The 121,533-nt window shown below is 39.4% G+C and overlaps 2 protein-coding genes across 6 annotated transcripts; both read left to right on the plus strand.

The window, feature by feature from the left end:
* The first annotated feature begins 941 nt into the window (after positions 1–941).
* Positions 942–3,449, plus strand: LOC127944471 (protein FAM104A). 4 transcript variants are annotated; one of them, XM_052540428.1, is made up of 5 exons: positions 942–1,100; positions 1,364–1,506; positions 1,833–1,944; positions 2,515–2,750; positions 2,838–3,449. In XM_052540428.1, the coding sequence occupies exons 2-5, from the start codon at positions 1,436–1,438 to the stop codon at positions 2,848–2,850; spliced, it is 432 nt and encodes a 143-aa protein (XP_052396388.1). In that variant the 5' UTR covers positions 942–1,100; positions 1,364–1,435; the 3' UTR covers positions 2,851–3,449. The 4 variants fall into 4 exon arrangements, with proteins under 4 accessions (XP_052396388.1, XP_052396404.1, XP_052396395.1 ...); XM_052540435.1 differs by having other exon boundaries at positions 964–1,207; XM_052540444.1 differs by having other exon boundaries at positions 943–1,100; positions 2,515–3,449.
* Positions 3,450–27,907: 24,458 nt separating this feature from the next.
* On the plus strand, positions 27,908–119,373 carry LOC127944236 (BAH and coiled-coil domain-containing protein 1). Of its 2 annotated transcripts, XM_052540111.1 has the most exons (29): positions 27,909–28,470; positions 30,767–31,071; positions 76,384–76,566; positions 83,294–83,419; positions 83,629–85,773; positions 86,074–86,185; positions 86,267–86,469; positions 86,611–86,766; positions 89,603–89,847; positions 90,412–90,757; positions 93,013–93,864; positions 94,026–94,195; positions 94,494–94,630; positions 96,148–96,261; positions 99,896–100,010; positions 100,274–100,490; positions 100,901–101,095; positions 104,046–104,219; positions 104,308–104,570; positions 105,452–105,532; positions 105,835–105,964; positions 106,101–106,218; positions 107,916–107,991; positions 110,983–111,091; positions 111,203–111,313; positions 112,583–112,720; positions 112,849–114,059; positions 114,648–114,884; positions 116,235–119,373. In XM_052540111.1, the coding sequence occupies exons 2-29, from the start codon at positions 30,900–30,902 to the stop codon at positions 116,442–116,444; spliced, it is 8,346 nt and encodes a 2,781-aa protein (XP_052396071.1). In that variant the 5' UTR covers positions 27,909–28,470; positions 30,767–30,899; the 3' UTR covers positions 116,445–119,373. The 2 variants fall into 2 exon arrangements, with proteins under 2 accessions (XP_052396076.1, XP_052396071.1); XM_052540116.1 differs by lacking the exon at positions 104,046–104,219 and having other exon boundaries at positions 27,908–28,470.
* Positions 119,374–121,533: the final 2,160 nt, after the last annotated feature.

A 121,533-nucleotide genomic window follows, 5' to 3' on the forward strand; every position in this document is an offset into this window, starting at 1 on the left:
AGTTGCTAGGAAAACACTGTTTAGCAAATTCACCCTTACATTTTTTTACTTTTCATAAGTATCGCAACCCACATTCCAGATGTTCAACGTAAATGAAGTAATATCGTTTCCGTTTGGGTAAAATCTAAGTGAAAAATAAATAAATAATAATAAAAAAAAAAAAAAAAACTTTCGACAGGAACAAAAAAGTAACCTTTGAATGTAAAGCAGATTCTGAAAAATCTCGCACTCTCGTGAAAACCAACGCATTTTACATTTTAAAACTCAAATGTTTCTTTATTCAGCGTTCAAATGAAATATCAGCTGTGATAAATGTGTTCAGATGCGTTATACAGTTTGTCAAACAGGGTCTTTATGCAAATCAGAAAGACAAACGGACTTACGTATATTTGTGTCATTTTATTTCTTTAATGGCTATATTCCATATACAAAAAGAGAAGCCATATTTTTAGCGTTTAAGAATTCATTATGTTGAATCAATCTTGCCCTAAAAAAAATAACAAATAAAATAAATAAAACAAACAAATAAATAAATAAAATTCAGAAAGTAAATGTATGTATTTTTTATGTCTTTGTGTGATGGTAATTGTGCTTATCTCCCCTTAGCAAATTGTTATTATTTTTTTCTGCCCATACTTGTTCACATCATCCTTTTACATGTTTTTCAATGAATTAAAGAAACAAAATAGCATAAATAAATAAATACATAAATGTCATAAGCTGCACAGAGTGCGACATTTATTTTTATGTTATTTTGCTTCTTTAATAAAAGAAGTTTGGGAATTATTCCTTACATAATGGTGTAGCTGCATGGATGAAGAAACAGATAAAATGAAAATATATTTTCTTGGGAACAGATGAACGGAATAATTTAGAGCAGCGTGAGCAGAAGCGCTTGTGGGCATCGGACGTGACATCGTCACATGATCAGCCAATCCCGCGCCGCCCTCGTGTTTACTGTCTGAGTTCGGCGCATGCGCTCTAGCATGTAAATAACAGCCGCATCGGTGGTTTGTATGGTATCGCACAGGCTCGTCAAATACACGAACAACCGGCTTGTATTTACAGAGGACGTTATTATATCTGCTACGTTCATGAAAGTACGTCTGGAAGAAGAATACAGAGTTAAATCAGTGGAATAGATCGCATGAATTTACAGCTAGCGAAGTGTCAGTTAGCACACAGCTATGATAGAGACTAGCCGGAGGTGTTTGAGTTTGACACATTTAATACTGTACTATTAATTCAATACACTATTCAATTATTTTCTTACTTTTGTTTTATAACCAACAATTCATGAAACGGTTTTCAGTTAGACAGGTATGAGAGTATTTAGTGTGTAATTGTGTTGTGCTGTTAGCAGAGGTGTGGTGATGTGTTGAGTGTAGCATGACACAGCAGCTGTTGATCAGAGCCACAGCTGATCCAGGAGCGAATGCTGCTCGATAACACACTCAAACATTCAACATCAGTACTGTCTGCTCCAGCGATGCTAACAGAGAAGAGGTGAGTCTACAGATTGTTGATGTTATATTATTTTAATGAAGGAATATGTGTCTTTATTAGTCACAGAGGGGCAGCTTTTGATCTTATATCATTTATACAATGACATAATGTGCTAGATTGTAGCTTACAACTTAGAACATAAACATAATTTGCAATAAAATATTATGTGCACACACAAATATAACTTAGAATATATATGTGAAATATATATATCTGTGTATTTAAATGGTACGGCACAGTGATTAAGGTCCTAATGTAAGTGTTATGAAGCTGTTTTAGTCAGTATTATGTATCTATAGTCTTTAACCTGTAATGATGTTGTGAAGGAAGCGTCAGCGCACTGAAGGTGATGGCGAAAGCGCTCAGATGCCTCAGGCCAAGCGACAGAGTTCAGCTCTCCAGAGCTCAGAGACGGCTAGAGAATCATGGGAGTCTGAGGTAGGAAATGCATTCAACCGCACATCACTACACTTCTTATCATTTAACCGCACACATCTGAAGGTTTCGTCTTATCGCTGGCTTTAGCAAGCGTTTAGCCAGTCACCACGAGGTAGGAGTGAAATGGGAGTAAAAGACTTTATAAAAGCTGTTCCTGGCTTTGTGTAGCACCTTTAACTCTGTATATTCTTCCGAAACAGGGTTTCTGAGTTGATTTAAAGCTAACAATTCATTAAATAATTCACCAAGAATTTATTAATTAAAGTCTCACATGCATTTCGGAACTCATTGTGCGTTCAGGTTATTTCCGTTGACCGTATTCAGTGTTTTACCAGTATTTTAAAGTGAAAGAAATCAGACTAATATTAGTATTATATGTATGTCTTGTAGTGTAAAATACATTTATCTTATGTACTACACACACATTTGGCAATGTGACATGACACTGGACACATCTGGACTGCGTGTCAGGTTTTACAAATACTTGAAAGTCCCTGTTCTGCTTCCATTAGCTGCTACAACGTTGTGTCGCAAATTTGAGGATGGATGTTGCTAACCCATTGTTTTCAGTCTTCCAGCAGCGAGGGCAGTTGTGTCAGCAGTCCAGATCACGCCGCAGGGAGCAGCAGCAGTAGTCACTGTGGAGTGGACGTTATTGGGCCCCACAGCTGCCACGACCCCTGCAGTCCCCACAGTGCCTCCAAGCAGCCGGACCCCGTGGACCCGCTGTCCTACCAGCACATCAACCGTGTCCTGAAGGAAGCCCATTTCCACAGCTTACAGAGCCGGGCTCCGTCCAAGCACAGGTGACTTCAGGGACAGATAGCGACCCCTAGAAGACAGGGTTAAACTTCTTCATCTCATCCTCATTCAGACCTGCTTCTGCTTTCTAGATCTCTCTGCTAGAGCTCATCTTATCTTGATATTTAATTGGATGGAAAACATGCCCTGGTACTGTAAGCTCTTCGACTAACTAGAGCACAACAGTGATTTTTGTAAGCAATAACAGCTTGACTACGATGCAAACTTTTGTGACTTCCACACTGTGTATTCTTCTTCTGAAAACAGCTGGATTGAGAGTGATGAGGGGGGGTTTGCACTTGGGAATGGGTTGATCAGATATTGACGTGGACCATATAGCAATTCAGCCGAGCACGTTTAGATGGGAGGCTTTAACATGCCAAAATATCCCAATGCACTTCTGATTGGTGAACTCCATCGCAGTGCCGTAACTAATGCATAAAGCAGCCAGTCGATTTCATCATATCAAAGACTGCGCTGGTGGCATCAGGTGTAATCTTGACACGACCATCACTGAAGCTGGTTGCTCATCCAAGCATCACGCCTTCGACACCCTGCAGAGGTTTGCTTGTGTGCCGTTCAAATGCTAGATTTGAAAGATCTGTTGTTTATTTTACTATACCTTTTTGTATGGAAAGATGTACATTACAGTTTACATTCAGATCATCTACATTTCTAAATAAAGATGTGTGTTCTTAAGCAAATCTGCGTGTTTGACTGGTGTGATTGATTAACTGAAAACAGTATAGCTGTAGAATAAAATAAGCTTTTTTTTGCACTAACAAACAGATCTATTTAGTGTCCTTCACTACAATATACTTACATTAGAATTAATCATTAGGTACGATGCACTTATTGAGTACAAACATGTTTTTACATTGTACTTTTATTTTAAAAATACTTGCATGTAATTGTGTGTAATTAATTTATAATTGCACTGTTGAGAATTCCTAAAGTCTCCGCTTAAATATTGCGTATTGCGATTATGCCATAAACCTTACATATAATGGTTTTATAATCCATGACTTACAGTTTTGCATTGCACTGTACTTTCTGATTTGATGGAGTGCTTCATGGAATTTCTTTAAGTACAGAGTCTTGTTTCTTTGGCTTTCTGTCTGTATAGCTGCATTCTGTATTTTTCTGTCATAGTACATAATAGATGACAGATCCACTGCTTTTGTGGATGTGTGGTGAATTACAGCTCAGTGCCAGACCAGACATTAATGAGAGATGATCTGTGCTTCGAGGAGTTGTGGGAAAAGGTCATTTTAATTAGAGCACTACATGTCCTTGTCTTGCGCTGCATAACTGATTACATCTATTAATTTGCCCCTGGCTCCCCGTCTCTGCGTCCTCATTAGAGCTCCTGCAGAAAGCACAGGTCTTCCTTCACTGCACGAGCACGACAGGGGTGTCCAAAATGACCCTGGATCAGTTTATCAGGTCTTGATTTGGATTATATTCTCCTGTACTTGATATTTGATACTGACTAGATTACTGACAAAAGTGCAAGTATTGTTGCCTGTGAAATGCTATGTTTGCTAGGCATTTTGTTTTGTGTAGTGTTTTGTGTAGATGCTCAATAGACCATCCCAAAAACTTAAATTAATTTAAGTTTAAATGAATCTGATTAATTTAGACAATTTATAAAGGGCTGAAGAAAAGTTTTCAGAACACAATGGACTCAATGAACCACATTCACTCATCAAAGAAGCACATAAATCATATACAGGCATTTAACAATATAATATTAAGGTGTAAACATTGTTAAATTGTACTTTAGTAGAACCTGAATCCGGTGTTTTATCACAATTACCCAGAAGCATCCCAATGGATACCAGCAGATGGCAGCAGACGTATTAACACTCACTGTGCCACGTGTAATTCTGTCATTCAGAACTGTTACTTCATTTTTTAATATAAGACAGAAAAATAAGAAGCATTTATGATCAACCTGTTAACTACGGAGACTAATGTTATGGTGAAGCCTGTAGAGAGTTAAATCAGCTGTCCTTGTTCTGGTGTCTGGTGCACATACCTTGTTTTATTTTTACCATCCACCATTAAAATCTGGGTTACACTCAAGGCCTTTTGGTCCTTGTCCCGCTCCTGAAATGAGAGACTGAAGCCAGAATATACGACTATAGCAGTTTATAAGGCCTGCGTGCATATTCAGCAGGACCAACGAAATCTTCCCTGTTTCAAGTCAACATGTGATGCTATCTGGGATTTACTTTCTTAATACACATTCTGCTCTTCCATGCACCAATGCATGTTATTCCAAACACAATCAACTTTATTGTTTTGCTGATGTCACAAATCCCTCTCACCTTTCACCTCCATTTAGAAAATAGATAGAGAAGTCATCAAAAACTCAAAATAGGAAAGAAGGTTCAGCTCTAGTAAAAATACCCTCACTTCACAAATCATAGGCCATTATGTGAAACTGGAATCTGAAACGAATCCAGACTGACTGTATACACAGCTTTGGCACTTTTCTTCACTCTGTTTATCTGTTGGATGATTGGGGCCTGGTGTGAAGCTGGCACAAGAAGAGCTAGCGGTCTTCAGTCGTAAGCCAACACTAACATCTGCTCCATCAGAGGAAGAAAAGCTCTCGATGGCCTCCTCCATCCCCATCACTCCTGCTAATGACTGGCCACTCCTGTCATTAAAGCCTTATTACTTTAATACAGAGAAGAGAAGAACACCCCGGACAACCGCAGGGGCGAGAGGTGCAACTGTTACATGGACACATGAATGGCTGGATGTTCTGATTGGGATAACTATATTCCCATTTCTAATGAACACTTCTGGAAACTGTTTATGGTTTCTCATATACCTTACATCAGCTGGCTGGAGGTTTAGACTATTAACTCTCCACACATTAGACGCACAAATCATCTGAAATGTTATTTCTTTTTTAAGCTGCTAGCTTGCCAATGGAAGGAAGCAACTAACGAGACAAAGACACTGAATCGTTTAATTGAATCATTTTAACTTAATATCCAAATCATTTAGCTTGAAACCATAATATGATGTCAATATAAAGGCATTCATTCAAATTTTTAGTTCGCCCAAAAATGAAAATGTACTCCACTTTAAGGTGTTCCAAAACACACAAGACTTCTCTGAAACACAAACAAAGATACTTTTCAGTGATCAAATATGGGAAACGCGGAAAAAGCTCAAATGTCAACCTCGTGATTTGTTAAAACCGACCTGGTTTGTAGTGTGTGAGAAACGCACATTTGAGCATCTGTGTTTACCATATTTGAAGCACACTGTATGTGCACTGATCGTAAAAGTCAAGTGATAAAGTAATAAAGTCAGCTACTAATAGCAGCTTTTTAACAGTATTCAATTTAAGATTGAATGCAATTCTAAAACTCTGAAAGTCTCCTTCTGGTGTCCTCCTTCTCATCTAATAACGCTCTCCAAAAAACCATCAAATCAGTGAATGATGACTTATATTTCATTCTTGCACAAAACTATTGTTTTGCTTCAGAAGACTTTGAATGTATCACTTTTATGGCGTTTTCTGCTTGGAGAGTCCTTTTGTGTTCCTCTAAAGAAAGTCATAAGGGGTTGGGACATCATGATGACAGACATTACATTTTTGGATAAACAACTTCTTTAGGAGTGCCGTCATGTTAAAAAAACTAAATTGGTTTCATGTTAGCTGAAGAACAAAAGGAATGGCGGCTGGGTTTTGAGTGATGGGCTTGCTGAAGTGACTGATGGTTGTTTTCACTTGTCTGTTAGTTTTGGCTGAATTATAGGGGTGTTGGGTGCGCTGATGCTGGCGGTGGGTCCGCTTTTTTCTTTCTTTTGTTACTATTTTAGATAGAGAGGTGTAAGTACTTAAACAATGCTGTATAAATAATGTAAAACAATGTGTAAAGACATCAGGACTTTAGTCACATATGCCATGTGTTCACGATCCATCTTGCCTATAAGGTTTGTTAGCATGTAATGCTAGCAAGTTAGCATAACTCTCTAAGAGAAGTCCATAAAAACAGAGCCCTCTGCATTAAAAAATGACTTTCCGTACTGATCTTCCACAGATGTTTTACCTGTATTTAGATTTAAACATTGCATTGTGATGTGTTTTGTTTTGTTTTAGAGTTAAATGAAATAACTTAAGGGTCGGTCACACTATACTTTTCATTCCAGTGACTTCCTTTTCTATGCATGTGAATGCAGGAGATTGAACATGCAAGCTCATGTGAAGTTCAAGTTTGGTAAACTCTATTTTTCTATTTTTCTTGCAGTGAACTCTCTGTTTCTTTTTAAGACTAGGCAGCATGCCTACAGTCTGTTCATGTCAGTAAATTGTTATTAAAGTTCTACAAATCCATTTGATTTGACAATCATTTTAATGAAAAACTGAATAAAATCACAGAATCAAGAAATGCATACCAAAAAGCATGTGGAAAAACACAGATTTCATAGGGACTTTTTGGAACAATTGTAATTGTTTATTACAATTGTTTGTTGGCATGGTGCACTTGCATGGTCTTATATTAGCTACTTTCAAGCTTTTAGTTATTGTTGGAATCGAGAGCAAAGTCAGAGAATTTATCTGTTTAGTTTGTGACCCCTTTTACATTCTCAGTTAGTGAGTGTGACAAATCTCTGACAGAAGGGGCAGATTCCAGCCAAAACACTCAGAAGGTGAGATGTCCCTGACCAAAACTGACTTTGAGTTGCCTAGTGAGAAGCTGCCAGAAAAAGTTACAAAGCGGACCAGAATCTATTTCATTAGTTAAATGTCTTCCTCATTTGGAAGTCATTTTGGACAAGAGCTTATACTCAGTGAAGAAACGCCTAAAAACATTTTTTTAGTGAATCATCTATGTTCTCCTGCTTAAAATAAACCAGAAACCCATCCACTGATCTGGAGAACCTACAAATGCATCACCAAGAACATTTTCCTATCTATACAAGTTCTTGATAAGACATTTGCTGAACCTAAGGTGCTGTAAAGAATCATTCGAGAGCCTTTATTTTTAAGAGCATTTCAGTGGTTTCCCACATAAACTGCTCATGTTCAGATGCAGATCTGGTATGTCCCTTCTGTGTAGTAACCATGTACTCATTCTGCCGGCACACAAGGTGCAATTTGTTCCATTTGGACTATAACTGTCATGAAGAGATATACCCCACTTAAACAGCAGCCCATAATCTCCTCCACTCCCCATATTATCCTAATTGAACCCATGGGCTGCCAACTCCATCAATAGCTGAGCTCATCTCCAAATTAATAAAACATAGGCCTTCAAAGCACGGCCACATTACAGCTGAAGGCACATGGATACAGGGGCAGGAAACGGGGAATAGTCAGAACACAAAATCTGGGACCAAGCTGCAAAATAATTGTTCTGGTTTGCATGTAGATGTCTATTAGCAGTGTTTGGGGTTACACAGTTACTTTATCAGATTACTTTTTTCAAGTAACGCAAACTTCTTTGTTTTCCCATTAACACTAACACATCTCCTGAAAAATCAGGAGAGAAAAATCAGGAGAGTGTGAAACCTTAAAAGTTGCTATCATTCCAATCGTTTGCCAACAATACATCAAAACCCAAAGGCATTGACATTATTGTTCTTTTAAAAAGACTGATAATAATGCAGTGTGTTAGACGCATATATCATTGCGCTCCTCGTCTTTACTGGCACGGTGAGGGTTTCGTAATAAAAGTGTCCTGTAATGAAAGCAACTTCAAATGGAGGCAAATGCAGGCAGTGTGAAGCCTTTATTAAATACATTTATCATGTAGCGGTAACAGTCAGTATTTTAATAAGTGGCCTGTATTCCTGTGTTTTGCTTCTGTGAGAGACCCCTACTCATGCCAAGAGCAAAACAGATCAGCTCTCACAACATATACAAACACAGCATCTCGTTCTTATTTTCCTCTACACTACACAGCACTGCTATCTTTTTAGGCAGCAGATAAAAAATAAAAAAATCCAGGGAGCTTGGCGTTTCATCACTCGTACCCGTCACATTTCCAACAGGTTCTGTACCTTTGGTTTCTCTTGTCTGAAACAGACAAGTTTGGTTGTAGAGAAAGCAATGGCAGTGGGCCCTTGAGTACTCCTCAAATGCTCTGGCTCTTCAGCTTCCTGTTTTCAGAATGACATGAACAGCATAAAAGAAGCTAGCAGCATTTACTGAGAGGAATGCCGTTCAAGACTCTTCTACTCCACAACATACAACCTGAAGTGAAATGAATCTCCAGGACGAATGCCGCCAAATGTTGGCCAAAATCACTGATGGGATGAAGACCGCTGTCCAGCTGCTAGTGAAGGAGCTTGGCTAGATTCTGATCTATGTACTGGGAATAATCAAATCATCCTGAAAAGAACAGAAGAAGTGTCACAAAGCACTATGCGGGTTGTGTGTGTATCGTGGTGAATGACAACCCTGCAGTGATCTCATTATAGAGATGACCTACATAAAGTCAAGGCCCAGTTAAACTGAATTACTGTGAGAAATGATAAGCTGAGGTCTGAAATAGCAGCAGCTCAGGATGTGAACCCCTTCAGCTGTTTGTGACACTGGACTTGGTTTTCAGGTCCAAGTCCAAGACCATATTATAACACACTCAGGAGTATTTGGACTTGGTCTTGACTAAGACGTGACCTTCAGTACTACTGGAGATACTTTTGTAGTTTTGTACCTGAAGATGTATCATATCGATCACAAGTGCAGTATGGAGTACCTCAAGGCTCAGTACTAGGGCCGCTACTCTTCACGCTTTATATGTTACCCTTGGGAGATATCATCAGGAAACATGGTGTTAGCTTTCACTGTTATGCTGATGATGCTCAGCTCTATATTTCTTCCCGGCCTGGTGAAACACACCAATTTGAAAAACTAATGGAATGCATAGTCGATATAAAAAAACTGGATGACGAGTAATTTCTTACTGCTAAATTCTGAAAAAAAACAGAGGTGTTAATTATAGGACCTAAAAACTCTACTTGTAATAACCTAGAACACTGTCTAAGACTTGATGGCTGCTCTGTCAATTCTTCGTCATCAGTTAGGAACCTAGGTGTGCTATTTGATCACAATCTTTCCTTAGAAAGCCACATTTCTAGCATTTGTAAAACTGCATTTTTCCATCTCAAAAATATATCTAAATTACGGCCTATGCTCTCAATGTCAAATGCAGAAATGCTAACCATGCATTTATGACCTCAAGGTTAGATTATTGTAATCCTTTATTGGGTGGTTGTTCTGCACGCTTAGTAAACAAACTACAGCTAGTCCAAAATGCAGCAGCAAGAGTTCTTACTAGAACCAGGAAGTATGACCATATTAGCCCGGTCCTGTCCACACTGCACTGGCTCCCTATCAAACATCGTATAGATTTTAAAATATTGCTTATTACTTATAAAGCCCTGAATAGTTTAGCACCTCAGTATTTGAATGAGCTCCTTTTACATTATAATCCTCTACGTCCACTACGTTCTCAAAACTCAGGCAATTTGTTAATACCTAGAATATCAAAATCAACTGTGGGCGGCAGATTAGAGGTCTTCACAGTGCACCCGAGACCCGTCGACCCCGGACCCGACCCGGGACCCGTACGGGTTCGGGTCTATATTTTAAATCATCAGCCGGGTCCGGGTCGGGTCCGATCTATTACCTCGGGTCCCGGGTCTGTTTAACATTGTGTGTAATACCCGTGCGATCGCCGATCGGAGTCATCGGACTCGAAGAACACCCGGCCGTGATCAAAGACTGCTTGTGTTTTTTGTAACTTGCAACTTGTAAAATTAGGAAAAGAAAAGAGTGAGCCAAAAAAAGTAATCTCTCTATCTCTCTCTCTCGCTCGCAGACTCAGAGTTAATATACAAGTGCACACACGGTATTAATGCTTGCAGACTTGACACACTCATATTTAATATATTTCAAATCAGCAACACAATCTGAGGTGAACTGTCACATGAATGTTTTCTATTATGCTCAAATTGCGTTAAAGGTAGAAACAGCTAGCATGCATGTGCAGTCTCAAGCACATTTCATGTTTCTATGGCAACCAGTGAGGGACACTTCGACTGCCAAAGCATGTTTTACATTTTCTCCCATTTTTATAATATTATAAATGAACCGTTTAATCTTAAAGTTTTAGTGGTTCAGATTCAGACTCGATGCAGAGCAGAGAGTACAGACAGAGATCAGATGATAGTAAATAAATAACGTCAGTGGCCATGGCATTGCACGAGCGATTGTTATTATAGTTCAAAAGGGCAAACAGTCTAAGTTATTATGCGAATTAACTCGAGTCAGAATGTACATGTGCACAGCTGCATTTGTCATCCGTCATCGTGACATCAAGTGGACTTTTGAAGCTGAAATAATGAGTGGATTCAGCTTGGACTTGGAATAACGAGAGGAATAACATGAATAACTTTCTTGTCGGAGGATTGTAATGCATCACAGGCAGTCAGGTACAAGGAAGAGAGACTACGGCTCTTTAAATTAGGTAAGACAAAAAGCTGTATTCTTCGCAACAGGTTTATTGACTTGTAATAGCAATTTAAGGTGGAATATGTGAACGTCGGGTCCAGTCGGGTCTGTGTCTTCCAGATTTCAAATAATATACGGGTCCGCGTAGACATTTCTCGGATCTACATTGGTCCGGGTCCAGCTTTTGAAATATTAGACGGGTCCGGGTCGGTTCGGTGTAGTACATTACGGGTCTCTGTCGGGTTCGGGTACAAATTTTTGCACCCATGAAGACCTCTACGGCAGATCCTTTTCCTATTTGGCGCCTAAACTCTGGAATAACCTACCTAACATTGTTCGGGAGGCAGACACACTCTTGCAGTTTAAATCTAGATTAAAGACCCATCTCTTTAACCTGGTTTACACATAACATCCTAATATGCTTTTAATATCCAAATCCGTTAAAGGATTTTTAGGCTGCATTAATTAGGTAAACCGGAACCGGAAACACTTCCCATAACACCCGATGTACTTGCTACATCATTAGAAGAATGGCATCTACGCTAATTTTAGTCTGTTTCTCTCTTATTCCGAGGTCACTGTAGCCACCAGATCCAGTCTGTATCCAGATCAGAGGGTCACTGCAGTCACCCGGATCCAGTACGTATCTAGACCAGATGGTGGATCAGCACCTAGAAAGGACCTCTACATCCCTGAAAGACAGCGGAGACCAGGACAACTAGAGCCCCAGATACAGATCCCCTGTAAAGACCTTGTCTCAGAGGACCACCAGGACAAGACCACAGGAAACAGATGATTCTTCTGCACAATCTGACTTTGCTGCAGCCTGGAATTGAACTACTGGTTTTCGTCTGGTCAGAGGAGAACTGACCCCCCAACTGAGCCTGGTTTCTCCCAAGGTTTTTTTCTCCATTCTGTCACCGATGGAGTTTTGGTTCCTTGCCGCTGTCGCCTCTGGCTTGCTTAGTTGGGGTCACTTCATCTACAGCGATATCATTGACTTGATTGCAAATAAATGCACAGACACAATTTAACTGAACAGAGATGACATCACTGAATTCAATGATGAACTGCCTTAATCTATCATTTTGCATTAGTGACACACTGTTTCCCAAATGAATGTTGTTCAGTTGCTTTGACGCAATGTATTTTGTTTAAAGCGCTATATAAATAAAGGTGACTTGACTTGACTAAACAGTCCATAATTATGGCCTTTCGCACCGCTAAATGTATAGTACTAAAGTACTGGGACGATTTTGTGCAAATACCAGTACCGTTTAAAGGTTTGCATTCGCACCAACAGTGTGTACTATGAAGTGATGTAAGCCGGTCAACAGTGATGCCATTTGTGCGTGGGGTTTAACAATGGAACAACAGGAGGATGTGGGGCTGTGTTTTTGTTGTGTCTCACGGGTTTCACAAAAATGGACATGAAATGACGACGTATAGCTAAAGCGATTAAAAGAATGGAAAGGAGGACTAAGAATCTCCAACTGGCAGTTCTACATTTGCTACAGGTCCCTGCACTTCAGCATCCGAAAAAGGATTCTCGAAAGGTTCTCGAAAAAGGCAATCTGGTACTAGAATTACACCCAGTTCTGGCAGTGCGAAAATGCCAAAAAGTGGGTAGTTCCACAATTAGTTCTGGTACTATGAAAAGTTTGCTGCTTTGCAAAAGGCCCTTTGGTACCTAAAAGGCTTCTTTACCTTTTTTTTCTGAGAGTGTACAGTGCCTTACTTGTGCAGAAATAGGCTTTAAATATATACCATGCACGTTTGTAATTGCAAGCTCTTCCAGGTACGCAAACTTCATTTCACGCATCGCTGTGTTGAAATGTGTCAGAAATGCAATTCATAACTTAATGCAAGAAAACATTGCATTTTCAGAGTTGATACGAGAAGCACTAGTTGTCCTTCTCATAAACCAAGCTTAAGCAGTTTTCTTAAAAGCATCATAAGCTTAAATAGATCATAAAAAAGCATTGTGTCCTATGACATACTTACGTAATGGGATATGCAAAGCTCGTCCAGAATACCTATCGAAGAGAGCTATCGATTAGCGTGCGTGTGGCTAACTGGCGTGGCCATGTCAATCAGCTATACCTTTGTATCAAAAAGTTATTCTTTCAGCTTAACTACTGTGATGCCGGACCAACATATTGAAGACAATCTTGCCGTGCAAGTTAGTTAAAGCTGAGAACTGTCAATGTTTAGTTAGCTATCAGAGTAATTGCATATCCGGATTAGTCAGAATTCAAGGATGCTAGCGTTACCTTCAAAAGACTGTGCTGTAAATTCATATTTGTTGTTATTCAGTCCAAGATCGAAATGTCTTCAAACTGTTTTTCAGCTTTGACAGTACACTGTATCAGAAGACAATTTGTGCTAATGGCCACTTATATTGCGGCACTTTTGGCAACGTTGAGTACTGTGTGTACTTTGTTACATTGTAGTTTGTATTTCAAAACACAACGGTGCATGAAATTAACTCTGGCTGCTAGAAGTATCTGTGCTCATGTACCTGCATATTAGTTTCAGGCCATACTGTAAACCTGTTTAAAAACCTGTTCTTGAGCTCATTTGAACAGCAGGCATCTAGTAGGCAGTCAGAGGCAGTATAGTAGACAGAAGTCGGAGCTGGTCTTTGTATTTACACTTCATTTCACTGTTGTTTTGGAGTAGTTTGAGTTACGTAAGGAATCACACAGCCTGTCTGGTGTCCGTTGCGACAGTAAAAACATGATCTTTCAGTAAAACGCTCTTGCCATCATCTGAAGCAACACATTAAACGTCTGACTTCGAGGACACTAACTAGAGAATTTACAACCATTGTATATTAGAGAGCCACAAGACCTCATGAAGTCCTTCAAGCAGCACTAGTTTTTGCTCTCCGTCATGCTCTGTTCGTTTTCTCCCGTTGCTTCGGGGTGCAATAGCTCTCTGTTTATTTTCTTTGGCATTTAAAGAGTGGATGTGCTTGTTCAATGCTGGTGTTTTCAGAGCACACGCGGCGAGCGCTGACCACCTCGCTCAATGTCCACTTAGGATAAGTACAGTATATCATCGAGGAGGCAGCAATTGATTCCTGAAACTTTGTGATTTCTGTTATTCGACCTGACGATGTGACAAACAGAGACCTTGGCTTCAGCTTTCTTCTTTTACTGTAGAGAGGTTTTCCATAGGCTACTTTGAAGCAGACTTTATAATGAAAAGGGTAACACTTTATTATAACTGCAAACTATGAATCATTGATTAAGCATTAGTAAACAGATAATTCATAATTTATAAAGCATTAATAGACAGTAATAATCAGTTTATAAATACAGAATGCTTTATTCTTGATTTAAAAGCATATCTATAATGTGTTTTATAATTGTATTTTCATACTTTATTCATGATCAATTTATCATTTCTCAATGAAGTATAGCATTATTTACAAACCAGTTATTTAGTTGCCAGTGATTCATAAGATCACAAGAAATGTAGTAAATTCAGGTAGTTATAAAGCATTTAGTAGTGGTCAGTTAACTATTTATGTGAGTTATGCCTTGCACTCTCAACAACCTGGAGCTTAACACGCTCAAAACAGTGGAGATGATCGTGGACTTCAGGAGAAACCCCCCTGCACTCCCCCCACTCACCATCATGAACAGCACTGTGACTGCAGTGGAGTCATTCAGGTTCCTGGGAACCACCATCTCTCAGGACCTGAAGTGGGACATTCACATTGACTCCATTGTGAAAAAGGCCCAGCAGAGGTTGTACTTCCTCCGCCAGCTGAGGAAGTTTAACCTGCCACAGGAGCTGCTGATACAGTTCTACTCCACCATCATTGAATCCATCCTCTGCACTTCAGTAACTGTCTGGTTCAGCTCAGCTTCTAAATCTGACCTCAGAAGACTACAGAGGGTGGTCCGGACTGCTGAGCGAATCATCGGTTCAACCCTCCCTTCTATTCAAGAACTGTACTTATCCAGAGTGAGAAAAAGGGCTGTCAAAATCACTTTGGACCCCTCACATCCAGCACACTCCCTCTTTGAACTTTTGCCATCTGGTCGACGCTACAGAGCACTGAGCACTAGAACGACCAGACACAGGACCAGTTTCTTCCCTCAGGCAATCCATCTTATGAACAGCTGATAATAACTGCGAACACACTACACTTTATATTTATATACACATACACTTTATTTATCTAACACACATACATAGTATACACTTAAATTTTGCACATAATACACATGTACATACATAACTGCATTTTTGTAATATACCTGCCTACAATTGTCATTTGTATATTGTCATTCACTATCTACTTATTTGTATTTTTTATTCTTTTATTATGTGTTTTATGTTCTGTCGCTGTCATTCTGTTGTACTGCGGAGCTTCTGTCACGAAAACAAATTCCTCGTATGTGTAAACATACCTGGCAATAAAGCTCATTCGGATTCTGATTCTTATTCTAAAGCATTTATAAAGGATATTTAAAGGCTCTTCTAAACAAAAAACGCAAACAAACACAACACAGTGATACAGAACATAGAAATATTAACAGCCTTTAAATCTCATTTGTAAAAGCTTTACAAGGAATAAATAGTCCTCACTTTAGAACAGACAGCATTATAGTCTTCTCTCCCAGGATCAGCAAACAGTTCTCCATAAAATGCACTGCACACATCTGAATATTTGTGTTGAATTGTTCTAGAACAGTGTTGCAAATACAACTTAACCACTGATTTCTAGTTGTGTCCTCTTTTGGAAGAACAAACAAAGTAGTTTCACAACGAAACAGCATCTCCACGACATGGCGCCAATGGCAACAGCCAGAAAAAAATGTTACACCTTCTTTCTTTGCGTGAACATTTGGGTGGTGTTATGCAAATCTGAATTAACCCTGAATTACAGTAGAAATACATGTTAATAAACCATTTATTAACACTATAAGTAACTATTACTATATGTCTGAATAAAAAGATGTATGAAGTCCTTAATAACTGGTGTGTAAATAATGCTATACTTAATTTAGAAATGATAAATTGATCATTAATAAAGTATGAAAAAACAATTATTAAATACATTATAGATATGCTTTAAAGCATTTATATCTGTATTTATAAACTGCTTATAAATGTCTATTAATGATTTATAAATGATGAATTAACTGTTTCCTAATGCTTAACTAATGATTAATAGCATGCAGTTATTATAAAGTGTTACCATGAAAAGTACAACAGAATTGGGTTAAACTGAGTTGACTCAAGTCAAGTTGAATTCAAATCAAAATCAAATTTCAACCTAAATGCATTAGTCACTGTAGCATTTGCCATGCTTTGTCAGTTGAGGCGAATCAAATCAAATGGAATCGAATCAAATCTACATTAGTCACTGGTCTACTTCACATTTATTTTCAAACTCATTTTTCCCCCCGTTGTAATTGATCTTGTCTTCCCTTATTTTTCTGTTTCTCTACTGCTCTGGCGTTCTTCTGCTCTACAGACCCACACATCTTCTGAATCATCAGATCTGCTCAGGAAAGTCCAGACACGAGTGAGGACATCAGGAACATTCAAGTGAAAAGGGAACGGGGAAGAGTTAAATAAATACACATGGAAAACACATCAAAATTACCTTATTGCGTGTTAGATCTATGCTCTGTGTTTTGAGACCGTCCTAATATTGTACTTGATAACAAAAGATAACAAAAAGTCTGATTTAAAAATATGTTCAAAGTAATTCATTTTGAATCATTCACTGTCACGTACCGTGATGCAAGGAACGACGAGAGAGAACCAAGTGCAGGTATGTAAGTTTAATAGGGGTAATCCAATCGGGGTAAACAGTCCAGGCAAGGGTCGAAACCAAAACATCAATCCACATAAACAAGACACGAACACAAGGCAAGACAAAGGCAAGACAAGGGCAAGAGTTGACGGACCTGTAAGACGCAAAGACATTAGACAAGGACTCCGTAACACAGACTAAGTCAGACTGGGTATTTATACACAGAAGGATAATGAGGAGACAGGTGGGGAAACAATCAATTACACAACAAGGAGGAAGGTGACCAAGTGATCTGGTGACAGACACCGTGAGAAAGGAGGACATCTAGTGGAACCCCAGGGAACACAACCCAGACACTGTGACAGTACCCCCCCTCTACGGAGCGGCTCCCAGACGCTCCAAGACAAGACACAACACAGAGACCAGGAGGGAGGCGGACAGGTGGAGGCTCAGGGGGAGGGACGGAGGGTCGGAAAAGAAAAACATGGGGAATAAACACCAGAAATGTAACATAAAACAGGGAGAACCAGGAGGGAGGAGGAACGGAGGAGGTTCAGGGGGAGGGATGGAGGGCCAGACAAACTAAGGGGAACAGACAGGAACATCACAGAACTCAAAAACACAAAACAGAAGTCCATAAAGGGCATGTTGAGGCACCCCCCAGGGCGGAGCAGAGGACCACCACGGCCTTGTGGTCAAAGTCAGAGCCCTCCAGGGTGGAGCGGAAGACCACCACAGCTTTGTGGTCAAAGCCAGAGCCCTCCAGGGCGGAGCAGAAGACCACCACAGCTTTGTGGTCAAAGTCTCCCAGGGTGGAGCAGATGACCAACACGCCCCTGTGGTTGAGACAGGAGTCCCCCAGAACGGAGCAGCAGACCACCCAGTGACTTGACTTGGCTCTAGAGGGTCATCGGTGACTGGTCCTGGCTCTGGAAGGTCCACGGTGACTGGTCCTGGCTCTGGAAGGTCCACAAACACCTGACTCGACTCTGGAGGGTCCACTGGCACCCGACTCGACTCTGGAGGGTCCGCTGGAACCCGACTTGACTCCGGAGGGTCCGCCGGAACCTTACTCGACTCCTGAGAGTCTATGGGAACATGACTCCACTCCGGAGAGTCCACCGGTACCTGACTCGACTCCGGAGAGTCCACCGGTACCTGACTCGACTCCGAAGAGTCCACCGGTACCTGACCCGACTCCGGAGAGTCCACCGGAACCTGACCCGACTCCGGAGAGTCCACCGGAACCTGACCCGACTCCGGAGAGTCCACCGGAACCTGACCCGACTCCGGAGAGTCCACCGGAACCTGACCCGACTCCGGAGAGTCCACCGGTACCTGACTCGACTCCGGAGAGTCTACGGGAACACGACTCGACTCCTGAGAGTCTACGGGAACACGACTCGACTCCGGAGAGTCCACCGGAACCTGACCCGACTCCGGAGAGTCCACCGGAACCTGACCCGACTCCGGAGAGTCCACCGGTACCTGACCCGACTCCGGAGAGTCTACGGGAACACGACTCGACTCCTGAGAGTCTACGGGAACACGACTCGACTCCGGAGAGTCCACCGGAACCTGACCCGACTCCGGAGAGTCCACCGGAACCTGACCCGACTCTGGACTGTCTGTGAAGACCTGAGACACCTTGGGTTCGGGCACTGTCTCTGGAACAGTCTCGGGCACCGCCTCGGTCAAGGCATCGGGAACGGCCTCGGACACTGCATCGGGAATGGCCTCGGACACCGCCTCGGTAACGGCCTCCGGAACCGCCTCGGGCACCGCCTCGACATCGGGCACCGCCTCGGCCTCCGGAACAGCCTCGGTCACCGCCTCGGCGTCGGGCACCACCTCGGCCTCCGGAACAGCATCGGGCACGGCCTCGGCCTCCGGTACAGCATCGGTCACCGCCTCGGTCTCCGGAACAGCATCGGGCACTGCCTCGGGCACCACCTCGGGCACCGCCTCGGGCATTGCCTCGGGGACGGCAGCGATCCGCTCGGGAATTTCCTCCTGGACGACAGCGTCCCGCTCGGGAACGTCCTCCTGGACGGCAGCGGCCCGCTCGGGAATGTCCTCCTGGACTTCAGCGGCCAACTCGGGAACGTTCTCCAGGTCTTGAGGAACGGTAGACGCCCGTCTCCTCGTCCTCCGTCCTCTATGACGGCGAGTCGGTGGCACCTGGACTGGCAACTCAGGCGTTGAGTCGGCCATCTTGTGCTGTGGCACTGGGCTGGCGACCATCTTGTTCTTTGGCTGTAAGCTGGCGGCCATCTTGTGTTGTGGCGCTGTGCTTGTGACCATCTTGGGCTGTGGCGCTGGGCTTGCGGCTATCTTGGGCTGTGGCGCTGGGCTGATAGCCATCCTGGGCAGTGGTGCTGGGCTGACGACCACCCCGCCGGAAGAGACAGGAGTGGCTGGGGCATCCCACCGACACCGATACTGCAGGTAGCGCACGAATTCCCAGAATTCCAGTGTCTCTAATTGCGCCATCTCACCCAGAGACACTGGATCATCCAGCCCATCATTAAAATAGTCCTTAAGGGCCGCATCGTTACAGCCCATGCCCTCGGCCAGGGACCAGAACACCTGAGCCAGGGCACCCACTTCATTGCCCTCTTGGCGGAGGGCGGTCAACCTCAGATACTTGACTCGCCTCTCCGCCATCTTGGCTGGGGAACAGATAAACGACATACCGCTGGTTCTCGTGTTGACGGAGTCCTTCTGTCACGGTACGTGATGCTTGAAACACGGCGAGAGAACCAATTGCAGGTAAGTATGATTTATTTAGGGATAATCCAGAGGGGTAAACAGTCCAGGCAGGGGTCGAAACCAAAACATCAATCCACATAAACAAGACACGAACACAAGGGCAAGACAAGGGCAAGACAAGGGCAAGACAAGGGCAAGACAAGGGCAAGACAAGGGCAAGAGTTGACGGACCTGTAAGACGCAAAGACATTAGACAAGGACTCCGTAACACAGACTAAGACAGACTGGGTATTTATACACAGAAGGATAATGAGGAAACAGGAGACAGGTGGGGAAACAATCAATTACACAACAAGGAGGAAGGTGACCAAATAAGGGAACAGGAAGTGATCTGGTGACAGACACCGTGAGAAAGGAGGATATCTAGTGGAACCCCAGGGAACACAACCCAGACACTGTGACATTCACTGGACTTGTTCTGAGCTCCTTTTATTGAATACGAAATGACTCCAGCTCTGTGTCAGAAGAAAAGACGCAGGTTTTGTTTCCTTTTCAATGCGTCTGAATCCTCGGTGTGTCGTCTCAGTCTCACGTAATCATTTTCCTTGTGTTTTTCTGTACTCTGCGAGCAGGAATTGGCTTTGACTGAGCTCAGCTCTTTCCACAGTTGACAGTTTGGTTTTAATTGAGCCCCGTTTTCATCTGCTCAAATGAAAAGCACATGGAAAGAGCCATACACCTGGATCTGATCAGCTACTGAGTTAGACAACCACACACTCAAATGCCCAGAGCCAGAAGACTGAAAAGAGAGGTTCCTCAATCTTTTTAGAGATGTTTTTATTATTCATTATTCAGCCATTCGGCTCAGATGTGCTGTGTAGATATAAACCTTCATAAGGGACATGAGCGACCCTGTCATTCGATGCTAGCTCTCAGTTTCAGCCAGCAGAGGGAGATCAGCACACTGTACTGTACTTTCATTTATATCAGACACAGCAGGCAAATTCAACTTTAAAATTGGATAATTCATTCTTAAAGAGATAATACCCCAAAATGCTAATTATTTTATCATGTACTCATGTTGTTCAAGACCTGTATGGCTTTCTTTCTTCTGTGGAACAAAAAAGTAAAAAATATATTTTGAGAAATGTCTTTCTTTTTTCTTTTTTTCATGCAATGGACCACATTCTTCAGCAAATCAACTCTCTTCAAATATTCTTCTACAGAAGAAACAAATGTATGCAGCTTTGAAACAACATTTACATGAGCAACTGATCACAGAATTATCATTTTCGAGTGAATTATCCCTTTAAATGATGATAATAATTTCTTATTCTTATTAATAACTGTAGTTTGGTTTGCAGTACATAGGACTAGTAAATCACACACACACACACACACCGTTATTGCATTTCAAGTTCAAATTCAGCTTTAAGTGGAAGTTACCCTAAAAATAAAAAATGTGAATAATCATGTCATCTCAAAACTAGGGAAGCCCATTTCTTCCATAGATTAAAAAAAAAATATAATAATGTTTTATTTATATATATATATATATATGAAATTATATATATATATATATATATATATATATATATATATATATATATATATATATATATATATATATATATATATATATATATATATAACTTGTATATAACTTGTATATATAAAATGATGCATTGATTTTTCCGGACAGGAAACGCCGGCCGAGGAGAACCCCTGCAAACTCTCGTACATTCGGCTTCCCTCTGCCATGTCTCCCCACGACTCTACAGACATCAACATACCACAAAAAAGTCTGTTTTTCCCGTTGTGTTCTTCTTGGTATGGTCCTTATCTCACGCTTGTGTCAGGCTCATGCCGCTCACCAGCCACGGGAGACATTCCTCTACAGGGAGGACTCGATGTTGGCCAACACAAATAATAGTGAGAAAACTCTAACACCATCCATCCTTTCATTTCTTCTGTCTATATTTATACTGTACATCGATTTGGGTGGAACGGTTAACCAGGCTCCTCCACCGTCTGGAGGACATTCACATCTAAAGATACGACATTGTCCAACAACTCCTGCAGCATTAAAGCAGTTTTTATACATTTAAAGGAGAAGAACTTACTTCATCGGCACATGCTTTCGTCTAGGATATGGAAGCTGAAGGTCAAGTTATTCATTATTTCCTTTAAGGTAATTATTTTCTAGTGTTGCTGTAACCTTTAACACATCACTACTGAACACAATTACTGCAGTAACTGCTGTCGAGGAAGGCTGCAACACCTACAACCTAAAACTATAGCTGGATGATCATGCAATAAAACAATAGTACAATCAACTATTAGCCCAGAATAGGAAAGTCATTTTAGAAGCAGAGTAAGTTTCATTCATTATATCGTATACTATACAGATTTTTCCAGACATCCACAAAAGAAAATCCAGTATAATTCCACTTGATATCATTTGTAATGTAATCAGAACCAAGTTTTTCTGGATTATTCTTAGGGTGACATCAATAGAATAACTTAAATACATGCTCGCTGTAAATCTGTAAATCTGCATTAACTGTAAACTGATGTGCTTGAGTGAACCAGATGTTAAAATTACACACGAGAGACTTTAGGTCGACATGTTTTATTACCATGGCTGCATGTGCATTATGAAGTGACGTTAAAAACAATGATTTAACATTTTGTCACTCTACACTGCTGCCGGTACAAGAAGAAGCAGTAGAAAATGAGACTTAACTCACACATAAAATCATCTAAATTTTTATTTTTTGAAACAATACATTATTTGGTGAGTAAAAGCAACAGTGCTATATGATTTCACCAACAAAAGCAAGCATCATTCATAAAGATTTCAGGCTTGGTCTCAACCCTGGCTTCAGATGGAATGATAGACTATAGTTCAACACGGACAACAGGTTCAGATGGAGGTGTAAATGAATATGTGTCACGGCGGAGCACTTTGGGCCTTCTGCGGGCGGTCAGAGAGGCACGGCGCAACCTCAGAATCACATATGTGGGTTTCTTACCATTTGTCTCTTTTGTTCCGATTCAGTCAGTGGTGATTTAGGGAAGAATGGGCATGCTGTGATGTTTTAAGAGGGATGGTTGTGCGGTCAGAGCTCCAGACAGCAGATGTGGACTTACATCTTAGATTAGAAAGCTACTGAAGCTCAGACCTGCTGCTGCTCAATACTGACAATAACAGAGTGGCTGCTCACTGGCGTCCCAGCATGTGTACGTGTGTGCTGTGCTGGTGTCCACCAGGTGCTTGTACCACAAAACCAGTTTAGTTTGCTAGCCACACATCATTCACACATCCCAAATAACTGTGAGCACCAGGACGTTTCGGAATCAGTCACTCCCCGTCTCAAAACCGTCCTAATCTAAAAATAGTAGTAGTAATTATATTAAGGTTTTGATTTAATACTATGTTAATACAAACTTTTAAACGTTTTATTTATTAAAAATCCTACATTTTGGAACGATGTAAATCTGCACAAACATTAACACATCAGGCAGGTTTAGATTTTATTTTTCTGTTTTCTTTTCAACACTTCTCTCAAGCTTCTGTGGCAACAGTGGTGTTTCTTCTTGCTGGGTAAATGTTATTAAACTCTTCATAATTTCATAGATGATCTATGTGTTTTTTTCACATTCATAGTGCGACCTCATGCAGCCCCTGAATTGAGACACAGGAAACAGAAATACTGCAAAATAATAATAATAACACTAAATGTGATGAAATAACGTTTCATTTTGGTCAACGACAATTAAGAGACATTTTATCATAGTTTTTATTTTGTAAACCACATTTAGTCTAGTTTTTATTCATCAAAAATATTGCATTATACATTTAATTATAGTCATTGTTACATGACCATGAGCAACGATCTTTAGTCATAACTTTAGTTGACGAAAGCAACACTACTCTTGCTGCTGCATTTTGGACTAGCTGGAGTCTGTTTAGTTAAGTGTGCAGAGCAACCTCTAAATAAAGCATTACAATAATATAACCTTAAGATCGTGAACGTATGAATTAACGTTTCTGCATTTGACTTTGAGAGCATAGGTCGTAATTTAGATATATTTTTAAAGATGGAAAAATGCAATTTTATAAATGCTAGAAACATGGTTTTCAGATGAAAGATTGCCATCAAATAATATGATAGCAAATAAAATAATATTAAATAACCTAGGTTTCCAACTGATGACAAAGAATTAACAGAGCAGCCATCAAGTGTTAGACAGTTTTTTGTTTATTAAATGCAGATGTTTCTGGTACAATAATTAACACCAGAATTTAGCTGTAAGAAATTACTCGTCATCCAGTTTTTTATACCGACTACGCATTTTTTACCCCTTTAAATATTGTGGTACTAACCCCACCAAACACAACAGTGGCCAAACGTTTTTTTTGTTTTTTTTTTTATGACCCCATATTTAACTTAAACCATCAAAATACAAGGGGGGAAAACAGTCGGGACAGTAGGCTGAAAATCTGTTGGTGTGTGGTGTGCTGTCTTTGTCACATTGCGGCATACCACACACTATAGGTGTCAGGTGTTTGAAAATTAGTACTAGTGGTGTGGCTCCAGGAACAAGTTTGGGAAACACTGCTTTAGGGGGACTGTTATTGCACGTGGAAAGCTTTGCCTCATGGGGATAGACATATGCTGGCCAAATAATGCTCCCTTTATCTCAGTAACTCATTATTTTACACTTTTGGTTGTGCATGATGTTGCATCCACAGCTTTAGGTGTCAGTATAAGTCCTGAATAGCTGCCGTATTGATCAGAACATATCAAACAAAGAGTAATACTCACACCTTTCTTTACATAAATAATAACATTTATTGTAAAATTTACAAGAAGTTAAAAAGCATAGTTCACTCAAAGTGAAAATTCTGTCATCATTTAGTCACATATAATCATGCTGTTTAAAACCTGGATGACTTTCTTTCTAAACTTTTGTCAACAACTTTTCTCCTTTTCAAGGAGAAGGTCATGCAAGTTTGGTTGTCATGAGAGTGAATGACCCCTTTAGGATTACAAATGCTTAGCTGAATGATGCTTAAAAATGCTAGAGCGTACAATACTAATTAATACATAAACATATTTCCACACAGACAACATATTTGAGAGGAAAGGAGAGAATCATCATTTTAAACATTTTTAATCCAATATCCTGCTTCTTAACATGCAAACATATAATCCATATAAACCAAAATCAGTGGTTTTGAATTATGGCCCTGATGCAGATTCAGTTCACAAGGAAAGAGACTGTGCCAAATCAGGGAGACATACAAAATGGCTTAAATTTTAATGGGCTATTTTAATTGTATTTTTTTATTAATTCATTCATTAGATAATTTATTAGGATGTTGAGGTCTTGTATTTTTTCTGTTATATTAAACACTGCTCCATGCAGCACAAACTTTGTTCTTATACTGTATGAGGTAGTATATTCTCAGATATGTATTATATATTTGTTTGAAAATGTTTGAATGCTGTTGCAATCTGTAGCTGTGTTTTGTTGTATACCATTTCAGATGGATTATGCTTCATGATTTGATTGTCATCAAATTCTCAAAAGATATGAAAGGGTTTTGTCCAAATCCTGGAAGCACTTCAACACATAATCCATACCATTTTATATATTTATTTAAATAAATAAAGTACAGTGACATTTAATATATTATTTCCAATCAAAAATCCAGTACATTAGTGTGGAATACATATAAACATTTATTATATATATATATATATATATATATAGAGAGAGAGAGAGAGAGAGAGAGAGAGAGAGAGAGAGAGAGAGAGAGAGAGAGAGAGAGAGAGAGAGATACTCAAATGGCAACAAAGGGGTTAACAGACAGCCGACGTCAGTATTTGGGGGTTGGCAAATTCTATCCATCTAGGATTTATTAATAAACATTAAATAAAGTTTTCAGATGATCAACTCTGGTAAAACTCATCTGCCATATGTGATCATATATGATAGATCAATTTTATATCACATGCATTTTTTTATTAAAGCAAGCAGAACACTGATCTGTAAAGAAGGCTTTCCCAGAAATGATTTGCCAGATGGTCTGCCCAAGTTGATTATCATGTTTAGCATATAAGTGTCAGGTTATCTGAGTGAACGTCTATTATTCACATTTCAACAAGAATCATGAGTGCAAAAATAATCACATATTGCAAACACGGTTACATGTACTGTACGTAGATTTCCCACCTCTGTAATATCACACCAAATACGTCACATGTTTTTAATATTCCATGTTTCATCAACCATATCTTCACTGAACAGTATAAAACTAATGTTTTTTATTTATTGTTTATCAGCAACCAATGTGGACTAAATTACTCCATGCTATATTTATTTTCAGACCTAACAGAGAAACTCATTTGTAAAAATGGCTTTGAAGTGACATTATCAGCAAATCCCCCCCCCCCCCCCCCCCCCTCCCCTCTATGCACTTTAGAGCAGCCTTTACCAGACGCAAACACTTCAGTTTGGTGTTTGGGCCTATGCAGCCCTGTCCATTGGTTTTTTAATTCATGCCATGCATTTTTTTATACAAATGACATGAATGGGAGACAGACACACACAAACATTGTTCTCTGTATGCTGATTTTTTTCTTCTTTCTTTCTTTCATGTAGTAACAGATGTCTGTATCAACAGTAACAATGAATTACAGTAACACACACACACACACACACACACACACACAAACTGAACTTTAAATTCAAAGCAGTTAAAACAGGCTAAGCAAAGACACAAGAAGCAGGATTTATTTGATTTGTTACAAATAATTGCATTTGTTTTGCATATATGCCAAATGGTGGACCTATTTCCAAGGTGGACCTATTGCATGATGTAGCATTATTATTATTAATATACCTTATTTGAGTGATTTTATTTGAGAAGCATTTGGTAATATATAGGTTTTATAGAGTTTTTCATTGTTTACAAACACAAACAAAACAGATATAAGTCCATGTGAACCCTTTTGTGTTTCAGAGAATCAGTTCTTGCTTCCTTTGAGACGGAGCTGGACCGTCAATCAGAGACCTGTCATTCAATCTTGATACCTTCTTCTTTCTATATGGAAATTGCTCATTCTGTATCTACATGTATTTTCACAACAATTCTGTGTAATTCATGCTGACACATGGTAACAACAAGCAGGAAAAAATACAATGTATTAAATGTTTCTCAGTACACATTCCTGTATATACATGCCACTACACCACTCCACCAGATTTGATAGAAATATTATATTATTTTACCCAAAGAGCTGTGCATCAGACTGTGATAAATCTCAAACATTAAGAAGCCTAACTAAAATGTAAATTAAAAAGTATAGGATTTTAGTCTTCTATTTAAATTTACATTCAGTTATATATCAGCACATACCTTTCAACGAAACAGATTGAAGCTGGTACATACTTTCACCTTTTGTAAACCTTTTTATATATTATCACGATATCTTAGCGTTTTTGTGTATCCCTTTTTCAATTCTGTCGTTCTTTATGCTTAATTCATCAAGCGCTCAGAGGGGTCTCGAGTAAAGCTGATCCAAACTCTTCTTTTTCTCGTTTTTCTTCATTCTTTCCGTTGTGTTGAGAAATCCGCCTTGTGACTGTTTCATGTTCATCTGTTCCAGATCTGTATGGAGGGATCTGAAGGTAACGCACAACAAATTCGAATCCTTCAAAATATCGAACATTCCTTTCTCTGCTGCTTCTTCTCTCGGTTTCCGAGGGCCATAGAGGGTCCGCCTTTTGGAGCGCCTTGAAACTCCTCCTTATCTGTTTTCATCATCTAACCATGGACGCCTTGAAACCGCAGACCCAGTTATTTATTTATTTTTTCCAGATATCCCAATGCGGACTGGCGAGCAGCCAATCAGAGTCTTGTTTACACTCGGTGATTGACAACACGCTGGCAACGTGCCAGCCAATCAAATCCCCCCTCCTTTTTTGTTCATAAACCTACATACGGGCTGTTAGCGTTAAACTAACGCAAACTATAACTTTCAGTACAGCTGCAATCATTTATACACTTGAGGTAGCCTATATATGGATCTGTCGCACTTCGATTTTTAGGCTCTTTACTATTATTATTATTTTACTTTAAATAATGTTTGTTTTCATTTGTCACGTGTATTGATTGATGCTTATTCTTAAAGAAAATAAATTAAATACATAGCTACCTGTTTGACGTTAAAAAGCGGCTACAGAGTAACTGGCTCCAGGTCGGAATCCTGTGCTAGTTTGTAAAGGAATATTTAAGGTTTTAAGACACTGTAACCAGTCTTTAGTATTGTGCTTGAATTTGCCGCTCGCCTCATTGCTCTCGCTCTCCACGTCTGATTCCTATTGGTTACTGATTTCGACCAATCAGAAGGCGGAGTGACCCCGGGCGAGCGACGCCAGCTCATTATCCTCAGTGAATCTGACCAATGAGCGCTTGTGTTTACTCGGCCGGTGTTGAGAGGCTCGATCGGCGCCGGACAAGAGGATCGCCGTGTGGAGACTCGATTCGCGACTTCAGTGGCCTATAGACGCCCGTTACCGGCGAACGACAGCTGCTTCCATCGCATGAGGGGAACTAGGACTGAACCACTGAAATATGCTTTTTAAAATAAGTGACAACATTCCTCTGAATATTTTTCTTAATTTCTAATTACAATTATTTATTGTTATGCAAGGATATAACACACCAGTAAGTAATTCATTTATTTATTTTATGTCATCGTTGTGTCGCCTTATGTCGAATAAAAGATTCAAAGACTTTGTTAATAATGTTAACTACCGAAACAACAAACAATTATGGTTCAGCATCCACAAGGGAAATGTAAAACATATATGCCTAAATGTCAAATAATTAATAAATATATGCACTATATCACCGTGCTACAGGCCGCATTTATTCCCTTCATTTAAAAATTCTAATTTATATTTCTAAGGCATTTGTTTGATATGTAATTTTGCTAAATTAATATTTCTCAGTTTAAGCCAGTACGGCCCTGTTAAGTTTACAACTCAAATTACAAGTAGCCTAATATTTTCATGTATTCTGTAATCACCCACATATTTAAAATATCTGTATTCATATATGTATATATGTATTTCTGCTCAATATTTGTAAAATATATATTTATTGTTAAATTAGAATTATTTTATCAAAATATAGCTACTGCATTTCATTCTCTGATTTGAAACATGATAAGGAAAAAATAAAAATTAAACCTGTCTCATCCAAATTTCCAGTTGTCCTTTATTATAAGATTCAAATCGGTGTTTTTCTTCGCTGATCAATGCTTATCTGTAATGATCGATTCTGGTTTATTTGGGATCGGCGCGAGAGAGGCGCGTTCTCCAGCAGAATAACACTACCGACAGACAAGCTATAAAAATAATGTGCATGACGTTGTGAGTTTCTGTCCTCGATGAACACAAGATACCCAAACGAGTTATGCTTTTTGCTCACTTTTACATGGAAAGACAGGTTTTAGAGCATTTTACGTTGTGCATTGTCATGCACGAGACAAAACAACTGCTATTTGCATCAATGATTATGCAAAAATACAACAACATTCACGATTCGGCTGTCAATACAAAGCATTTAAGTATACAATTGCATGCAAAATCTAAGTTTTAAACAAAGCATGCAGTGAGTGATTGAATGTTGTGAAATGGACGGCTGTTGTGGAGAGTGCTGGAGCTGCACGGTAATGGCTGACGGAGAGCAGTCCTCACACGGAGACAAAAGCTGCTCGCTGAAAGGCCACCTTGGTTTGTATGCATGGCCTGCAACAGCGGGAAACACTGCATTTATTTCACTTGTATCTTTTCTGAAAATGCTGCCATTTATAGTACTCTGCGCATTTCAATTAAGGAGCTATTTAAATAATTCATTTATTGTGTGACATTTGTGCAATTTTCTTCAAATCTCCACAAGAAAGAGAGAGAGAGACAGCACAAAAGGCTTGTTGAAGGGAACAGATAAAACACAGGAATATCAGTAGGCTGGAACTCGACACTAGATATTGTGTGTTCGGTTCTGTTAGATTGAATTGCTCCACATAAAAGCTAAAACAGGTCACCCAGATGAAAGGAAATGCAGTTGTTTACATACGCACACACACACTAACACACACACTCCTGTCATTCAGTGTATTCTGATAAAAACTAAAAATGACTTAAAATGTATTTCTGTTCAAATCGTAGGCTATTTACAGTTTATATGTTGTTGCTTTTTATCATAAAGTTTGGTATAAATTGCTAATTAAGAAAGTGAACCGATGCCTTTTTTATTTATGCATGCATCTCACGATAGCAATGTAAAACAAAATTGACATTATATAAAATATGATAGGCTTACTATATAAAATATCACAATATTTTTTTTTATTAATTCCTCTTTCGCATCTAATCAATGTCATCGTTGTTTATTTTTTTCATTGTCATTCACACCACGCACGTGTCTTAAAAACGATGTGATTTATTTAGTCAGATTTTACTAATGTGTAAATGATTTCTAACAATAAAAACAATCAAGAGACTGAACTGAAGGAGACATCGATATTCTGGAAACAATATAGCTGTCACTTTTCATGCTCAGCGTTGGCTTGTCGTTTGTTTTTCATCATATAGCCTATGTGCATGTCTGCAATTATAAAACATGAAGTTAAGATCTTAATTTAAAACATAATTGTTCTCTGTTCTTGAAAAGTTGTGCATCTTCATCACGTAGCCTATCGATGCACTACGGATCGGTCTCTTCTCTATTAGGCCTATTCAATCACTGCTATATGGACTTTTCACATGATTTCAATGGACGCCTAAAAAACTAATGCAGCTCTTCTCTAAGCGAATGCACTGCATCAAAATTATATTAGATGCAATTTTCTTTTATGCGACGCATACAGAGCGCATGAAGCAGATGTACGTTATCTGTGGTGGTGTGCCATACCAATATAGATTATAACGTCTCTTCTTTCTTTCTTTCTTTGTAGAAAAGATGATTGAGGACTTCAATCTGAGCAGGAGAGGAGCGCTTTCCACTGAAGCGAACACAGACGGATTACAGTACATCGGTTTCATCTGATTTCCGCTCGATTTTGGATTATATCGGCTGTTTTCTTTGGAATGGAGGGTCGTGATTTCTCCGCTCCGGCACATCTCCTTTCAGAGCGGGCCACTCTAGTGCATCGCGCCGCCTCTCGCATCTCCTCCCCCGGCCACGGCTCTGTGCAGCATGCGCCTCATTTTCCAGCCGGGAAATATTACCCATCTCACTTACCGATGGCGGCGCATTCAGGTTTGTTGCGTTTTCTTTGATTCGCTGGCATTTCAGTGGAAGCTGAACAAAGAGGTTACACACTGTTTGAGAGAATAGTCAATGTTCATGTTTATATCAGATCTGTATTTGATTAGGCTATTGCTTTTGCAGGATTTTCTATGGTAGGCTATACACTGCTCTGAAAAACCTATAACGTCGCATCAAATAACCCACATAGCAACTCAAGGACCACTTACACCGAAATCTGGTTACAGGATGTTTTTTTATTTATTTTTTATTTTTTTTATTTTGCTTATTTCAGGTGCTACAATGAACCAAGTTAGATAGATGGGCATATATTCGTTTTTTTTTTATTTTATATATATCCTTGCTGATTAAGTCCAGACTTAAAACTTAATCCTTGTGTCTACATGAACCGAACTGTGTAGGTGTAAATGTGATTTTGATAAATATCAGATGAGCACATCTCGGTTTAATATGAATTGTGACAGACAACGGTTATTGGGCATATAGCTAACAGCTAATGTTTTCTGAAAGGCAGTGTATAAACTGCACTTCAAATTACGATTTAAGAACATATTAAAACAATGAACGTTTTGAATAACAGAATACATGTGATATCTTTTAAACAAAGCCTATTATTATAATATTTTTTGTTGTTGTGTGTGTGTGTCCATTTGAAGATATTTATTATTTGATGTACCTATACATTTTAATGTTTAATGCTTAAATTCAAACTTTCCATTTATTTTAGCACACTACAGTATTGGAGAGTTACTGTAGGAATGAGCAATGAGATTTATTCCTATGCATTTCCTCAATACTTTGCACCATTCTTGAAGAAAGAGACACATGACCCATTATACATTGTTCATCAAAAAGGCAATACTTCGGTAATTCACCATCCATACACAATAACACATCTAAATCAGTTGCAAGTCACATAAATATTGCCTTTCAGTGTCTTGCATTTAGATGATTTTGGGAACAAAAAACAAAAACAAACAAAAAAATATATATATATTATAAAAGATTATGATTTTACAATTATTTAGAACAAGTATTAGGCTACAGATTTAGCTTGCTTAAAAAATGCTGATACCTGTCTTGTTACTTCTGAATCAACTATATGATAAATATATACGATAAGGCATTGTTTCGGAAGTTTCCATACACTCATGTACACTTACATTTAAATGAATGAGTATTTAGGCTAATGTTAGCTAAAGGGCGCAGGTGTGCTGTTAACGTGATATGACAATGTCTTTTGGTCGTACACTCACAGCTTGCCCCATCATGCAGCCGTGCCCTTAACTGTCATCACTGTTCAATGATTGAGACAGGTGAGGTATTGTATCTACAGATAAAATTAGCTGAGCTCAGAGTTTTATAGCTTTGTCTGGAACATTACCGTCTCAAGCGTGATTCATGTGGTGACATTCAACCTGTGTGTTATTACTACACCACCACCACCGCTACACCTTCATTCTAGAGGAGGATGGCAGACGGAGGGCAATTTTGCATTGTCTAAGGTTGATGAAAGGCACTGTTTTAACACTGTTGTTAGAATCTACCAGGACAAGTAAAAGAGGATGCACATTAGTGATAGAATCATATATATTTGAGATTTCGTCGGCTGACAACTACTATGTTACATTGGGCATTTTTATCTTTTCATATTTTATAGAGAGGTTTGATTAAATATTGTATAATATATGTGTATAAAATATGTGAAGACATTAGCTATTAAAGGCAAAATGTAAAGGCACTTACCCCCATGTCATTCCAAACCCGTATAAGCTTCATTTGTCTTCGGAACGCAATTGAAGATATTTTGGATGAAAACCGGCAGGCTTGTGACTGTCCCATTGACTGCCAACTAAGTTACACACTGAAAGAAAACAGTGCATCCTTGTGGTGCGGCTAAACACAGAAGAGCCTAGTTTGAGTGATGTGGAGAGACACAGAGGAGACAGATGACAAAGGAATTGTTGAATGAAGTCATTATTTTTGTTTTCTTCGCTTACAAACGATTCTCTTCGCTTCAAAAAACAAGCTCTATAACATTACAGTTGAATCACTGATGGCAGATGAACTATTCTGACAATGCTTCAGTCACAAGCCTCCCGGTGTTCATCCAAAATATCTTAAATTGTGTTCTGAAGATGAACTGAACTGAAGCTTTTATGGGGTTGGAACGACATGGGGGTAAGTGATTAATGTCTAAATTGTATTTTTGGGAGAGACTATTCCTTTGACAGTGTGATCAACCTATTATTGTGCAGAGTGTGCATATTTTGCAAAAAATAAAAAGTTCCAAAGTAGTCTACCACTAATGTATATGTAACTAAACAAATACCATTATTTATTTAATTAGAGTTAAGCTAAGAAACACACAATAGTCATGAAAACCAAGCTGGATGGTCACCAAACCAGTTTTTTCTTCTCTTTAAGTGAACGGAGCAGTCAATAGCGTCCCACAGACGTGAAGGGGGTGTTAGCTGCTTTAGTGGATTCTCTCTATCCCTCCAGGGACTGTCTCCCTCACGGCCTCACATCAATTCTTTACAAAGAACATGAATATTTCAGGGAATTGATGTACAAATGCATTCAGATGCAGGTTGGGATCCAGGCAGAGTGAAAGACCTTCTGTGGTGTCTTTCAGTAGCTTTATTATTCAGCTGCTTTTGGACTCGGAGGCTTGTAGAGACAACACTCTCTTTTTCTTTGAAACAGCAATGTTCCTCAAAGACTTATGAAATGTGGCCTCATTTGGCGAAAGCTCTCAATTTCCCTTCTCCTCTATCAGTTCTTTCAGTTGTACCTTTTGGTTTGACGCTTATGCTGGGATTGAATTGCACTTTTGTGCTAATCTATGGTAATTTTTTTTGGTATAGCAATAGCACCTTACCTGTTACAGGAGAAGACATCAAATTAATCTCAACTGAGTGTTAAAAACGTGACTTTGTCATGGTTTCATCTTTGGAATCCTGTGCATTTAAAACTGAGATGTTCCTGATTATCACTGCTATACGCTTTACTGTTGTCCATTCTTAGGGTCATGGATTTGAATTGTCATAGACCTAGAGATCTAGAGATATGGCCATACCATAGAATTTCATAAAAACTTTAATGTATCACGGTTAAAAAAAGTTCCAAAAGAGGTTTTCCAAAGTGATGCCATTAAAGAACCATTTCGGGTTCCGAAAAAAAATCTTTTTTTTCTTAGTGTGAAAAACATTTTAATAATCAAAATAATCTTATTCCATCATAAAGAAATAAGAAGTCCATGGATGTTTAAAGTTCTTCATGGAACCATCAGTACCAATAAAGAACTGTATTTTGAAGAGTCTATGCGGTTTTGTCTTGAGCCAATAAGAGAACAACAAAGCAACACACTTTTTTAGTTTTTTAAGAAATTCAAAAAAATCAAGCTAATTCTACTCTTTATGTGGCTTAATTTGAACTGTTTAAACACAATAATGACTGGTTTGTGGAGTTGTTTAACAGGTCCTTTCTAGTAAAAAATAAAAATAAAATAATTTAAAGCATTATCATGTGTAAGCATATTGTTATTGAGTCTTGATGTCTCATTTAAAATTTGGTCTCCATTTCCTCCAAACCCTTGATTCTTCGGTTCTTCTTACCACGTCTTTTATGGGGGGATTCAGTTTGCTTCCTTCCTGCAACCCCCCACACTACACACACACACACACACACACACACACACACACAGACAGAGCAGGACCATTGTTTCTGATCACAGCTTTGTGAGTGTTTTACAGCATGTTGCTCAAAGATAAAAACACACCTCCCTCCTCTTTTATTGTTTTGGAGGGGCAGAACGTCCCTGTCTGTCCCCTCACTCTTATACCCTGTCTGGATATCCCAGCAACCCTGCTCAGTTTACAGGTTAACCCTGCTGACTGCCGCTTACCCTTGTGTTTTACTTTCCAGAGGGGGATACATACCTGTACTGGGAGATTTTATTAAAGGGCTGATTGCATGAATGTCTCAGAAGAGGGGGTTTGGGGATGTAAAGGCAGGCACACAGGTGTTAGGTGCTGTTATGTAAGCATGTCTGGTGTTTACGGCAGACCTGATGAATGGGTTTGTTGGGAGGCAAGCCATAAAGTCTCTCTCACATCCAAAACAATCTGAGATAGCAGTTTTAGGGCCCACATCAAGGGCTCCACTGATATTGTTAGAGATGGTTTCTATTCTTATCCCGCATGCTTTAAAAAACATGACATCAAAATGTGTTACCTGCTCTCTGTGTTAACAATTCATTAGTGCACATTAATAATAACTAGATAAAAAAGTTCGTCAAGACAAACTTTAAGTTGGCTTGAGAAAGCCTGACCAGAAAGTCTGAAAAAGTTTGAAAAGTTTGAAAAGTTTGAAAAGATTGAAAAGTTTAAGTTTAAAAAGTTTTAAGTTTGATGGTTTTCAGTCTGAGATATATAGATAGATAGACAGATAGACAGATAGATAGATAGATAGATAGACACAGTCAGAAGATAGATAGATAGCTAGATAGATATATAGATAGATAGAGAGATAGATAGATAGATAGATAGATAGATAGATAGATAGATAGATAGATAGATAGATAGATAGATAGACAGTCAGAAGATAGATAGATAGTTAGATAGATATATAGGTAGATAGATAGTTTGAAAATGTGAAAAGTTTAAAAAGTTTAAAAAGATTTAAGTTTAAGAAGTATAAAAATGACAGTGATTAACATATTGTTAGCATTACAAGCAAGTGACTATCATGTGACAAGCATGTACTTAGCATGATTAGCAAGGTATCTAGCATGTCGCTAGCATAATTAGCAAGTGACTAGCCATGTCGTTAGCATGATTAGCAAGTTACTAGCATGTCGCTAGCATGATTAGCAAGTTACTAGCATGTCGCTAGCATGATGTTAACATGATTAGCATGTTTCTAGCATGCGACTAGCATGTTGCTAACATGATTTTAACATGATTAGCATGCGACTAGCATGTTGCTAGCATGATTTTAGCATGATTAGCATGTTGCTAGCATGATTTTAGCATGATTAGCAGGCGACTAGCATTTTGCTAGCATGATTTTAGCATGATTAGCATGTTGCTAGCATGATTTTAGCATGATTAGCATGCGACTAACATGTTGCTAGCATGATTTTAGCATGATTAGCATGTTGCTAGCATGATTTTAGCATGATTAGCATGTTGCTAGCATGATTTTAGCATGATTAGCATGCGACTAGCATGTTGCTAGCATGATTTTTAGCATGACTAGCATGTTGCTAGCATGATTTTAGCATGATTAGCATGCGACTAGCATGTTGCTAGCATGATTTTAGCATGATTAGCATGTTGCTAGCATGATTTTAGCATGATTAGCATGTTGCTAGCATGATTTTAGCATGATTAGCATGCGACTAGCATATTGCTAGCATGATTTTAGCATGATTAGCATGTTGCTAGCATGATTTTAGCATGATTAGCATGTTGCTAGCATGATTTTAGCATGATTAGCATGTTGCTAGCATGATTTTAGCATGATTAGCAGGCGACTAGCATGTTGTTAGCATGATTTTAGCATGATTAGCATGTTGCTAGCATGATTTTAGCATGATTAGCATGCGACTAGCATGTTGCTAGCATGATTTTTAGCATGACTAGCATGTTGCTAGCATGATTTTAGCATGATTAGCATGTTGCTAGCATGATTTTAGCATGATTAGCATGCGACTAGCATGTTGCTAGCATGATTTTTAGCATGACTAGCATGTTGCTAGCATGATTTTAGCATGATTAGCATGCGACTAGCATGTTGCTAGCATGATTTTAGCATGATTAGCATGTTGCTAGCATGATTTTAGCATGATTAGCATGTTGCTAGCATGATTTTAGCATGATTAGCATGTTGCTAGCATGATTTTAGCATGATTAGCATGTTGCTAGCATGATTTTAGCATGATTAGCATGCGACTAGCATGTTGCTAGCATGATTTTTAGCATGACTAGCACATTGCTAGCATGATTTTAGCATGATTAGCATGCGACTAGCATATTGCTAGCATGATTTTAGCATGATTAGCATGTTGCTAGCATGATTTTAGCATGATTAGCATGTTGCTAGCATGATTTTAGCATGATTAGCATGTTGCTAGCATGATTTTAGCATGATTAGCATGTTGCTAGCATGATTTTAGCATGATTAGCAGGCGACTAGCATGTTGTTAGCATGATTTTAGCATGATTAGCATGTTGCTAGCATGATTTTAGCATGATTAGCATGCGACTAGCATGTTGCTAGCATGATTTTTAGCATGACTAGCATGTTGCTAGCATGATTTTAGCATGATTAGCATGTTGCTAGCATGATTTTAGCATGATTAGCATGCGACTACCATGTTGCTAGCATGATTTTTAGCATGACTAGCATGTTGTTAGGATAGATAGATAGATAAGTTTGAATAGATAGATAGATAGATAGATAGATAGATAGATGAGTTTGAATATAGATAGATAGATAGATGAGTTTGAATATAGATAGATAGATAGATAGATAGATAGATAGATAGATAGATAGATAGATGAGTTTGAATATAGATAGATAGATAGATAGATAGATAGATAGATAGATGAGTTTGATAGATAGATAGATAGATAGATAGATAGATAGATAGATAGATAGATAGATGAGTTTGATGATAGATAGATAGATAGATAGATAGATAGATAGATAGATAGATAGATAGATAGATAGATAGATAGATAGATAGATGGATAGATTAGTTTTAATATAGATAGAGAAGTTTGATAGATAGATAGATAGATAGATAGATAGATAGATAGATTAGTTTTAATATAAATAGATAGATGAGTTTGAATATAGATAGATAGATAGATGAGTTTGATTATAGATAGATGAGTTTGATTATAGATAGATAGATAGATAGATAGATAGATAGATAGATAGATAGATAGATAGATAGATGAGTTTGATTATAGATAGATAGATGAGTTTGATTATAGATAGATAGAAACAGTTAGATAGATAGATAGATAGAGTTTGATTATAGATAGATAGATAGATAGATAGATAGATAGATAGATAGATAGATAGATAGATAGATAGATATATATGATATGATAGATGAGTTTGAATGGGTTAGTAATAGTACATACAATATGTACATAGTACATAGACTATGAGTTTAATGGGCTTCAGTGTGTTTAGATTTGAATTTTTGACAGTTGGAGTTTGACGGAATGTTCAGTTGAGCAGAGGCTTTTCAATGTAAGTCTATGGGAGTTTTTATGATTTTTAATCTTCAGTTTTATGAAAAGTCTAAGTCCGATCAGTCTAAAAAGATATAGCAACTAACTTCAGATCAGTCTGAAGAGCTGGGCTGAGTTTGGAGTTTGTAGAGTTAAAGCTCTAGGAGGAGTAGCAGTCAAAAGTTTTAGTCTCAGAAGAATAATAACTAGATAGTAAAGTTTGTTTTCAAACTTTAAGTTGGCTTGAAAAAGCCTGGCCAGAAAGTTAGAAAAATGTAGAAAGTTTGAAAAGCTTAAAAAGTTTTAAAAATGTAAAAGTTTGAAAAGTTAAGAAGTTTAAAAAAGAAAGTGATTAACATATTACTAGCATTATAAGCAAGTGACTACCATGTCGTTAGCATGATTAGCAAAGTTGTTAACATGTTTCTAGCATGTTGAGAGCATGATTTTAGCATGATTAGCATTTTGCTAGCATGTTTCTAGCATGTGACTAGCATGTTTCTAGCATGATTAGCATGTTGCTAGCATTTCGCTAACATTTTGCTAGCATGATTAGCATGTTGCTAGCATGTTTGTAGCATGATTAGCATGTTGCTAACATGTTTCTAGCATGATTAGCATGTGGCTAGCATGTTGTTAGCATTTTTCGAGCTTGATTAGCATGTTGCTAGTATGTCGCTAACATTTTGCTAGCATGATTAGCATGTTGCTAGCATGTTTGTAGCATGATTAGCATGTTGTTAACATTTTAGTAGCATGATTAGCATGTGGCTAACATGTCTCTAGCATGATTTTCATGTTGCTAACATTTTATTAACATGATTAGCAAGTGACTAGCATGTCGTTAGCATGTTTGTAGCATGATTAGCATTTTGCTAGCATTTTGCTAGCATGATTAGCATGTTGCTAGCATTCCACTAGCATGTTTGTAGAATGATTAGCATGTTGTTAACATTTCGCTAGCATTTTGTTAGCATGAATAGCATGTTGCTAATATGTTTGTAGCATGATTAGCATGTTGCTAGCATGTCGCTAGCATGTTTGTAGCATTATTAGCATTTTGCTAACATGTTTCTAGTATGATTAGCATGTTGCTAGCATGTTGCTAGCATTTTTGTAGCATGATTAGCATGTTGTTAGCATGTAACTAACATTTTGTTAGCATGATTAGCATGTTGCTAGCATGTTTCTAGCATGATTAGCATGTTGCTAGCATGTTTCTAGCATGATTAGCATGTGGCTAGCATGTTGTTAGCATGTTTCTAGCATGATTAGCATGTTGCTAGCATGTCGCTAACATTTTGCTAGCATGATTAGCATGTTGCTAGCATGTTTGTAGCATGATTAGCATGTTGCTAACATGTTTCTAGCATGATTAGCATGTGGCTAGCATGTCTCTAGCATGTCTCTAGCATGTTGTTAGCATGATTAGCATGTTGCTAGCATGTCGCTAACATTTTGCTAGCATGATTATCATGTTGCTAGCATGTTTGTAGCATGATTAGCATGTTGTTAACATTTTAGTAGCATGATTAGCATGTGGCTAGCATGTCTCTAGCATGTTGTTAGCATGTTTCTAGCATGATTAGCATGTTGCTAGCATGTCGCTAACATTTTGCTAGCATGATTAGCATGTTGCTAGCATGTTTGTAGCATGATTAGCATGTTGTTAACATGTTTCTAGCATGATTAGCATGTGGCTAGCATGTCTCTAGCATGTTGTTAGCATGTTTCTAGCATGATTAGCATGTTGTTAGCATGTCGCTAACATTTTGCTAGCATGATTAGCATGTTGCTAGCATGTTTGTAGCATGATTAGCATGTTGTTAACATTTTAGTAGCATGATAAGCATGTGGCTAGCATGTCTCTAGCATGATTTTCATGTTGCTAGCATTTTATTAACATGATTAGCAAGTGACTAGCATGTCGTTAGCATGTTTGTAGCATGATTAGCATGTTGCTAGTATGTCTCTAGCATGTTTTTAGAATGATTAGTATACAACTAGCATGTGGCTAGCATGGCTAGCAAGTGACTAACATGTTTCTATGATAATCGAGCTAAAACCAGTTGATTCAGTTAGAAACCAGCTAAGACCAGCTTGACAGTGGCCAAAACCACTTTAAACCATGTTAGAAGTATGTTTCTAGTCTGATTAGCAAGTTACTAGCATGTTATTAACATGTTTCTATGATAATCTAGTTAAAACCAGTTGATTCAGTAAAGAAAACCACCTAAAACCAGCTAAGACCAGCTAAAGCCAGCTTCACAGTGGCCAAAACCACTTTAAACCATGTTAGAAGTATGTTTCTAGTCTGATTAGCAAGTTACTAGCATGTTATTAACATGTTTCTATGATAATCTAGCTAAAACCAGTTGATTCAGTAAAGAAAACCACCTAAAACCAGCTAAGACCAGCTAAAGCCAGCTTGACAGTGGCCAAAACCACTTTAAACCATGTTAGAAGTATGTTTCTAGACTGATTAGCAAATTACTAACATGTTGTTAATATGTTTTTATGATAATCTAGCTAAAACCAGTTGATTCATTAAAGAAAACCACCTTAAACCAGCTAAGACCAGCTAAAGCCAGCTTGACAGTGGCCAAAACCACTTTAAACCATGTTAGAAGTATGTTTCTAGTCTGATTAGCAAGTTACTAACATGGTATTAACATGTTTCTATGATAATCTAGCTAAAACCAGTTGATTCAGTAAAGAAAACCACCTAAAACCAGCTAAGACCAGCTAAGGCCAGCGTGACAGTGGCCAAAACCACTTTAAAACTTGTTAGAAGTATGTTTCTAGTCTGATTAGTGAGTAACTAGCATGTTGTTAGCATGTTTCTATGCGAATCTGGCAAAAACCAGCTAAAAACAGTGGATTCAGTAAAAACCAGCTAAAACCCAGCTAAGACCAGCGTGAGAGTGGTCAAAACCACTTAAAAACCAGTTTGGGAGACTAGCCAAAACAACTGATCAGCTTAGGCTGGTTTTAGCTGTATTCTCAGTAGAAAGTTTTTAAGGTTTGCCCTGGTAGTAGACAGCTTAAATATATTATAAGCCTTATTTTTCAAAAGTTTGTACCCCCGCAATGAAAGTCTATGGGATTTAAGGTGGTTTTGGTAGTCTGGTTTACGAAAACCATAAGCAGAATCAGTTAGAAAAGATATAGCAACCCGAGTCAGACCAGTCTGAAGGTCTGACCCGAGTTTGGTGGTTCTAGCTTGAAAGCTCTAGGAGGAGATAGTGTTTAAAATTTGGCTCAGAAGAATAATAATAATAACTAGAATTTAAAGTTAGTGAACTAACTTTGATGTTGGCTTGGCCATCTTGGCCATGGAGCAAAAGAGCCAAAGTACTTGTGTGCCCAACATTGAGTTGCCCCGCTGCAAAATTAATACACATAATAATGCCATAAAAAAATACACCTGCAACAGTCTTTTTCCATGCTCCCTTGCTGTTTTCTTTTTTTAATAAAAAGCCTGGGCTATGATAACAGCTATGACAGGGTTGTCTAGCTGGATGTGAAATAAGTCATGCCTATTTTTCTCATGTATGTATTTCACAGTCCTGCCACCGTTGCGTTGTGGGCAACGACACACAAGATTACTGAAACAATGCATTTTAAATCAAGGAGATCATAAGGGGTCCAAGCAAAATGGTTTGTATAGATGATGCAGTTACACACTGTTTAAAATTGTTTAATTTGTACTGTATGTTCATTCTATTTATTTATTTGTGCTATTTACATAATGTTTACTTTTTTTAAGTTTGTTTTTGTTAATGTAAAATAGCACTGCATAGTCTTCACTGTAAGATAAAATACACAATCAAACCAAAATGTATTCAGACACCTTCAACATTTCTCACATAATCACAGTTTATTTGCTGTAGTTTAGAAACTGGTAATAATATATGACAATAACTCAGAACAAATTCATCTTGATAATTTCGGATAACTTTGATAAAAAGATATGTAATGGAATCAACCAAAACTTCAGACTGTCAGTATGACAATATTTACACAACTATCAATACTTTGTTGAACAGTTACCAAGCAAGAAATGCTTAATTTGGTTCAGTCTGTGGTGTGAAAAGGTTGCATTAACAATTAAAGAAAGAAACACTTAAGCAAAACATGGGCAGGTCCTTAATTATTATTTTTTTAAATCAATTTCACTGGTAGCCTACTGTATGAAGAATTAGTGGGTATAATATTTCACAGATCACTATTTTGCCATACTCACTTACATAAATGAACTAGTGGCCTGCACCCACTAGTAAAACAATTCTATCTTATTTTTGGATTGACTTTGGATAAATTCTTGTACTACAAGGTAATTCAGTCAAGAGCAGTGAGTGATTTACTTTCATTTTCATACATTAAAGACTCTGACAGCAGAGCTAGTAAATTAGGCGCGGTCCCTTTAAGAGACAAACGCATCCATTATGATGATACACATCCGATTTTTTTTTTTGCAAATCTTTACTTTCACTTAAGACATAACCACATACTTATTCGAACACACTTTCCAACACGGGTATTTCGACATATTTTGTATGTATTTGTTGTCGGTACAAAAGCAAGAAGACTTTGAGACGCGTCTCTGCTTGCTCCCTGAACAACACCGCGCTGCTGAATTGAGCTCTTTTGCTTTTCGCTCTTTTTTCTGTTTATTTAAACTGCGATTTGAATTTGTTCGTTCAGGTCCAGGAGGAAGTGAACGTCCTGAACGACAGCTCTGTTCAGTGTTGCTGTCCCTGTCCGCGATACGCGCGGCTCTCTCTCGTGCACACGCGCCATCAGCTGCTCAGTTCAGTTTCCCGCAGCGCGGGGCTGAAGCCAACTTGATGTGTTGAATGCTCGGAGCACGTTATAAAACGTATTCTTAAAATACACATTTCTGTTTTAATAAATGGTCATATTAAATCGTAGCATAACACATAAGTAGGTACAAAAATAATCAGTGATGCATGCGACCCTTTTGGTCTCAGTGTAGCTCCCTGCTTTACAATGTTATGCAACGCTGAGCAATTGCTGCGACGTTAAGCCTGACAGAGAAATCTCACAAGCACATATAAACACTCATTTTCATATGTGTAATATATTCTTCTAATTGTTTTGTGCCGTTTCGCTGCAGTGTTTTAATGTGAAAGGCTGTAAATGTGTACTTCAAGTGTTCAGAGAAATACATGGCGAGCTCATCTGTGACGTTCAGCATGATGATTCAGTTAGAAACCAGCTAAGACCAGCGTGACAGTGGCCAAAACTACTTTAAAACCATATAATATATTATTCTAATTGTTTTGTGCCGTTTCGCTGCAGTGTTTTAATGCGAAAGGCTGTAAATTCTCTGTGGACTTCAAGTGTTCAGAGAAATACATCGCCAGCTCGCGAGCAGTTGGCTGCCGCGAATATATAATGTTATTACTTTAAACAGTTCAGAAACATCTGAATTTAGCTCTTGGTGTGTTCTAGCGTGTGGATTGCGTGCAATCGCGTTTTTAAAAGGTCTTAAATAAGAATGAATTCGCTAGTTCTCGGCTCCGTGTAGACAGCCTGGGCTGAGCAGCAGTATTTTTAACCAGTTTAAAAGTGAAACGAAACCCGACTCCGCCCCTAAATGTCATTGCAACTGTAGGGGCGCAATTTTTCTCAGACAATGTAAGTCTATGGGTAATGAATTTTGACATTTAAAAATTAATAAAAAAAAAACTTTAAGTCTGATCACTCTGAAAAGATATAGCACACACCACCGCTCTATCCCGCAGGTGTCTGCCGAGTTTGGGGCTTGTGGCTTTAAAGCCCTAGGAGGAGTAGCGTACAGAATTTCTGTCAGAAAAATAATAATAAGAAAAAAAAGAAGAAGTTTAAATAGCATAACAGTATGTTGGCTTGTTGCCAAGCCAACATAATAATAAGATTAAATAGTAGATCAGTAAGTTGGCTTTTTCAAGCCAACTTAATAAGAAGTTTAAATACAATATCAGTAAGTTGGCTCTCTCAAGCCAACTTAATAAAAAAGGTTTTATCAAAATATATAATAACTTGCTTTGCCTCTACAATACCCCTCTTCTCCAAACACTGTGCTTCCAATCTGCGATTTAACATCAACTTTTCACAATCCAATCATGCGGTGCACAAGTGTTTTGTTTGTGTGAATTTGTTAAGGACATGACTAGAGAGCAGATTATTCAGAGATTCTCATGGCTCTTCTATAGAAAATCCAACCTAGCTGAAACCAGCTCCCCGACTTAGTTCACCCAAAAATGAAAATTTGATGTTTATCTGCTTACCTCCAGGGCATCCAAGATATTGGTGACTTTGTTTCTTCAGAAGAACACAAACAGAGATGTTTAACTCAAACCGTTGCAGTCTGTCAGTCATATAATGGAAGCAAATGGGAGTCGCGGCTTTGAGAGTCATAAAAACATACACTAAACCAAATTAAACCCAGCGGCTTGTGATGATACATTGATGTGTAAAGACCGAGCGGCAACCTCCCGCTCTCTCTAGTGAAGCCAATAAGGAAGTGACTAAAACTGCAGTTCATCGACTGGCCGCTTGAGGCTGGCTGCAGACGAGAGTCAATCCCATAGACTCCCCATGTTAAAATGCACAACTTTACAGCAGAAAAAAAATCATGTTTAAAGCCTGTTGCATAAAATGATTTTGGTCTATATAGCTGATTTTGCCCTTCATGACAACTGTGAGGGGGTGAATTTGTTTATAACTCATCCGTTTAAATTATATTAAGCCTTAAAGTTCTGCCTAATTAAGGGCGTGGCCACTTGAGTGACAGGTGAATTGCCGCTTGCTCACAGTGCCGTCGCGCTAGGTGGGCGTGGCTTCAGCAACCAGCTCCCGCCCTTTTGCCCATTTTCGATTGTCCGGGAGAGTCGCGCGGTGACGCGCTGCCAAGATGGCGACGGCTCGCTCTGCACAAAGGCTTCAAAAACTCTCTTCAGGAGTCTACGGGTGACGTCACGGACACTACGTGTGTGTTTTTATACAGTCTATGGTAAAGACACAAAAAAATCGGTCTGTGGAAGAAAATGAACAGTGTTTGTATAATTTTCTGTTTCACCGCAATGTCCGAACTGTCCTGAGCGCGTTCTCAACAGCCGGTGCGTGACGCGTCTTCTTCTTGCTTTACGGTGGATCGCAGATTTATAAGTGCATTACTATCTCTCAAGTAGACCATTGACAATTGTAATGTGTGTTTTACTTAGCTAAATTGACAAAATGCCCCTTTGACGACATTTTGGGACATTATCATTTGAAAAATTACAAAAATAATAATATAATAGGACTAAACACTATAAAAAATATATAAAAATATGGCACCGGTGTGCTGTATTTTCATGTTTAGTTTGTTCATCTTTAGTATATTTAGCATGGCACCGTGCCACACAGCCGCTGCAGGTCAGACGGGCACCACAACTCTACACAAAGAAGACAAGCTGGACGGGCAATCCTTCCTGTATCACATGTATCACGTATGTTACACTTCAGCAGAGGAAGCTCACACTTCCCTTAACTTACAGCAGCTTTCGAAGAATAAGTCATTAAACAAGACAAGCTAAAAAGATGTTTAGTGGACCTGCAGGCCCCCTCCGTCTGTCTTCCTCTCATCAGGCGGCCTCCTGTGCTTGTGCTGCATGTGACAGCTGTTAGACATTATTAACGGCTCAGGCAGAAAATCCAGATTATTCGTTTTTAATTTCAATTTTATTATTTTAATCTTTCTGGAAAAAAAACAAGAGCAGAGAAAAGCATGTTGTGTTTTGTATGGAGGTGGATATTATGGGTCTGTGTGTTAAGGGGTGTTTACTGACCTCAATCATGTGTCTGCCTCACGATGAACCTCTGACTGCTATCATATTCATTACACAGTAACGTCCCTTAACAGTAGTTCATGCATGGACTTACAATGAACAAGACATTTGTAATTGATCCAGGGTCATTGCAAGTTAGCCTCTACAGAAGGCATCAGTCAAGAGAGGCGCAGGGGCATTTCCTCCGAGGAGGCAAGGGAGGCAGTGTCTCCTTAAAATATTGGATATTAAAAAGAGTATAAATCCCTCCTTTTTCTATCGAAACTGTCCAGTGCAACACCAGCAGGTGAAGTTACAGCCGGAGTCTCTCGTCTCCCCTGAGACCATTGAGTTTTAACAGACCTCTTAAAGCGTGCCGTGAGTTTGGTGGTGGGGGGTAACTGAGAATGAATGGAGGAAAGTGACATGAGCATAAACAAAGCCTCCATCACAATATGATTGGATATGACTGGTTATGTTTGGCTTTGATTGGTTCATGAGATAAATCCCGCCTCTTGTGTTCATGTGCTTTTCATGTTCAGAAATCAGTCTGAATGAACAGTGTAAGGGCATTTATTGGAAAAAGTAAACAACTGACACACTTAATCACTTTATGTCAAAATTAGACTTAAAATGGTCTGAATACTTGATCTGTGGGAGTTTTTAGTGAGTAATCAGTTGTTTTTAATGCGAGCAAAATTATAGTGAAAAGTTGACTATTAATAATAGTCTAATAATAGTTGAACGTTAATTCACAAATAAAATATATTGAATGAAGTATATTGTTACTGCCTTAAGTTATTATTTGGAATAAATTTTAAAATGCCCAAAAGCACTCGATGAGATTCATACTTCATTTTAATAAATAACATTGATTACATTGTTAATGTAAAAATATAAAATAGAATCGTTTATTTCTGATAGTGTACTGTACGTTATGGTTATTTAACCAGAAAATGGGTCTTGAACATTAATTTACATTTAATAAAAAAAAAGAAAAGAAAATAAACTTTATACAACTTTGCTTCCTCATTTCAGAACACCACGAAACACCACTGAGAGGTAGATTACCTCAAAACAGTAAAAAATACATAAATACATAAATATAATAATAAATATATATATATATAATCCTTGGTTTGTACAAGCAAATGAAAACGTCTTGACAGGTTCACGCAACACAACCTATATTGTCCCATTGAATTTAGTATTTTTATTGTATTTCAATCAGAATTTGTCTGTCTCTAATCGGTTGTGTGTGTCATCAGAGCGACAGACTTCACTCATACACTGTGCTGACTAAGAGTTAAATATACATGCTGCATTCTTCTGAAGAAAGTGTCGGCCCTATTGTGCAAAAACAAAGATTAGCATCAGAAATCCTAATTTAATCAGTCTCGAGGGAGGCTGAACGCAGCTGCCTGCTTGTGTCTCAAATGCACAGTGAGTGAGTGTGTAGAGTGCATTGTCATTGCTTGTCACAGACACCTTGTTTGAAAAAAAAAATAGAAATAAAATAATGTTTTTGTAACTTATGCATTTAAGGTAAGAATCTGGCTCAAAGCTTTTTAAAACAAGGACCCTACATATGTGGAATGCTTACAATCATATTGAGGAATAATTTTATACTTAATCACCTGAGATAAATACTGATGAGTATGAAAGAATAATCATGCAAATACAATTGCTGTATGATGCATTAATGACCAGAATGCTTGTGTAAAACTGTTGATGTACTGTACATTGTACTGTACTGTACTGTAATTCATTCATATCCATTTATAAGTGCAGAAAATATTTATACTGTACATAGGATACATACTGTATACTACATAAGTAATATGCGTATCCTTTGTCCTCAGTGTGCCCTATAGTGCACATCTTGACCACTAGGGTACACTGCCTCCTCTGTCTCTGTCCCTCTCTCTCTCTCTCTCTCTCTCTCTCTCTCTCTCTCTCTCTCTCTCTAGCTCGATCAGTAAGTTTTGTTTTGTCAGATGGGAGGTTAAAATGACAGCACAGCGTCATTCTGTTTATAAAGATAAAATGTGGGCAAATCTGAAATAAAGCCTTAGTTGCATGTTTGTATTCACTTGTTGAATATTTTGTATTTCTATCCTGAAAACCTTTAGCTAGATCCAGTTACTGGAGCAAAGGTGAGCATGACTATTTCTGATCATAGTAATGATTGAACAAACCCTAAACACTTTGGTGTTTTATTCGTCTCATGGTGTTTGTGCTACAGACATGAATGATGCCTCAGTTAAAGGGTTCTGTTGCTTTTCTAACCATTCAGGTTTATGATTTTCACCTGGCTGATGATAAAATGTGGCAAAGAACCTGGTAATAAACCTTCTAGACCTCCAAGGAAAGATCCTTATCTAGTGACTATCACAAACATTTAAAGGGATAGTTCGCCCAAAAATGAAAATTAGATGTTTATCTGTTTACTCCGAGGGCATTCAAAATTTAGGTGACTTTATTTCTTCAGTAGAACACAAATTAGGATTTTTATCTTCAGTCGTTGCAGTCCCTCAGTCGTAAAATGCAGGGAAATGGTAACAGAATCTAAGCAGAAGAAGAAGAATGCCTCATGTGCCTGCTGCTGTGAAGTGCATTCACAAGAGTTTTAACAGTTTGGACATTACGTGAATCAGAGGTAAAAAAAAAACAACAACAACAACTAAATAAGTACTGTTCAGTTTCTTGCACAGACTGATCGTTTTGTGTCTTTACACATCAATGTATCGTCACGAGCATGGTTTAATACAGATTTGTCTGTGCATTAGGGCTGTGCAAAAATTCAAATGCGATTTTCACGTGCATCTCATCAGTAAAGACGCTCCTGTAATAAGAAGTATATCTCCAGCACGTGCGTTCAGATCAGGGTTGTCAGGTTTTCAAAACAAATCCTGCCCACTTGCTTCTCAAAACTAGTCCCAAACTAGCCCAATCGCGTTTCCCCGATAGAAATTGCATCCCAGGGTTAAAATAGTTTTTTTGGCAGGGTTGCCTTGGTAAAATTCACATTTTAGGGGCTAAATATCACGTAATTGGTATTGGAGTTGTTTCAACCCACGAACATGAAAAACAACCGCAGACGTGCCAACACTGGTTCAGGTGGAGCGACATTTATTACACAGAGCCGTAGTCCACGACAAGCTACACAAATCACTTTCAGAATGGACAAAGAATCGCCTCCAATTTTGAAGTCGATTTTGTCTGGATTTTCTGTGAACTATGGCTCTGTGTAGTAAAGGCCAACAAGTGTTGCCATGTTTGTGGTTGTTTTTCATGTCAGCGGGTCGAAGCGACCCCAATACAAATAATGTGATGTTTAGCCCCTAAAATGCAAATTTTACCAAGGGAACCCCGCCAAAAAATGTAATTTTATCGCATGGAACAAATTGGGCTAGTTTTGTTTTGAAAACCTGGCAATCCTGATCTGAAATCACGTGCTGGAGATATACTACTAATCACAGGAGAGCCTTTACTGACGAGATGCGCATGAAAATCGCATTAGATTTTTTTGTACAGCCCTACTGTGCATGTTTTTTTATTCTGTTACCATTTGCCATACCTTTTATGACTGAGAGACTGCAACGACTGAAGTTAAAAATCATAATTTGTGTTCTACTGAAGAAACAAAGTCACCTACATCTTGGATGCCCTGGGAGTAAACAGATAAACATCTAATTTTGATTTTTGGGTGAACTATCCCTTTAAGGACTCTTTTGACTCGGCCAGTAAACGATTATCTAGAAACCACCCACACCTCACCATGGCACTGAATGTTGGATACAGATAAGTTCAAAGCAGATTCACATTAAGAAACAGGAAAATAACAGTGTTAATGTTGTAAAATTAAACAACTATGAAACAAGTTATAGTAGACAATTGTGACATTATTCAGCTCAAGCCAGTTTAGTGTTGATTTCATTCAAAGTTATCATTTTGTTTTCATCCCAGTGGCAGTGCATTTAAATTGTTAATATCACTCAATATCAATGGCCTTTAAACCCCTCCAGTGTGATCCACTCCCTATATTTCTTCCTGAAATATAAGAATCTAGTAAGATATCTGCTGGAAACTTGCAACAGTGGTTTAGTTTAAGACTCTGAGCTTAAAAAGCACATCGTTTAGTGTGGAGATGGTTAAAGAGGTTAGTGCGAGGGATTAGAAGTGTATAACATCGATCTAATATTAAAGAGACAGCTGCGGTGCAGGAGTTAATCCCGTGCTATGGGGCAGGAGTGATGATGGTTCCTCTCTGGAGGCCGTGGGGAGATCTAGGCTGGATTTATGGCTCTGAGGGTGTAACGTGGCGGGGGCTGCCTGATCTCTCCACCCCTAACTCACTGTGGCAGGTGTTTTCAGTAAACGGCTGCGGGTGCAGGCACAGAGCCCGATTAATACACTAGCTGCTGCTGCATATAATACACTACTAACCATCACTCTGAAGTGACACCAGTGATCAGTAATGGAAACGATATGTAAAGTGCACATTTTGTTGGATTTGAAAGTTAGAAACTGCTCTCTACTGAAATATGTCAAATAGAGACCTCATTTGTAATTTTGCAATTGTGGCATAATCTCAATATTTTTGTTGCGAGTAACAACAGAAATATTGAGCACACATTTTTCATTTTTAGATACACCAACACACACACACACACACACACACGCACGCACACACGCATGCGCACACACACACACACACACACACACATATGCTGATTTATTATCATACTGGAAACACTTTTTTCAGGATTCTTTGAAAATTAAAAAGTTAAAACAATATTTATTTCAAATAGAATTTTTTTTTTAAATAAATTATTTTTTATTTCAGCAAGGCTGTGTTTAATTGATCAAAAGTGATAGTAAAGACATATATTGTTATTTCTATTTTGAGTAAATGCTGTTCTTTTTAGCATTTTGAATGATTACAAATACATTTTAAGAACTTCATTTTCTAGAAAGCTTTTTTTTTTTAATCAACTCAGTTGCTGAGTTTACAATATACATGAAATTGGTTTAAAACGACTACATTACCGTTTATTTCAGATACCATCTCACAGCAGTGTAGCAGTGTACTGTTTGAAATGTATCACTGCACACTGCACACTGTTTCACTGCCTGTTTTTAGGTAGTGTTCAGTAGATGGTGTTTACTGTGTGGTATTCAGTAAGTAGTCAGTTAGTATTCCTCTCCAGACATAAGCCTTGTTTGTGGTCTGCTTGTGTTTGTGTGTTGCTTGGCTCGGAGCTGTGAGTTATGTATCAGTGGCAGGACAGCGGCTGTTTCCTGTGAGATGGTGATAATTGCAGAGAGGTCATGCTATGATTACAGGCTGTCTGATGCTCTGATGTGTCGTCGTCGTTCTCTGGCCGTGTGTCAGTAGCTGCTCAAGTGGCTGAGAGCCTCTGGCCATTGCTTTGTAAAGATGTGTGTGTGTGTGTGTGTGTGTGTGTGTTTTGCAGTGGTGGAGGAAGTACTTAAGTTTAGTACTTAAGTAAAAGTACAACTACCCTGCAAAATATATACTTAAGTAAAAGTATAATTACTACATCAACATCTTACTTAAGTAAAAGTCATAAGTACATACTTTTAAATTTACTTTAAAGTATTTTTTTAAGTAAAAGTACAATCAGTTGTCTCAATGTCTGGGCTGTTCAATTGTAACAATCACAAACAATATCTATTGTGTACTGGAAAGAGTTGTTGTGCAATACTGACACTGTAAAAATCTGGTTATTTACTAATTACTCATTAAATAATAATTAGGCTAAGCCAATTATGACGTACAATTTATTTTATTATGACATACAATTTATTTTATTTTTACTATACTATTAAGAGCAGTAAAAAAAACTCAAAAGTACACAGGTGAGTGTTATTCTGAAACTTTAATCAAATTTGTATGACCAGTTTATTCTGCACAATATTATTCTGCTCAATATTACATTTATTTCTGTATTTTTGATCAAATAAATGCAGGCTTGATAAGAAGAAGAAACTTGTGTCAAAAACATTAAAAATAGTAATGTTTCCAAACTTTTGGCCTGTACTGTATGTATGTATATATATATATAATATCATGATATTGACGAAAAACCACTGTCATAGTTCAAAATTGTTCACAATCGAATCAAACCAAGATATAGTTTTGCCTGCATGCTTACTTGTGAATGTCAAATAAATACCCAATGTTGTATGGTAAAGAAGCTAGGAGCCGACGACGTATAAATAGTTTGAACATTTTTTCATCGAGTCAAAACAAACAGCTATTTTAGCCAACTACGAATGTACAGATATAGCAATAGTTTGCTCATCTCCAAAAATGTAACGTACTAGCAAGCTATCGTCCCTGCTGTGCTAATAACCAGCTAAAGAAGTTGCCCTGTTAGGGTAACAGTTACCACTAACTTACATCAAACAAATATTATAATATCTTCGATTTACATCAGTTCCGCTTGTGTTGTTTCAAAACACGTGCTGAGCGCGTGAGTTCTTTGGCCAATCAGATCTCCGATCTGTTTCAACGTGCATTGGCCAGCAACGCCAAAACGTCAGTCGACCAAAAAAATTTTTATGCAAGATTCGGAAGGATGTAACGACACGCATTTTAATAATGTAGTGGAGTAGAAAGTACAGATAATTGCTGAAAAATCTACTTGAGTAAAAGTATAAGTATGCATTATTTTTTTTACTTAAGTAAAGTATAGATACGTAAAAATTTACTTAAGTACAGTAACGAAGTACAAATACTTCGTTACATTCCACCACTGGTGTTTTGTTCCTTTACAGGTTGTTTCATCTCTTCACTTTACAGCTTGTTGTCTCGTGTAGCCAGATGTTTGACTGAATTAAATATTACATCTTACTCTGGCCCATTTAGACGCAAAGATCCAAGTGACTGACATGGAAAACAAGCGATCGGTCACAGTTGGTTTTGTTTTTATTTGCTTTTCATGGGTGGATTAATCGGAGGTATATTATTACACAATAAAATACATTTAAATAACGATGCTGCAGTTTACGCAAACTATTTATAAGTCTCTTTTAAACTGAAAATAAGCACAGACAACTTCATAGCAGAGTGTTGAGTGCTGAATATAGAGTTAGTTTTCATTGTATCTACCTAGTTAGAAAAAAAAAAAGTTTGCCTATTAAAAAAGTTTAGTTAAAATTAAGACACTCAAAAATTGACATCATCTTGGGAAGACAAGTTCATTTTCTCATTAATTGTAGTAACTGCTTTTGTCATGATTGACCCCTTTAGAGGTCATTCCACAGCAAAATGTGTCTTTTAAAATGTATACAAATGAGTGACTGATATCATTAGCAGTCAGATTTTTGGTAAACTGAAATAAAAGACAAACCTTGTTAAAGGGGCAGTTCACCCAGAAATGAATTCGGTCATCATGTACTCACCCTACACTTCCAAACCTGTTTAATTGTCTTTCTTCTGTCGCCATGAGCCATGAGCTACCACCATTGTGTCCTTGAGCAAGACACTTAACCCCACTTTACAATAAGGTTCATTGCTTAACTACTTTAACTAAGATGAATAAATGCTGTAGAAGTATTATTCGTTCTTATTTACTAATGTTAATTTCACCATTAACTACTCTTTATTAGAAATCTCGGCCTCGGCGATATATCGGTCGACCACTTCTAGTTGCATGCATATATGTTTCATCAGAGACCGACAGTCACATTGACAGGTGGGATGTGTTTGGAAAGCGAGAGCTTACTGGCGTGCAAGTGTGTCTGTATATATCCAGTCACACAAAGATCTGAGTCGATGTTCTTCAGTGAGACACACTTATACTGCCGCTCAGCAGATGGCCTCCTAATGAACACTCTTCTGAATCCTTCAATTCTTTATCACCAGTTTACCACATGGCCACAGTTACTTCCTTTTATATTCAGCCATTTAGTTGAAATGTGTCTCTCTAGTAGCTTTCATCATGGTATACAATATTATCGCGATATTGAAAAAGTGTTTAATATAGCATTTTAATAACGAATTTGATGGTACAAACAACTAAGCAACACAAAAAAATGTATAAAGTAAAAAAAAAAGTTTCATACATTAAAATGAAAAAGAAATATAAAGAACAACACAATATATTGAGTTAACATTAGTTAATGCGTTAAATCGTAATCTTAGTTAATGCATTAACATTAACAATGAGCAATAGCTACATTTCTCACAGAAGTTATTATTCTCAGCTCTAAAAATACAGTTCATGTTTGCAGTTTGTTAACTAATAGTCAAGTCACCTTTATTTATATAGTGCTTTTAACAATACTGATTGTGTCAAAGCACTGAACAACATTCATTAGGAAAACAGTGTGTCAATAATGCAAAATGATAGTTAAAGGCAGTTCATCATTGAACTCAGTGATGTCATCTCTGTTCAGTTAAATAGTGTCTGTTTTAATTTGCAATAAAGTCAATGATATCGCTGTAGATGAAGTGACCCCAACTAAGCAAGCCAGAGGCGACAGCGGCAAGGAACCGAAACTCCATCGGTGACAGAATGGAGAAAAAAACCTTGGGAGAAACCAGGCTCAGTTGGGGGGCCAGTTCTCCTCTGACCAGACGAAACCAGTAGTTCAATTCCAGGCTCCAGCAAAGTCAGATTGTGCAGAATAATCATCTGTTTCCTGTGGTCTTGTCCTGGTGGTCCTCTGAGACAAGGTCTTTACAGGGGATCTGTATCTGGGCTCTAGTTGTCCTGGTCTCCGCTGTTTTTCAGGGATGTAGAGGTCCTTTCTAGGTGCTGATCCACCATCTGGTCTGGATACATACTGGACCCGGGTGACTGCAGTGACCCTCTGATCTGGACACAGACTGGATCTGGTGGCTACGGTGACCTCGGAACAAGAGAGAAACAGACTAATATTAGCGTAGATGCCATTCTTCTAATGATGTAGCAAGTACATCGGATGTTATGGGAAGTGTTCCCGGTTCCGGTTTACCTAGTTAACTAATGTTAAATAATGGAGCCTTATTCTAAAGTCTGACCGAATAAGTAAGAATCAAAACATTTCCAAACAATACCTAGCAGATGTTATAGTCCAGATTAAAATGTAAAAAGGTTGAAAATATATCACCCTGTAAGTATTCAAGTATTTAGTGACGTGATGGACACCATAGAAAATACTAAAATCTGAATGCAATGAAATCATTTAAACACGTTTCAGAAAGTAGTGCAGCATACAGCGGTGTTGAGCATTTTCACTAGTTGATGGGAAAAGTCTTCTTTAAATGCATTCAAATAATCTGAATTATTCCTAATAAATAATTATTAATGGTATAAGTACCCACAATAACAATATTGTGCATGTTCATTATCGTGATATATTGTGTAACCAAATACCAGCACATGCCTACTCTATAGGCGGACTGGATGCTGTATTTAGTTTAATAAAAAATTGAACCTTGGATGGATTGGACCCCTGTCCTTCTTGTGTCTATGTTGAAGATGCAGATGCAAATGTATTTTACTGTGATGCTTTCTACTATACATTTATAATTGGCATTGATGGTTCCATGAAGAACCTTTAACATAATAGAAAAAAAAGATTCTTACACTTTACACTCTTTAATTAAAAATACATGTAAGCTTGCAATGCCAAGGTCACGGGTTTGATTGCCAGGGAATCACACATACAGATAAAAGTTTGACACACTAGAATACACTGCAAGGTGCTTTGAAAAAAAAAAAAACTGTCAAATTAATAAATGCAAATATAATCCATGAAGGTGAGTTGCATTTGTTAGCAGAATGTGACATCTGTGTCTGTCACCTGAACTTGTAACTGTTGCTTTTATGTGACAGCGTGTGTGTGTGTGTTTGAAGACGTGCTGCTCTGAAACACTGCTATAACCGTGAGTGATTTCATGAGCGTGCCAGGACTCCCCGCCAACTCACGGTTTCCTGGCGGGCCGCGGGCCGGATGCTGTTCCAGCACGCTCCATCTGGGGAGAGCGCTTCATATGCTGCGTAAATCAGTGTGCCTTTATAGTATGTGTTGTGTGTGTGTGTGTGTGTGTGTGTAACAGTCATACAGTATTTGTGTTCTTTCAATCCACAGTCCCCAGTGCCCATTTGGTGGCTGATTGGAAAACATAAAGGGTTATTCAAGAGTGAATATGAAGTTTTATGAAATGTGTTTTACATCTTTTTGTTGTGCAGCAAACAGTGCAATATCCAATTCACAAGTGAATGACTCTTATCAGCCTTTTCTTTTAAATGAGTCATTTTTCAATGACTGATCACCTTGAATCAGTGTACCACTGACTGAACTGTGAGGCATTTTCAATCATGTAACATTGAAATGAACTATTATGTGTCCTGTAGGCTTGTCAGAGTTTAAGTCTAAGTACTGACTGACACATTAATATGACAGTTTGCGGTTAAAGATATAAATTCATAATAGAGCTTCGTTGTAATACATGGTATTCTGGAGGATAAACTATTCAGATATATATTTTGGTTATTATTTAGCTTATTCAGGCCCAGCTTATTTGGTTATTAGGTTGAATTGACTGTAAAATGTACAGTGGATAATGTTACAGCATAAAAAATAAAATAACAACAAAACCTCTGGGCAGTTAGTCATTTAATATTAATGTTTTAAACCCACAAGGACAAAATTGACTCATATTACTATTCTTTTGGGGACATTTGGTGCCCATAATGTAGGGAATACCAGGATCAGACACACAGATCAGTCAACACCCAGAGCCAGATCTATCTGTTATATGAATTATACATGACCAGTGGCTTAAAGTTTAGGCCTGTGTGATTCAGTGGAGGTGTCTATCCACCATTTGACTTTTCTTTTCACATTTGCTGCTTTTTTTCATGTCAGGACATCTAAGAAGGTCTAGCCTTATATTACCCTGAACACTCATCCTGCCGCTGCACAGACACTTCTGACTCGACATGAAAGACTGCTGAAACATGTTGTTCTGCCTTGCTGCGTGAGAAAGCTTGTAGAAATGCTACATCCCCCTCAGCACTCATCCTGCTCTCCATCTGATATTCCCAAGATCCACACCAGGCCTTCTGCTTTCCTTCCAAGGCCTCTGTCAACACTCAGCCAGTTCAGCTGACATGTTTTATGGGAATAAGAGGCTCAGATAATACATGCTAAGCCACGCCTTCAAAGCTCCACATTTACTGTAATGCCTGTGGAGGGAGTCTGAGCTTCATTTGAGATAAATGGTGCCAGCTCTGTGAGAAATCATCTGGAAAAGTTGCATTTTTAGGGTCTGGGTAAGAGAATAAAAAAAGGTTTCTGAAGAGAGCTCATACCTCAGCCATTCATTTGCGATGGGACACTTTCATTTGCAACCCACTTAAACAGAAAAAAAGATAAAATATAGATAGATATACATCTTTCATAATTACTTTTGTAATATTTAAAATTATAATCAAGTACTTTAACATGCTTTAGTAACACATTTAAATAAGTGTATTTTTCTGAAAGAATGACAAAAGATTACAACATTATTTAAAATGTACTCTTAATTAAAGCATTTAATTTGACATTGTTGCACATTATTACTTAGTTGAGTGTGTTAAGAAACAATGAAAGTGTACTATCTATTTGTTTCTGCCACTACAGTTTTTTAATATACTTTTAAGATTTGAAGAACACTTACTATTGCACCCAGAATACAATTAAGTGCACGTTCTTTTCAGAAGGGATGTTATGATACGGGTTAGAAATTATGGTAAATGATGTATTAACCCTACTGTGAACAGTTTTAGGGAAAGTTATTATTGTAATGCATTATGTTTTATACTTATACGTTGCTTTCTGTCACCTGGGTTGGGCTTGCAAATGTTTTTATTAACAAAAAAAAAAAAACCCGAAGCTTATATTTTTAGCAACTGTAAAGGCCCTTTCACACTAAAAGTGAAATTAATAAGCCTCAGTGTGAAGGAAGTGCCTCTGCCTCTGCAACTCAGTTTCTCTCAACATGGGGACATGAGTGGTGTCAGTGAATTAATGGGAGAAGCTATTTGAAAAAGCAACTCAGTAAAATAACTTAATTTTAAAGTAATGCATTACTTTACTAGTAACTTGGAAAAAAGTAATCTGATTACATAACTCAGGTTACTTGTAATGTGTTACCTCCTACACTGACCGTGCGTGTGCATGCAGTGTAGTTCATGGTCAAAGCGGCAACCCAAACCCACATGTTAAAAGGTGTGTTGGTGACCTAACACATTGACTTGGTAAGTAGGTGAATTGAGTTGCTTGGAAAATGGATAAACAGATGAACCATTCTGCTGAAGACTCTCAAGTGAATAAACTTTCAAGAATAGTGCATTTGATTGTTGACTCAACTCTGTTATGAGGCTACCCAACACAATGTGACACTGCATCACTGCTTATTGAGGAAAAAGTGTGTGTGTGTGTGGGTGTATGTGTGTTGTCTTTTAATTATTGATGCTGTGATTGCAGTAGCAATCTCTGTCCTCAAGCACAGAGTCCAGATGTACAGCATCTGTTTTGCTTTCTCACCATCTCAAAGGACGTCGGCTAGAAACCTGTTCATTCTCAAAAAGAAACTCTGTAATAACATGCAATTCACAAGTTCACACGTATGCATAATAAACTGAGTAAAGGGTTATGCATATTTGGCTTGCTGTCCAGGGAAAGGGCTCTGAGCCCGGGGTACTCCTCCTGACCCAGGGAGAGGGTCTGAGCCCGGGGTACTCCTCCTGACCGGGGAGAGGGGTCTGAGCCCGGGGTACTCCTCCTGACTGGGGAGAGGGCTCTGAGCCCGGGGTACTCCTCCTGACCGGGGAGAGGGCTCTGAGCCCGGGGTACTCCTCCTGACCGGGGAGAGGGGTCTGTGCCCAGGGGTGCTCCTTCTGACCGGGGAGAGGGCTCTGAGCCAGGGGTAATCCTCCTGACCGGGGAGAGGGGTCTGAGCCTGGGGTACTCCTCCTGACCGGGGAGAGGGCTCTGAGCCCGGGGTACTCCTCCTGACCGGGGAGAGGGCTCTGAGCCCGAGGTACTACTCCTGACCGGGGAGAGGGCTCTGAGCCCGGGCTACTCCTCCTGACCGGGGAGAGGGCTCTGAGTCTGGGGTACTCCTCCTGACCGGGGAGAGGGCTCTGAGCCTGGGGTACTCCTCCTGACCGGGGAGAGGGCTCTGAGTCTGGGGTACTCCTCCTGACCGGGGAGAGGGCTCTGAGCCTGGGGTACTCCTCCTGACTGGGGAGAGGGGTCTGAGCCCGGGGTACTCCTCCTGACCGGGGAGAGGAGTCTGAGCCCGAGGTACTCCTCCTGACCGGGGAGAGGGGTCTGAGCCCGAGGTACTCCTCCTGACCGGGGAGAGGGCTCTGAGCCCGAGGTACTCCTCCTGACCGGGGAGAGGGCTTTGAGCTTGGTGTTTAGCCCAGACCCAAGCCCTCCCCCCGAGTGTTCCTCCCCATGCTGGGTTAGGAGCGCACTGAAGGCGAGGATTCGGGTGGTGGAGGGATGCTGAAAGACTAGAAACAATTAAGGTAGGACTGCTTTGGTTATTTATAGGGGTTCTCTCTTGCATTGATTGGATATATTGGATGTGATTACTGATGATAAATTGGCCGTGTCCCAAAAGTTGTTAATAAAACATCACTAAAAATTGCTGAAAATTTCACACAAGACACAGCATGAGGACATTCTAGGATTGTGCACTGACATAACAGTAGGAATCTGTCAACTTGTAATCAATAAAAGGAAGAACTTAAGTAATGCAATGAGATTATAAATTCAAGTAAATTCAAAAACTTTCTTTCAAAATTCTTTAGTCTTTTAAACTCACACAGCCTCAACCTCAAAAGCACTAAACAGTTTTTACAAGCAGCACTGCTTTATGTTTCCCTTCATCTGCTTCTCTTCCTGCTGCCGTGACCTTCTATCACTTCTACAAACTGGAGGAAACACTCCTAAATTTGCTCATCTTCCAGGCCCTGTTCAGGCAGATGTATAACAGACTCTGGAATGGCATTCCATGAATGACCAGCATCTCTCCATAGGAAGCATAACTCAAGTTTAATGCAGGTTCTGGCAGATGCAGCTCATGTTTTGTGAGTTGGCTGACCTTTAGTTAGTCACCAGGCAATGGGTAGAAGAGAAAAGATAAAGGTGGGCTGTGCTAAGTCATACATGTTCATGAAGGAATACAGCATCAGAAAGAGTGTGGAAATTAGTCATATTAAACCAAATTATGATTAGCCCCTGCCTGTAAATATCGTTACTACACAATTATGCACCAACAGAGCCATGTCTTCATTGATAGTCATTAAGAGATAGCTATATTAATTTCTTCTTTCATTAAATGAAAGTATGTGCACCTGCAACGCATCCATAGCAAATATCAATTGAGAGCTGCATCAATTGAACAACAGCCATCAAGATGAATGGGAATGCTAACGAATAGCTCTCCAGGTATTATAGACCTTGCAAGAAACCTTGATTATTAGTGAAGTGTAGGAGGACAAACTAAACCAGGACGTTACAGTTCTTTGTCGTACTGGGACTCTGATTTATATGGATATGACAACAGAGTGTACCAAGACTCTCTCAAACTGATGAATGAGCCAGCAGGGCTCGATACAAGGAGAGAGAGAGGCATTTGTAAAGAAAAGGACTTTAAAAGTTGAAGGGTGATAAGAAGGAGAAGGGAGGACAGGAATGGGAGACGGAGAGATTAAAAAAGGAACTATGTAGAGGAAAACTGAGCGATGGAGTTGTAGAAGAAAAGGACACGTGGAAGATGTGAAAAGAGGAAACATAAAGACATTGAAGAGTAAATCAACCTTGAAGACACAAGAGCTCACAGGAGTAGTGTAGAGTAGATTTATATAGTGCTGCTCCATGTTTCATACATTATCCATACCACAACCTCTCTGGAGAGTTTTACATTTAATAAAAACTAAAGTGACTGGAGCTGTGTTTATGTGGATGTTGGTACGCTCAGGTTAATCTCATGAAAGCCGATTAACAGTCAGCTCTTGGTCATACAATCATACGGCTGCACGATTATGACAAATGTGATTATTAATTTTGATTATAACAATTTACATTTGAAAGATGCTTATACCATTGTTTGATGCAACTGCATGCCATATTTTTATATGAAAATAAACAAGCTGAAAACACTTTAACTGAAAAACGTTTACTGGTTTTCTATAGTATTAAGCCTCAAATGTCAACTATACATCAGATTGCTTTCTTCTTTATATTACGAAAAGAGTAAAAATATGAATGGTATTATAATGTTATACTAAAACTAAAATGAAAATAATGGGGAAACCACTTAAGATAACGTAGAAAAAAGCATAAGTGCACTTTAAACGATTAACTGCCGTTTTGAATGATTACGTAATTGTGGCATCCATAATTGTTACCGCCATTAGACATGCAATTAATTGTGCAGCCCTATGTGCCACCCAAAAATCAAAAGGAAAGGAAAATATATAAGAAATCATCTTTTTTTTTTTTTTTGCATAAACAAAACTGAAGCCTATAGATTTTTACACTGCGGATATAATTTGTGAGATTCACCCACTCAGTCTATTTTAATAAAACTGAATTACGTACAGCAGTGCAAGCTATCTGGTTGTCCATGGTTACCTGTTTTCTTAAGCTTATTAGTCGCACAGCTGAAAAAGACCACCCAGTTTTTGACTGCAGGGGGACCTTTGATGTGGTGAGGGCAAATGTGTGGGCCATGGGTTTGAAGCCCTCTTAAAATACACTCACACACTTTAACAGCCTCCAGAGTGGCGTCAGTGTATGTAGTCAAAGGCTTAGACTTTTCTTGTACATATTCGGATCATCTGATCAGTTTATTGGAAGAAAAATAAGTATGCAATCTGGACATTACACTAATATAGTCTATTTTTCAATTAAACACGGTTCAGGAGTAAAAACAAAATAACACTTTATTTTAGGCTCTCTTAACTAGTTGCTTATTAGCCATGAATATTACTAGAATATTTGCCATTTATTAGCAGTAATTAAGCACATATTAATGCCTTATTCTACATTACCTTATTCTACATCCCTAATCCTATTTAATTACTAAAAATAACAACTAACCTGTTTATAATAAGCAGCAAATTTGGAATTTATTGACTGGAAGGGTTGTAGTTAATAGTGAATAAGTGTTCCCTATTCTAAAGTTTTTCCAAAAATGGTAATGGTATTTCCTTTGGGCTCCCACACAGTTGTTGTACTTTGACTCTAGAGGCTCTGCCTCTCTAAAAATGACATTAGTTCTCACCCCCACATGCAATAAGAAACTGACAGATTGAGCAACAGCAGCAGAAACAAACCAGATCCATTAAAATTCCCCGTACTTTTTCCGTACAAGTCATGTGAAGTCCCGTTTGGGTGGAATAAGTGTCTGGATATGGGAGCTCTGTCAGTATTGAATGCGATGACTCAAGCCCAGCTCAGTTCAAACAGATGGCAGCTCTTAACAATGGATCAGAGACACATTCATCTCTTGTGTTCTTGGAGCCCCAGCTGAGATCCCACACCACCTACAGTACACTGCACTAAAGCCGTGCTTCCAGCTTCAAGTTACGCCTGTGAGAAACACACCTGACCGCAGTTTACACTGTTCATCTCAACCCACCAGAGCTGTGGCTGTTCAGGATGAGCATGAGGGTCTTTAACAAAGGATTATGGTAGTTGACATTTCATAACGCTCTTATTCTCACACCATCAAAACCTTGTTTTGGGATAGTTTTTTTCACCTTATTTTGAACGATTCTATGAAGTCTCTAATATCTCTGCTAACTGTGCCTTATGATTGTGATTTGGTTTAAAGCAGGGATATTCCATTGGATTTCCATGAGATACAGTCTCTAAGACTCCATTCACACCTGGTATTAACAACTTTTTTGGGCAATCCAATCAACCAAAACACATCAGACCACAGTAAAGGGCTGTCTAACCTAACCCTAACCCTAACCCTAACCCTAACCCTAACCTGCCAAACCATTGCACTTAAACAAAAGGTGCTGTATGTAATTTTTGGACCGTACTATCCTCTTGAGACCCTGTGGCCTCATATGAGGACATTATATTTTTGTGAATTTCTCTGAGTCTGTTCATGCCACAGTTTTAGATCTGGATGTCCTGTACAGAGCACATTCAGGGCTTTTCAGAGATACCAAATGATTGGATGTTTCACATGACCACTCCCTCTCCTTGGTCATCAAAATGTCTGAAATTAATTTAGTGACACTCTTATAGAAATATGATAATATTTCTATAATATATTGTAGTTATCATTTAAATCTGTCTAATTTTTAAATTCTGTGTCATAAATCAACATCTCAGAAATATGTTATGGGGTTTCAAATCAAAATATGACTTTCTGTTACTAAACAGGACATTGATTTCATACATGTCCTCAGATGAGGACACCGGGACTAAACGCATGCTTATGACGCATTTTTGGAGACATAACAAATGAATAGAGAAAGAAATTATATTTCAATATTCTATGAAATATTATATATTATTATGAAAATCTTGACAATTATTACTCACATTATTACACTTCTTTTTTCATTACATGTTGCCCCAAAAACACATTTATATGCAAATTAGATTTAGTTTATAGATACATTGTATATAATTAGAAAACCCATTAATGGTAATTTTACACACATTTTGCAGAAAGAAAAATGTTATACTGAATTATTCTGTTATACCATAGTTGAGAATCATCTTTATACAAAGTTTGGTAAAAAAAAAAAAAAAAAATCTTGAACATTAAAAATTTATTGGTGATTTAAAAAAATCTATTGTTTTTGCCTATGCATTTTCATTCATGTCTTTTCTTTTTTTTTTTAGAAATTGAGTCCCGATGTCCTCTGCCGAGGACATAACATAACTTTATAAATGAAATGCATGAATGCAGAGCACAAGGCTGCACTGGGAAATCCTGTGTGCGATGCATGACATGCAATGTGCATCTGTGCTTGCAAAGTGAATGAAACTGCTTTGCAACATTTCACATCATGATAGACCCACTGTCCTCACATGAGGACATCTTTTTTCTGGGAAAACTACTTCCTGTACAAAAACAAATTTTAGGTATTATACTTATTAGGTCCTACATATCCCAAATAGCAAGAAAAATTATAAAATGCACAACAGGCAATCTCTCGGGTTTCAGGAGGCTATAGTATAAAATATACAATTATATGTTAAGTTCCCATACTTGAAAAAGAAAACAATGTTATGGTCAGTTATACAACTTTGAAATGTGTGTTCTGTTTTTGAATGTCTATGCTTTGCTTTTTGTGATTCAGCAAACCGAAAAATTTACCCAATAGTATTTTCAACACCCTGGGGTTGCCAGTTAGTGGAGAACACAGCATATAACAGTGTATAAAAGCCTTGACATCCATCAAAAAAGCTCTGTAACTGTCGGCATATTAAAACGTGGCATATTAAATTAATACATTGACTGACAATGTGTAGGGCGTGTTACCATACGTTGTCAACTGTCCTCAATCTGCCAACCCTTGTGAGTATCAAGGAGGAGTTGGGGGTGTGAGAAACAATGCTCTCCAATCTTAACTTCACACAGCATGCAATGACTCAGGTCATCTGAAGAATGTCTATAAAAATATATCTGCTCAGCTAAAAAACAAAACAAAACAAAAACAATGACTGGAATGCTTATAATAGAAAGGAAACGTTCTTTATCCAGTAATACTACCAAAATCTCAGACTTTTTTGATAGTGCAGCAAAACCAACTATGTAAGTGTCAAGTTTAATTTGTTAATTGTAATATTTGTATTATTATTTTTAATATTAACAATGGAAATGGAAGGTACATTAAAATATTATACAATGCAGGACCAAATGCACAGACTTCAGATGTTGAGAAATACCAGATATTATGTGCCACCTATTTACATTCTCTTATGAAAAACTCATTGTGTCTCAGTATACTGTAGAAAGACTGTAGTGTTTATTTTTTAATGTCATCGGTGAGTTCAGAAGTACCTGTACTTTTAACATTTTTAATGCATATCAGTGTCTAATATGTTTCCATGTGAGTCCAGTAGTGAGAAAGAATGTGTCTCATTAGTTAAGAAATAAGCTGAAATAAGCTTTATCGGTCTGAGCAGCTCTCTGAAATGATTTTCCATATCAGCACCACTGCACAGGCCCTGTGGGGGAAAGAAATCAGATTTTCTCTCTGTTGTGACAATGGGAAGCATCATGGGAAAGGGGAGCAGATTGGATAGTAGGGAGATGGGCTGACGCAGCTGTGGGCGGCTCTTTATATGTGTGTGAGAGTTTGAGAACGTGGTGGATGAGGAGCAACACAATCTAAATTTTGTGTCACTGAAAAAGACTGAATTTTGAAATCGGGTCTAGGTGAATAATGCTGAGAGCTGAGCGGATATTATCAGAGGCAATATATTTCATATGTTTTAGTACAATGGTGTAAATATGAGAAAATAGACAAAGTAACATCAAGTCCTAATCAAGTTTTTGGCCTACCCTGTTGTGACATGACAAGCATAATTTTGCAATAGCTTAGTTTCTATCTTCTTAGCTCACAGTGAAATCTTGCTGGTCCATCTGCTGTGCTCTGCAGGACATTAAACAGTAGATATCGTCCGACTGGATATGCTTTTGTCACTTCACACTTCACAGTGCATTTTCAGTGAGGAAAGAAATTATTTGATGCTGGAAATATTAAGTTTAACTCTAATGGTAATGGAATGGATGTTAATAATTGTTAATCGAGTTCAGATTGTTTGCATTAGTTGAATCACAATTATTATCATCCAGACAGTTCAATTCAATTGAAGTTTATTTGTATGGCCCTTTTCACGATACAAATCATCGCAAAGCAACTTTACATAAAATCAAGTTTCTACAATATATTTAGTAGTAGCTTATCAGTGGTGACTGTCAGTTAATGCACATATGGCGTGAATGTATGGAAAAATCAATTAAGACATAATCAAATAGACTATTAACAGCAATTATTATAGGATGCAATCAAACTTATAGCAAAAGTTTATAGATCTGTATGTTGTGTCAGGGTTGACATCATCAGAGGTCTTCTGAGGGCTGACATTAGTGGTCGACCGATATGTGTTTTTTGACAGCCGATACCGATATCTTGGAAAGCAGAGGGGCAGATATAAAGCCCATATGATTTTTAAACAATTATTATTAAGAAATTTTAAATAATTTGAAAATGGATTGAAAAATAAATATGTAAAATAAAAATAATTACTTTAGATGACAAGGTATTTTTCACAAATAAATAAATATTTAATAAAAATATAATAAAAAGGAAGTAAACACTGTAATCAATGGGGCAATCAGTATTCTGAAAAGTTTGTGTGCACTGGGAATAATATTTTTCAAATGAAGCCAGGGTAACACTAATTTTACATGCCAGCACACAGTGAAAATGACATGAATATGAAAGTGGGCAAATGCATAAAGCGCAGCATAATTTGATATAACGAGTTTAAAATTTAAAGCATACAATTCACACGGCCTGACCATCACGCAGATCATGCTGGATACACATACACACTTCACAAGATCTCACAGCTGGATTCGACTAAAGCCCTATTCGGACGGGACTAGTTATACAGGGGGTCATTAGAAAAATCTGTGTTTCACAGACGTACTTGGTGATTTTAATCCCTTCTGAATCTGCCAAGTATGTGTTGTTCTCACACAACCTCTGTGATAATTCCAGAGCAAATTACCTACTGTTTTTCAACAAACTCAGTGATCCTCTGAGAAAAGTAATCCCGTCCAATTGCGATATTTTATTTCACAACGCGTTTCCTTGTGTGTTTTGCCCAACGTGAATTACCGTAGATGCTCTTACCGTGCACATGTTTGATATATATGCTTCCTGGCAAAAAAAATAAAATAAAAATAATAATAATAAAATCAAGAGACAGATCACGTAAACTGTTAATACTGGCTATTGTAATATCAGCATCAGTTAAGATTACTTACGTTCATTTATGCTAAAGAAACTAAAGTTAAACTAAAGAAACCACATATTAACATGGTCAATATTTAGCCATTAAAAGGAAAAAAGCACCAGGCCCAGATTGTGTTACACCAGCCTGTCTGAAATCCTGTGCTGACCAGCTGGCCCCCATCTTCACACAGATCTTCAACAGATCGCTGGAGCTGTGCGAAGTCCCTTCATGCCTCAAACGTTCCACCATCATCCCCATCCCTAAGAAACCCAAAATTACAGGACTAAATGACTACAGGCCTGTGGCTCTAACGTCTGTAGTCATGAAGTCATTTGAAAAACTGGTGCTGGCCCACCTGAAGGACATCACTGGGCCCTTGCTGGATCCTCTTCAGTTTGCCTACAGAGCAAACAGGTCTGTGGACGATGCAGTAAACATTGGACTGCATTATGTTCTGCAACACCTAGACAGACCGGGGACTTATGTGAGGATCCTGTTTGTGGACTTCAGCTCGGCCTTCAACACGATCATCCCAAACCTCCTCCTGCCCAAACTAAATCAGCTCTCCGTGCCCACCTCCATCTGTCAGTGGATCAACAGCTTCCTGACAGACAGGCAGCAGCTAGTGAGGCTGGGAAAATACACATCCAGCACCTGTACAATCAGCACCGGAGCTCCCCAGGGCTGCGTCCTCTCCCCACTGCTCTTCTCCCTGTACACCAACGATTGCACATCTAAGGACCCCTCTGTCAAGCTCCTGAAGTTTGCAGATGACACCACACTCATCGGCCTCATTCAGGACGGTGACGAGTCTGCTTACAGACAGGAGGTAAAAGAGCTGGCTGTCTGGTGCAGTCTCAACAACCTGGAGCTTAACACGCTCAAAACAGTGGAGATGATCGTGGACTTCAGGAGAAACCCCCCTGCACTCCCCCCACTCACCATCATGAACAGCCCTGTGACTGCAGTGGAGTCATTCAGGTTCCTGGGCACCACCATCTCTCAGGACCTGAAGTGGGACATTCACATTGACTCCATTGTGAAAAAGGCCCAGCAGAGGTTGTACTTCCTTCGCCAGCTGAGGAAGTTTAACCTGCCACAGGAGCTGCTGAAACAGTTCTACTCCACCATCATTGAATCCATCCTCTGCACTTCAGTAACTGTCTGGTTCAGCTCAGCTTCTAAATCTGACCTCAGAAGACTACAGAGAGTAGTCCGGACTGCTGAGCGAATCATTGGTACAACCCTCCCTTCTATTCAAGAACTGTACTTATCCAGAGTGAGAAAAAGGGCTGTCAAAATCACTCTGGACCCCTCACATCCAGCACACTCCCTCTTTGAACTGTTGCCAACTGGTCGACGCTACAGAGCACTGAGCACTAGAACGACCAGACACAGGACCAGTTTCTTCCCTCAGGCAATCCATCTTATGAACAGCTGATAATAACGGCGAACACACTACACTTTATATTTATATACACACACACTTTATTTATCTAACACACATACTTAGTATACACTTAAATCTTGCACACAATACACACGTGGGGATTTATCTAACACACATACTTAGTATACACTTAAATTTTGCACACAATATATATGTACATACATAACTTCACTTTGTAATATACCTGCCTACAATTGTCATTTGTATATTGTCATTCACTGTCTACATATTTGTATTTTTTATTCTTTTATTATGTGTTTTATGTTCTGTCGCTGTCATTCTGTTGTACTGCGGAGCTTCTGTCACGAAAACAAATTCCTCGTATGTGTAAACATACCTGGCAATAAAGCTCATTCTGATTCTGATTCTGATTTAGTATTTATTGTATAATCAATCAATCCGAATGACTATATGCAATCCATGCATACAGAGCATGTGATCTCTATGAAGCTCAGATGCACAAATCAGACCCTCCCACCTCTGTAATAAACACAGAGATGCTAGTCCTCTCCGAACTGGTACATGAAAATCGCAGACGTCAGGTGGTAAGAAACGAAACTCTAACGTAGTTTAGAAAACTAATTAATAATTATTTAGCTGCTGTTCCAACGGAGAAAAACTGATTTGTTTAACCTAAGCTAAAGAATAATTATGTGCATTTGATTAGATATAACTTCAGTAAAAGATTATGAAGTGCGTTATTTGAATGCTTGGTGAAAGAGATGTGTCTTTTATCCAGATTTAAACAGAGAGAGTGTGTCTGAACCCCAGAAGTTATCAGAGTTTGGGAGCTAAATGCGAAAAAGCTCTACCCCCTTAAATGAGCTTTGCTGTCCTAGGTAATACCAAAAGTCCAGCATTTTGTAACCTTAGGGTGCATGATGGATTGTAGCGTGGTATAAGAATAGTTAGGTACGCAGGAGCTAAACCATTTAGGGCCTTATAGGTAATAATATTTTGTAACAGATACAGAATTTAATAGGTATCCAGGGCACAGACTGTTGAATTGGGGTAATATGATCATATTTTCTTGACCTGGTAAGGACTCTAGCTGCTGCATTTTGGACTACCTGTAGCTTGTTTATTGAAGATGCAGGACAACCACCTAAAAGTGCATTACAATAGTCCAGTCTAGAGGTCATGAATGCATGAACTAGCTTTTCTGCATCAGAAACAGATAACATGTTTCGTAGCTTGGCAATGTTTCTAAGATGGAAGAATGCAGTTTTTGTAACACGGGAAATATGGTTTTCAAAAGGCAAGTTGCTGTCTAATATAACACCCAGATGTTTGACTGTAGAGGAAGGAACAGTACCTCCGTTTAGTTGCAAATTGTAATCCAAGAAATTCTGTGTAGTGTTTTTTGGTCCAATAAATAATATCTCTGTCTTATCTGAATTTAATAAGAGAAAATTATTGGTCATCCAATCCTTTACATTTTTAACGCACTCTGTTAGCTTGGATAATTTAAAAGTTTAATCTGGTCTTGTTGAGATATATAGCTGAGTATCATCAGCATAACAGTGGAAACTTAATATTAATAATATTACCAAGGGGCAACATGTATATTGAAAATAGCAGAGGACCTAGGACAGATCCTTGGCGTAAGTAGCAAGTCATTTGTAATTTTAACAAGGGCAGTTTCTGTGCTATGGTGGGGCCTGATACCTGAGCAAAAGATACAATAGATTTCTTTTGCATATCTGACAGTGTAACATTAAACAGAAGTATTTTGAAAGAGTTAAACCTGTATCCTGTACACAGCCATGATAACATACAGTATATGCACAGGCATTTGTGATTTAGACTTGATTAAATTTGCTATGTATGAAGGCTAAACACAAATATACCAGACCTGTCCTCCCCATGCAGGCAAAACTAGTTCTATCGGAATAGGTTTTTTGAGATCGTTTTTGCTACAGCTGTAGACAGCTCCATTGATGATTATAGGATTATTCTAGTTTGGTTGCGCTGTGGTTCTCGCTCTCTGTGTAGAAAGGATGCTAGATGGTTGTAAAGAGTGGAATTTAATAAAGTGAGAGTGGGATGAAAGAACAACATGAGGTGTTTGGAGAGGAAACAGTGTGTAGCGGGAGTCCACTCCTCTCTGTGCCAAATGGCAAGAATCTGGCGTGAATCACGGCTCCTGTGAGGTGATGTATGTAGTAAAGCTTTCGGGAGGCTGAGAGTGAACCGACATGGTTTTATTTAGCTGATTCTATATATATCCTGGCCAGTGGCTACTGTGTCTTAGCATTTAAGATGGAATTCAAAAGAAATCTATTTATCTTATTATCTAATCATCTCTTAATCTTCATATCAAAGCATGCATGTCTTGTTCTACCTCAAAGCATTAGCAGTGTATGCTCTTTTCCATTCAACATAAGATTGCTAGCTAAATGTCTATCAAGCCTAGAAAAGGACATAAATCACCGTAAACGTAGTCCATACAACTCTTACTGTATTTACACATTTTTCACACTCTGCACTCTTTTCCCTATTTGTCTATTCAACTATTTTAAACACTCTCACAAGCACATGTATCAAAGATTAAAAAAATTGCATTGGCAGAGAAACTACAACAGATGAATTTGCAACATTTTTCTGAAACTTAAATTACTCAATATTAACTACTTGTTTGTTGAACTGTTGTAAAAACAATATATTAAGATACACAAATAAAATATTATATAATATACTGTATCTAATAGTATATAAACAATATGTTATTGTGCTGTTGTACAGAAAATCCACAAAGCTCTTCTTGAAAGCTATCATTGTTTGAGGGAGGCTAGACTTCCAGCCATGGCCTGCTCATTCTGTCCCAGTTATTTACCGTTCCCCAAAAATGTGTCCTCAGCAAAGCTTGATATCCAGACAGCCATCCTTTAGCCTGTTTGTCCGTGGTTTGAGCCCCTCGGTCTCCCTCCTTTGCCTGCTTTACAAACTCAAACCATCCCTGATTTGGTTAGTTATCTCAAAAATCCTATGACAAACCTATGAAATATTTATTTATTTATTTATTTTCATTAAAAACAGCAGGATTCAATGCCTTGCTCAGTAGTCTTACCTGTCTTTTGAGGGTGGAAGATTCCTGCCGGACATGAGACTCTGCCAGGACATGTCCTTATGTATCATGTTTCAATATGCTTGTCCTTTATGTTATTAAGTAGATGCACTTGCTATTTGTAGAGTTTTCAACCCACATAGAGACTTGTGTTGACTCACTGAGGTTTAGTTTGATTTAACCCCATCTTGTTGGCTCAATGAAAGTAACCAATTAGGGCTAAATTCTCATTAGTTATGGTTGGAGCTATGTGTCAGTTCAGTTTACATTAGACAAGAAATCCTGGACATGAAGTTCTCGTCACACCACCCTCTTTGATTTTGAGTTTCGTGGCTACCCACCAAGCCACTGTACAAACACTGGCTGCCACCTCACATACACACAGCCTTGATTTCACCACTTCCTCTGCCCTTATCGTTTTGTCGCTTTTTCAACTTACCCTATTCTTCTCTGAGTAAACACCCTTCTCTCTTTCTCTCCTCTCTCTCCTTTGCCCAACACCCACGGACAGACCACATCCATACTCAGCTGACAAGAACGCACTGAGCAGTGGAGTGTTGGAAGCATGTGCAACCCCAACCCTCTTCACTTTTTTTTTCACTTGCTTTCCTCCTCTTCCCACATGAGTCCTGGAATCACTCCAGCTTAACTCACTTTGGTACTGGTCAGATTGGGACCTCTGTCTGACCGACCCCCTCCCGTTTACATGCTCACCCACTCACCAACTCACACACACACTCATCCAGATTGGCCCCTGAGGGTCCCTCCACTTCCCGTTCTAGACGTCCCTCCAGCGTCGTGAAACAGGAGCGCCATCCCAGTTGTCTGCAAACCAATAGGAATGTTTGGCTACCAATTCTAATGTTTTCAAGATGGCTTTGACTCTTATAAGGAAATCCCCCCAGTTTAGTAGCCATTTGAAATTCCTGCTCCTTTTTTACAGTGAGGAAGTGTTTTCTGAGTCACGGGGCGAGAGCCATTTGTGTGCCCCAGTCTGTCCGAGGCTAGGGAGTTTGGAGGAGCTCTGGTGGTGTACGCTATCGGTACGTGAGGATTGTACGAGGTGCCGGGGCTCTTATAAGAGTCTGAGGTTCTACTTTCTTTGATTCCACATCTAACATCTGTTTTCTATAAATAATAAAGAACAGAGGACTCAAGTGACTCTTACGGGATGTTTTTACTGGGTAAGTCAAAATGAGACTATTTCCTCACTGCTGAAATACTTGTTTGCTTCAGTTCTGACCACTGTCGTCTGTAGTGTGCAGCTTGCATGGAACCCAGTGGTTACTGAACAAGGACAACTGTTTCTTTAGGACCATTACTTCTTCATTAGGCAGATCCATGTGTTACCAGAGAGCTGATAAGACTATTTATATAAAGTTTCCTCTCCAGTTGTTACTTAGTTTCATTATTTAGTGTTTTTGTTCAGTTTTTTTTTTTTTTTTGGGGGGGGGGTGAAATGTAGGTGACACAGCTTTTGACTCTACAGAGGGATAAGCAGTAATTCAAGTTTCAAGTGTGTGTGTGTGTCTACTTTCAACAATGATGTGGTATGCGTTCATGGTTAATATGAGCAATCCAAGCAGTGAGTCCAAACTGACGATGTCATGTCTAAGTCTTACTTACCGCCTTTGACACAGGCTTACGATCAGTTATTGCCCTCTAAGGCTTCACTCCACCAATAGAAGACAAACTGCTCAACTTTCATCAGATCAGTGTAAAAGAGCAAGTTACCAACACCCAGACCGGCTCAACCCACAGAGCATCTGGTTCGGATGAGGCCATGCTGTTCTCACTCATCTCTCCCGTTTTGGCCATCCCCATGACAACAGCACCATCAGACACCTCCCTCTGAGCTGACTAGGAGCTGAATGAGTCTTCCCGCCTCCGTTAACGGGTGGCAGGGCCATGGCATCCACTGTGGCGGCACATGAGAACCAGTGTGTACACAGGACGTGCCAGGACCCCGCTGGTTTATACAAGCCTGTGGGTATATGTGCGGTTCCTGGGGATTCATGGATTTGCTTATTTGTGTGTACACTGATGTCGGTAGTGCTTCCTTTCTTTTAGGATCTAATAGGATTTTAATAAAAAATGGTATAATAGGATTAAACTTTGCTGTCAGGGATCGGCACCAATTAGTATGCACATGACCTTGTTGTTTCTTAAGCCTTTACGGTAGCACCAGACTGCCATGATCGTATATGTAAACAGTGTCGGGTCAGATAAAAAGTACACTTTGAGTGTTGGCTTAGCGGAGCAGAACCTCGTCTTGTTTTCAGTAACCTGCTAAATGAACCCCTGGTCCACACTTGTCCGTGTGTTTCCACCTCTTCCAATCAGCCGAGAAGCTTTTTCTTGAATAGGACATCTGCATTACATTCCAAACGAGCATTTTTAATGATTGGCTGATTTGTTCTCACTACAGTTTGTTCAGCCCAATTGATCAGACAACAGGTGGGCTTATGCTAATTTAGGATTGTGTATTTAATGTTAATGGGTGGGGCATGAGGAGTGGTAAATTCTCTGTCCTGTCTTTCATCTGTCCAGTGTCTTGGTACAGCCCGCAGTTGTCTAGTTGGATACCGTGGATGGCGGGACAGAAAGTGGGTGGCTGTCTAAAGTTTGTAATTACAATACTCCTCCAGTTAGTTCCTAGCAAGGCCACTTCCATTTCCTTCCACCTCCAGTTTCCTGGATGCTTATCTGTCATGGGATACATTTCTAAATGTACATTAGTGTTTTTGTCCATTGCTCCCCTATGATCACACTTGATTGACTTTGACATTGGAATGGACTTTTTTTTTTTTTTTGCTTTTTTGCATGGACTCAGATTAAGATGTCTGTGTTCTGTAAACATCAGACTTGCACTGTTCATGTGTTTTATTTGGAGCGGTGCCTGTTCAGTTTTGTGTCATTGACTATATATGATTGAAATATTAGCTCATAAGCTTGGGGTATTGAACATTTTAGTAAGGTTGCAAATATTTGTACAGTTGACTGTGGTGGTGAAATACTTTTCACAATTTTGAAAATGTGTATTTTATTCTGCTCAAAGACATAATTAAACTGGCATGAGCCCTGCAAAAGACTATCCATCCATTTGTGGTGTTTTCCCGCCTTTTGTCTGAGATGCTGAGATTGGATTCAGTTTGCCCCATGCTGCGTATCGTGTATTTGATCCCGCAACTTAAGAAGATAAATGTCATAAGATCCACAGGTAGAAAACTGGGAGACCAATTAAAACCATGCTTAATCAGCGTGTCTTTCTCTATCTCTGTCTGTAATGAATGATAGTCCATCAAGCAGTTACAGGGCCGTTCGTCTAGCTAAGTGCAGGCAAATGCAAGGGTTGATCTAATCCTAGCAGCTATTATAAATAGAGGCTAACAGGGTTACAGTACATTGAGAGCTCAGAAAGCACTCACTTCTTTTTTTTTGTAGTCATGATAAAATATCCTTGTGTAATAATGATGCAGGCCAACATTACAGGATTTATGATGTCAGACTGAAGATGTAGAGTCGAAGGTTAAAATGCTGATTTACTAAGGCTGTCAATTCTGTTTAAGTCTTAGCTTGTTTAGATCAGGCTTGTGAAGATCTCATCGCGCTAATATTCGCTCCAAATCAATGTTTGAGAATGTGTTTTTGCAAATTCTTTAGACCCGCAGAGAAAAACATGCTGACGTTCTGGGGTTGGGTGTCAAACTGATACTGTAACTCTGAGGTCAGAATGAAACTGAATGCTTCTTGAATTCTTCATATATAGAGCATGTGAGAATGAGACTGAAGGATGCTGGAGAATTCCAGCAGAACAGAAGAAGGTACCACAGTAGAGAAGACTGTTGATGGAAATGAAGAGAAAAAGAAAGCAGAGTTCAGGGCGAGACTGAGGGCGTGAGAATGAACGACTTTAAAAAAAAAGGGTAATGGAGAAAAGGGGAGAAAATTTGGGAAGGGAATTCAGAAGAGAGAGAAAAAGAAAGGAGAGAAATACAGGGTGTGCATTCATCTGTGAGATGAGATATCTGTCGAGTGATGACTTGACATATCCCAGCTCGGACTCTGATGTCCCAGGGCTAAACTATATAATGTGTGTGTGTGTGTGTGTGTGTGTGCTGAATGGGTGTTGTCTACTCTTGGTTGTTGAGAATGAATAGATCTGGCAGACATTACCAGTCGATCTCTGAGCTTACCAGACATACTCCCAGGGCACAGGCAAGTCAGTTTGATATTTGTTGCTTAAAAAAAGTAACCCAATAACTTCAAACCTACACACACGTACCATCTTACAGACATTTACTGAATAGAAAGCTGCAAAAAGAGATATTAATTGTAATAAGTACTTAAATTCATATGCATGTGCCTCTAAACAAAGTAAAACAAAGCAAAAGGTGGCTGGTTAATGAATATGTTGTTCTAATGCCCTTTCCTGTCAAAGTTGGTGGCTCTTGGCCAGATTATACAACAGTGTGGACTAGACCAGTGTATCCCAACTGAGTGTGTTTGATAAGAAGAGTTCGTAAATGTGCAGTGTCGGTGTGCCTCCAGGAACACAGTTGGGGAACACTGCACTAGACTTTATGCTGATAATCAACTGTCCACTGTCACTGCTACAACACAGTGTTCACTTGCCAGTCAGCACACCTAACCCACTCCACCTTCCTTCCCCTCTTTACACAGGCAGTGGACTGATGGGCAACTCCTCAGCCTCCTTCATGGGGACGTTCTTAGCCAGCAGTCTAGGCTCTGCTCCCTCACACCCACCACACCCCTCCAGACCACCGTCCTCTCCCTCCTCTCCTCCTTACCGTGGGGGTCCCCACTCCAGCGCCTCTCAGATCTGGTTCCCCCACTCACATGAAGGTAAGATGGCTCAGTTCCACTAACCTGCTCATCTCTCTGTCTGGATATGTGTCCATCTGTGTGTGTTCTGCCTCTGGACTTTCTCATTAAGAGGAAGCAGCTCTTTTTTTATTCTCTGTGAAATGTTACGCTCCAGTGGTATTCGAAAGTGATGGAAGGGTAACAATGTTCAGCCCAAAAGTCGTGTGGTCTGTAATGTGCATCCACAAGAATTTATGTGCGCAACATGCACACTCAAACACACACAGGACAATGGATGAAGAACAAGATAAGTGGTCAACAGCGTCGCAGCTTTTGTGTAAAGGCCAATGTGGTTTTCCCACCATCCCTTATACTAGCTTTGGCAGAATCTGAGCCAGACCCAGCCCGCAGCCTGGTAAATCAAGAGCCGGCCACGTCCAGCACTGGCTCCAGATCCCTACAGATCACAGACTACTACAACTCCACAGAGAGAGCAATGTAGAGAGACAGAAAGAGTAGGAGATCCCCAGACATGCCCAATGCCACTCGGCACTTATTCACACATAAATCCCCTCCAGGCCACGTCCAAATTTGCCAAACAGCCATTAACCATTAGGAGATAATCCGAATGTTGTTTGTATAATCCACAAACCTCTCTGAGCACTGCACAATCCCCATGCTGGTTATCACTATACCCCAGTCTATTTCCACTCTCTTCTCTCCATACCCTGCGTCTGGTATGGTGGAAGACAACCCTGTTCCATTTGAAGTTCACGCTAGGATGAGGTGTGTGGAGATGACTTATCTTTTTGAGCCTATCATTCAGCATAAAGTCAGGTCCATTTTGAAGATATCTCAAGGACCACCAATTAAAAAAAGATAAAGTTCAGTCAGGTAAATTATACCATGCATGAATACTGAAACTTGTTTGTTCTTGCTTGTCTTAATACAGAAGCCTGGTTGGCAGATTAAAGCCTGTGAACACTGACTACAGGAAATTACACAAAGCCAGCCAGTCAGAATGCAATTTTGTGAAACCTCTTCCCATTTGTTATGTGCAGTATGCATCAGATGGTCCAGGGGTGTTCCATCTAAGGATGGGACTAGTAGAGGACTAACACATGGAAAGTCAAGTGAGGACTACCCAAAAATTGCCCATATGTGCATCACGCAAATAGACAAAATGTGCACGAGCTTACAGGCCATGAGGAGATGAAAACCCAGTGATGTTGGTTTGTTCCTTTGGCCAATGCCACATTGATCATTTTCCTAAAGAAGCTGGACAGTTTTAATAAGAATGATGATAATGGTTACGTTACTAAGTAATAAGGCTGATTATGGGATTATGAAACCAAGCTGTTATCTGTATTGCAGTTTAACTGTGCAGAACGTGGTGTGAAATTGATTGAATCCTGGCTTGCCATCAGCATCATTCAGCTCTCTCCTCTTTAAGATAATTGCAAATAGTTTTTTCTTCAGTTTGCATAATAAAAGCAAGTGATCAAAATGAGAAGCACAATGGCCCAGGCTATTCTCTGCACCCTGTGGGACGGAGTCTCCCACCATCAGCAGCCTAAGCGGATCTGCAAGAGTACTTTCAGATATCCTAAAATTCCTTATGCTTCAGCATCTGTGAACAGTTTGTTATGGCACTATCATGAACATAACTTATTTCTGATATATTGTGTTTTTTATAAAGTCTGATCCTCATCTCAGTCAGTGTGACAACTGATAATATAGTTTAAGGAAGAATATCAAGAATACCATATCTGTTGCCACTATTGTACATAACTCACCCATATTTGAAATGCAATAAGCATTGTGTTATTGTCCTAAAATGTTCAGAATCATGATTTTTCTCCCCCCAGTATAAATTTACTTTACAAGCAAATTGAATATAATTTGTCTTTCATAGAATATATATTTTGCGTTTATTCAAGCATATAACAAAATGTAAATATGAAAAAATGCCAATTTGCAGCATCTCCTAAATCACAGTTTTATTCCTTTCCTGATTACTAGTGATGAGAATTTCGGATCATTTTACCCTAACACATCTACGCATCTGATCACACTACAAACAATACAAAACTATAATGCTATAAGAAACAGAAAATATGAATTCATTATTTACCTGTGTCTTCAGTCTGTGATTAGCTCACCTCACTTCTTATCTGTCAAGTCTTTGGTTTTCAGTCGTTCCTTCATCACGTTCCCCATAAACTTAACCTATGCTGTCTGAGACAGAAAGAAAATTGATTAGTTCATATTTCGAGCCTTTAGAGTCATTTGTTGTTCTTTTGTCACGTGATATGACCGAATTGGATAGAGAAATGTATTTCCTTACAAAGGGTGCATATTTGTTGTTATTATTATCATTATTATTATTATCATTTTTATACCGTATTTTTCGGACTATAAGTCGCACCTGAGTATAAGTCGCATCAGTCCAAAACTACGTCATGATGAGGAAAAAAACATATGTAAGTCGCACTGGACTATAAGACGCATTTATTTAGAACCAAGAGAAAACATTACCGTCTCTAGCCGCGAGAGGGCGCTCTATGTTTTCAGTGTAGACTACAGGAGCACTGAGCAGCATAGAGCGCCCTCTAGCGGCTGGAGACGGTAATGTTTTCTCTTAGTTAATTTCTCTCCGTTCATGTCAAATTAATTTTGATAAATAAGTCGCACCTGACTATAAATCGCAGGACCATCCAAACTATGAAAAAAAGTGCGACTTATAGTCCGGAAAATACGGTAACTATTATTTACTCTTACAGTAACGTGATGCGTTTCTAGTCTCAAATTGTAGCTTTTTATTTCTTACAGATTATAAATGTGTGAATTTCTGTCATGATGGTTCTTTTCCATAACACTGAATGTGGTAACAAAGGTAGTAAAGAAAATAAAGTCTCTTTCTGGCTCAGACTGCATAGGTTAAAGCTTATGGGTCTGCCATGTAATGAACTAACGACTCGAAAAACCTGAAGACTCGAGAGATGAACTAATCAATTATCTTTCCGGCTCAAACTGCTTAAGTTAAGTATGGGCCTGTCACGTGATGAACAAATGACTCAGAAAAATTGAAAACTCAAAATAGGTGAACTAGATTCAGTACAGAACCCATAGGAAGTTGCGCATGGGTGACTGAATGAATCACTCCCCAATACGACTCGTTTGTCTCTTGTACATTAAAGATTCGTTCAAAATGAACAAATCATTCAAGAACGACCCATCACTTCTGATTACTGTAATGCTGAAGGTCACATCAGATATTATTCTGAAAACTGTAAGTATCTTAATGCCAAATCACCGTACTGTAGTTCCCAAATACATTTTGCCTTAAAATGCATTATATAAGCTGTTTTAAATAAAAGTAACGTTTTGTAGTAACAAAATTTGATTAAGTTGGTATTAGCTCAATAAGAACAAACTCTTAACTTCTGCAAAACTGCCCTGGGATCCTATGGGATTTGACTGTCAGGGGAGTAGATTGCAAATCTATCTCATGATCCATGAGCACATAATGCCATGAATTATGTTTTGTTAACAAGGTTTGGAAGGAGCGCGTCAGATACTTAGCCTAATTATCACAGGTGGAGCGCACCCAAGTTAATCAACACCATGGGATAAATAAAGCTGACTTACCTCTATCCATTGACGGTTTATCGGCATCCCTCCTCCACCCCATCTCCTCACTTCAAGTTCATGTTCTGATCACATCAGCCCATAAACAACAACTATATTACACTTGTAGAAGGGGGGAACTGAATTACAGAAAATGCAGGGAAAGCCCAGCAGGCATATTGCCAGCTGGTCTGTGTCCAAAGAACAGCTTTACTGTTCCAAACAGAGGTTGCCATCTTTTTCTTTCTCTTTTCTACCCCCTTTTTTTCACTGAAATGACACTGGTTCTTGTGTCGCAGATGGTGCTTGGCTGGGCAATCTGCAAGCATCTCTCGGAATGGTAGTTTATCTCCTGATTTGAGAACCAAATTTAACAATCCCGACTTGTAGTCTTACAAATTGTGACGTATATCTAAAGTAATCTGACTCAGGGCCGTTATTTCAGCATATGCTGCTGCAAATACAATTATTTTAAACAATGAACAACACTGAATCACCTTTTCCATGGTGGAACAGTTGCAGATTGGCCTCCAGGTCCCCGGTGCTGGACTAAGGGCTTCTGTCTCTTTATAGCCCTCATGCATCACTTGTTTCATTTTTCTCAATCCAATCATGTCTTTTCTCTGTCTGTAGAATGCAAGCTGTCCTCTCCTCCCCCTCCTCCAATGCCAGGCTCCATCACTTCCTTTCAATTAGCAGGACTGATGAGTAGCATTCACCTCCTCCTATCATCCTCTGTCTTTCTTCTCCACCCTCTGCCATTTTTGTACTGCTCTGTCACTTCTTCTCAATTTGCAATCTCGACAGGCAGCTTTATCTGCCCCTCTCTGTCTCTCCTTAAACAATTTACTCTGGGCTATTTACAGATGCATGCTTGTATGCGCTGTCATGAGCAGACACAGTGAGAATGATTGTCTGTCCAAGTGAACATGAAGATTGAGAGATTAGCAGGAATGTGCAAATTTAGCTCAATTAGCATTTCTGGAAGTTTCAGCTCTCTTCAAAGAATCTGCCCTCGTAATAACAACTGGGAATTGTCTGGAAATTAGCTTATACAATAAAGTGCTTTTAACTGGTTTGAGAAAAAACAAACAAACAAACAAAAAAGGCTCTTATTTATTTGAAAGAAGTTTGCCATCACCCACAAGCTGTTCAAATGAAATTTGAATTTGGGATAACATGAAGAGGTATTCACTGAGTTCCAAATTATTTATACTACTTCAGATTCCAATTTTAATTCTGAATCCTGAATTCAAGCCAACAGCCATGAGCTATTACCAATATATCTGTGAGCAAGGCATTTCATTTTAAAGTTGCTCCAGGGGGAATGAACCTATAAATTATAAATGATAAATTCATGGCACAATTCCGTGGCAAAATCATTTGCAAGTTATGGAAACAATCACAATCTGCATGTTTTCCAAATGTATTATGGTCCTGGTAAGTTTTTTTTTTCTTTTTCCTTTAAATATCATCCTACCATTATTATTATAAGTAACATCCTAGTCCGATAATAATAGTTCTGCATGTGCTGAGTGAGCTGGTGTCAATCATTTGCGGACAGCTGCTGTATCTCTGAGTGTAACAGTGTTAACAGCATTAATGTCAGCACTAAGCAGTAAAACCTGCCTCATCTAGCTTACTGGCACAGCACCTTCCCTTGTCCTGGCCAGATTAATGGCTGAATGTGCAGTGCAATGCCCAGTGGTGCCTGCTCACCTGCCCGAAGAGGCTACTGAGCACTGAGCAACCAGTCACTATCGGGGGCAACCAGACGTCACTGTGAAATGGGATTATGCTGCCAAGTGTCACGCATAGAAATGCACAAAGACACCAAAGAAACAGACGGAGACTGATTTGCATAATGCAAGCTTGTATCACACTTTTGGATTACCCACTGAAGCAATGTATTGTTCAAATGGCGCCTTATTTTTTTCCTAGTCTTTAATTCATAAATGAATGTGCTTATTAATGATGACAAGCGGTCAGAGTGAAAATGGAGCTTACAATTATCACCTTCTCTGTGTGGAAAAATGTTCAGTAACACTTTAGTATATGGTCCAAATCAAACTAGTTGCTTATTAGCATGTCTATTATCAACATATTGGCTGTTTATTAGTGCTTATAAAGTACATATAATGCATAACATCCATAATCCTACCCAATACCCTAAACTTAACAACTACCTTATAAACTATTAATAAGCAGCAAATGAGGAATTAATTGAGGCAAAAGTCATATTTAATGGTTAGTTAATAGTGAGAATTGGACCCTAAAATAAAGTGTGCCGAATTTTCATTTTTAGATGAACTATCCCTATAAAGACTGGACATAGGCCAATCAAGGCAGATTTAAGTCTTTAATGTCTGTTTGCATGAGACTACTACTGTTTACAACTGTTGTTTTTGGGGGTATTTCATAAATATCACTTTCGTATAAGTATTTTAAATGTCACAGTCATTCAGAACAATATAATTGTCCCAGAAAGTTATAAGGCTAACATTTATCAAGTTAAGGTTAAAAGTTAAGGTTTTCTCCTTTACTAAGCTTCAAAGGCTTGTGCTTGAAAGATGTTTGGTTTTCTTGTAAATTCTTTCCCCATGGCTTTGTTGTGTTAGTCACAGATTTTGGAGAGTTGGGACAGCTGAAATAAAGTTGATCTTTGGCCTTTTTCTCAAATCACCACGTCCTGCTGTGAGGAGTGTTTGCTTTTTGTTATCTCTTACCTCAGCACTGGGGAACCATATGTTCAGGAGACAAAATTCATCCATTACTTCAAATCCCAAGACTGAGCTTGTCTTCTTGTTTGCATTGCAAACCCAAATAGGAATGGCAAATATGACATCTAAAGCCTGTGGTTATTGGTGAATATGGAACACCAGCTGCATCAGAACAGGGCGATTAGATCCAGACCAAAATGCTTACGGCCACAAGAAATGTTGCTCAGTGAATATTGTCTTGTTATCAGAGCTTCCCTTGCTTTATTGCTTTCTCTCCTCCTTCTCACTTTCTTACTTTCAATTTTTATTTTGTGTCTACAGTTCTTTCAGACGTCATGTCTCTAATTTTATTTGATTTAGATTTAATTTTATCTAGTTTTACTGATATGAGGACAACCTTTTTTTTATTTTCACAGCAGTTCCAGGGTATCCTCGCTTCTCAGGGAGTCTAGCCCACACTTTTCTACCCATAAGCCATTTGGAACACCATGCCAACAACGGGGTGCTCTATGGACAGCACCGTTTCTATGATACACAAAAAGGTGGGCGAAATGACAATTCTTGAATTGACAATTCTGTTTATTTCATAAACCATTATATTTATTGTTAAGTTGGATATTTTATACAGCATGCAGCTCTACTTCCTGGTTGTAGTCTCCAAATATATTAGTTCCATAAATCGACCCTTTAAGGAAGGCTTAAGTTAGTGTTAATTTAAATTTTTAACAGTCCTATTTGATCTGCTTCACAGAGAACTTCTATTTAAGAAGCCTCCCGTCCCAGCCCCCACTCATCTCAGCCAATCACAACATTCAGTCCATGTCAAGGGCAGGATCAGGACAACCCCAGGGCTCATGCAGCAGGGAAAGAGATGCAGGAAGTGGAATGATCCTACAAAAGGCCCCTAAAGAGTCTAGCTTAGACAGAAGTGTGGTTTCAGCTGCAAAAGATAAAGACAGGCCTAGTAGTAAACATGATTCTAAAGACCGCCATCACCAACAGCTACCCCATCATCACTCCCATCAACCCCAGCTCCACCCACAACACCCAGCCACTATGGAAGAGATGAACAGCAGGGGACACAAATCCACCATGCCTATGGAGTACAAGGAGCACCCACAGAGCATGGGAAAGCCTCTTAGTGCCTGTCTGCTCAATGGAAAGATTCTAAATGGAGACCATGGAGCTGGGGCAAAGGGATCCATGACTACTTGCGGTGGGGATGGGATGGCTAGAGGCAATGTAGGGTCCAGTAATGTCCAGAACAGACACGTGGGTGATGGCACTAATGGGCGCTGTGGTAAAGAGGCGATAAGTGGGGAGATGCGGATCAGTGAACAGCCTACTACAGAATGTCTGGAGCGAGGACAGACACTGCAGCATTCATTGCCCTACACAGTGCCTTCTCCACTGCCCATGGCTCCTGGAGGGGGGCATCCAAGTGGCTTCCACTGTCTGCAGCTCCATCCTGGCCACCCCCATCACCCACACCAAAACCGCCTCTCACACCATCACCCCGACTTTTTCTGCCCTCCATCGCCAGCTCCTATGGGAAATCCTTCATTACATGAAAAAGGAATCAATAGTGGTGGCTGCAGAGATTCCAAAGTGACTGGAGCCACATTCGTTCCATCTGTTAGCCACCTTGGGGAAAAAAATGGAGCTCCCTTCCAGATGGGCAGCTCTGAGTGCCAGGGGGTTGGGAGCAGAGGGAACAGTGTCAAGGACAAGGCCATGGAAAAGACTGGCAATGGGGGGCATCATGGTAACTGGTCAAGGAAACAACAGCATCAACCTCTGACCCACCAACTGCATCTCTACAGAAAAGCTGAAAAGGCCCCAGACTGGATGCACAACCATAACCACAACCATCACCTACAACAACAACAACAGCAACAGCAGCAAAGCCATTCCCAGCAACTCAATACTATGCGTTCCCGCAGTGCTGACTGCATCAACAGTATGAAAACAGACATCTTCAGATCTACACTGACTCAAGAGACAAAGACGGTTAATCCTCTACCCAGCCAACCTAACACCAGTTCCCAGCCCTACAGAGACTGCTCACACTCTGGGCCTCAAACCATTCCCTCACCTCTTGCTGGCAAGACCATGACCCAGCACACAGGTGGAGGAGGACATGGAAGCTGCTCTATGCAGCGAGATGGACAGAAGGTTGCCCGTATTCGTCACCAACAGCACAGTAGGGCTGGCCCTGATACCCCTGGCACAGACATGGCCCAGGCTAATGGGAACCAGGAGCTGAAGCAGAAGATGGAAATGTCTCCTTACAGCTACAACAACAACAATGCACAGCATCACACACATCAGCAGCCATCGGTGCCACAATGGGCCATGCCAACTCATCACATCCATTCTGAAGAGAACCAGCACAAAGCTTACTTGGAACCTAACAGTGGAGCTGTCAACAACAGAACGCCCACACAACAGCAGCACCAGACTTCAGGAATGGGCCCTCCTCCTCCACTTCATCCAGCTCCTCCTCAAACTCAGCAGGAGGTCACAAGCTCACAGGGAGAGAACAGTGCCATGAAGAACCTTCTAAAGTACAGCAACCAACAGCCTCTTCTCCTGTCCCAGAGGAGCCCATTTGGTGGGCTTGGGAACCTCAGAACAGGGACTAATGGCAGCAGCTGCTCTATTCAGGGAGGCAAGCAGACCCTACCCTCCAGAAAAGGCCAAAGCCATGAAAGTGAGCGAGCTGATTGTGGTGGACGTGGCCGAGAGATAGGAGATGTACCACATGTGGAGGGGGAGGTACGACAGCCTCCAGTAGGGATTGCAGTTGCTGTGGCAAGACAAAGAGAACCTCCATGCCAAGCATCAGACAGCCATCCCAGCAGCCGACAGGGGCGGGTGCACTCCAGCATGAAAGGTAAGCTTGACCTTTGATCTGTCAGGGGCTTCCTACGCAAACAGAGACACAGAGCAGTTTGTTTATTCATGACCTCTGGAAGACTTCACTGATGACAAAAATAGCAGAACTTGCCAAGACCCAATGAGGAAACAGCTTTTCCCTCTTACAGCTGTAAATGCCGGTGCAGGGGGAGAGAGAGCACACATGCCATTGTAGAGAAAGGTTGCTCAGCAGCTGTTTGCATGCTGATTGCCAAAAGACAGTAAGAGTTGTAGATGAGAGAAAATCACTTATGTAAATTTGTTAACCATTCTGTAGGCACTCCACGCTCCATGTATCCTTCAGATTCACTAGGAGAGGAGAGGAAAAGGACGAATGAAGAACACATGGGCCACCGGTGCCTAGAGCGAGAACGAGACGTGTATATCAGGTGAATGATCCACCCCTCACACACTTCTTTTTTCACTTGTCACAAATGCTCAACCGTTGAACTTTCAATCTGGCCTTGCAGGGATAACAAGGAAAGGGTGGAATTTGGCCACATCCATCCCTCTAACAGTTGCCATGGTGACCTCACCTCTCATATAATGATGCCAGGTGGCACGTCAATGCAGTCGGGCCAATTAGCAGACCCAACTACACATACACACTCTGCCCACCACTGGATGCCACGCACAGGAAGTCCCTCCCTCTGGATGACAGGTCACTCCTATGGTCAGTCTTTTTCTTGTTCCCTTTTTGGTCATTGTGAGGTTCATATGTTGTTTTTCTGCTTCTACTTATAAATCGATGTATAATTAAATAATAAAATGTAAAAAATGTGTTGTTTCCTTAAAGTTTGCTTATGTTTTGTAGGTATTGGCCACACAGCTCTGCATCAGAATCTCCCACCTGGGTTTTCTGCAGCTATGCCTGCCCCTCTTCAGCCAGTTGTACCCCTGCCTCAGGACCCCTCCACCCAACTGGTGGTTCTTCCCAGTGACCCTGCCACACACCCAGCATCTCACCTTGGTATACCATGCTGTTTCCTGCAGAGTATTCAAATTTTCTTCCATGTCCTCAATTAAAATGCCCTGTTGAGCTTGACCCATTTGTCAGATTTATCATTCATTCTTTTTGTGAGGCACACAGCAGCTCCCATGATCTAAGATGATGTCAGGTTTCCAAGCCTGAACAATTATCCTCTTATTACAGTAATTCCACTCAAGTTTCAAGGATATGAGTTCACTTTAAACCAAGTCACTACACGACTCAAAGATGTAATCCACGATATTGTAGTGTGTACACTTTGAAAACACTTTGCTCTGTCTAATTGCAGGCATTAGAGTATATTTTAATTTAATTTCATATTTTATTATTGTTTGAAATCTAGTTGACTAATTTCAAGGAATGAGAGAGCAGCTATGAATGGCAGCCTATGAAACTGCTAAGATGAAATAGGAAAACCTGCAAGAGGAGATATACACACAATTGCACAAGCTGTTTCCTGTCAACCACCTGCTCCACCCCCATATGGTCTGGGTCAGGATGCTTTCACCAGTCCCCTCAAAGCTCTAAAATATGCTGATGTAAGAAGCCTCCCAGCCTTATAAGTCTAAACAGCAGGCTGTGAAATCTAATTATCTTCATGTCTTTGAAGGCACACTTACTTCCATGCTCCACAGGAATTTCAGCTGAAAGGGGAAGTGCATCCACAAAAACTTTCCCTTGGGAAACATTAGTTAAGCTGGGTTAATGTTCCAGAGTAAAGGTCCGTTATGCGTCAAGTCAAGCACAGAGGTGGGAGAGGAGGGGTCAGGCTGAACATGCACATTAGTAATGCTATGTGAATTTGGAAAAGTAGAAAAACACATTTGACTTGTGGAGGCAGGGGATGAAGATGTGTCATTGTGGATGTGCACGACTGGCTTTCTGTTCCTGCCAGGGGAACGGCACGAGTTTACCCCTGACATGGGAACTGAGAAGTTGCCTAGACTACATGCTGTAGCTTGGGCCCACAGTGGTTTTCAGAGATGGGGATTTTTCAAGGGAGAAAATGTAGTTTGTCAAATACCAAGCTTCTCATGTTAATATTTATTCCAATGGGAAGTTCTTCCATTTGTTCACTTTCATCTTAATCAAATTATTATTATTGAAAGCATGCATCATTCTGTGCTCACATGGCTGCACATTTGGGTTGAAGACTTTTAGTGTGAGAAAAATTGAGGGAGGAATGTAATAAGTATGAGAAAACAAAAGTGGTGAACCTGGAGCAAGACACTGAAAAGAGCGTGGGAGTGCTGGTTGATGGGTCTCTCTCCCATTCACTCAGTGTAGGCCGGAGTTATTATATGGCACTTTTCCACTGCATGGTACAGCACGATATGATTCAGTACAGTTCACTTTTTTCACTGGGTTCATTACCTGGTACTTTTTTCAGCACCATCTCGGTTGAGGTTCCAAGTGAACCGTACCTTTACCAAACGTGATGTGTAAACTCTGCTGATCACTGATTGGCCGGAGAAAATCTTAACTACCTGCGTCACTGAACTTGCGACACAGACACAACAAAACTGCTAGATTTAAATCAGCACAGCCAGTGATGGATCTAACACAACTGTTTTTAATGAGCGCACCTTTTTTTAACAACCAAAAAATTACTGTTGTCTGTTGAGGAAGTCCACACGTTCCTCTTGTTGATAGCAGAGTTCAGTTCATCTTTGGATTCAGTGATGTCATCATCCAGCTCAGTTCAGTTTAAATAGTATCTGTGCAATCAAGTTGATATCACATTACGTGTCCCCAAATAAGCAAGCCAGAGGCGAGAGCGGCAAGGAACCAAAACTCCATCTGTGCCAGAATGGAGAAAAATCCTTGGGAGAAACTATTGTGGTTGTAACAAGGTTCTTGTGTGGGAAGGAAGAGGACAGAGTCAGCTTGACTGCTGACGGTGGTTTTTATTCTCATGTACTCAATTCAAAGAGATCACTGTGCACACAGCACATAAACACAGTCATGTAATCACAACCACGATAAGATGATTAAAGCAAATTTGAAGGTTTTGGCAATGACAAATTAATAATAGTCAGAAGAGGATCTATGACTTCTGGAAGCACCTCTTTTAGGAGCTTAGATGAAATAGGCTTTAGATGATTTTACAAGTTTATGTAATTATTCCTCTCCTATAGTAGAGAATGAGTGGAACTGTTCCTCAGGGGGTCTATAGTGCACTGTCTGATTTGATACTGTAGCTGACAGATGCATGGTTACAATTTGATCTCTAATAGTATTGATCTTGAAAGTAAAGTAGTTTGTAAAGTTGTTACTGCTTTGCTGTTTGGAAATGTCAAAATGTGTTGATGCTTTATTTTTTGTTGATTTAACCACTGTATTGAATAAATACCTGGGGTTATGTTTGTTTTCTTCTTAAAGAGATGAAAAGTAATCGGATCTAGGCGTTTTTAATGCTTTTCTGTAGGATAGGGTTCTTTCTCGCCAAGCAATACAAAATACCTCTAGTTTTGTTTTCCTCCAGCTGCGCTCCATTTTCTCTTTAGGGTGTGAGTGTGCTCATTATATCACGGTGTCAGACTGTTTTCCTTAATATTTTTTTTAAGAGTAAAGGAGCAACCGGATTTAAAATGCAAGAAAAGAGATTATACAAACAAGTTCTTCTGAGCTATTTGATATGCTGAGGAATCAAGATAAATCAGAAGATTACTTTAAGTGATCAACCTTTTTTTTACTTGTTCTTTTTTTGTTTTGTTTTTCAGCAGAAGATTGAAAGTAATATGTTATGTATTATGTTGCCTAACATGGCCTTCCCCATGATTCCACACATCACGAACACTTCTATTTCTCTCATTAGATGTGATGGAGCAGCCTGGTCTGTGGCCCCCAGTCTACAGGGCCCGAGGGGCCCACTCCCACATGCAACATCCTGCTGTGTATCCTCGCTCACAGTTTCTACGGCAACAAGAGCTTTATGCTCTCCAGCAACACCAGCAGCTTCAGCATCAGCAACACTCCAGCCATCACACACCACCACCTCCAGCACAAAGAGCAGCAAACATCATAGACCTACCACAGAGAGCCTCTGCTGACGACAGCCAGGTACACAGAAATGCACAACCCCTCATTTAACCATTGTATAACAGAGTGTACAAAATGCAGTGCTTTAGGAACAGCTGTGCTTTTAAATGAGCTAATGCTTGACACCTGATACTGAAGGAGAATCCACTCCTTTCCATGGAACTAGACAGTGTGGAGGGGTGTAAACAACATTTGGAGCCAATAAATCGTTAGTTTCTTTAAAAAAAAATCCCCTTATAAAACCACAACTGCTCCCTAGGTCCATAACTTCCTCCAAACTTCAGTTACTTTCTAGACATACACATCCAAATGTAGTCAACAGTGGACTGTGGTGAGACTGGGCCAAGCACTACTCTTCTTGATTGCAGGTCTAAATAAATAGATCTAAGCAAGTAGGGCTTAAATGAAAACCTGATTCAGCAAAACAGGGGAGCCAAATTGCAATTACTTTGATGTGAAGATTGCATGACCTGGCAGACTTCAGAATATCTTACATTTTCCTTTCATTAACATAACCGCCCAGATCTCATTTTGGGTCTTGAATTCTCTTAATTAATTTTCCCTTCTAATTCTTTCAATGCTTAGGTGCAAAAGAAACCAGAAGAGCAGAGCATGGAGCTAGAAGACATTCTGTCTGACCCCAGGACTCTCAAACCTGCTCAGTGCTATGTCTACGCCCCATCTAACCGGGCCTCCACGCCTACCAGGGGATCCACTGCCCACTTGTCGCCCTGCTGCCAGTCCCCTTGTATGCGGGCTCATCCTAAAAGCACACCCTCTACTCCTTGCCCCGCCCCAAGTCCAGTAGCTGCTACACCCCACTCACCAGCCATCAGCCCTTCTCCATCACAGTTGCCCAAAACCGTTGAGTCCCAGGAAAAGAGGGTGGAAGGGCAGCCACCACAAGACTATCCTCGATCCATGGAGCCTGGTAAGAAGTTATTCCCCTTAACATATATTAGAAATGCAATACAATGTTTTTTCTTGTTGACTTGTAAAAAAAAATCTGTCTTAGTGTCATGTCAAGAGGTGATCTGGGATTTGTGTGGTTGTTCATTCTAGAATTGTGTCTTTGTCTTGAAACTAAGGTGTCTGCGTAAAGTCATTGTATCTCAAAAACACATAAGCTACATGTTGGTTGTTATTCATGCTGAGACCCTTAAGCAGAAACAATCAGGGCCCTGTTTTTAGACTCTGTAGCACTTTGTGAGTGGCTATTAGGGGTGGCACGGTTCAACTTTTTCACAGTTCGGTTTGTTTCACGGTTTTAGGCTACGTTCACACTGCAGGCTGAAACGACCCAATTCCAATTTTTTTGCAGCAATGTGACCTGTATCTGATCTTTTCATGACAGTCTGAACGACACAGATCCGATCTTTTCAAAAGTGACCCAGCCAACTTGGGTATGTGGTCCTGAATCCAATACGAATCCAATCTTTTGAAATGCGACCTCCGTCTGAACGGCCAGGCCACATGTATCCGACCCGTACGTCATTGATATGCTACAAACACATGTCATAATTCTGCATTGAAGTAGGCGGGAACGAGAAGAGCCACTCACATCAGTATCCTACCACTCCTGGCTGCGACTCCGAGTCCGCACCCACACATTTGTCTGTACCGACGTTGCTAACACTGCTCCACAAAACGCCATGGCCAAAAACCTTGCTCTCCTTCTTCTTAATTTTCTTCTTAAAACGAGAAGATTGTAATTGTGCTGGCTCCGTTGGGAAAATAACTTTAATATTGCAAAAAGAACTCCGCTGTTGACTACACTGTTTTTGGCATCCATGTTTAACGTTAGCTACTTCCGCAAACAACGAGTGACGTCGTTCACCGTTGAGTACTCTTCTGCGCATGCGGGTCACCTCTGGGTCATTTCACGTTCACACAGGAGATCACAAAAGGTCACATTTAATTGGAAATGTGAATGGCCTTGCAAAAAAATCTAATTAAGAAAAAAAATCGGAATTGAGCATCAAGCCCTGCAGTGTGAACGTAGCCATTAGAGTCACGTTTTTCTTTTTTTTCTTTTTTAGGCAGGTCTAGCATAAGTTTTTAATTACAGAAATTGAATAAAGTAATCAAATGTAAAACAGCATATTATAAAAGCAGAGCAGTGAATGATTTCTTTGTTGTTGCTGTTTCTATTAATATAATATAAAGTCACTTTAAGAGAGTGCACTGATACAGCAGGCCTACATTCAGCCAGCTATGTCTGCTGTAGGATACTTACCAAGACGGTCATTTTTACTTATTTTTTGTGTGAATTTGTTCATTTAAACAATACTTTAGAGAGAGCTTATATTTGCACGCTTTCTGAGGCGCGGGTTTGTGAGCATGCACAAATATTCTCACTGTGCGCTCGAGCTCGCGTCGTTTGGCTCTTAAAGTTTAAACACATATTAACGTGTGCTGTTCAGGTCTCATCTGTGCGCGCCTGCTATCAGCACCTGGATAATGACGGAATAAATGATTGCTCATATTCCAGCAGTAATTCACATTGATCAAGAGTGAATTGTTTGTCCAAGATTTTTTTCTCTCTCATCGCTATTGTTGTAATGTCTGGAATCCAGAATGCGCATCCATCAACAGAAACATATATTAGTTGAACCCAGTTTGTTTTACGTGCTATTTATAGCAAACCAGCAAACCATACGGATGCTTTGTCAGATTTAAGTTGAACTGCGGTCCCAGCGGTCTGTGTGGGGTGAACCAAACGGTTCGGATTCTTTTTTAACGAACCGTGCCACCCCTAGTGGCTATATAGGCAAGAACAAGATTGACGAAGCTGCCGATAGAAGCAGAAAATGCCTGCCAGCTCAGCTTTCCAGTCCCATCACATAAGTAACAATGAAGAAACACCTAGTCCAGACCCACCCCTACCCCCAGCCTACACCCTCTTTATCATCATTAACACCTCACTAACTGTTACAGCATGCCAGAGGGTACAGCAGTGTCAGAAGCAGAGCTTTTTTACCTCAGAATTACCCTCTTAACAGCTGCACTTCTAAAGTTGAAATAAGATCAAGACATAGTGTTGTGTCATGTGGAATGAAATGTGTTCTTGTACAGACCTCTGGTGCATAGCTTATTAAACATGTCATGCTTACAAGGTTGTCAAAAATAAGAGTCTTTTTGCTGATATTTTTTAAATCCCAGCTTTGTTTATATTCCCGGTCACAGATTTACCACCTGGATATACCTATTCAGAAATCAACATGGGATATAGGAATGGCCCCACCACTCAAGAAGCACAGCTAGCAGAGCCTGCTGATCTGGAGGCTGTTCAGACTGAACCAGTTGAGCACCCTCCTCCAGCTCTCTCCAGCTTGGGAGAGGTCCTAGTATTTAATGCAATGGTGAGGCCACTCCAAGAACCACAAGAGCCAACAATGGATGTTGATGCCATGGTTGAGGAACAGTCTGAGGGTGTGTTTGTGCAAGGAGAGGAAGTCGAGACAGTCATGGCCATGGGCTGCTGTGAACCCATAGAAGCTAATCATGAAAAGGAGCATGCAGCGGTAATTTGCAAACCTGCTGAAGTTTCAGGCTGTGAAGTAGGACATGTACCTACCCTATCCTCTAAGGAAGCAATCCATCAAGAAGTACCAATTGTTACCTTCGAGGAAGAAGTTGGTGAAGATAAACCTCCTCAAGAGACTAAAGACACTGACACACTGAAGGATCAAAGACTTCCACAATCATGTGTCTCTGATTGTCCACTCACCCAGCTGCCCAACACCACCACCCAAGCAGAGGTGGTTGCTGTGGAAGATCAAGAGAAAAACAGTTCGAAGGTTCCATCTCCAAATAGTAATACCTGCTCCAAGAGTCTCACAAGAAGTTACTGGAGTTTGGAGCTCCTGATTGCTGCAGCCTTCTGTGGGGACTGTCCTCCTCCTTCTCCACCTTCCCCTCACCAGTCCCAGAGATGCTGTGGCCTACTCGACTCCAGCTATCACGGCATGGAATTGCTGAGTGAGCTGGCTGATCTGGAACTGCAACAGTATCACCAAAGTTGTGGTAAAACTAAAGGTATATTTTTGACATTTATAAATCAAGACATAAATTATCCCTTCATTACAGTATCTCCTACAATTTCTGTTTCCTGCTTCAAGATAAATAGCTAATTTATCTTATTTTGTATGGTAGATGCATACAAAATTCTTGTTGTGTTTCTTTTTTCTTCATCAAAGGAGAAGATCAATGGAGTTTTGACCTGCAGAGTCTTGCTACTTTGGCAGCAGCTCGTGCCCTTGAATTGGGCTCACAGGAGAACAGTACCACAGATGCTGAGAAGCAGTTTCCTGCACCAAGAACTCTCAATTTGCGCAGAAAATGCAGTTGGACGCCTCGCCATGAGCCGGTAACACATGCTTGTTTTGTTTTTGTTTTTTTCTCATATAAATATTCCTTGTGCAGTTCATATATTATTAAAGATAAGCAAACACTTGAATAACTAATCTGACAACAAAACATGAGAATTATGTTAATTGCATCCTACAGTACTTTACTGGAATCCTATCTCTTGGAGATTTTTTAGTTGAGGAATGTAGCAAACTAAAAGTAGTGGATAACAGAACAGTGTTAACTCAGAAGTGTGTCCTGAGGTCATCCAAGACTGGAGCAACTAAGGGAAAGATTGTTTGATTTGGTTGCTCCAGGTTTGCCCCGTGAAAGGGACCATGGACAGTATGGATGGACAGGAGTTGGCGATGCGGGTGAGGCTAGCGGAGCTACAACAGCTTTACAAAGAGAAGCAGAAAGAGTTGGCCAAACTCCAGAGAAAACATGATCATCAGTAAGTGCTATTCAGCATCATAAAACACTGTCTAAACACAAAAGTGCCCATAGTTGTCTTCCTCGAAAGTCAAGTCACCTTTATTTGTATAGCACTTTATACAAGACTGCTTGTGTCAAAGCAGCTTTACAGTGTTAAACAGGAAAATAGATTTTCAATAATGACGAAAGGTGAAGTGTATTTTTTTTCAAAATATTCACCTGTCTAAAACGTTTAAATTATTTGATAACACTTTATAATAACTGCATGCTATTAATCATTAGTTAAGCATTAGGAAACAGTTAATTCATCATTTATAAAGCATTGATAGACATTTATAAGCAGTTTATAAATACAGATATAAATGCTTTATACCTGATTTAAAAGCATATCTATAATGTGTTTAATAATTGTTTTTTCATACTTTATAAATGATCAATTTATCATTTCTAAATTAAGTATAGCATTATTTACACACCAGTTATTAAGGAGTTGTCAATGGTTCAAAAGATCACTAAGAAATTGTAAGTAAATGATTAATAAACTATTTAAATGTGCATTCATACATATTTTTATTCAGACATATAGTAATAGTTACTTATAGTGTTAATAAATGGTTTATTAACATGTATTTCTACTGTAATTCACGGTTAATTCAGGTAGTTATAAAACATATGTAGTTGTTAGCTAACTATTTTTGTGAGCTCATCTAAAGTGAGGACTATTAATGCCTTGTAAAGCTTTTACAAATGAGATTTAAAGGCTGTTAATATTTCTATGTTTTGTATCACTGTGTGGTGTTTGTTTCCATTTTTTGTTTAGAAGATAACTGAGCCTTTAAATATCCTTTATAAATGCTTTACAAGGCATAACTAGACTCACTTTAGATGAGCTCACATATAGAGTTAACTGACCACTACTAAATGCTTTATAACTACCTGAATTTACTACATTTCTTGTGATCTTATGAATCACTGGCAACTCCTAAATAACTGATTTGTAAATAATGCTATACTTCATTGAGAAATGATAAACTGATCATGAATAAAGTATGAAAATACAATTATTAAACACATTATAGATATGCTTTTAAATCAAGAATAAAGCATTTATATCTGTATTTATAAACTGCTTATTACTGTCTATTAATGCTTTATAAATTATGAATAATCTGTTTACTAATGCTTAATTAATGATTAATAGTGTGCAGTTATTATAAAGTGTTACCAATTATTTTTCCAACTACGTTTTGTGACACTATTTGCGCAGAAAGTATGGTCCAATTCTCACTATTTGCTGCTTATTAACAGTTAGTAAGGTAGTTGTTGTTTAGGTATTGGGTAGGATTAGGAATGTAGAATGTGGTCATGTTTAATAAATGCTTTATTAGGATTAATAAACAGCCAATATGTTAATAATAGACATGCTAATAAGCAATTAGTTAATAGTGAGAATTGGTCCCTATACTAAAGTGTTACTGAAAGTACAGACTTCATAAGGAAGCATGTTTAGCAAAAGGTAACCATGTTTTCCTTTAGGAAAGAGGAGACTCCTCGCAGCCCAGCACGTCGAGGCCCTGGTAGACCACGCAAACGAAAATCAGTCTCTGGTCTTGGCTCCGGGGCTCTTAATGAGCCCCAGAAAAAAGTCAAGTAAGTATCTTCTGTTCCCCTGTCGTCTTGGCCGGCATTTCTCTCTCTCTCACACACACACACACACACACACAGCAGATAAGCCTCCCATATCAGCACAACCCAGCAGACGACTCCACAAACCATACACAGGAAACAGGAGAACTCAGAGAGGAAGTCCAGTTATGCTTTATCTTTCCTAATCAGTAGTGGGCTTGAATTACATTACATGCATGTTACAGCGCAAGGCTGTTGGCTGTGTCTTCATTTCTCCTTGCAAAGATTCCCCTCTGTGTATCCTAACGTCAATATCCTAAGCCTGTGTGCATACACTCTGTGTGTGCTTGTCAATAAACGTGTTCGGTGTCTGCCAATCGCTGATGTGAGTGGCATGCCTATCCTGCAGCAGCCAGGGGGGATTCAGCAGGCTGTGGATGGAATTAGACCACTGTGAATTCTCCTCTAATCTATTTTATTGCCAGGAATGTGACAGATTCCTGTCGTTTAGCACTTGGGTCAGTGCAGGCCAGGAGAAGAAGAGGTCATGTTGACACATGTATTCTTACACCGCAATTAATTCGTGTGTAATTGTGTTGTTTTGGGTGACAGCTGCCTGTGTAGATATTTGGTGACATAGCACATATAATAATGACTGTTGGTGCCTCTTGATGCCTGCTGGTATAGAGAGGATCTGTTAATGTTTACATCTCACTCCAGAGTTTTGAGGATACTGTTATTGACACCCCAAATACCCCTAAAACCTCTTTCTATCTCTCTTTCTCATTGTGTTCCCGGCCTTCTCACTGTCATGTCACCTCCTTTCTGTTTCCGCCCGCCTGCCTCTGCCCTCGTGCCAACCAGCCACCACAATGTGATTCTATATGACAGTAAAACACCCAGACGCACGGGCAGACAGCCAGGACCCCTCACCAAGGGCAGTGTGTTTGTGTGTCTACTGTATATAAAGCAGGGAAGTGTGTCTAGTAGCATTCATCAGGTCAGCAGACAGATCTTCTTTGTGTAGAACAGGGGTATATTTCCTTCCCAGTGAAGGTCCGGACAAATTATATACTGTGTATATAAGAGTGGTTACACATTTCCATCTGGACACTAGTAATGCTTTATAAAAGAGTTTTTTTTTAGATGCATATGAAAGGCAGAAGTAAAACTCCACCATTCATTACTTTTTCACAGAAATGATGATTACAAGGGCTGATTATTGTTAATCTGCGAGGTTAAAGCCTTGCACAATTCCGTGTTATGACCTCAAAACATGTTTACCATGTGCTTGATTTGTAAACTAATACACTCAGTAGACTTGCTCAGTAACTCATCTGGTACAGCACTGCTCTTGTGATGTGAAGTCCTGTGAAACAAGTCATGATTAAAGAGCTTCAAGACTTAAAGACATAACTGGCATGATTTTCTCAGCAAATGCAAATATTTATGTACTGGACATTTCAGTACCGCAATACATTCAACCGACTAGTTTTGAGAAGGAACTGGGCAGGATTTTGTTGAGAAAACCTGGCAACCCTGATCTTAACGCACGTGCTGGAGATATACTACTAATGACAGGACCGTCTTTACTAATGAGATATGCATGAAAATCGCATTTGTTTTTTGCACAGCCCTAGTTAATGCTGCTGTTGGACTCTTAACAGGGGTTCACACATTCAGCGTTTTCTCTAGTGCAGGTGACTGCACTGAGGCATTGTCACTTGCTGCTTTCCATTTAGCCTCTTGTGATTGAGGGCAGTGGGTCAGTAGGTAGCTCACATCCTATGTGTTTGTGTGTGCATCTGTGTCTGACACTGTTTCTGTGCTTAAAATTCTTTGCAGTGATGTTCAATGTGTGTTTGTGTGTGTGTGTGTGTTTGAGAAAGCTCTGTTTAATTAGCCGCCGAGAGCATTCATCAGAGGGAGGGTCCATGTCACATGGTGTTTGTCAGTTCGTCTACCTCACGGGGAAAGAACACACACTCCATTGCCCCCTCTGTCCCCTTGCCTGTCAATCACACACACAGACAGCAACACACACACATTCTGTTCTTGTATGCACATAATACACACTGATGGGCTATTTGAGTGGCAATAGACACAGATGCATTCCCAGGACAAAACACAACCAGTATGATTCTGTCCTGCAGGATAAATCATGAGAGATTTCTTTAATATCCCAGGACAGTAATGGATTAAACGGAGATCAAATGGAGACATTGACTTTTCCTATGAAAAAGACCCCAGACGTCCCAATGTTTTTAAATGGTTTAAGTTCCGTTGTTACAAATAGAGTTCAGTGGAACTCTCGACCATAGTTGGCTAACAATGCTTTTGTGAAACGCACCTCATACCATTATTTTTCATTGGTGTGGATGCTAATATAGTTATTGTTATTATCTTCACTTTTATCAATCGTGGTATGAAACAAAGTTGATGAAACACAACCAAGATCTCCGTTGTGTCTCCTGAGCTTTGAAAGAGCAATCTCAGAGCAAAACAGCATGTTCTCCTGGGATTACGTAAGCAGAAGCACATTACAGCAAACAAAATCTCAATTAGTTTTCCACAAAGACCGCCTCTCTAGAGATGTCTAACAGCAATTAAACAGCTAACATGACGGACGGCACACTAGCGCTTAGCTCTTTGCTGGAGGATGGAAGCTAATCTTTTGTCAGTGTGCTGTCGGTCTAGCGTTCATTCGGTCTGTCGGGCAGCTTTCCAGGGAAATTCAAGAGCATTCTCTCCCTGCCTGCATTTAGAGCCGAGGGGGACATGCTGCCTCACTGATATAGAAATACAACTGTGAGGGTTTTGATATTCACCAAGAACAATAGCGTCAAACATGCAGTGCCCTCAAACCTCTCGCTTTTTCAAAGCTACGGGCCCCTTTTTTGTAGCAGGAATCTCCCCTGATAATTCACGCAGGGCTTTTTATTTGGCAACTGCCCTCAAACAGTGGCGAGATGGCCGTCTGATCACAGTTCCTCAAGCGTGAGGTGTGGAGACCATGCTTTTTAGTTCACTCTTTCGATACACATCAAGGAAAAGTAGGGAGTGATTTGAGCCCATTGAGAGGCAATTCAGCCTCGTTCACTTTCTGATCCGTCTTTCTTTGTTCCCCTTTTCATACCGATATTGCCTGAGCTTTAGGGGTGTTTCGATCGTGCAGTTTTTGAAGGAGGATGTCCCCACCCAGATCCAGTTCAGATGGTGGATCAGCACCTAGAGATGACCTCTACAGGTGGCTTGCTTAGTTGGGGACACTTCATTTCTGGCAACATTGTTGACTTGACAGCACAGACTCTGTGGGAAGAGAGCTGAACTGAGCTGGACGATGAAATCAATTAGTCAACAATGAACCGATTTTAATTGATAAACCGACTGTTTTCTGTTGTTCTCTTGCAATATCAGCATGTGACTTGACTTAACAATAATCACATGAGATCATTTGTGTTATAATTTATTTTTAGTAAATTTTACTAAAGGGCAGTAAGAATTGATTTTGTTGCAAATGACTTTTGAACAAAGTGAATGACTTAATGACTCACAAAACACAAGAAGAAAAACCGTGATAATGATAGGATGAATCAAAATATCCACCACTTCTGAGCTGCACTGACGGGAATAGCCTCTGTTGTACTTTGATTGACAGATTGGTGGGGGCGGGGCTAAGTCTGCTAGCAGAGGATCAACGAGGAGATGGAGAATCTCAGAAGAAGAAGAAAAAATTGTCCAATCGAGGATTTAGCCGTCTCAGCTCTACACAGGTCAGTATCCACAAATGAGTCCTTTCGTCTCTTGCGACCATCAGCCAATCATCAAATCTTTATTTATTAATCAGCACATGCTTTTGTATTAAAACTTTGGTAAGCTTCACCGCCATTGGTTACTTTTTCTCTAACATGATTGATTTGGAGTTGCAAACTATCTAGATTTTGGGGGCATAGCGAATGATTAAAAAGTAGCCCAGAATAAGTTTTAATATTGGTCTAATCCCCTCAGTACATCTATTCCTATTGTTCTTTCTTAGATGAAGTCACAGTGTTATCGGAAGAACAGCTCCCTTGATCAACACATAACTCAGCTCAAGCCGAAGGTACCAGGTGGAAGACATGCATCTGGAGCTGCGTCAAGAGACCCAGAGTTTTCCTCCGCATCTAACAGACTGTACCCTGGCCACAGTAACTGCAAAAGAGATCCCACACAGCTCAGCACAGCCAATGAGTCTGAGAGCCTTAGCGACACAGGTAAAACCTATCTTCTAAAATGGCATTGTGTGATATCATCTCTCATGTGGCTTTAACAGATAAAACTAAGATGTTGTACTGTAACATTAAAGAACAAAATATGACTTACCCAGAACAACAAGATAAGCTAATAGTCAACCTAAATACATTAGTTTTTACAAACAAAACTATGTGTGTAGGTGAAATCAGAAAGAAATTGCTCCTTAAGCTAACAATAGCAGTTTACCTATTTTTACAGTGAAGTCTTTTGGGTACTTGAATAGTCAGAATAACCAAAATGCACATTTCTAGTACTTAAATTCTAAACTTTCTTACTAAATGATGGATCATAACTTTCGCTTTCTCCATCATGTCCTTGCGATGTAATCAGTTTTTCTGATGTACTTGTGTATGCGTGGAATTATTTCCAGCCACGAGTGGGGACAGCGGGACACAGGAGTGCTGGAAGAGGCATGAGCCAGTCGCAGTTAAAAAAGAAAGGAAGAAAAGTCCTGGATCAGCAGCATGTTTGCAGCAGCCAGGGGCCAGGATCCCGCAGGGCAGGGGACAGGAAGTGGATGAGGACGGGGAGACATCCCCCCTTGAGAGCGAGTCCTCTGAGCAAGGTGAGAGTCAGACAGTTTTTGTCATCTAGGGAAAGTAAGAAAAGCTAGTGAATCTTTCAAGTCTTTCAAGTCCGTGTGTCACCACCTGGTCTCTGTTCTTCTTTTTTAAGACACAAAGGCAGTTGATCTCTTGCATATTTCTTAACCTGTTAGCCTGCACCCCGACACGGGCGTCCTCAACGCCCCTCACCTCGCACGTGTCAGTGTTTACGAATAGATTAAATGAAACGGGACAAATTTAATCTTGACAAACTATATATCATTATAAAGATCTGAGCCTCAAGCATCGACGACAGATCGCTGTTTCTCAATGGAAAGCTTATAAAGACTGTATTTGCTACATTTGTGTAAGCAGTACACATAAAAACATGAGCAATGGAAACGCTGTACCAGATCCACTGAACGACATCTCATGAAGCATGTTTAGTCCAATGAAGCAATAACGTTGTAATATGGATCATAATTCCTTTGTTTACGTTTCAGTTCTTCAGCGACAGAACTGTTTGCGTCTGTTACAACTGCGTCTTGGTAGTAAAAACACGGCATGGTTTTGCAGCGTACAGTGTCACAAACAGAATGAGATGATCCACCAGAATAAAGAATGAATGAAAGATAGGCGAAAGATAGTTTATTTGAATTTTGGCGCTCCCTCGTGACCTGTCAGCTGATGGAGGTGGAACTTATAGCGATCGCGATATTTTTCAACAGTTTTTTATATATGTGAGAGTGTGTTTTATGTTGAATGTGAATGTATCTGCATGATTACCATCTGTTTGAGTGCAAATCAGCTCACTATTACTGTATGATCATGGCTATCAAAGTGAACGTGTCTATATGAATAGAGAGAGTGGATTATTTACTTTATGGCACATTTGTGTTATTACCATCTGTACTGTAAGTACAGATACTTACAGTAAGTACTGTAAGTTATTACCATCTGTAAGTGGCCATCAGCACATCAGAACTTATGCATCGTAATTCATTGTAAATGCTGCATTTCTAGCAATCTCAGGATTTTCTGTAATTGGCAAACGAAGTTAAATCTTTTTTATTTTTATTATTATTCTTATTTTTCTTACTCAAATTATCTTATTTTATTTTTCTAGTGCTCAAATAAATTACTTATATGATGTGTAAGTTTCTGTTTAGTGTCTTATAATTGAAAAAACATGCAGTGGTATGTTTACTGATTAAATAGTAGAAGCCTTCAGTACAGTTGGTAAAAAAAAAAGTATTTGGGGGGGTGGGGGGTGTAGACATAGTCTCAATGCTTGTACTCCTAGCAGCAATAAGAAAAGTTCTTATTAAGCGAGAGAGCAGTGTGCATGTAATGGAAAAACATTCTCTGTGTTAGGGGTCGTTCACACAGAATGCGCCTTTGCATCTAAAAATTCAAGATGCAGGGATCAGAAATTATTTTAAAAATTTGACAGCCAGAATAACCCATGACAACTTGCTACTGTAAAGAAAAGATTGCAACACTTGCTCCACCTCCGGGGTCTCTGATTGGTCCAGACACTGATGAGTGGCAATTCTTTTGAAATTCTTTTAACTGTCTAAAAAATTAGTCACTCATGTGCGAGATGCTGCAAAAGACACAAGACACAAAAGCAATAGACCAACGCTGCTTTTGCGTCTTCGAAGGGTAACGCCCCTTTTTGGGGGAAAACAAACGGATTCCCCTGATACAGAACTCGCTCCAGGGACCTTTTGTTTTTCATTGTTTCTGATGTGTACAGGCCTGTCAGACACAATTACAAACAGATATTGCATAATAGTTATATTGTTTAGTCCTAGCCTGCCAATATTTGAAACTTAAAATCAGTTAACAGCCAAGGTAGCGTGCCTAATGAGAGCTAACGTTAATCACGTAGCTACTAGCAGCTTCGTTTTTCTAACTGCAACAAATCTGTCAGTAGCTTAAATCAAGTGAATTATGATCCAAGTAAACCACCGACTCCTCTTGACATGGCCTCATCGTCTAGTTTATCATACTGTGAGTATGTTAATGACAAAAATAGGCTACTTGGTGATTCCACGAGATATTGGTAACGTTAGATGTCCATATTTGGCCACTGCGTGGTGTTATTAATCCAGTTTTCGACCATTTCAAAGGGAAACCTCTGTAAACACCGTATCCAGTAGCTTAATTAAATACCTCTCACGCTCCTCGGCCCGCAAAGAGAGTGTGTATGTTTCTGCCATTTTTGCTATCAAGAAATTAGAGCGAGTTCTGTATCAGGGGAATCCATTTGTTTCCCCCCAAAAAGGGGCGTTAACCTTCGATGACGCAAAAGTAGCATTGGTCTATTGTCAGACACATCTGTTTAATGCGTTTAATTTAATTCTTGTTCCGTGTGAACGGCTCCTTAGTCTAGTGTAACCAGACTTTTGGTCAGGTCTGCTTTATTTAGTTCGCTTAGACAGGAAGATTGTAGATCTGACTAACATGTAATGGATACAGATATGTTTTTGCTAAATTTAATTTTTACATTTCATGTAGGGGGTGGGTTTATCTAAAAAAAAAAAAAAACTACCACAGTTATAGACTGGCATGAAAAAAAAAAAACATGCAAATCTAGATTAGCAGAAGGTTTGAGGGAAATGCAGAAAAATGTGTGTAGACTTTGTGATCCGAATTTTTGTCAGTCCAAAAGTTTTAAATATCAATTACTTCACTGCTGGATTAAAAAAAAAAAAAAAAGTATATGAAGTTGTTTCCATGGCTGTCTAGTTTACTTGCTACTTCAGAAACCTCCTGAAAACAACACTATAACTCATTGTTCATATGGCATACAAATGTTTGCACAGTAAAAAATGACCATAATTAGATCAAGATGTGAGTGTATGGCAACTATTTATTTTTAGTGATTCCAACATATTATGTTTGGATATTTATATTATAGTCAGATGTACACAGCCATACTAAAATGCCATTTTCATAATACAGAGGAAGATGAAGACGAAGGCCGTTATGGCAGTGAGGAAGGCCAAGACATCAAAGCACTGTCGTTTAGGGATCTGCCATTCAGTCCGGCCATTACAGGCCCCTCCACTTTCTCTGTTGTCAAACTGGAAGCCAATCAGAAGGCAAAGATTAAGCGGGAACGACAAGAACTTTATGGTAAAGGCCATCAAAAAGTCAAGTGATTGACACATCTCACCTGCATTTTCTTATTCAAACCCTTTCTATTTTTGTGAAACCCATTCAGGATCTCAGTTTCGGGCTGTAACAGAAGGAGATGTGAAGGTGAAGCGACGGTCCCCCTGTAGATCCGTCCCCATCACTGTCTCCAAACCTCCAGGTGTCAGGAGGCGACCAGGCAGGCCCAGACTGCAGGACAAACGCTGGCCTGGGATCACAGGCAGGCCAGGTCATTACAGAAAGAGTAGCAGCCTTCTCTCATTTCCCAGAAGCAGCAGCAGCGAGAGGCTGAAGAGAGCCACTCGGAAGAGCTCCGTGCTGAGAGCCACGGTAAGCAATGTGAACAGAGCATTGTACGGTTCTTTACAGTGACACAATAGTTTTCATAGATTAGGAAGTCTGAGCACTTTCAAACATGCATAATATCTGTCTCATTAATTTTTTTTAAATCTACAAACAAATATTGTAATAGAGTTAGGGTTAGGGTTATCATTTAATAACCTCAATGTATTTATTATTAGTGGTTTGCATTACAACAAAATTCAAATAATTAGAAACTTCTAGGTATAGTTTTTGCACTAAGCACAATTGTGATGTTTATTTGCAGTGAATGCTGTGAATTTTAGCTATACATTTAGCTATAACGCCACTTTTAAGTGGGATTGTGTTTATATTACTCATTTTGAGTGAAGTTTTACTACTACAATACTGCAAGTGGAATTGTTAAGAATTTCTAAAGACATATTTTAGTTTGCATCAAGTAAAGAGAAGAGCCATGGCTTTTAATTGATAGGAACCATGGAAAATACATTTACTTATGTTTACCTAGTTATTTTGTAATACATAAAATAGATTAGATACAGGCATTTTATGCCTTGAAGCATTGCAAAGCAATTCAGTTGTCAAGCATGCACACTGAATTGATTTCAATAACTTGAAGGTACTTGTGCACCTAGCTCTAGGTAAACACAAGTATTGGATCAGGATTTGTTATTGGCAGATAATTGTTCTTTCCCCCTAATTCTTATAGTTCTGTTGGTGTTATTTTGTAGTTTTAAATAATGTATTATTATTCCAAAGAGTGAAAAAGAGTCATTAAGATTTAGTAGGTGTCTCCAAACTGTGGATTGGTTGCATACATTTAACTCAGATGCCCATGACTGTCTGCACCTTACAATATCTTTAAAGATTTTTCTTTCACCTTAATTTAGAGAAGAACTTTCTGGTCGACCGAAGCCCAGTCCCAAGACAGTGATGATAATGGCAGCACTCGGAGAACCAGACTTAGAGAGGTACACACACAAATCATGCATTCACATCTTTTGGTACATTTAACGCTTGTCTTCTGTCGCGTTTCCACCGAAATTACCCAGAACAATTGTAACATGAACCCAGGAACGGCGAAAGAATCGGCGTAACACATTTTTAAATAGGCGCTGTCTTTATAAATAAACCGCATATTTGAGTTTTAAACAACAACATTCTTGCCTGAAATACTTTTAAAATTAAATTTCATGACACAATAACAGTAATATTTTGAAAATGATCCATTTCTTTCAAGCAATGCAGTGTCTGTGCTGTTTCTGTGGTTCAGTGTAAAGGTCGAGCAGTCAGCCGTCTAATGGAGAGTTTTGCAGCAGATGAGGGCTTCCACTTGGGGGAGGACAGTAGCTTCTCAGAGGAGGATGAGAGGAAGGTGTCATCGAATGGCAGGACTGCTCCAGGTAAATGGATACTTATGGTCTATACTACAGTAGTGATTTTACCACAACTGACAGGTGTTGTCAGGCATGATGTGGAGTCTTTGGTTAGTAAGTGGTAAGTAAAATTGTATTTGATTTGTTGCTTTTAATCTTACAGTTCCTCCCAACTGTATTCTAACCAAAGAGCTCCTGAACGATGGACTAAAGGTTCTGATCTCCAAAGATGATGAACTACTATATGCTGCTCGTCTGCAATCCCTGGAGTCACCTGATGTGTATGTGTACTGTATAAAACCCACAAACTCCTATATATATATATATATATATATATATATATATATATATATATATATATATATATATATATATATATATATATATATATATATATTTTTTTTTTTTAACTCATTTTTAATTATTTGGGAAAAAGACATATCTGGAATTATGCAGAATATGGTAATATGGTTTAAATATGGTACAGTGAAATGGAACAAATTCATAAAAAAATAAGTCCCAGTCAATACTGACCAACAAGAATTTTAACAAGAAACAAGCAAGGTGTCATGAAACTGCACAGGGACATGAAGGTTGAGGATCCAAGAGCAGTGTTAATTGATGGGTAATCCAAAGGCAAAATCCAGAAACAGGCAGAAGGTCATATACACAGGGATTCAGTCCAAGCAATAACAGGGAAAAACCCAGGCAAAGGGTAATCCAAAAGACAGACAGGGAAACAAAACCAGGAACCAAGACACAGGAAACCCAGGAAACAAGGATTAGAATAGCAATACAGACACATACAAGACTTACCAATGCATGACAAAGAACCAGGCTTTTATAAAGTGAGTTAACAAGGCTAACAAGACACAGGTGCACACAATAAGTGCTGATGAGGGTGTGCAAAGGATTATGGGGAAGGCAGTCCAGGATAGAGTGGCAAAGGTATGGGATGGAGTGCCCTCTGGTGGATATCAAGAGCACCCCAGCTGGGAATCGTTACACAGCCCCCTTAAGGAGTGGCTTCCAGATGCTCCTTAACAAGAACAGACTTAAGTGGAGCAATGACAGAACAGGGTGAGGGATAGAGGGCCAGGCCCATGGACAGGAAGTAGGAGAGAAGATTGCAGCAGCTTGGCGAGCCAGGGTGGAGCTAGAGGAGCTGGTGACCAAGGCATGGCCAGCAGAGCAGGAAACCAGGGCAGAGCTGAAGACCACCAGGGTGGAACAGGTGGAGCTGAGGGTCACCAGGGTGGAGCTAATGGAGCTTAAGAGCACTTCAGCATAGCTGATGGTGCAGGGGACCACCAAGATGGCTCAGTCTGAACTAGAACCCAACATGGTGGATCTGAATGCCACAGAGGCGGAGCAGACGGAACTGTAATTAAGAACACAGAGAGGTTAGAAATGGCCCCTGTGGCCGTAATACGACATTCAGAGAATACAGGAACAACTTTCATGGTCGTGTCAGGACAGGCTAAGAGTTTGAAGATGGCCTATATGGCCTTGACAGGACAGGCTGAGAGCTCAAGGGCCACCTTTGTGGTTGAGACAGGACAGACAAGGAACTCACAGGGTCGCACCAATGCAGGACTGAGCTCTACGACTTGAGTCACAGGGAGCAGAGATACAACACTGGACACTATTCTTGCTTTTGGGAGGTATCGTAAACTCCTGTTGCTGTTTTGCACCAAGACATGTTGATTGACATTTCCCCAACAGGATTATGCTCACTACCACAGTTAAATGAACAGTGATTATCACCCACTAGTTTCCCATAGCCCTTAGTTGGTTGCAAAAGTCAGCCTGGATCACTTCCTCTAAACCCTCTGTTCAGCATTAAAACTAGTGTCACTGAAAAAAATCAGACACAGCCAATGAAAGTGATCTCTCCATAGGAGTTTGACACCTATGGCCAAGCATTACACACACCACTGAAAATAACTCCTTTGTACTTTCTGCTCTCTCCCTTCAGCTACAGTATTGTTATCGATGGGGAGAGAGGAAACCGACCCAGAATCTACTCCCTGGAGCAACTCTTGCAGGAAGCTGTGAGTTTCCCACTTACAGCAAACAAACCTTCCTACGCTCTGAGCTTTGGCCTCTCAGGACCCACACACATCACCACATCCTTCAAAATCCCCTCTTCCATTACAGAGCAGCACAAAACAATGTCCTCTTTCCTGAGATCCCAATATACAATGCAATTTCCTAAAGTCCTGTTTCAAGCAAGCAATTTGCTTTTCTCCACACCATTTCTCTACCCCTGTTCACAACTACTCACGTACATGACTGCACTTACATCTGCAAACATCTCATGCACTTCTTTGACACTTTCCACGAAGACGGTACACTTTGGTGTCCCAGTACCTTTAACGCTTTATAGGGAAGAAATGCCATGTTTTTGTTGTTGTATGAATGATTAGATTTTGTATAACATGAAATTAAATAATGCCCCAAATAATGTTTAATTGATATTAAATAAAAAATAATGTTTTTTTTTTCCATTGTGAAATTTACTACAAACCAACATTGGTTAAGCTAGATCTTGCTAAGTAAAATATCTAGTTTTTCATTATTATCATCAAATATTATGTTTATTTAATGTTTATTTCTAGAAAGTCACATAAATCAAAGGAATTAAATATTATGTAACATTCATATAACATTAACACAAAATACAATTTTGAGAGTGAGATCAATGTTTTCAGAAATGTAAACATCTCTTTTTACTGACCGTTTGTTGATTTTTGTTCATTTTGTTAATAGAAAGTGCATCCCGTCAAAATTGGTGATGAACGTCTGTCACTATTTAGCAGCCAGAACACCATCACATCTACCTCCTTTAGAGTCCTGTACACAGCACGTCTTTATTCAGTGTGCACTGGGCCCTTCCAGCAACCTCATATCTTTTGAAATCCCACAGCAAACTTCTATAATGTGCCAGCAGAGCAAATCGATATTTCCCTCAACAGCCACCATTACAAATGACTGTACACTCTGGACTTTTATGTGCAATTCAAAAGCCTTATTTTATAATTGTTGGTCCATATACACATGCAATCAACTGATAGTTAAGTGTTACAATATCCTCAGCATTTTGGACCATGAGCATTGGATTTTAAGGCTTTGTATTTAAAGGAATAGTTCTTCTAAACTGGCTATAGAGGACGACCAAGAGACCTAAATCAACTCTGAAGCAGTTGCAGGAATTTATGACAAAGAGTGGTCATTGCAGTCACGACTGAGCTTTGCTAAAATGTACCTTGAAGATTCTGAGATAGATGCGACTAAAATTTTATTATTTGGCCTCAACTCCTAGCAGTATGTCTGGCAGAAATACAATACAGCTCACCATACAAATAACAGCATTCCTACAGTAAAGCATGGAAGTGGAAATATCCTGTTACAGTATGGGGCTATTTCTCTGCAGCAGGGACTGGAGCATTTGTCAGGATAGAAGGAAAGATGGACGGGGCAAAATACTGTCAAATTCTTGAGGAAAATCTGCTGCCCTCTGCCAGATAGTTGTCAGTGGGAAGAAGGTTTACCTTCCAACATGACAATGACCCCAATCACACAGCAAAACTGAGCATACATCATTTGAAGAGAAAGGGGTGAATGTCCTTGCATGGCCTAGTCAGAGTCAAGACTTAAACCCCATTGAAAATCTATTGAATGACTTGAAGACTGCAGTCCACAAACAGTCACCATCAAATTTAAATGAACTTGAGCACTTCTGCAAAGAAGAGTGGTGCTATGAATAAAGTAAATACTGATTTAATAATTTTTACATTATATATAGCTCAAATTCAGCATTTTAACCTGTTAAATGTCACCCCGTCCCGTATACGGGACACCTACGTTGACTATACTATATTACAATCAAATTTAATCTAATCTTGACAAACTATATATCGTTGGAAAGGTCTAAGACTCCCAAATATATATTATACCAATATTTTTTGTTAAAAATTATGTAGGAAAAGTAATAGATGAATTTATGACAAGAGTGCACCCTGAGAAATCTACATTACAAAAGGAGCTTTGACCTTTGTTTAAAAAAAAGACTTCCTCGTTGCCTTTTTCTCTATCACATTTTAGAAATCATCAGAAGCTATATATCACTTGAAAACGTAAAATCTCAAAATTCATCCTTTAAAACCCATTTTAAAATCAGACATTGCATTACCATGTAAATGTCACATCAAAATCATGTTACAAAATGTTTTCAGTCATGAATTATAAAAATTTAGGTTTGTATCATGCACATTCATATCTATCTTCAAAAACGTGGGTAACGGTTCACAGGTTAATAGTATTCACAAATTTGTCTTTACATGATTTCAAAGCATAAAATCTGCTCTATCCATTGAAAAAGCTGGTCGGTGCAAAGATAGTCATTATATATTGTTCATACGTTTATTTAAAATAAATAAATAAATAAAATAATAATAATTTTAGTTGGGTTTCTGTCTCTCTCTTCAACCCCCCCCCCCCCCCCCCCCCCCAGCACACATACACACACACACACACACACACACACACACACTTGTTATTCAGCTGTGTGTAAACGCTCTGCAGCAGCTGTCTCTAATTACACTGAACTTCCACTTTCCAGAGTGTTCCACTCCTCCATGTCCCTTTGACACCAATCTACACGCACCACTGTCCAGCTTCACATCCCTTCAGTCAGAGAGAACCTGTTACCATAGCAACAGTGAATTAAAGAAACCTGAAAGGGGTTTGAGCTGAATGGGGGGATCTAGGCGCTGTGTTAGACAGAGAAGCGCTGCAAACCTACAATCACAGTCGCTCCATTCACACACTTCTCATTATTACTCAGCAAGTTAGTGTTTACCACACCTCCGCTTCGTGGCTTTCAGCCCTAACATGCTGGCATGAGATAAGTGCTGCATTCAGAAGAGCCTCACTGACTGACTTCTGTGTGTGTCATTTATCATCTTGGGAGTCCGAAACCACTTTCACTGGCATTCCCTGACAAAAGTTTGTTCCTGTGTGTGTGTGTGTGTGTGTGTTAGGTACTGGACGTACGCCCTGACACTGAGGCTGTGCTAAAAGAAGGGACTAGAGTGTGTGCTTACTGGAGTGAGCGCTCACGATGTCTTTACCCGGGATTTGTGCGAAGGGGTGAGGCACAGACATCATTTTATTTTTCCTAACTAGCACATAACAATTCAAGGTTTAAAGAACTACTGTAAATTGTTTACATTTAATTAACTAGTTCAGGTGGTCTTCTAGGTGGTAGTGAAGGTAAACCTGGTGGGGTTATGGTGGAGTTTGATGATGGAGATAGAGGGTGGATCTCTCTCGCCAATATTCGCTTTCTCCCTCCCGATTACCAAATCCAATGTAGGTCCCACTTTGTTTTTTACATTTCTACCTCACAATCTGATTAGAATCTGTCATTAACTCTGTTATAAAACCTAGTCAGCTACCTCTGTCTGCTGTCTAAACAGACGGCGTCCTACCCTGCAGTGAAGACAAACATAGCATTTGTTGATTTGGGTGATGGTCCCCAAAAGGCATCTTGAATAGATTTATCAGCAGTTAAAGGGATACTCCACCCCAAAATAAAGTTTTTGTAATTAATCACTTAATCCCATGTTCTTCCAAACCCATAAAAGCTTTGTTCATCTTCGGAACACAATTTGAGATATTTTGGATGAAAACCGGGGGGCTACTGTTACACTATCAAAGTCCAGAAAAGTATGAAAAGCATCGTGAGAATAGTCCATATTCACGAGAATACTGTTTGTAAGTGAAGAAAACAAAAATAGGTAGTTTAAGTGATGTGGAGAGACACAGAGGAGACTGTTGACAAAGGAATTGTTGAATAAAGTCATTATTTTTGTTTTATTCGCTTAAAAACAGTATTCTCGTCACTTCATAAAGTTACGGTTGAAACACTGATGGCAGATGGACTATTCAGACGACGTCTTTCATACTTTTCTGGACTTTGACAGTGTAACTTACTTGGCTGTCTATAGGACAGTCACAAGCCTCCCAGTGTTCATCCAAAATATCTTAAATATCTTGTTCCAAATACGAACAAAGCTTTGAAGGGTTTGGAACGACATGGGGGTAAGTGATAAATGACTAAATTTAATTTTGTGGTGGAGTATCCCTTTAACCAGCTTCATCTGAAAAACCATGTTGTGCTTTTGAAAAAAAAAAAAAAAAAAAAAAAAAACTCCTCCTGTCATTTGAGATTTGACTAACATTCACATTGGATTTCTGGAGTGTTTTGCATTAGTACATGCTTAGCTAACAAAGCGATATTCTACTAAACACATAAATACAAAGTAGAAAGAAATATTGGGTTGAAGTCTATACTGATATTTCTTTAGATTCAATCCAGTCTTGCTGAATGTTCACTTGTATTTAATGGGATTGCCATATCTGGAATAGATAAATACATGCTGCCTTAGATTTTAGCCATAACTAAGTATCTTAGAAGTGTCCCATTGTCTCATATGGTCCCTCAGAACATTGTCTAGGTTGGTAGCTCACTAGGATTTGTAACTGAGCTTCTATCATTGATTCTTAGACTTAACATATATTTGAAATGCATTGTAAAGGTCAATAAAAAAAACAATGACACCTCCTCTGCCCTTTCAGGTGCTGATGAGAGTCCCGCACTCGTCTCTGAGGGGCAGCTTCACAAAAATAGCTCCATGCGGGAAAACAAGACTCTGAGTGAAAGAATGGCAAATAAAGGCAGATTGAAAGCTCAGGAGAAGCCCGTCAGAAGACCAGGTATGACTTATTTTATTCTTTGTCTCAATACCTTCAGTAGCAGGTTGCCTATCTAGACAGCTTTACAAATGTGCCTATGATCCGAGAAATGTCCATAAATGTTGTAAATGTTTAACATTTCTTTACAGGGAGGCCTAAAGGTTCAGGGCTAAAACAGTCTCTCTCAGACAGTGCAGCCAAGAGCTCAGCGCCTGCTGTGACATGGCCATCAGTGGCTGCATCCAGGAAGAGAATGCCTGTTAACTTTTTTCAGCTAAATGGCTCAGCCTCGAAGAGGGCTTTGAAAGGCAGGGTGGCAGAAACATCCTCTCGAACTTCAGTCTCCACAATGACAACAACCAAAGGCCTCTTTAGCAGTAGCTCCTTTGACTCCTTTAGCAGCATAGCTAATGGTTATTCATCCTTTGGCAGCCAGACATCTGGGATTTCACTGGAGGGCAAGAACACTTCTTATGGTCAAAAGAAGAGGACTGAGGAGCCAACACCACCATCTCGGGGGAAAAAAGACGAATTTCTAGTCAAATTGGATCATGAAGGAGTAACATCTCCAAAGACTAAAAACAGTAAGGCTCTCCTGTTGCTGGGAGCCTCAGGATTTGGCTCCAATGGGGTGGGTGCTTTGCCCAGGACTGAGGCTTATTCACACCCAGTTCTGCTGGTCAAGGACAACAGGAAAAGAGATGGCTCACGAGCAGAGCTCCTGCTAAAAGGGACAGCAGTCCAGAGGAAGCCTTCTCCATCATTGCGCATGAATGAGTATGGAGACTTGAACCTAGGCTACCACAGGGACTGCCAAAGCTCTTATTCAGACATGGATGAAGAAGAGGAAGATGTAGAAAGGAGGACTGGCCGTGCAGCACTTGCTCCTGCTTCTGGAGGTATGAGAACAGCTGGCCGTTTTCTCTCTCGCATCTCAGTCTCCTCGTCTTCCTCCGGTTCTTCCAGCTCTTCCAGCTCAGGCTCTCTCTCGAGTTCAAGTGTATGCTCTTCTGAAAATGACTCATCTTACAGCTCAGAGGATGAAGAAAGCTCCACACTGTTACTCCAAAGCTGCTTGACCCCCCACCATTCTTTGCTCCAGACCACTGAGCCCCATGTGGGACCCCCACGGCACTCCTTTGTGGCCAAAGCTGTGGCAGTGTCCAGTGCCAAAGGTAGGCATAGCAGCCACAGTACTAACAGCAAGCCACAGAAGAGGAAAGAGTGTCCCAGTTCACTCTCCAAAACCTCTAAAGATCTGGTTAAGAGGCAACGGCTTCTATCAGACCAGACCAAACCCAGAGTGTCACCCATCCTGCCATCTAGACAGCTGTGGAGGTGGTCAGGAAACCCCACACAAGTGAGTCAGTGTTGAAAAGATAACTGCTTCGCTCATTAATTTAGTAACTGGTGATCCCATTGGATCCCATTGATTGAATGTTGCAGCATCAATGACAAGTCATCCCAAAGTGTATTTCCATTTGTTTTTTAGATTCTGAGTATAAATAGAAAGGCTTGTGGTTTGGTTTGGTATTAACCATTATACGTAGTTACTAATGTCAACACAGTGCACTCCATGGCCCAGCCAATGGAGTTTCTAATCCGTGTCTATGTTTAATAAGCTGTTTAGTGGGTGGCTAACTATAGTGCAAATGATAGCTCAGGTGTGACCAAACTCAGTCCTGGAGGGCTGGTGTCCTGCAGAGTTTAGCTCCAACCCTAATAAAACTCATCTGGACCAGCTAGTCGAGATCTTACTAGGTTTCATTGAAATTCCAAGCAGGTGTGTAGAGGCAGATTGGAGCTAAACTCTGCAGGACCGAGTTTGGTGACCCCTGCAATATCTGATTAGCGTTTGGTGATCTTTTCACCTAAGCTTCACAGTAAATTAAATAATTGTCGTATGCAAACATCTGCAAAAAACCTGAAGCTCTCTTTATTACATTAGCGCCGTGGATTTAAGGGAAAGGCCCGGAAGCTTTTCTACAAGGCTATAGTGCGTGGCAAGGACATGGTCCGGGTGGGAGATTGTGCTGTGTTCCTTTCGACTGGGCAGCCTCATCTGCCTTTAATTGGCCGCATTGAGAGTTTCTGGGAGTCATGGCAGAGCAGCATGGTTGTGAAGGTCCAGTGGTTCTACCACCCTGAAGAGACCAAGCTAGGCAAGAGACATCGTGATGGCAAAGTAAGTATCAAACATATGGTGTACTGTCAGTCACAATCAGTCCCTCCAGAAAAACGCGGATTTTTTTTTGTGATTGTTGCGGGCAAAAATCCTTGATTTTGCGGCACGTTTTCTTGAAAAATGCGATGGAATATGCGGGATATTTTTGCAATTTTATGCGATGAAATCACGTGAACTTGCAAAAACTGTGGTTTGATAAAAAAGAGAAAAAAGGTTGATTCCCCCAACACCTTTTTCTCACTAGGCTACTACCTTAATGTAAATAGTAATTTCTTATTACTTCCTATGATATGCAAGCATACTAAATCACAGAATATTTAAGTTGCAATCTCTTACTGCAACGTAAATTATTTTACATACTACTAATGTAATTACAACTGTTAGTTTTTGGTACTGTTCTGTAACAGAAAAGTGCAATCTTACAACTGTAAAGTTTCATTCAACTTCTGAATGAAACTACAACAGTGTTAGTAACCTAGTGAGAAGTTTTTTTTGTCTATTTCATCAAACCGCAGTTTTCGCAAGTTCTCGCAAAATAATTTGGCTCCACTCATGTAACAAATCGTGAAACTGCTTCGCGCGTTCTTTTGCGCTTATTTTTGTTGGCAAATACGAATGATTTGCGAGCTTTAAGTTTCACCCTGGTTTCACCGCGGAGTTTGCAGATGATGTTCACGTCACGTAATTACGTCACTTCATAAGGTTCCCAAGGCAATAGGGGGAAACTGGAGCTTTACTTGTGTGAAGTAAACGCAACATTTTTCAACTTTCTGCTAATATATATGTGAGTTTTTTCCAACGAAAATACAGGGATTATGAAATCATGCTAGCCCCGCATATTTTGCTTTCTGAAATCGGCAATTTATGCTGCAAAAGAGTGGCGTATTTGAAAAAATGCGACCCCACATAAATATGCGGCCTTTGGCTGTTTATGCATTAAATCAAGCGATCGCATAATCGCGTTTTTCTGGAGGGACTGCACAATGGACATTTTGATGATTATGCTATAAATATTTAATTTGAACTGTTAAATTAAGCCTAGAGTTACTAAGTTGTACTGAATAAATCAGTACCGCAAATTAGAAAATTATACAATATTGGTTGAAGTTGCTTATCTGTATTTTTTAAGTCATGCAGAACCTTCGATTCAGTCATCAAACATAATTAGCATTCATTAGCATTGTAGAAATCATCAAATTTGCACCCAGGTAATAATTAAAGTTAGTAGAGCTATTCAGTGTTTGTTCTCATGTCAATTTTTGACAGTCCATTCATGAATGCTGATATTATGAAAATGTTAGCAGGTAAGCGAGAGGAAATGTGAATTATATATTTTTTCATTGCTTTTAGCATGCCCTGTACCAGTCATGCCATGAGGATGAAAACGATGTCCAGACAATCTCTCATAAGTGTCAGGTGGTCACACTTGAGGAATACGAGCGATTGACCCACAACAGGAAGTCTGATGGGAGCTATCATGACCTGTACTACCTGGCCGGCACTTACGACCCCAACAGTGGCCAGCTGCTCACTGCAGACGGGATGTCCATCCTCTGTTAGCACTGGACTTGCTTGTCTGTGTATACTACTGAGTTGTCTTTAGTCCAAAGTCAGAGATGTCGTACTGCTAATAAGAGACAGGGCATTCTCAGAGAGGACCAGGAAGTAGATTACCACCCTCATACCCATCAACTCTGTCTACTCCGGGGAGATATGTGCATGCTCCTCCTAGCGATACCTTACAGTAGATGCAGTTTATCTATGGTCCTAATTCTATTCTGAGGTTGACTTATTGTGGATCTAATTTGATATGAACCATTATCTGATCTTCGATCACCAAAGCAAACCTCTTGGTTTGGAGAACATGGCAGGAGATTATGAAGACTCGAGCCATGTTGTAGGCAGCGGTGGTGTGGGGGCGCTCTCTGCACGTCACTTTCATGATTCCAGGGATATTTAAGTACATTTAGATCTATAAATATATATTAAGTTCATTTATGTATATATATTGGGAATTATTTCCTATCAAGCCATACACTTCAGTACCTCTTAACATGTCTTTTTATTCAGGTGTATATTGTACAGGACAGGTTTTTTTTTTTAATGTGTGTGTGTTGTCTTTGTTGTTGTCTATATGTAAATATTCAAAGCTATTTTATATAAGTGTAATGTACAGAGGCTTATCTTACCCTGTTCTGATGGATTTATTTTTGTACAAGTGAGTGATATAGTAGTTGTTGGTTTCTGTGAGGTCTGCATTGCACTGCACACAGCCTGCTGATACAGTGAGAGAGGAGTCAGTGAGAGAAGGGTTACACGGGGCACCATCCGTTCATCGGCTGCACTTTGGCTATTTGTTCCTTTAATGTCTTACTTTTTTACTCCTAACCTTTTTTTTCCCCTTATGTTTGCAGACTCGAAACACTTTAATGTTAAAACAAAGTGTGTGTGTGTGTAGTTCTACAAATTTGACACTAGTGGTTAAATTGAATCAGATTTTGAAATTAGTCTACAACTAAGGAAAGTATAAGCAAGAATCTCATAAAGAAATGCCAAGGTCATTTTTCACATGAAAATCAGGAAGATGTCACGAAGCCAGAATTTAGGACAATTTAAACTGAAGCATTAAGCACAATGTCATTCTCGTTACAGCAATGAAAATTTGAAGGTCTTGCCAGGACATAGTTTTTTTTGTTTGTTCTTGGCCTAATTTGTGAGATTCACTTAAAATGGCTGAAAAAAAAAGAAAAATAATTCCGACATGTGTTATTACTGTATCTGATGCATTTTGTTTCCCAATGCATCCTGCACTGTATGTACATATTTCTTTGTTTATCGACATTTTTACTGCATTTTTAACTTTAGCACCCATCGAAGGTGGTATTTCTGTTCATGGTGAAATACACCTGATTGATTATCTTAGTACTCCAGGGTCAGGGCACTAAAAGCAAGGGGTTGTTAGAGCACTAGGCACCGCTGGCGTTGATAGAGAAGTTGGTGTACAGTCAGAGTGTGCTCCGTGCACTCAGTTTTCACTGTGAGGGACAATCACATCCACGCATGAAGGAGCATCCACTGTTTCAAAGGCTCACAGAATCATAGTGTTCTTCTTTTGTGCCAAAAATAATCATTTCTGATTATGCAATCTTCACTGTATTGTAAGTGTTTTTATTATGTTGTTTTTTATCATTAATGTTTATTTATTTACAGTGTTACTGTTTCATTACAAACCAATAGATTGTAATGAAAATGTCTGTGATCTATTTGACCCAAAGGTGTCGTACTAACATACATATGGCTTGAGCTACAGTCAGACCTTCACCTCTTTCCACCCCATTAACAACAGCTTCAGCCCTGCAAGGCCCATTGCCACATTTGGCCTCGTCATTGCTTATTGCAGAGTGACTGAAAAGCATGCATGTGGCTATATGCTTGGAGTAGCATACTTCTCTTACTGCTGCAGGATATAGTATGTATACTGTACACAGCATCCATATTTTTCTATATGTATAGAATACATGGGTGACTTACTATGTCAAAATGTGCAGTATACATAGAACATGGAATTCTGTATCCCACAATGCAATGCACACAACTTGACCTTTCATTTTTGGTGTGAGGACTGAACAAGTAGCTCTGTCTTTCTTCCCTCATTATTAGATCAGAATGCCAAATGTGAATTATACATAAAATTTTCAATTTTTTTTTTTTTAATAATAGGCAGTAATGCTTATGACTTGTTCCCCATTAATAGTTTGACATATTTCCAGTATGACTGATATGTAGTATGTAAGGATTTGTTTAAATTTGTTTATTAAAGAAACAAAAACATACTCAGAGCAAGGTTTATATAAAAAGGTTTGTGAGTTTGTGTGTGTGACTTTTTGTACTCTGCCTTTATATTTGACAGTTTTGACACAAGAGGGCACTGGATAGAGTGGTGAATGTACTTAGCATAAGTTAAGCATGCATGTTATCTAAGGATCTGCCTGTACTGTAAGTCACACAGGCTGGTTACAATCTCCTTTTAAACCTGGAGAAACGTCATTAATGTTCCCAAATGAAGGTCAAAGGTGTTTTGTTGTGTAGGGGACAAGGGTATTCAGGTCAGCACGTCTGATATGTTACAAGAGCAGGTCACTTGTTCATGGCAAAGGTGCAATACTGTTTTGGCTAAAAATTTGAACGGCACTCGGCATTTCTAAGCTTTTTGCAAAGGCTGGTGGGTAACAGGAAGTGATAAGGAGGACGCAGGAACGTCTGTCCTATTAAGCAGCTTTTTTTAAATGCTGCAAGGCATGTGCTTAATATTCCGCTTGTCCAACAATCTCTGATAAAAATGAGATGTTCTAACTTTGTTCAATGAAAAATTATGTATATCTTTAAATGTTTATTTTGTTCCATTATATATTTTCCTCCTTTCTTTGCTTTGAAACATTGTAAAGATTGTACATGTGTAAAGTAAGGTTTGATTTCGGGGTAAACATTTTTCAAAAAAAGAATAATACTTTATGAGTATCAACTGTAAACGTGGCTTAGTATTAAATTTTTTTATTGAGGGCTTCTGAATAAATATCACATTTAAAAAAATAATAATAATCACTGGACTCTTTTTTTTTTACTTTTATTTTAAGTTGGCACATCTTGTAAAAAAGATTTTAAAAAACAAGAGAAGCTTTTATTTGTGGTATACATCTATAACAAGATCAGGTACATTTATTATTATTAAATAGTTTTCAGTGTGTGTGTGTATGTGTGTGTGGTTCGAAATGTCCCCACAATGATAGTGATAACTGAAATGTTTGATCTTACCAGGACAATTTTGGTCCGCATGAGGAAAACAGTTTATAAATCATGTTTTCAGAAAATTCAGAATGTTTGTTTATGGTTAGGGGATATAATATACTGTATATTTTGTGCAGTTTAACAATCATTGTCTATAGAAAGTCCCCTTAAAACATGGAAAAACAACATTTGTGTGGTCCAGGTATTTCCTACGTTGTGGGCATCAAATGTCCCTACAGGGATAGTAAAACTGAAATGTTTGACATTGTGAAAAAAAAAAAAAACTACTTATCAAACTAAATGATGATTGTTTTTTCATGTAAAATGGAGAATCTTCTCCAGGTAATCGAGTCAAAGTCTCTTTAAGAAATAATCTATTATTAGGCTATTTTACAGGGTATTATACTGTTTTAGGGTATTCTATAGTCTTTGGTTGAGTGGCTCATATGAACGTAATGGGTGGAGATTCTCAGTCAGAAAAAATACAAATAAGACAAAAAGTCACAGCAGACACAAACATTAGTAGATCTGTGTATTATTACATGTTTCAATGTTATGGTCATTTAATGGTCACACAAAATTTACAAAGAGTAATTATGGTTTTATAACATATTCAAAAACACTTTATTAACTGTATTACAAACAAAACAACCAATGAAATCTGTCATGGCAAGCACATCTAATAAAGCATAACTATGATGATACAAATCCTATAAATATATCATATTTTGACATATGAAAAGATTGCCTTATTAATGAAGCTAAAATCATCAGTGGCAGTGATTGATTGACAGACGGTGACTGGTGAATAGATTTGGCTGTTTTTAAACAAAAACAGAAACAGACTTTCTTTTATGGAACATGCAAGATATTCTGAAAAGTTCCTGCTTCTCTTTTCCATCCAATGAATAAATGACAAACTCCACAGAAGTCCATGTGAGTAATGAGAAATGTCTTTGAGAAAACATACCTCGCCGCTCTTTATTTGAGGTGCATTGCCTGTTGTCTACCGGAGAAATGCCATCCAGAGCAAATCTCATAAATGTCTCACCCTCTGCGTGACCCTGCTGTCTCCGGGTGTGCGCAGGGGTCCTGAGAGCTCAATGAGGTGCTACAAGACATGAACAGGACCAGCGCTCAGTTTACACACTAACTCAACTTTAATGGGAATGTAATGATCTCTCGTGCTGGAGGACTTATTACAGAAATGGTGGAAGAACTGGAGCTATAAGAAACGCTGCAGATGAGACAAGAGTGCTGTTTGTGCTTACTTCAGAAGGCAGTGAAACTTAAATACAGTTTATTTTAAGTACAACACTAACAAGATCCAGAGTGCACTGGCTGTAAATGCAAAGACAACATTTATTGGACTGTCTCTCCCCAGACATAACAAATGCAAATGTATTATTCTCTTCATTTTGCATCTCTAGTGTGTGTGTGTGTGTGTGTGTGTGTGTGAGCGTCAGGCAGGACTCTGTTCCAGTTTGGATAGTCTAATCCACACCTCCGCTGCTGATTGCTTTAGACTTGCTCTGTAGACACAGATTTGGTTTCAGCAGCACTAACAGCTTTACACCAGATTACAGAGTCTCTCGGCTGCATGTGTTTCCTCTCTGTGTAAAGCGGTCACTTATACAGTGTCAACTCCACAAGTCTCTGTTATTTCCACCTGTTACTGTCACTTAAATTTGTTTATGTCTGGGGTGAGACAGTCTAATAAATGTTGTCTTTGTATTTACAGCCAATGCGCTCTGGATCTTGTTAATGTTGTACTCAAAATAAACTCTTGTTGAACGTCGCAGTGAAATGAAATGTGCAGACCACTCAAACAGCAGCACTTACTGGGTGTCTAACCCTCCTAAAA

The sequence above is a fragment of the Carassius gibelio genome, chromosome A3, assembly GCF_023724105.1.
Source record: "Carassius gibelio isolate Cgi1373 ecotype wild population from Czech Republic chromosome A3, carGib1.2-hapl.c, whole genome shotgun sequence".
Taxonomy (NCBI): domain Eukaryota; kingdom Metazoa; phylum Chordata; class Actinopteri; order Cypriniformes; family Cyprinidae; genus Carassius; species Carassius gibelio.

Coding starts and splice junctions, on each gene's coding strand:
- LOC127944236 (XM_052540111.1), top strand. CDS start 30,900: ATGGAGGGTCGTGATTTCTCCGCTCCGGCACATCTCCTTTCAGAGCGG. Junction 83,420..83,628: donor TTTCTATGATACACAAAAAG/GTGGGCGAAATG, acceptor TCTGCTTCACAG/AGAACTTCTATTTAAGAAGC. Junction 94,631..96,147: donor CAGAGAAAACATGATCATCA/GTAAGTGCTATT, acceptor GTTTTCCTTTAG/GAAAGAGGAGACTCCTCGCA.
- LOC127944471 (XM_052540428.1), top strand. CDS start 1,436: ATGCTGCTCGATAACACACTCAAACATTCAACATCAGTACTGTCTGCT. Junction 1,507..1,832: donor GCGATGCTAACAGAGAAGAG/GTGAGTCTACAG, acceptor GATGTTGTGAAG/GAAGCGTCAGCGCACTGAAG. Junction 1,945..2,514: donor GAGAATCATGGGAGTCTGAG/GTAGGAAATGCA, acceptor CATTGTTTTCAG/TCTTCCAGCAGCGAGGGCAG.